The sequence below is a fragment of the Mesoplodon bidens genome, assembly GCF_964165515.1.
Source record: "Mesoplodon bidens genome assembly, chromosome: 8".
NCBI classification, from domain to species: domain Eukaryota; kingdom Metazoa; phylum Chordata; class Mammalia; order Artiodactyla; family Ziphiidae; genus Mesoplodon; species Mesoplodon bidens.
In genome coordinates this window covers 23,175,629-23,319,807 of record NC_138165.1, presented here as the reverse complement: position 1 = coordinate 23,319,807, position 144,179 = coordinate 23,175,629, and the positions used below count along the sequence as shown (strand labels likewise).

The 144,179-nt window shown below is 36.7% G+C and overlaps 1 protein-coding gene across 1 annotated transcript; it reads left to right on the top strand.

Annotated features, from left to right (window-relative positions):
- The first annotated feature begins 33,154 nt into the window (after nt 1-33,154).
- On the top strand, nt 33,155-96,598 carry MTX2 (metaxin 2). Its single transcript, XM_081243055.1, has 10 exons — nt 33,155-33,410; nt 55,613-55,660; nt 56,708-56,754; nt 77,035-77,107; nt 82,051-82,127; nt 83,390-83,482; nt 83,990-84,028; nt 84,415-84,540; nt 85,977-86,053; nt 96,123-96,598. Exons 1-10 carry the CDS (start codon nt 33,371-33,373, stop codon nt 96,295-96,297), a joined length of 795 nt encoding a protein of 264 aa, XP_081099181.1. The 5' UTR covers nt 33,155-33,370; the 3' UTR covers nt 96,298-96,598.
- Nucleotides 96,599-144,179: the final 47,581 nt, after the last annotated feature.

Here is a 144,179-nt window from a genome sequence, read left to right as displayed (position 1 = left end):
GTAACTTCTCTACACTCTTGTTAGTGCAGGGTGAAAACAGCTCCAGTGCACTACTGTATTGTTCCTTGTTCATTCCTTATACCCTGATCATAATCTTGTAAATAGTTCTTTTACCAAAATCTCCTCAAACAGTCCCCATATTATCAGTTTTCTGCTGAGACTCCAACTGATACACAAGTTTTATTGCTGCTAACCAGAACTTTTGGGGAAGAAAGAGGAGGTGACCTAGCCTAAGAGGGATCTAGATGCTTACTACTCCAGACTGGGTTTGGCCCATGCTGATGGGAAAAGAATGTGAGTGGAGTTATTCCAATAGCTATGAGTCCTCCAGAAAACTGGATCCTTCCTCTTCCAGTCAAAGGGGATATGACATTTGCATTGATGGGGTCTCACCAGGACAAGAAGAGAGACCTGGACTGGGTGGTGTCCTGTTGCCCTGGGCTGTCCTGGAGAGTTGGCCATGAGGTCCCTCCCCTGAGTATAGCCTTTTGTCTAGAGTGGCCAGGCAATCTGGATCTGGGCAGCCCAGGCATCTACTGATTCTTAAAAGTCATAGAGCTAAAAAGGCAGCCAAATCCTTACATTTCAGACCTATCATTGGCACCTAAATTACAGTGAGTTTTTGGCCGCACTGTGTAGCATGCAGGATCTTATTTCCCTCACCAGGGATTGAACCCATACCCCCTGCAGTGGAAGCATGGGGTCCTAACCACTGGACTTTCAGGGAATCCCTAGTATATATAATCAATATAATATCCCAGTATTATAATCAAGCTTTATATCTAAGGCTTTCAGGCTTTGGATACTTTAAGCAACAGTTTAGTGACCAAATAAAGTCATTTGTTTGGAGGCCTCTAGACTCCAGAGAAGAGATTGTCCTGGGAAGCCCTACCACAAGACCAATGTTGTCCCATATGGGGACAGCAGCTTTGACGTTGGAGTTGCTGCTTTATGCCCTCTCTTGGGAATGCTTTACACATTTGATAGGCTGCCAGGCTTTAGCCAACAGGGAGAGCTTCTTCTATTCTGTACGAAATGGGAAAGCCCAATTCTAAACTTACCTCTGAACCCCTTGACTATCATTTAGCTATCTTCGCTTCTCTAACTGCTTCAGGCTTTAATTTTCTCCCCCTCACTTTGGTAGCTGACTGTGTAGAGGCTACCTTTTGTTGTTACTTCAATGGTGTATGTTCATTTATTTATTCAATTATTTATTGAGTGGGCAGGGACTGGGCTATAATGGGCAACTGTGAATATGATGAATATAATCTCTGCTGTCCTAGAATTTATAGTCTAGTGGAAGATACAGATACATGGAAAGATAATTACACATGCTTGTTCCTTGTTTTGCCAACTTTATTGTAAGCAGGAAGCAGAATTCATACCTACTGTTTTGTATCCATCAAGTACCAAGTACATAGTAACATTCAGTAAATATTTTGTTTTATACATTTCCTGTTAATAGTTCAAAGTTTGTTACTCTGTGTATTCTTTGGTGTCAAAGGCATCAGATCTGGCCTCCAGGCAAGGAAGGAAATCAGATTGCAAACTGATGCTTGCTCAGCCCTCTCTCTACACTCCGGGACAGCAGTCAAAGCAGACTAGGTTGTTTCGGGTGTCTGCTAGACCTGGCCAGTTCCCCCATTCTAAGCCTTCTTCCTGGAGGTGCTCCCTCACTGATGAGCCTGCCCACCGCACTGGGAAGAACTATTTTACAGTAAAGGAAAGAAAAAAGAGGAAAGAACAGAAAGCTCTGTAGTGAAACCAGTTTCATCTCTCAGGGATAAGAAGCTGTTCTCCAAATGACTTCATTGTAGGGAATGGGAAAGGAGTCTATCTCAGGCTCACTGGAGTTCAGCCACTATCTCTCACTTTGGTTTTCTTGCTAAATTCTGGATATGTATTGCCACAGCTTGATGTATTTTACTATTGCTCTTTTAAGAACTAAAGCCCAGTTATTCCAACTAATATATTCTAATATTGTTTAGGAATAGTTAGTTTCAATTATTAATTTAATTTCCAACATTCTTGACAGTTTAAGACTTTTAATTAAGATGAATCTGTTAAATGCATCAGGATTTGCATGATGGAAATGGTTCTTTGTGAGGTTCTTTTTAAACTGAGTGGTTTTAAATGGACAGTAGCCCTTATATTGGTCACTATCATTTAGTATTAATACCAGCCCTTCGATCTAGATCAAATTAAAGACAAATCAAATGCAAATTCAAGAGTTAAATCAATTATAGTTATAATTACATTCATAAATTTCTTCAAATTTTTATTTTTATGAAGTTACCCACTTATGTAACTTAATTTTCATTCATCTTAACCAGTTATGATTTTTATTTAAGATTGTTACCTTAACCTGCCAGCATGTCCATCTTATATATTATATTTGTAGTAATTTGTTCATGATCTTAGGCTTTATTATGTATGTATTTATTTACAGTTTTATTGAGAAATAATTGACATATAACACTGTATAAGTTTAAGGCGTATAGCATAACGGTTTGATTTACATATATTGTGAATAGGTTCAGCTAACATCCATCTTCTCATATAGACACAATAAAAAGAAAAGAAAGAAGAAAAGAATAATGGAAAAAAATTTTCTCCTTGTGATGAGAACTCTTAGCATTTACTGTCTTAACCTTCCTGCCTATCATACAGCAGTGTTTGCTATAGTCATCATGTACATTACATCCCTAGTACTTATTTATCTTATAACTGGAAGTTTGTACCTTTTGACCACTTTCCTTCAATTTCCCCTCACAAGTCTGATCTCTTTTCTATGAGCTTGGTTGTTTCTTTTTTTAGATTTCCCATGTAAGTGAGATCACATAGTATTTGTCTTTCTCTGTCTGACTTATTTCACTTAGCAAAATGCCTTCAAGATCCATCTGTGCTGTTGCAAATGGCAAAATTTCATTCTTTTTTTACAACTGAATAGTATTCCATTATATACACACACACACATATATGCTGTATCTTCTTTATCCATTTATCTGCTGATGGACATTTAGGTTTCTTACATATCTTGGCTATTGTAAATAATGCTGTTATGAACATTGGGGTGCATGTATCTTTTTGAATTAGTGTTTTTGTTTTCTTTGGATATATACCCAGGAGTGGAATTGCTGGATCAAATAACAGTTCTATTTTTAGTTTTTTGAGGAAACTTCATATTGTTTTTCACAGTTGCTACACCAATTTACATTCCCATCAACAGTGTACGAGGGTTCCCTTTTCCCCACATTCTGGTCAACACTTGTTATTTGTGGTCTTTTAGATGATAGCTATTCTGACAGGTGTGAGGTGATGTCTCATAGTTTTGATTTGCATTCCTCTGGTGAATAGTGATACTGAGCATTTTTTCATGTGCCTGCTGGCCATCTGTATGTCTTCTTTGGAAGAATGCCCATTCTGGTCTTCTGGGTTAGGCTTATTTCTAATTTTGAGGCCACTGGAACTTCTTCTATCACTGTCTGCAGGGAACTAGGTAAAAGGCTCCTCTGCTGTTTACTCTGCTGCTAGACTAAATCCTAAACTACTCTTCTAGACCCAATCTGGTGCTCCCTGATCCCACTGGGACTTTCTCCACAGGTGACTATAACTCATTTATTCATATAGTTAATTTATCCATCTAGTTCTTACCTTGTCCTTCTGACTGGAAGTGCTCCAGTTGTCTTCTGGCTTACAACTTCAGCATCTCCTAACTTCCCCATTCCAGCAACAACTTCAATGGCTACCACAGGAAATGTTATCCCAACCTCCACATTGGAAGGGAAATGATGCTCCTACCAGACTTGTCCCAGGCTTGAGGTGGAACCCAGATGCCCTTTTCCTTAAAAAAAAATTTTTTTTTTTTGCTAATTAAATGTTGAATTGTGGAAACTGGTGGGATGGATTGGATCAGAAACCAACCTAGAGGTGGGCTTAGGGCTGAATGCTTTAGATAGAATTAGAATATAGCATGCTTTAGCAGAATTAGAATATGGCAGAAAGCCAATAACTGGTATTTTCAGCTATTACTTTAATATTTGCATCTATTCTGCTGTTTAAATCCTTTTTATAACTAGGATGAATTAACCGGAGCTGTGAAAAGCATAACTTTTCTCAAGGGATCTCTAGGAGAAGGAGCAATGATTTTCAAGGTAGAAAAAAGTATAAGTATTAAGACTGAATTCACCTATGGAATAAACCAGGAATCTATAAGAAAATATATTGGTTAGGATTAGACCTTGTAGCAAGTACAGGAACCCAAAATAATAGTGGCTTTACCTAAGTGGAGCTTTATTTCTCTCCATGTAAAAATATTTCTCGATTTCTAGATTTCTACTTCTGTAGGCAGTCCTTGAAGTCATCAGGGATTCAGGCTCCCCCGTCTTTTGGCTTTACTGTCTCTAGTGTTCCATTTCCTGGCCCAAAGTGGCTGCTAAAGCTCCGGCTGTCACATTTGCATTCCAGCCAACAGGGAAGCAGGCTATTACATATATATATTACTTTATCACATTAGATATAACTTAGTCATATGGCCATACCTAGCTGCTAGGGAAGCTGGGAAATGTCTTTTACCAGGTGGCCACATGCCCAGCTAAAAATCAGTACTATTGCAAGGAAGAAGGAAAAATGTTGGGGAATAGATAAATATGATGTAACTGGGGACTGTTGGGGGTAAAAGGATCCATGAGCATTCTATGAAAACAACTCCCAAAGAATTTCTGCCTTCTAACATTAAGCAAATAATTTAAAATAGATGTGAAATCATTTTCTGGAACATTTTTATAATAGAACTACAGCACAACTCTCAAGAGCCCGGTAGTAGAAGCACATGACAAGTTATAACTCTTAATGTAGGTGCTGAGAATGAAGAAGAGTGAGTGACTGTTGAAAACAAAGACCTCAGAGACTTTCGGATGAAGGAACACCAGAAGTGTAACAGCAGCCTGTCACAACGTGAGGAATGATTTTGATCATTGTCAGAGGAGTACCTCTGAATTGCAGATTTGGGACTTGCAGAGCTTTATTTGGGTCAGCTTCTCATGGGAAGCATTTCTGTACTTAGATTTTCAAATCAGAGAAACTGAAATCTCAACTCCAAAGGATACCAATTTTTTTCAAAGTAGCATTTTCCTCCCAAATGAGTCAATTTCAGTCCCTTCTTGCCATTTCCTGAAGCAATAATATATTTACCCAGTGTACTCCAAGTTAACTTAATGTGCTTAATTTGTTATGAGGGAATGATTCATTTAGGGAAAAAAACCCAAAAGAATGTTCCCTATGAACCCAGATCACTTACCATCGCATCGGCCTCATTTGTTCCCTCTGGAGGACTTTCAGATCAAAATCTCTTGAGGCCAGGGAATCTTTCTATTTCACTTGGTATCCCAAGTGCCTAGCACAGTGGCTCTCACAGAGCTAGCTCTCCATAAACATTTGTTGAAATAGTCTGAAGATGGCTCATCAGAGACATTGACAGAAAAGCACAGAATAAAAATTAACAACACAGCTCTTAGTTAGTCTTGGGTTGTTTTTAGTACTTCTAAGAGAAAAGAAAATTCACAGCAAGACGGCCCTGGGAAGTCTTGAGCTTTTGTAAAGAAGTGATGAAGGAAAAATATTTATTTGACAACTGCTCTTCAGTGTGAAAAATCCACAGCTGTAAACCACAATGAAGCAAAGAGAACCTAATCTATAAGAGCTTAAGCATTTTTCCATACTACATTTCAGGATTACACGATTATTCCTTTTGCTACGTCTGTTTGCCAGTTCTGCCCGTTTGCCAAAATAAAGACGTCCTTTCTCCAGCCAAACCTCAGCTGTGAGAGTGAACTAATGAGTTCAGAACGGAAGACATGTTTCCTGCAGGAGGATTCCCGGGGAAGACAAAAAACATGTAACTAGGACCAGTTACAGAGTTTGTGAGGCTCAGGGCAAAATGAAGATGTTGGGGCCCTCTGTTCAAAAGTCAGGAAAAAAGTGCCATTAAAGTTACTAAAATATAAAGCTTTTTCCTTTCTTCCACCACCTCTCTCTTGGCTTGTCACATTGCTTTTTATTATTACTTAGTTTTGCTCTAAGTAAAGAAGAATTAGACAGTTTAAATTACCGGCATGATTTTTACCATTCACCTTTCTATCGTGGAATTCCAGTTTTAAATGTAAATATGAGAACATTTAACTTGCATGCAGGATCAGCGAAATTACACAATTTGTATCTTGTAGCTATTACCTGCATATGTATTTTGTTCTTACTAGAACACTGGAAATGCTGCAAAAAAATGACCTCAACTGTTTTTTTGGGTTTTTTTTGCGGTACGCGGGCCTCTCACTGTTGTGGCCTCTCCCGTTGCGGAGCACAGGCTCCGGACGCGCAGGCTCAGCGGCCATGGCTCACGGGCCCAGCCGCTCCGCGGCATGTGGGATCCTCCCGGCCCGGGGCACGAACCCGTGTCCCCTGCATTGGCAGGCAGACTCTCAACCACTGCGCCACCAGGGAAGCCCCTTCAACTGTTTTTTATTTCACTTCTCGATACATGCACATTCTACCAACACTCCACAGAAGCCAATGTCTTCCATAAAATGCTTACCTTGTACTTGCTTTGAGTCCTGCTGAACTGCCATGCTGAGTCCACTGGAGTTCTGTGCTCATGCAGCACCAGGAATGCTACATGCAAATGAACTGGCAAGGAACTGTGGACACACATATATTGTGCAGATCTGCTTATGCTGCACTACGTTGGGCCTTTGGACTTCACGTACAAAACACAAGTTCAAAGATAAAATTATTATGGATTTCCACACAGTGACAGTAGCACATTCAACCAATTCTGGGGCCCTTCTGAGTGCGGGGCCGTGTGACTGCCCAGGGCACACAGCCCTGAAGCCAGCCCTGCAAGGAACCAAAGTAAGAGTGACTCTTTCTGTTTCAATAATTTGAAAAATGTGTAATCATAGGAAAAGCACAAACAAAATGGGCACGTGCCAATAGGGGCAATATTAAAAAACAGTACTGTAATGGGTAACTCAAGCATGAGGTGAATCTTGAAATATTTAAAAGAGTTAATAGGAAAAAAAGAATCTGAAGGCAAAGTTCGATTGAGAGACATCTGAAGTGCAATAATTACATAGTTGTGTGGAAAATTAGTGGATTAAAATGTTTTAAAGAATTAAATATTTTTGTTTATTGCTGCAAACCTTACAACGTTTAAGAGCGAAAGTTTAAAAATTACAGAGCGGTCGTATTAAAAAATTACTCACAATTTTAATATATTTTGAAAAATCTGTTGCATATATCTCTAACATAACCATTTTTACTCCTAAATCAGGGAGATGACTTAAGAATAAACAGTCTTGTTCTTTTCATGCACTCAAATTTTGTATAACTTTGTTGATGAGAGTCAGCACCAGAATAACCCCAAAGGAAAATCCATCTAAACATTTTCAACTTGAAGAATTTAAAGAAACAATGATAAATAAGCCATTAATTTGTTTTCATTTTAATGTATCTTGTTTTATATTAGGGTGAAAAATTCAGCTATATTTTCAAATGATCAATAAAAATAGAAATAACCATATTAGAGTGATACAGAAAATCATTTGTGACAAGAGGTCCATGATTAAGTTGTATGAATATACAGCTCTGTGAGTATTAAAGTGTTGCTGCCAAATAAAGATGTATTATACACTCACTAATAATTTTTTATAATAAAATTAACCAAAAGCCAGATTATTCTTGTGCTTAATCAAATATTCCTTAAAAATAACTCTTCCAAACACATACACATGCGTGCACGTACACACACCCACACACACGCACACACTTGACTATGCATTGAATATTTCTAAAAGGACGTTCAAGAATGTGTAGTTAGGTGGTTCCACACCTCTGGGAGTGAGATTGGGTGTTGAGAGAAAGACTTACTTTTCACCCTTTCCCTATCTTCTATGCTATTTGGATTTTTTGTCATGAACTTGATTTTGTTTTAATAATTTAAAAACTGGTTAATTAACAAAGGTAGTCATTCAGTGTGTATACACTAAAACACAGTCTACAGGCACACAAGGAAGATACATGTTTCTACCTTGCCTTCATTTCTTTCTTAGGTTGGTTGCAGCCGGTCTCTAGCCAGGGGGGAAATCTTTGCATTAATAATGTCATTGGGGGTCCCCAGAGAAACAAGCGTCTGCAAAGGACAGGCACTTCTTGCAATAGAAAGGCTCAATTTTCAATCATGAGGAAGAGCAGTATCCATGAACCTTTTCCTGTCATATGTTGTATGTAAATGATATTCTCTCACACTTTTAAAACATTTTTTAAATGGAAAAATTCAGATATATACAAAGGTAGAGAGAAACGAGGCCCCACGTATCCATCACCCAACTTCAGCCATGGTCAACTTATGCACAATCTTGTTTTGTTTATACTCCCACCCATCCCCCCCTCCCAACTGAATTATTTTGGAGCAAATCCAAATATCCTATCTTTTCATCCATAAATATTTCAGTATGTATTCCTACGAAGACTATAAAAAAAATAACCACAATACATTATCACATCTAAGAAAATTCTCAGGAATTCCTTACTGTTGTTAAGTATCCAGTTACTCTTAAAATTTCCCTGATTGTCTCATAAATGTTTTTTATTTGACTTGTGTCTCTATTTTTTTCCTTACCCTTTATTTGTTGAAGAAACCAGGTACTTTGTCCCATAGAGTTTTCCTTAGTTTCAATTTTGCTGATTGCATCCCCCTGTTATTAACATGTTTTCTGTCCCCTGTGTTTCTTGTAAATTAGTAGTTAGATCTGGATGCTTGGTCAGAGCATCTCCTATTATTGAGGAAGACTGCTTCATAAGTGGTACTGTGTACTCCCTGCTACATCACCTCGGAAGCTGCATAATGCCTGGTTGTCTCTCTCTGTGTGAGGTTAGCATTGACCGGCAGTTTAGGGGCTGTCAGTAGAGCACACTGTAGTATCCTCCTCACTGGTCTCCCCACTTTGCCCTTGCTCCCACTCCATAAGGGGTATTTTCTGGGGGGACTGAGCTGTGGGTTGGCTGGGTGATTCTACTGATCTCTGCGGGTCGGCTGGGCTTGGCTGGGTGATTTTTCTGGGCTCATCTAGGGCTCACACACTGGTTGGTCAACTAGCAGTCTGATCTAAGGTGGCCTCCAGTGGGATGGGATGAGCCCAAGCATGTTCTCATGGGTAATTACAAAGGTCCAAGAGTTTCCATATTTGATATAATCTGAGTCATTAAAAAGAGCAATCCTTCTTAGCAAATTCTTCATTAGGCTTCCAGTTAGTTTTCAATATGAGCATTCAATACAGATACACTATCTGATAGAGCTGACCTTTCTGAAGTTTTGGCAGTTCATTTTGTTTCTTATGTAACAGGATAAGGTTTATTATGAACGTTTTCTTGTTCTTGTACTTACATAGTTTTATAGACTTTCTGACCTGATTAAAGGTCTTTATCATTTTATTCTTGAGCTTGTCAGTTCAGTCCACACCAGAATTCTTTATTTCCTTTAATTTGTCTCATTGATTCTTTTACTTCCTGCACAATTCTTCTTTTTCTTTTGGCAGCCCAAGCAGATTTACAGACATTCCTGTTTTAGCTATGCCAGCCTACTTACTCAATTTATCCTTAGGAGATTCAGGTGAAACCTGTTGCAGTTAGCTTATAAGCTTCTGTGATATTTACTTAACAAATGTGGCCTTTAGGAGATCAAGGTAGGCATTGACTGAGTTGACAAATAAGAAAAATAGTGGGATGGCAAACTCAGGCACAGGTAGAGGGGAGAGTCACTCTGGAATGATGCTTATATGAGATGAGGAATATTTCCCCCCTCAATGTCAGAAGCAGCTCTGCCAAATCATTCATTTCTTCAATAATTTACAACTTCTTGGGCCTCTTAGAGTATAAAAATTATATCTATATCTATATCTATTTTTGCCCCCTTGGCTCGACCAAATATATCTTATTTGTTGTTTCATACTCTTCAAACAATTTTAAAAGTAATAATTCACTTAATAGTGACAAAACCTTGTGTCATACTTGAGGAAGTATAATTCAGAGGCAAAAAAAAAAAAAAAAAAAAAAGACCCTAAAGCTCAGGAAGATGGCTTTCCTCTAACTCATGGCAGAGGCGAGAGCACAGAAGCCTAACTCTATGCTTACAGGCAACCCCTTACTCACCCCATATGCAAAAGCAGGTATCTTACAGCCTGAACTTGAAGGATGTTACATAATAAAGTATTTTGCTGGAAATTAAAAATTGAAAGCCTTGGATGGATTTTGCTAAACAACACAGTGATCTGTGAATGCCAAAGAAGTGGAAAAGAAAAAGAAAAGCAACTCTTTTTTCAGAGCTTAGCCAGCCTTATGTGGATCCTAAGGGACAAGCTCAACAATAATTAAAAATGAGAAAGGGCTTGCGTGTCTTACATTATAAACAACCTTACAATCTGGGAACTTCAAAAAGCCTTCTGGAATACCATTATGACGAATCAGTTTAAAATATTATCAGTTTAACACTGATCAATAAAACACTCTCAGTTTAAAAATATTTCTTGAATGTCTTAACACTGTGGTACTTCCAAGGAAGGCAGATGAAAAGAAATTGGCCCTCATAACTTCTTTTTTTCTTTGCGGTACGCGGGCCTCTCACTGTTGTGGCCTCTCCCGTTGCAGGGCACAGGCTCCGGATGCGCAGGCTCAGCGGCCATGGCTCACGGGCCCAGCCGCTCCGCGGCATGTGGGATCTTCCCGGTCCGGGGCACGAACTCGTGTCCCCTACATCGACAGGCAGACTCTCAACCACTGCGCCACCAGGGAAGCCCACTTCATGACTTTAAGTATCATCTATAGGCTGATGAATCTGAGGTTCTCAGAACCTCTCCCCTGAGCCCCAGATCACCTGCTTATCATCTTTCATTGGGTGTCTAGTGAACAACTGAACATTTCAAACTTAATGTGTTCCAGCATGGCTCCAGATGCTTCCTTCTGCCCCCAAATACTTTCTCAGTCCTCTGTATTTTAGTTAATAGCAACTCCATCCTTCCAAAGCCCTACAACTTCGGCATCATCATTGGCATTTCTCTTTCTCACACACCACATCTAATCCCTCAGTGATTCTTGTTAGGTATCTCAGTTTATCCAAATGATGAAAAGTTTTTGCATAAAGATTGAAGAGTAATACTTTTTAAAACAGAAATACTAGGAGAATGCCAATATAGCCTCTGTGCCCATTGAATATGGGGATGGAAAATGAGCAGCCTCCATTCCAGAGGGCTGCAGAGGGTTGCTGGGGCACAGAATGTTCTCAGATTCTCCACAGGCAAGAGATAAGTCGGATTTTGTAAAGAGACTGAGGATGAGAGGAATTTGCTAACATTAGAATTACTGTTCAGAGAGCACAAAGGAGAAGACTCAGGAGATAACACTGGGAGGTTATGTCATCACCATCATCATCATCATCACTGTTGTCATCACCATGTAGTCTAACAGCCTATTAGAAGAGTAGTAGGGATACATATACATATAGATGCATTGGGTTGGACCCTAACATCTTAAATGTGATATACATGTGGCAATGTTAACTTAATAATTTAATGCCAAGGCCAAGTAATCAATAATGAAGTCCCAAATTGTATCTAATTTATAAGAATTGAAGAGAAAGGACAAATATTGTATGATTCCACTTACCTAAGATACCTAGAGTAGTCAGATTCATAGAGACAGAAAGAATGGTGGCTGCCAAGGGCCAAGGGAGGAAGGAGGGGAGTTAGTGTTTAACGGGTAGAGAGTCTCAGTTTGGGAAGATGAGAAAATTCCGGAGATAGATGGGGGTGGTGGTGATGGTTGCACAACGATGTGCATGTACTTCATGCCACTGAACTGCACACTTAAAAATGGTTAAAATGGTACAGTTTATGTCATTTATTTTTTACCACAATAAAAAAATTGAAGCAGTGTGCATTTTAACACTTGCTAATCCAAGTGAGTTCACAGAATGTCAATTGCACACACTAATAGGGATCTAATGCTGTGGAAAGTGTTCTATTCAGCTCCTCTTGTTTAATCCTCACTCAGCCTCATCAGGGAAGTATAACTATCTTCGTCATAGAAGAAGGAAAACAGAGAGACAGAGAGTGTTCCTTTTTTTTGTTTGTTTTCTTTTTTAGTTGATTTATAATGTGTTAGTTTCAGCAAAGTGATCAGTCATATACACATATATATACACACACTCACACATATATAAAAATATATATATAAGAATCTGAAAAAGTATGTATATGTAATATAGGTTATTACAAGATATTGAATATAGTTCACTGTGCTATACAGTAAGTCCTTGTTGTTAGCCAGAGAGTATTCTTATCCAGTCATATAGCTGGTAAGCAATGGAGCTGGGAATTATATCAAAGCAAACGTGTCTCCAAAGTGTATGTGCTTTCTACATGCTAACCCCATCACACTGCAATAGGGGAGATGTCAGTTCTGTTTTTAAAATGTTCTGAGGTCCACATTTTAAGCATGTGGCACAGTAGCGGACTGCTGGCAAACACTAGCAACAGACAGTTAAGGCAGCTTCTTTTAGACAAAAGCCAGACTGTGCTCAAGTTGAAAAGCCAGTGCTGTGGACCAGAGCAAGCTCCAGGAGAAGTGGCCGAGGCCTTTAGTGAAAGAACACTGCTCAGTGGGAACACTGCTGAAGGACTCACCAACATACCTCGGATTCCTCAGCCATCTCTGCACACACAGGGAGTAATTGCTGTCATGGGGCATCACCTCTGGACAACGCACAGCCAAAACACGATGTGCTCAGAGGTAAAATTAAAATTTTATATCTGTACTTTATAAATATAAGTATTCCATAAATACAAGGCATTAAAATGATTTAGATTTCACAAAGCAGTGTGGGAACAGGAACGGTTTTATTAGATGCGTGTCATAAAGTTCATGAACTGCCAAAACAACAGTGCCCAAAAGGAATTAGGTACAGACCACTCAGGGAAGCTTTGTATAATGCCACCTTGATTTTTTTTTTCTTTTTCCCACCAAAGCATGTTTTGGAAAATCTATGCATGTATCCTATTGTATAGAAAACTTCAAAAGACTAAAGTGGACCACTGCAGAAACCTCAGAATACTGTCTTGAGAATACTTCAAATATTTTCAAAACACATCAGTATAAAACATCTGCACTGTGAGATAAAGATGCCAATTGGGTTGCCAGTAAGGGCAAAGTTTAATATTCCCAGATGTTATTATACAGTATCTATGATATGCTGGCTGAGTAGGGTATGCACATTTGTACACTGTGGTATTTTTTCAAAATGTAAATCTAGTCCCTGGAGATATAACGATAGCAAGACTGAATAAATTGTCTGAAAAGTAAAATTCATATTTCTTTTTTATTGTTAGTTTGAAAGATGGAGGAGGGAAAGAGCAAGAGAGCTAATTCCTCTATTAAACAATATTTTTTTCTTATTAAGATTATAAGCAAATTCTTAATAAGATAGATATGAAATGAATGGTTTTTTATTTGGGCATTGAATATTCCTATTACAGATCTTCAGGAGGAAGTAATGGAAAGTAAATATGCTCATTTACTTAATAAACTCTCTTGCTGAGGTATTGACTGTGTTATAGTATACTCCATTTTTAAAGCTTCCTATATTTTAAGACAATTGATTGAATTCTATCTAAGATGTTCAAAACAAAATGAAGCATGGTGACTTCACAACATCAAAAAGCCACACCTACATTACAGAAGTATTTTGGAGAATTCATAACATCCTTGCCCTTGTGGGAGTAGGTAGCAACAATAGAATAGTAAAAGCAGTTTCATTCTCGAAACCTTCTCCTACTTAACTCCATTCGGAGTTGAGATTCAGTGATAATAACCACCAAGGACATTTTTAAGTGCAAAATTATTTTGGTTAACCCAAAGAAAAATTTTTTTTTTTTTTTTTTTTTTTTTTTTTTTTGCGGTACGCGGGCCTCTCACTGTTGCGGCCTCTCCCGTTGCGGAGCACAGGCTCCGGACGCACAGGCTCAGCGGCCATGGCTCACGGGCCCAGCCGCTCCACGGCATGTGGGATCTTCCCGGACCGGGGCACGAACCCGTGTCCCCTGCATCGGCAGGCGGACTCTCAACCACTGCGCCACCAGGGAAGCCCCAAAGAAAAATTTTTATCCAGTCACTGTCTCGTTCAATTAGTCAATAGATTTTGAACTCAAAATATCATTATAGAAAGCAGAAAGGGAAAGTTGTCAAGTTGTCCTTCATAAAAGTAATACAGCTAACGTACCAGTCTCCAAATATTCTGGCATTGTGCAAAAACCTTCAAGGTATAGGTCAGTAAATGAGGTTTCTAAACTCTAACAGTGGGCAGTTGTGAAACATTGGAAAAGTAATTTTAGCTCTTTGGAACTATGTTTCTTTATCTTCAAAATAAGAAAGTTAGGTTAGACTGATGAAGTTAGCTTCATCATCAGAGTACCTCATTTCAGCAGTTGTCAGAGGTGTCCTAATTGGGAACTTCCAACTAGCTTATGTAGTCAATCTGAGGGCAAATGCACAATGTCTGTTTGATGTTAGGCTATGATGGGGTTTTCAAAGTTTCCTTCCATCTCTAACCGTCTATGATCCTATGACTTATTTGGTGGCTATCTTTCAATCATCTTCAACAACAATGTGTTATGGGTGTTATTGGGCTAGGCAAGGAGGATACTAAAAAGTTTAAAAGATTCCTCTTCAGTCTGATTGGGAAGATAGGTTAGACAGATAAAATTAAGGGAACAGAATAGTGTGTACTGGTTGGGAATGACGCCCTAGGACCAGAGTGTTGAGGAAGGCCTTCACAGATCGGACTGGAAAGAGTTAACAAGGTAGAAGAGGGTGGACCTGTGCAAAGGAGTGATAAGGCCTTTCTAAGTGGGATAAACAGAGTCACTGGGAACATAGCAGCAGGAATATTTAATGTCTGTCTTGGAATAATGCGTAGGCCAGTTCAGCTGGAAAGAATTGTGTTATTATTTAATGAGTCTTTAATCCCAAATTGTGTACAGCAGCTTAGCTGTTATTTTAGCAAATGTGGTAGTTATTATTGCTATATTTAGCCAGCCTGTGGTGCATCAGACTATCCAACTGTTTACAATTACTTTTATTAACCCTAGGGAAATTATCGATGTGCCTCAAAATCTAACATTGACACAGTGGAACAATCGACAAATATTTATTGAATCCATATAGTGTGCAAGTCTTTATGGGGCCTAAAGCTGGATTGGAAAGGTTCTGGCCTGAAGGGAGAACACTAGCTGCTGTTATAAAATGCCCTTGAGGAAAAGCAAAATAAAATACAAGACCATATAGCCAGTTTAGCACCTTAAAAAATAAACCTTCAAGCCACCTATACTTACAAAAATGATCTTACTCATACCCATGATGCGAATGATTATCTTGGTATGCTGATCAGTCTAAACCTCTAGCTCTGGTCCAAGTCACTTTTTTTTTTTTTTTCTTTTTGCGGTATGCGGGCCTCTCACTGTTGTGGCCTCTCCCGTTGCGGAGCACAGGCTCCGGACGCGCAGGCCCAGCGGCCATGGCTCACGGGCCCAGCCGCTCCGCGGCATATGGGATCCTCCCAGACCGGGGCACGAACCCGTATCCCCTGCATCGGCAGGCGGACTCTCAACCACTGCGCCACCAGGGAGGCCCCAAGTCACTTTTTTTTTTTTTTTTTTTTTTTTTTTTGGCCGTGCCACATGGCTTGCGGAATCTTAGTTCCCTGACCAGGGGTTGAACCCAGGACCTCGGCAGTGAAAGTGAGGAGTCCTAACCACTGGACTGCCAGGGAATTCCCCCAAGTCACTTCTTATCCTCATAAGCTCTGAAACAGCATTTCCTTTATTTTTTCACTCTGCAGATCTCTACCTGGTTTCTCACAAGCATGCCAAACTTTAAGCTCCAATAGATTTTGACATAATCTTCTCTCCCCAACACAACATCTCTTTCCTAAACAAAATATAACAAAAGCAGAAACCACTTCCATTGCCACTACTATCATAAAAAAGCAGCCACTAAAAAACTCCAAAACAAACAAATCCAAACCCGTCCTTTCTCTGGCAATTCCCACCTTGGTGAATGGCACTACTTCCAATAACCCAGTCAGTAGGTCAGAAATTTTGGACCCTGGAAGAAGGGCATGATGAGATGAGGGAGTATTGCATACACGAAGTGGGTAGGGATAAAGAACCATTATGAGGCCAAGGTATGTGCCTGTCTTTTTTTTTTTTTTTTTTTTTTTGCGGTACGCAGGCCTCTCACTGTTGTGGAGCATAGGCTCTGGACACGCAGGCTCAGTGGCCACGGCTCATGGGCCCAGCCGCTCCGCGGCATGCGGGATCTTCCCGGACCGAGGCACGAACCCGTGTCCCCTGCATCGGTAGGCGGACTCTCAACCACTGAGCCACCAGGGAAGCCCCCGATGTGCCTGTCTTAATCACTGTATTTCTACAGAATCTGTCACTTAGTAATTGTCCAATAAATGTTTGTTAAATTAAGTAGAAAGTTGTCCAAGAGCAGAAATTATTGCTTTATCAAAAGGGAGGAGTAAATTATTATTCATCTTTTTGCTTTTTTTGGACAGCATAAAATTTTGACCCACAGATTCTTAAACTGGTCCTGAGCTCTTGGGTTCAGTTTCCTTAAAGGCTAAGTAGACTTCTGTGAGCTAGCTTCAAAATCTACGCAGATAAAAATGAACTTATTTACAAAACAGAAATAGACTCACAGACTTTAGAGAACGAATTTATGGTTACCAGCAGGGAAGAGTAGTGGGGAGGGATAGTTAGGGAGTTTGGGATTGATGTGCACAAACTGCTCTATCTAAAATGGATAAGCAACAAGGACCTACTGTATAGCACAGGGAACTCTGCTCAATATTATGTAACAACCTAAATGGGAAAAGAATTTGAAAAAGAATAGATACATGTATATGTGTAAATGAATCACTTTACTGTACACCTGAAACTAACACAACATTGCTAATCAACTATACTCCAATATAAAATAAAAAGTTTAAAAAAAATCCAACCAGCATTTATAATCTGACTTCTGAGGGAGATCGTATTCAGCATTTCAAGTGGGCAATTTATAAAGATACTTTTGGAATAAAACTTGTTTGTAAATTGGGGATTCTTTGTACTCTATGTGACAATGATGAGTGAATATTTGAGATGCTAGAACCTAATGGTGTACTCAGAGGGGCAAGATTCCTTCCAGGGGGTAGGTGAGAGAGCTTTTCAAGATGAAAGATTTGAACAGAAACTTTAAAAAATGGGCAGGGATTGAAAAGGAATAGAGAAGGAAGACAGGCATTCTAGATGAGAGTAAGATTATGAACAAAAGCAAGAATTAACAAGGAGTACAGGTGGATAGTGAGTAAATGTCTAAGTTGTGTAGGGAAGTATGAGAGAAATGTAGAAAGCACGTCACTCAAAGAGCAGCTTTTCAGGAAGATTAATCTGGTGGTTACCTGTGGCATGATTTGGAATTGAGAGAGACTGGAAATGGTAAAATTGGTTGAGTCTATTTTATAAATCCTGGTATGAGGTACTGGCCTGAACAAGGATGATAGTGGATGTACAGGGAATATGAAAAAAGATAATAGGAAATGAATGATATTTTATTATTTCACAGAGCAGAAATTATATCCTAAGATTTCTGATTTATAATTAATATATAAACTATAGTGAGACATTCTCTGAAATACATCACTGTAAGATCTTGTATTATTTTTCTTGAAGGTACTTTTTAAAAAAAATTTATTTGTTTGTTTGTTTGTTTTGGCTGTGTTGGGTCTTCGTTGCAGTGCACAGGCTTCCCATTCTCGTGGCTTCTCTTGTTGCGGAGCACGGGCTCTAGGTGTGTGGGCTTCTGTAGTTGTGGCACGAGGGCTCAGTAGTTGTGGCGCACAGACTTAGTTGCTCCACGGCATGTGGGATCTTCCTGGGCCAGGGCTCGAACCTGTGTCCCCTGCATCGGCAGGTGGACTCTCAACCACTGCACCACCAGGGAAGCCCCTCCTGGGCCTTTTGATTCCATTGGTTTGGTGTTCTCCCTAACCCTCAACAACGTCCCTCTCGTCTTCAGAGCACCCTCCTGCTCCCCCCAGCTCACAGGTGCCTGCTTTAGAGTAATTCTCAGCATGCTGTTCAGCTGGGGCTGCGGTGTGTCAACACTAGGAGAGCTCTGTGGCAATCTTCCAGGGTAGGAAAGTTGTTTCCTGTAAAATAAAAATAAAATTCCTAGATTCTGTGTTGACTTGGAGGGCAGAGAGGAGGCTGAAGAAAATTGGTTTACAGTGTGCTCTAAAACTTCCAAAGTGTATTCCAAGATACATCTTGTCCTGAGAATCCCTTTGGAAAAAAAATTGGTTAGGGCATCATTAGGTGGGACTTCCCTGGTGGTCCAGTGGGTAAGACTCCATTCTCCCAATGCAGGTGCCCAGGTTCCATCCCTAGTCGGGGAACTAGATCCCACATGCATGCCTCAACTAAGAAGTCTGCAGGCCACAACTAAGAACTAAAGATCCTGCATGCCACAACTAAACATGCTGCAGTGAAGATCCCACTTGCTGCAACTAAGACCCGGCGCAGCCAAAATAAATTAAAAAAAAAAAAAGGCATCCTTAGGTTAATTTACTACAAAACATATGCAAAATATTTCTTTTTGCACATAGTATGACCTCTATTTAAATGAATGCTACATCTCAATGAACAGATTTATGAGAAATCCATCCAACTCTTTGTTATCTGGCTTCCACTGTTACTATAATTTCTTTAACTTTTAGTTGGTTAAAAAAAAGTGTAGAGATCTGCATAGTGTTCTCTCTTATGGGAATTCACAATCCATGGAAGCATGTTAATAGCTCTGAGAAATCCTGTTTAATTTTGATTAATCCAATGTTTTTCAAAACTTTTTGATCTCCATTAACATTTTTTGAATAATACCTGTTATCATCCTGAAGGAACTAGAATGCTGGGAACTGAGCTTTGGAAAACACCAGAATTACCTGCATTCAATGGCATTTGCTCAGGCCTCACTGACTTTGCAGCTTCTGCATAGAGGCTCACTTTTACTCTCTGGATCTTTCTTCTTTCTTGGCCTCTGTGACTTCCCTTAGTCTGATGCTCCTCCTACCACTCTGTGTCCTAAGCCTGGGTGTTCTTCAACGTTCAGGCCTCAGCTCCCAGTTTTCTTCTTCATCTTCTTTTTTAAAACTCTTTTGCTTTGGTACTACATTCCCTCTCCTGGTTTCAATTATCATCCATACCTAGATTAAAAGAAAAAAAATCAGTCCCTAATACCTCTCCTAGCTTGAGTCCTGCATCTCAAAATGCCTCCAAAACATTTTCACTTGTATATTGTTCTGCCACCTCAAATTCGACGTGTCTACACTTCTCTTCCCACAATATGTGCCCCTTTCTGTGTATATACACAAACAATAACCAGTTACAGTCTATAAATTTGGAGAAAACCCCATTTTAATAGCAATAAAGAAGATTAAATATTCAGGAATAAACATAATAAGAAATGTGAAAAACCTAGATGTGAAAAATTCAAAACACCCCTGAAAGCCAAAAATGTAGACTTGAACAAATGGAAAGACATTCTCTATTCCTGGATAGGATGAGTCAACATTATAAAGATGTCAGTTCTCCTTAAATCAGTGTATAGATTTAACGCAATTCCAATAAAAATACCAACAAGCTTTTTTTTATGGAGCAATATAAGTTGATACTGAAGTTCATGTGTAAAAGTAAACATGCAAGAATATACAGGATAACATTCAAAATTTATGAGAAGAGAAAGACACTGAAGGAGATAAATTACTTCATGTAAAAAGGAAGGAGGTTTTAAGAAAAGAAACATTTATCTGCTAACTTCTACAAAAGAAATGCAGGAACAATAAACCAGAAATAATGAGATTGGTTACTTATAGGGAGTGGATGAGAATGGGTAGAAAGAATGTGTACTATGAATGAGGGAGACTGATGTTTCTCTGTGACTGTCTTTTTATATTGCTTTGACTCTTAGAACCATGGTAGTGTTTCACTTGCTCCCCCCTCCCCAAAACAAATAATTGAAATAAGCCAGGACTTGGGGGTAACCTCAACTAGAACATGAAGAGCCATAAATGAACCTAAATGTATGAAATGAATAACATAGTCACACTGAAATGGGTGGGGAAGAAAAGAACTAACTTAACTAACCTTGGAAAAATAGTTTTTTAGCTATAAACTATAAGGCTAAAGCCAAAAATCCTGCACAGAAATATTGTACTCTACTTAGTAAATTTGTTTCCCATGGGGATATGGGTTTGCAATTCTGAAACTACTTTATGTGTACACTATGACTGAACAAATAAAATATATTGTGGATAATGCGAGCCAGGCTTCTCACTGTCAGAGAAAGAAATTACAAATAAGGAAAAGGGGGAAGGCTAAAATGAATTTTGTGGTGTTGGATTAAAATTGAAGGTATCGGTATGAACTCATGGTTTTATATATTTATAATGTATATTTTATATAATGTATACATATATGTATTGTGAAAATAAAGGAAACCTTATTTAAACTGGAGTGGGGAAGTCCTGAAGGAGGAGCTCTCATATACTACCACTTGCCACTCCTTGCAGACTCCAGCAGGAAGAAGCTTGCTTTACACCTCTGCAGAAGGTGGAAAGATTTTTCTCCTTCCCTAGCCAATGAGAAACCACTACACTCAGGCAACCAGAAGCTACCACCACCCTGAACTCCTGCTCTCCTCCAATAAACTTTTGTGGCAGACAGCCCCTCCTAACCTCCTCCTTTTCTCTGTAAAAGAAGATGGCTTCTCCTCTGTTCTCTAGATTTGTCTATGTATGGTTCACCATGGTTTGCATGTCCTGAACTGCAATTCCTCTGCTATTCCTGAATAAACTTAATTTTGCTAGCTAAACCACTTACCCTTTTGTTTTATATATGTTGATATATATATATATATATATATACACATACATATATGTATGTGTTGATATAGTCACACACACGGATGAATAGTTTTAGAAATAAATATAGGCGTGTGTGCGCATGCGTTACTAGACACACATTTATTTCCTACCTTTGTTCACTGAGTGGGTCTGAAAGCAATAACAACCCAGTAGCATTGGGCATACCTAGCAACCAGATCTTGGCTTCTAACTACCACTCCACTAAAAGATATCAGGCTTCCTTAGAAAATGATTGATTCCATGGCTGGAGCAGGGAAAATACAAAATGAGCCTGGAACATCTTCTAGTGCTAGAAAATAAGGAAATGCTCAAAAAATGATAGAGCCGTTTTGAAAAGACACAGGAATCAACTTGAAAGATCTACCAATAGCCAAATCTGGGGAAATTTGAGCAACAAAATAAACTATGATAGCTTTGGTTTATAACCAATAGAATAAAATTAATATTCATGAATCCATACTGATATAAATGAAAAATCGTATAAATTAATTAATTTTAAAAAGAGGAGAAAGCACAGCCCTTTCTCGAAGTAGGATTCTATTTATAAATGTGGGAGGAAAGACAAAAGTAGAAAATCACCATTAGGCAAACATCAAAGTAATAATTGTTGCAGGCAAGAACCATCAATGGATATCAAAATTAATGGACAGAAGTATGATCAGAGACAGGATTTTGTATAGTCTCAAAGTATCTTCCACAATGTACTTATCAATTACAAAATAAAATGTAACTGTGCAGTGGAGAAGACTCAGTATCTTAACCAATGATCAGAGTGAACATGACCAGTAATAAGAGGTATTGATGTGTACCCCTCATATGATGTATTGAAAAAGACACAACATCACTTCTGGGGGACTCTTGCCAAAAACTCATAACCTCAGTTTATCATGGAAATATCAGAGAAATTCAAATTGAGAGACATTCTACAAGATAACTGAGCAGTATTTTTCAAAAGTGTCAATGTCATGGAAGACAAAGAAAAAGAAAACCGGAGCAACTGTCACATATTGGAGGAGACTAGAGACACGACAACTAAATGCACGTGAGAGCCTGGACCAGAAAAAGTAAGTTAGTAGGAAAACTGGAGAAATTAGTATATGTCTGTAGATTCGCTAATGGTATTATATCACTGTTCATTTCTTGGTTTCAGTAATTTTATTATGTTTTATTTTACATTTACAAATGTACATACATTTTACAAATACATTACATTTACAAATACAATTTTGTATTTACATAAAATATAAAATTATATTTTTCTCTAACATATTAACATTAGATAGAACTGAATAAATTGTATATGGGAACTCTGTACAATTTTTGTCACTTTTCTGTAAGTCTAAAATTATTCAAAGCAATAGTTAAAAATAATTAGATAAAAGGACTTAACTACAGCTACTAGGAAGATATACTTCAATACTCAGGAACTGAAATTTTAAAAAATACTGGAAAGGCTATGATACTAATTTTAATTTTAGGCTTGTTATTGTGTGTTTTAATCCAACTTACACTTTCCTTAATTTGCTTTCTTACCACAAAATGATCAGGCAGTGCTGGTAAGCTTAAAGTGTTTTCCAGTATGCCATTCTTTTTCTAAAAGCCTTATATCTTGCTGTTAACATACACTTCAACATGATGGACATTAAAGAAAAGTTGAAGGATATATTTTTAGTTTATCATAGGAATATCTTGGCTACTTATATGACCTTTAAGTTGTTAGATACCAAAGTAAATTTATTATTATTAAAAAAAATTCTCTTAGGTATCATCTTTTTTCATTCTGTCTTCATCGCACTTTAAGATACTGAGATGCATTGTTTTTCACACTTGTGTTTATGTATGTGTGAAACTACATCTTTCTAGATACATTATATATGCAGGTTCTCTTTCTCAGATATGGGGGCGTTTAGCTACAAATCCTCTGGAGAAAACTGGATGAGGGAGTCCTGTGCAAAGAAACAAAATTCTCTTATCCCTCCTTAGCTAGTGAAAGGCCTTCCTATTTGAGTTTTTAATACTTCAGCCTTAGATTACAGTTGAGATGCAACTGATGTGCTTTGAGTGCTCCTCATACAGTACCTTTTTCTCATGGTTTTGGAGTAGTAGCCTAACAACACTACTGGTGTTATAAATACGACTTTAAACAAAGCAAAGGCAGTTATTCTTTGTGACTTTTATAGTTGGAATTAGGTTCTTTACTGACAGTAAAATACAGACAAAACTAAATAGAAGGTCTCAGTAAAGTTCATGTGGGTTCATGTGAATGACCGGGTTCAACAGCAAAGAGAGGAATATTCAGTCACTTATTAAAAAGTTTCCAGGAAGAAAATGGGAAACATTGCTGTGATTGATGAGAAGTGCTGCTTTCCAATATTAGTTGCTTCTGTTCCTTTTGAGTTCCTGTGTTTTATTTCTGGGATACTGTTTTAAAAAAAAGGGAAGCTGGTAAGATACCAAATGTTTCATGCTGAAATTTGAACTGACCAACAGCTTAAAATCGTTGCTTTTAATTTTGAGGAGTATATGGTGAGATATTTTCATTTTATCTAGAAAGGAAGAAAATGATGAATTGCCATGAACAGAAGCACGTTGTGCCCCTGAGAGACTGTGAGGTTCACACATGTGCCAAAATAAAGTTGCTGATTACCCCTGTGAAGGCTAAGATATTTGATGAGTTTTCAGGTTACTGAAGGTGCACTACGTACCAGCCTAAGGAGTTAATTTTCAGACATCGAATTTCAGAAAGGCATTTGGTGTCCTGGCAAGAGCATTTCACTTACCCTGAAGAGTTGTGGTAGCTATGGCAACACAGCAACTTAAAATATTTCTTAGGTCACATTGCCTGTGACTTTGAATGGGTTTGGACACTCATAACGCTTGTTACACTGTTGAAATGGCTTGTTTGCTTGTCCATCTTCTCAACTGGGTCCATCTCAATTAGATGGTAATTCAGAGCAGACACTGAATTTTGTTCACCATAGTATCTCCATGATCATGTTAAGGGCCTAGCATTACAAAACGGGCTCCAATAATTACCTGATGAATGAATGAATGAGTGAATAAATCTCATGCTCTAATACAGATTCTGATTTGAAAAAAGGGCAAAGGAAAACAGTGGTGGCCATGTTGATGTACATAATCTTATAGATGCCAACTCTATATCAGAGGTGACCTATTTTTTCATAATGAGAACCTTTTCCTCGAAGTGTCTCCAAGTGCTCAGGGGTCCTTTCAAATTTCTGCTGTCTTAGGCCCATTCTTTACCAGTTGTTGGTGACACACATGTTGTAGACACTCTTGCTTCAGGTTCCTTAACCACTTTCCTCTTCAGCTTTGTTTAAGGGTTATACGGTAAAATATGAAAACTCAGACAAAGTTTAAAGTCAATGCCAAACCATCATCAAAAGCAAGAGTCTCTATAACCAGTCTACAAAGTTTTCCGGTTTCTCCCTATTCAATGAACGAATCAGTATTTGACGATAGGAGTCACGCATTGAGATATGTCTCATCCAGGTGTGTGCAGCATTGACTAAGGACATGCAATCAAGCAGTAATGTATTTTGGATGTTGTTCTGTCTGCACGTGTACTTCTCTCATTACCGTAGCAGTGAATCTCTGCTATGGAACATGGAACTGGTTAAGGCAGGTTCTCAAGAGTATAATTAAGGCCGTGGAGACCTGTACTGTGAGGCCTGCATGTAGACAGGCCGGCGTGCTTGCCCTCTTAGCCACCTTCTACTCAGTGTGATAAAAACACTTTTTTCCTAAGTCGTAAAAGTGGTAGAAAATATGACAGAAAATTTAGAAGACAGCCAAAAGAAAAAAAATCAAAATCCCATCCCTTTGTTGTGGCAGTTTTACCACATTTGAGAAATCCCACCCAGTTTTTTTTCGTACACATTTTTACATAGTGGTATTCACAATAAAATACATTTCACATTCTGCTGTTATTACTTAACATTGCATCATTCATATTTTTCATGTTTCCATGTTGTTATATTCACACATATTATTTATAGCTTCAGAAAGTGTATATCCTTGTTAGCCAGCTCTGGAAGGATAATATATACACCAAGGGATGCGACAACTGTGTGTGGGTTTTTCGTTTTGTTTTGCAAACCTGTAAGTTTACTGCTATAGTGATTTAGGACTGAGTTAGCTTATTACATTTAATGTAAAAGTAATTACTTCTCTGTAAGTATAATAATGTCATAATAAATATACATAAATAATAAATATAACTTGTTGAAGGTATCCTCAGCTCTTCCTTTTAGTTAACACAATCATCTGAATTTCTTTCTCCTTCCCCCACCTCAGAGACTGTAGTTAAGGCGTCATTACATTTTATTATCCCCTTTGTGGAAATGAAAAATACCAAAGAGCTTAAATGGCTTTTCTAGTTTTAAAGCAAGTGGCAGCCACAGTGTAGCACTCTTGAGTTTTACTGTAGACTGTGGTACTATGGTTTTGGCTCCTAGCATCTTTTCTTCCATTTTTCCTTCTTATAACAGGTCCCATTTCTCCCTGGCCTGGTTGATCACTGAACCCATTCACTTGGACAAAATATTAATCCAGAGGTGAGAACATCCAAGCAATTATCATTCTTCCCTGGGATTGATTTAAGGAAATTGGGGTTGCCCAACTAGGAAGATGTTAAGTCAGTGCTGCTGGCAGCTACTTTTCCTGCCATCTGGGAGAAGGTGTGTCTTCAATAAAAAAAATAATAAAGCTGAACAGAGATGAGAGGTGGTGAGACAGAGAGCTGAAGCACTAAGGTCCTGGTTCCTAGAGCTCTTCATTTAGTTCTGGGAATTACTCTCGTGTCTTTTCTGCCACTCTGAGGCAAAAAACTTAAACTTTCTTATGTTAGGTTTAATTGTGTTTTTATAACTTGCAACCAGAAAAGTCCTAACTCATTCAGTTCCTGTAACTGTAGATAAGACCTTTATCCACCACCAGTGAAGAGCACCCTCAGTAGATATAGTTAAGAGACTCAGCTCCCGAGAATAACGTAAAGCTGTGAAAATGAGGTAACATACATATTCTGCAGAATATTTTGGAAATTAAGCATTTTCACTTCTTTTGATAACCAGTTAATGTTCGAAGAATCTAGGCCCACTAGAATTGATAATGTAGATAGTTCCCAAAGTGTAGGCCAATAGACTTGCAGTTCATATGAGGGTGTGCTAACCTAAAATGCAGGAGGGTGGGATCAGAAAGTGAGAAAGAGGTAAGAACCTAATAGTCCTGGATTGACCATGATTTATTAGGAATTAAACAAAATGCGGGAAAGAGGGGTTGAGAGAGATAAGAACCAACAGCTGTCACATTTCTGTACCCTTAAAAAAAAATCTCTGTAATATATTAGATTGCTTATAGTTGCCTACAGTTCCATTGTTTTTAAAGAAGTAAAAACTGTTAACAGATGAACAGAAAAGCTCTGGTGCATAACATGGTTACCTTAGTGTTTTTAACTATATTAGCACTCTATTTGGATTGATTGAATTAATCATAGTTAATTCTGTTGATGGGAGTTGGGGGGAACTAATTTGATAAAAAAAGACCTGAATTTATTATATCATTCTTAAGTAAATAGTATAATTTTGAAGAAATCTCAGCCTCAAATTTTCTCTTGCAGGCATTTTTGAAAAAAGAAAATATTTACATTTAAAATATTAACATTCTGCTACAGGAAAATGAAATGAAGATAAAATGCCTTAGTACTTTAAGCTTAATAAAGCATATATTCATCATGATCACTATATATTTTTAATTTAACATGGTAATATAAAATCCAGATTAAGACATGAAAATGACATTGATGGAACAGTTTTGCAAGAAGAGTGATTTTGTTAGGGCAAACAGTAAGGCTGTTAGCGTCATGCATTAATATTTTATTTTAAATAATTGTGTGATTATCCTTTTAGTAACATATGAATTTCCTAGCACTTTTGTTTTATAACCTCATTCTTAGAAATTCCAGTGGCTTGTTTTCTTGTATGTTCCCTAATTGTGGTGATCTTAAACAGATCTTCAGTTTTAAATCTGACAGTTGTTCTAATACAGATGCATAAATATATTTTCTCCAGTTGGCTATTTATTACAAAGACAGCTTGTTTGTGGGCACCGTCAGGACATCTGCATTTTATTGGATTTAATTTTTAGTAATAAAGACCTCCCACATTTATAGATTCTTTCCAGCACAAATTAGCCTGTTTGGGAAGCAAAGAACCATCAGTCAGGGAGAAAAAGTGAATCCATATGGTGCCAATGATTCTTTTTCCCTGGCTACAGGGAAGAAAGAGTTGAGCATAGACAGTTTCCCCAGCAGATCTTTGTTTTTTTCTCGAAAGCTTGCTAGAACAGGATTGGTGTCAGTCCCAACGCAGTACCTTTCAGCCAGCCCAGCTCATCCATGTACCACGCATCAAGTCATAGACGCTTAACTGAAATATCGAGGGTGAATTCTCCTTTTCTTCTAATCTTGTTCTGTTTCTCTTACATGTGTGCCCAGTCCCTGGCTCTTGCCATTCTCTTCCATTTTGGGGCTCACCTCTGCCCTTTGGACTGGTTTTGTTTTTGCCAGTCCAAATCCTCAGCACTTTCTCAGGGCTTTTGTTCAGGTTCCCACACAGAGTCTATGATATGGAGAATTCTTTAAAAAAAAAACCCTGCTTGTGTCAAAAAGCAGTCAAAACATTCTATCTTCAGCTTTTTAAAGGTGACAAACTAAACTTGGTAATAGAACTTGAACAGATGATGGATATTCTTCACTTTTAAAAGTTATATATAATTCCCTGTTGTGAGAGAACAGACAGGAACTGAAAATTTTTCTTTCAGTTGACACCAAAGTACCCGGAACAGTTCATTTCCCTTGGTCAATGTCATCCATGGGATGAGGAGGAGGAAACTGGGCATAGCATACATACACTTTACTATCAGTGTTAAGTCCTTCAAAATCCTTCAGCACAAGAAAAAACCTATTATCTCTGCCTCTTGGCAACTCTGAATCTCAGCCAGAGAGAAGATGCTGCTTTTTTTTTTTTTTTTTTTTTTGCAGTACGCGGGCCTCTCACTGTTGTGGCCTCTCCCATTGCGGAGCACAGGCTCTGGACGCACAGGCTCAGCGGCCATGGCTCATGGGCCCAGCTGCTCCACAGCATGGGGGATCCTCCTGGACCGGGGCACGAACCTGTGTCCCCTGCATTGGCAGGCAGACTCAACCACTGCACCACCAGGGAAGCCCGATGCTACTTCTTAAACACTACTATGTTTATGTCCCCGTGAGTTTTTGGTAAAGTTAAATTTAGTTTAACAAGTTTCCTAGTTGTAGAGGGTGATACAAATATTGATGACTTATCCTTAAAAATTTATTATCTAGTACAGTGGGTAGAACTGTGTTCCCTCCCCCCACCCCCAATAAGATATGTACACATTTCTAAACCCTGGTACCTGTGAATGTGACCTTAGTTGGAAATAGGGTCTTTGCAGATGAAACCAATTTAAGATGAGGTCATACTGGATTAGGGTGGGCCCTAAGCCAATGACTGGTGCCTTATAAGAAGAGGGAAATGTGCCCACATAGACACAGAGGGAGAACACCGTGTGATGACGGAGGCAGAGATTTGAGTGATGTGTCTATAAGCCAAAGAAGGCCAAGGACAGATTGCTGGCAACCCCCGAAAGCTACAAAGAGGAATTCCCTAAGAATTCTTCCCTGCAGCTTGGAGAGAAAGCATGGCTCTGTTCACACCTTGATTTCAGACTTCTAGCTTCCACATTTTTGAGAGAATAAATTTCTACTGTTTTTAGCCACTCAGTTTGTGGTTATCTGTTATGAAACTAACGCACTAGTTAAGGAGGCAGAAATATGAACAATAAACTGTCACACAGTTTTAGAGACCTATGGAAGCGTAAAGAAAGGAGACATTGCTTTCTAAATGTCATGGGCAATAATTTTTGGAATATCAGGTTTCTTTGCAGAAACTTAGTAAGCTATCTGACTTTTAAATGTACTGTGTGATTCTTTTTTTATTGAGGTATGATTGACATACAACATTATATGAGTTTCAGATGTACAGCTAAATGAGTCCATGTTTGTATGTACAGTTGCAAAATGATCACCACAATAAGTCTAGTTAACAGTCTGTCACTATACATAGTTACAGAAGTTTTTTCTTGTGATGAGAACTTTTAAGATTTATTCTATTTTTTCTTGTGATGTGAACTTTTAAGATTTAGCAATTTTAAAATATGCAATACATTATTGTTAACTATGGTCACCACGATGTACATTATATCCCCTTGACTTATTTTATAACTGGAAGTTTGTACCTTTTGACGCCCTTCAGCCATTTCACCCAATACTTACACCCCGCCTCTGGCAACCACCAATCTGTTCTCTGTATCTATAAGCTTTTTTTCTTTTCTTTCTTTCTTTTTTTTAGATTTCACTTATAAATGAGATCATATGTTATTTGTCTTTCTCTGACTTATTTCAGTTAGCATAATGCCCTCAAGGTCCATCCATGTTGTTGCAAATGGCAAGATTTCATTATTTTGTATGGCTGAATAATACCCCATCGCATGTATATATGAATACCACATCTTCTTTATCCATTCATCTGCTGATGGACACTGAGGTTGCTTCCCAATCTTGGCTATTGTAAATAATGCTGTGAACATGGGGGTGCATATATCTTTTCGAGTTAGTGTTTGCTTTCTTCAAATGAACACCCAGGATTGGAATTGCTGGTTTGTATGGTAGTTCTAATTTTAATTATTTTGAGGAAACTTTATACTGTTTTCCATAGTGGCTACACCAATTTACATTCTCATCTACAGTGCACAAGGTTCCCTTTTCTCCATATCGTCAGCAACAATGTTATTTCTTGACTTTTTTTTTGTTGTTGTTGTTGTTTTTTTTTTTTTTTTTTTTTGCCGTACGCGGGCCTCTCACTGCTGCGGCCTCCCCCGCTGCGGAGCACAGGCTCTGGACGCGCAGGCTCAGCGGCCATGGGTCACGGGCCCAGCCGCTCCGCGGCATGTGGGATCTTCCCAGACCGGGGCACGAACCCGTGTCCCCTGCATTGGCAGGCGGACTCCCAACCACTGTGCCACCAGAGAAGCCCTATTTCTTGACTTTTTGATGATAGCTGTTCTAACAGGTGTGAGGTGTATCTCATTGTGATTTCAAATTGCGTTTCCCTGATGATTTGTGATGTTGAACATCTTTTCATGTTGGCCATCTGTATGTATTCTTTGGAAAAAAGTCTGTTCAAGTTGTCTGACCATTTCTATTTTACTTTATTTTATTTTATTTTGGCTGCACTGCACAGCTTGTGGGATCTTAGTTCCCTGACCAGGGATTGAGCCTGGGGCCCTGAGCAGTGAAAGCACAGAGTCCTAAACACTGGACTGCCAGGGAATTCCCTCTGCCCATTTTTAAATCATATTTTTTAAAAATATTGAGTTGTATGAGTTCTTTATGTATTATAGATATTAACCCCTTAACAGATATATGATTTGCAAATATTTTATCCCATTCAGTAGGTTGCCTTTTCATTTTGTTGATTGTTTCCTTTGCTGTGCAGAGCTTCTTAGTTTGATGTAGTCTCACTTGTTTATTTTCACTTTTGTTGCCTTTACTTTTGGTATCAAATCCAAAAAAATCATCACCAAGATTGATGTCAAGTTGCTTACTACCCATGTTTTCTTCTAGATTTATGGTTTTAGGTCTTATATTCAAGTCTTTAATCCATTTTGAGTTAATTTTTGTGTATGGTGTAAGGTAGCGGTCCAGTTTCATCCTTTGCGTGCAGCTGTCCAGTTTTCCCAGTATCATTTATTGAAGAGATTGTCTTTTCCCCACTGTATATCCTTGGCTCCTTTGTCATAAATTAACTGACATATACATTGGTTTATTTCTGAGCTTTCTATTCTGTTCTATTAATCCATGTGTCTGCTTTTATGCTAATACCATTCTCTTTAGATTACTACTGCTTTGTAATATAAATAGTTTGAAACCAGGAAGCATGATGCCTCCAGCTTTGCTCTTCTTTCTCAAGATTACTTTGGCTATTTGGAGTTTTTTGTGGTTCCATACAAATTTTAGAATTGTTTGTTCTATTTCTGTGAAAAATGCCATTGGAATTTTTATAGGGATTGCACTGAATCTGTATATTGCTTTGAGCATTATGGACATTTTAGAAATATTAATTCTTCCAATTCATAGCACAGAATATTTTCCATTTATTTGTGTCTTCTTCAATTTTTAAAAATCAATTATTATTATTATTTTTTATAAATTTATTTATTTATTTATTTTTGGCTGCGTTGGGTCTTCGTTGCTGTGCACGGGCTTTCTCTAGTTGCGGCAAGTGGGGGCTACTCTTCGTTGTGGTGCATGGGCTTCTCGTTGCGGTGGCTTCTCTTGTTGTGGAACATGGGCTCTAGGTGAGCAGGCTTCAGTAGCTGTGGCACGCGGGCTTAGTTGTTCCGCGGCATGTGGGATCTTCCTGGTCCAGGGCTCGAACCTGTGTCTCTTGCATTGGCAGGCCGATTCTTAACCACTGTGCCACCAGGGAAGTCCCTATTTTATTATTTTTGATGGAATTGTAAATGGGATTGTTTTCTTAATTTTTCTTTATGACATTTTGTTGTTACTGTATGGAAACAACAGATTTCTATGTATTGATTTTGTATCCTGAAACTTCTCTGAATTCATTTATTAGTTTAAGGTTTTTTTTGTGGTCTTTAGGGTTTTCTACATTTAATATCATAGCATCTGCAAATAGTGACAGTTTTTCTTCTTCATTTCCAAACTGAATTTCTTTTATTTCCTTTTCTTGCCTAATTGCTATGGCTTGGATTTCCAATTACTGTGTGATTTAAAATGAGTCACCTCATCACTCTGAACCCGTTTATCATCAGTGAAAGAGGGGCTTTGGCCCTCCAGATGATCTCTGAAGTCTGTTTCACTTGTAATATTTCATTCCTCTAAATCTGTAATATAGTCTGATTTTTCTTGAATTGTTTATGTATAATTTAAAAAGTTATTAGGTTAAGGGGTAAAAAGTCACCTATGGGATTTAGGTGTCTCCTCTTCCGGCCCCTCTTACCCCTGAAAGGGATGAACTGAAGTGTGTGACTAGAGTATTTTATTCTCCAAGATGAGCTTCATTTCAGGTGTACAGAGATGAAGGGCAAACTTTTAGCTTAGGTGCTGCTCAAGCCGCCTTCTCTCTGGCAAGCATGTTTGAATAAAGAAATAAACACTAACGTCTGTCCATGGACTAATCAACCTAACAGTATAGTTGAACAGAGGAAATTAATGTGGGTTTGAATCTGGGCTTGAGTGGACTCCCTGCGCAGGCAGTTTAAAATCCCTAAGCCTGTTTCTTTATCTGTAAAATGGCAATAACATCATCTTATTGGTCATCTAGAGGATGACATGAAATAGAATACTGTATATATATTTTACGTGCCTAGTATCCAGTGGACACTTAAAACTGTTACTTGCCTTGATGATATCCCTTATTTGTAGAATCTAAAAAATACAACAAATATTGTATTTGTGAATATAACAAAAAGGAAACAGACTCACGGATGTAGAGAACACATTAATGGTTACCAGTGGCGGCGGGTAGAGGCAATACAGGGGTGGCGGAGTGGGAGGTACAAACTACGGGGTGTAAGATTAGCTACAGGGATGCACTGTATCAATACAACACGGGGAATATAGCCAATATTTCATAATAACTGTAAATGAAGTTTAACCTTTAAAACTTATATAAAAAATAGAATTAAAAAAATCACCAACCTATACAATCAAGAGCAAACAAACGCTTGTTGTTTGAAACGACTTTAAAAAAAAAGTTACTTGCTTACAAAATCCTCGCTTAGAAAGGAAACTGAAAACCTCTGGGGTACCCCCGCCTGCCGGGTAGGCTGGAGTCGGGAATCAAACACCCTTCTCCCCTCTCCCTCCCCTCCCCCCGCCCACCGGCGGCCCCCAGCTGCCGTGACCCCGGAACCGCACCGCTGGGAGGAGTCAGAGGCGGGGTCGGCGGAAGTGCTCGCTCGCCGCTATCAGCTGCGCCGGAAGTTCCTGGCCTGGCCTGGCGGTAACCTTGGGGTCTTCGCCGCCCGAGCAGCCCCGGCCGCCGCGGGAGTGGGCTTTGCTAGTCCGAGCCTCAGCCGGGGCCAGGTCTGTTAGGTGCCAGAAATCGCCGGGTTGCGCAGGAGTTCGCTGAGGTTCCCGGGGTGTAGGAACCGCGGGCCCAGGGCCGCCCAGACGACATGTCTCTAGTGGCAGAAGCCTTCGTCTCGCAGATTGCAGGTAGCGTGCATGGCCGCGGACCCGGACGGAGGCGGGGACCGGCGTGGGGCAGTCGTGGGGAGCACTGTGGGCTTTAGGACTGCATGTTTCCTCCAGCCTTGTAGCATTAGACGCTGAACCCAGGCCTGGGGATGGAGGTGGGCACTGAGTACCAGCCGCATCTCATAGATGAGAAAACGGAGGGGGAGAAACTTGGCCAAGGTCACCCGGTAGGACTGGGAGTTCCATCTGCTTTTCCTGGGCACTGCTTTGTCCAGCTGCTCACTGGGTCTGGAGGTGTTGGGGTGCGTGGAGAACGCTGTGGGTTGGAATTAAGGTGGGGGCGTGGCCACAGGGGCAGGGCTTCCGAAAGCTTCAGTGATTAAGTATGGGGGCAGCCTCGGTGTGGGACCTGAAGTTTAAGGTGATGGTCACTAGTGAGTCGCCGTTGTCATTTGAGTGGCCACTGAAGTTTCCTCTCCGAGCAGCACAGTATTATCATTTGCTACGTCTCTAGGATTCATTGACACATTTTTAAGTCTACATGAATTTTTTGAAGCACCTTTGACTTGACGGACTGAACATGACTGATGTAAATAGATTTATAATGTATTTCTGTTATCGAGGTTCTTACTGTAGTGAAAGAAATTACATATTGTTGAGAAAGTGAGGAGACGATTGTAGGTGTAGGTTGATGGGTAATAGTTAATCTTTAAATGGAGTTAATCTTAAACATCCTAGCAGTATTCTCACGGTGAGTACGGTAAATATTCAGTCACAAGGATAAATAGGTACATTTACAGTAAGGTAGTATTTTTGAAATGGAAAGTACTGAATGTGTTACAGAATTTGCCAAAATGTTTTTCATTGCATTTGTGTGAACATATACTTCTTTTTTCCTTTTTTCACTTAAAGACTGTTTTCTAAAAGAGAGGGAAGCTCCCACTAGATTGCAAGCTTCATGAAAGCTGGGATAATACTTATTTTGTCTCTAGTATCTTTTTTCTTTTTTAAATTTATTTATTTATTTTTGGCTGCCTTGGGTCTTCATTGCTGCGTGAGGGCTTCTCTCTAGTTGCAGTGAGCAGTGCGCAGGCTTCTTATTGCAGTGGCTTCTCTTGTTGCAGAGCACGGGCTCTAGGCATGTGAGCTTCAGTACGTGGTACGTGGGCTCAGTAGTTGTGGCTCGTGGGCTCTAGAGCGCAGGCTCAGTAGTTGTGGCGCACGGGCTTCGTTGCTCCGCAGCCTGTGTCATCTTCCCGGACCAGGGCTAGAACCCGTCCCCTGCATTGGCAGGTGGATTCTTAACCACTGCACCACCAGGAAAGTCCCTGTCTCTAGTATCTTGAGGACCTGCTTTTAATAAGTTTGGAACTTTGCGTCCATTAGTGAAATTTAAGAATTTCTAGGAATTTTATCAGTCTGTCATCTTTGCTATTTGTAGTGGTCACTCTAGGAGGAGGCGTTTATAGATGGATAATTCAATAAATGGTGTTGGGACAACTCCTAAGTCATAACATTGCTAGAATAAATTCCAGATGAATTAAAGATTTAAGTGTAAAATAAGAACAAAAACCAAATTGTAATAAAATAATTAGGAAAAAATATAGGAGATATAGCGTAGGAGGCCCAAGCAAGACACAGAATTAAGAGTTCATGGAAGAAAAAATTATGGATTTTATTGCACATAAATTTAAAAAGCTTTGTATGATAAGAGACATAAGTTTCTACAAATTAAGAAAAAGACAGTCCAACAGAATCAAAGATAAAGGACAAGAACAGGCAGTTCACAAAAGGGGAAATGCAAATCAGCAGTGAAGGTATGAAAAGATGCTCTCCACTAATTTCCACTCAGTTGGACCCTCAAATTATTGGTGAGTCTGTAAGAAATCACTGCTTTTTGGGAACTTAACATAACAATATTTATTTAAATGCTGTTAATTGACCCAGAAATTCTTCTTCATGGGATTTATCTGATAGAAATAGAAGGACCAGTATTTTTTTTTTTTTTTTTTTTGCGGTATGCGGGGCTCTCACTGTTGTGGCCTCTCCCTTTGCGGAGCACAGGCTCCGGACACACAGGCTCAGCGACCATGGCTCACAGGCCTAGCTGCTCCGCGGCATGTGGGATCTTCCCAGACCGGGGCACGAACCTGTGTCCCCTGCATCGGCAGGCGGACTCTCAACCACTGCGCCACCAGGGAAGCCCGAAGGACCAGTATTTAAAGAAATATACAACAGTAATAATTGTAGTATTATTTGTAATAGCAAAAACCCAGAAATGTCCTATGGCATGCCCACATTATTACAGATACTAAAAATGAAGAGGTATATCTGTTAAATGCATTGGCTTGAAAACTCTGATTATCTTAAGTAAAAACAAGTTATAGAATAGTGTATGTGTGTATATGTATATAGTATGAACCCACTGTTAAATAAATGAACCCTGTATAAACATGTATATGTAAGCAAAGAAAAATGTAGAAGAATATTCAACTAATTTTAACTAGTAATGTCAGGGTAATAAGGATAGGATGTTGGTGGAGTGAGGATGTTTTACTTTTGAATTTAAATGGTTCTAATTTAAAAAATTTGAAAGATTACATTTTGGCAACAGCGAAAAAAGGGTGGCTATACCAATAATTTATATGAAACCTTGTATTGACTTGTAAGTGTGACTCAAATCCAACAACTAATCACAGCATTCTGTTTCTGGCAGTAATACGGTTTTCTTGGAAGAGGTCAACCTCAAGAGATTAGAGATATATATCTACATAGTCCCGTTATAACTTAATAAGTAAATGTGAATCTGTTTTTGTAGTTGAGAGCTCTATTTTTTAATGCGTTTAACACTTTATTATTCTTTCTTTCAGTGGGCCAACAAACTGGTATTTCTTTTGGAAACATTTAATGGCATCTTACATCTATCTGTGATATTCATGAAGTGCCCTCCTTGAGAACCTCATTCATAAGGACATCTTTTTGAAAGCCTTCTCTGAACTCCCCCACTTAAATGAACCACTTTTGTCTCTTTACCACTAGTGTATCGTGTATCCCTCACCAAGTCCTCTCAGTTCTTACTCCTTATTATGACTCAGTAGCTATTCTCTCCATCTCCACTGCTATATTATTACCTTAGTTTAGGGCTTTGTTATTTCTTGCTTGGATTACTGTAGTAGTGTCTGGATAGGTTTTCCTGCTTTCAGTCTGGTCTGTTTCTAGTACAGCCTCTACACTGCAAAGCCTCAGTGGGTTTTTGTCTGTTTGTGTTGTTTTATTTTTATTTTCCTAAAATGCAGATTTAACTCCTCTTGTTTTAACACCTCATTGGTTCCCCACTGTCAGTAGAATGGAGTGAGGCATACAAGAGCCTCCGTGAGTTATTCCAAGTCTGTCTCTCCAGCCTCATCTCTCATCACCCCTTTCCTTGAACTCTTGCCTTTCTAAACTATTAGTAAATAAATAAACTATTAGTAGTGTCCATCTTTGGCAAATGTTGCCTTTTCCCTGAACTGTCCACTTTGCTTGGATAACTCCTGTCTGTCCTTTAAGACTGAGCACATTTTAGCCTGTAAGTCTACCTGACATTTTTTTTCCTGTGTAATAAGAAAGGTTTATTGTTTTTTCTTTTTTTCTCATAATAAAAATGATACATTACTACTCTAGAAAATGAAAACAATCCAAAAGAATACAAAGTAAAAATCACCTAAAATCATAAATTTAAAATCTCATCCTCATCATTAAAACTTTGGTGAACAAAGCTACCTCATTTAGTCTCCCTACAAATAAAAAAATGAACATAAATAATATATAATATGATTACTTTTTTGTAATCTATTTAGTCATGTAGCATATCGAGATCTCTTTCCATGTCTATGAATGGACTGACATATATCATCATTGTTAAATGGTTGCATTAGTATTTCACGGTAATGAGAAATCATAATTGGCTTATCTAGTCTTATTATGATGGGTATTTGGGTGTTGTATTAGTTCAGCCTGAGAAGCAGAAGTGGTAGGAGCTCTAGTGCTAGTTCTAGCTCTGTCTACACACACACACACACACACACACCCCCACCCACCCACCCACGCATGCACACGCATGCGCACGGAACTGGCTTATGCTGTTGTTGTGGGGTTGGCCAAACAAATGCTAAGTCCGAAGGCAGACAGCCCTGAAGGGGGTCCAGGAGGAGGAGGGAGCACATGCCGCAGGTGCTGCTTGCAGAGCCCGAGCTCAGGGAGGACTTAGGTCCTCTGTTAGTAAGTTGGGCCCACCCAGGATAATCTCCCTTTTGATTAACACAAAGTCAGCTGATCCTGGACTTTAATTATATCAGCAGAATCCCTTCACAGCAACGTCTAGATTAGTATTTGAATAACTGGGAGGTGTTTGCTACAAAATGGCGGTTGCCTCCCTTCTGTCTTCCCAACACCTGCTGGAGGATACCCCTTGTAGCTCACCCTAATAAACAGTAGAAAGGATATTGTGGCAGATGTAGTTCAGTCTAGCCAGTTTCATGCGCCTCAAAACCATCACAGGTGTATATGACTTTGTAAACAGTGCTTACAAATACATATTTGTGTATCTGAGTAGTTTCTTTGGATAAATTTCTTAAACTGGGAGAGAATTTTGAATTTTTCTTTTAACTCAGTGACATGGAGATAAATGGTAACATGATTTTGAATTAATAGCTTGGATCTCTAGATAATGATATGCTAGATTAAGAACTTTAAAAAGAAGATGAAAGTAGTCCTGGATATTGAGTGGTTTTCAAAATCTTTTGTAACAGCCTGTGTATTTTACATTTTAACTTGTATTTTAAATGGCAAAATTTTCCAATACATTAGTTGAGTTTCAAGTTAAAAAAATATATTTTTTTTCAGATAGTTGGGTAGGCACATATCCCGGGGAAGGATTGAGTATTCCCATTTGGGTTGTATGACCATATTTGGAGTAGTCACTGTAGCCAAAAGGACAGAGTACTGTGATGGACAGGCCTGACTCACTTGCCCATCTATTTACCAGGAGTGACTCCAGCTTTTAGGGCCACCAGATACACACAAAAAGCTAGAGAGGTGCTGAGCGCTAAACTGCAGGAATCTCCTATAGTGTTGATCACTTCCTTCACCTTGCTTTCTTCCTGTGGACTTGCAAGTGAGAGTCAGACCTGGGTTTTTATTCAGCTACTTGCTAAATGTGTGACCTTGGGCAAATTACTTGCCTTTTTAAGCCTCAGGTTTCTTATTTGCAAAGTGGTAAAGATAATTATAGATTATTTAAGGAATAGATGACAGAAGATAGAAAATGCTTGGCATTGTGTCTGGCACATAGTAAGCACTCAATAAGTGTTCATTAATATTATATTTAGCTCATTTACCTATCAGTTTTTCTCTTACTGGACTTTGCTTCTGTCCTCCTGTGTGAAGATACAAGTTTGGTAAAGCTTTTAAAATTACTTATAAATAGAATACATAATTTATTTCAATAATATAGAACATCTGTAAACAGTTATTACTTTTATTAAAATTACTCCTGTAATAAATTATTCTAAGATACTTGTTTCAAGATTATACCTTTGATAAGTTCCAGCCATATTTATCTTCATCATATAATTGGATCTTCAGTATAGGTCATAGGTATAAATACTCTGAGACTTTTTCAGTGGTGATTTGTTTGTTAGCATTGCCAAAAGGTTTTAGCCTTAAAAACTTAGCTGCTAAGTATCTGGTTGATGATAAGAGTAAGCGTCCATTTTTGACCCACTGTGCTAGATGATATATTGATACATAGTTGCTAGTATTAGCAATTTGATCATGTTAGGCATTTTTCTTGTTTCATGGATGAGGAAATTGAAACTCTGTCAGGTAATAGAGTATAAAGGGTAGGAACAAGGCCATTGGAGTGAGACAGAACTGAATTCTAAGCTCAGTTCTGCTTTCTGTTTTATGATCTTGGGCAGAGCTTTCTAGGCCACAGTTTCCTTATTTGTGAAAAGGGGATAGTATATTTTATAATGTATTCTAAGTACCTAGGGTAGTACATGGTATGTTCAGTATGTGGTAGTTTGTTACTGCTTTTGTTCCCTAGGTGCCTCTGAGGATGTTACCTTTGTACTGTTATCCCTTTACCATTTTGGTCAGCAAAATATCCAAAGTGTCTTTATTTTTATTAATTTCTATACCATCATTTCTGAATGATCTTATTACTTCACTAATGTGTTGATATAGTTTAAGCATATTAGTTAATTTCATCATACTGTGATTATTAATCTTTTGAAATCAGGACAATATCTGTTCTGTTCTTTATTTAGAAGCTCTGTAAACTATGTAAAGGATGAAAAAGAAGACTTGGAATATTTCATTTATCTCATTGTGGGCATGCAGATGCTTAATTATTTAAATTTATTATTAATTTCATTCTTGCAGTTGCATTAATTTATGGTATGATCTAGGAAAGTAGTTTTACAGGTTCCATGGCACCCATATGTAAGCATTTTGAAAGTAAGTATAATCAATATAGGCATGTTTAAAAATTTTTGTTTTTATATCAGTAATGAAGTGCTTTTTATTCCATCTTTCTTCCACATGAATACTGGGAAATTTGGACTTTGAAAGCATTTCAGAAGCATCTTAGAGGCCCAAAGTGGAAACTACGGGTTAAAAGTCCTTTGTAAGATAGAAGTGATGCTATTGCTCACAAGATTTATTAAGAGTGAAGAAAATGGTAGTCAAGGCTCTTACATCTGTATATCTAATATCTAATAATTGCAACAGATATTTGAAAAAATATAATGCATTCAATTCTTTTGCTCTTGAAAATAAAGATATTTTGTTAGTTATTTGTAGTCTACATTCTGGGGATTCTCCAGTATTGAGGAAGGCACTGAGGAATTATTGAGAGGTTATTGAAGTGGCCATTACATTTCAGAGAATCTTTTTTCATTTGTATTAGTTGTATGAATAGACTCATACCGTAGTGCTTATCACCTTGGCACATGTAAAGTTGATATTGAAGGGGCAGATGGAGAAGCAAAACAAAGACAAAACAGGTTATACTTCAGATTAGAGGCAAAATACAGTTTACTGACAGCAGTGTGACCTATTTTCTTTTATCATATGAACAGGTTGAAAACCAAATTCTTTTTTTTTTTTATAATAGTTACTTATCAATCTTATTGCTTTTTTTTTTTTTTTTGCTGTATGCGGACCTCTCACCATTGTGGCCCCTCCCATTCCGGAGCACAGGCTCCGGACGCACAGGCCCAGGGACCACGGGCCACGGGGCCACGGCCCACGAAAACCAAATTCTTAAAGGCAGTGTTTATTTCCTTTTAGAAAACTTTGGTATGCTGTTAAGATCACTTGAAAGGCTTGTTTTTGATCGTATAATAGTCCATATTAAGCATAATGTGAGTTTTGATTTTCTTGCGTGCTTCATTAACATTCTGTACTCTGAAACGACACGATTTTTCATTTTTAACTTAAAAGATTTCGGTGATGTATGCCCCATAAAATTTGTCAGTCTTTCTTCTGTGAAGACTTTCGAGTTATTAATGTTAGCTCAAGCCTTTCATATATGAGTGAAAATTGAAAGAAAACATCAAACTTCTTAACATTTTTCACACATTTTTGATATTTCTTGATAAGCAGTTTTCAGATGGGCTGAAGATGTCACATGAAATGAGATATTAAATTCAGGCTTCTCATTTTTTGTTCAAAGACAGAAGTTATAATATTCAGCAAATCCAGCTACAGACATTTATGTGTAGAAGTTTCTGCCTTGCCAGTAAGAGAAATGCACGTTTTAATTTTTTATTGCTTTGTAAATGATCCTGTACTCTATTCTTGAGCACTTTTCTTATTTTTGTACGCTCTATAAATGAATCATGGTTTTGAACTTTCCTACATCAGTAATAAAAATGAAATTTGATTGGTTAGTAATAAAGAAGATTCTTTTCATAAAAACAATCATTTTGTCATGGCAATTCCATTAACTGTAACTGCATTAGCAAAATAGAAACCATAAAAAGCATTTCATTATGCTTGTACACTTAGCTATGTTTTTGTACTGATTATATATTTTTATCTCTAAGAACTTTTATAAACCAGAGAAGTTTCTTCATGGCTTAACCTGAGAAGTTATCATTCCTAATTTGGTTAGATGGTTTTATTTCCAGACTTATAGCAGTTTTTTGCTGTCAGGTATCTTTTAGGCTTTAGATAGCAAAAGACCTGCTTGTATTTCCCACAGAATACGTTTTTAGGTTGAGTATCTAATTTGCATTAGGTGCTCTGCTAAGTGCTGGGGTACAAAAATGAGTAACAGTTGTTGAGTTTGGTGAACTTACATTCTTGTGTTGGACAGATCCATTGAAACAAATACAAACTGAATTAGGGGTGTTAGATATTTCGTGAACATCTCAACTCTCCCTGCCCCTCACCTTCTGTCTAGCGCACTTGTGATTATTTTTTTTACCCAGTTCATATTTCGTCTCCTCTCGTGAATTCTTTCCTGTCTTCCTCAAGCAGATTGTTATTTCTTCAAGAGGATTCCTATAGTGCTTTATACATCCCTCTGGTCTGATGCTTATATTAATAATTGATATTGAGTACATTCTGTGAGCTTAGAGACTGTATGTGGCATTTACGTAGTTTATCTAATTTTATTCTTCCAAGAACCTTACAAGGTAGATGATATTTCCCCTTTTTACAGATGAAGTAAATGAGGCAAGAAGAGGTTATGCAACTTGGCTAAGGTCACTTAGGCAATAAGTTGTAGAGTTGGGAGGGGAACTCAGGCATGTCTCACTTCAAGACCTATGTTTTTTCCCACCTGTATTCATTTATTGTATTGTAAATGGTTATGTGCATCTCAGTCACCTCTTCTCACTCCCTCTGCTCTGTGCCCCCCACCCGCTCAACAAAATTAGATCTTAGAGAGCAATGGCAGTTTTATATTCATCTTTGTCTATTTATCATAGTCCCTGGTACATTTTCCAAGTTTAATAACCTATGGTTGTTTAGTTAAATGCTTTAATATTTTTTTTTTCAGCCTCTCTCAGGATTTTCTATCCCTGTGCTTCTGTTCATGAAGCGATTCTGTGATGGTTAGTCTATGTTATCTTATTTCTTGTTTGTTTTTTCTTTTTTTTTTGTTGTTGTTGTTCTTGGGGAATCTGGCAATTCTGCCAAGACTTCTGCAGGTATAACAACAGATCACATCCTCTGTAGGGAGTCATTTGTTTCACGGCTAGCTGAGAGGAGTGAGGGAGGAGGAATAGAGAGTTCTTTGGTTACCTAGCTTGATATGAGAGAGTGAGTATATGTCATGTACTAGAAAAGGGCAGATACTTAAAATAATAGGTATTATTGTTACAGTGATTGTAATTGCTTTAGAGTAGTGGGGAGGATTGTTTCATAGTTGGACGGACATTTATTTTCCATTTTCTAGGATTAGATTTAGAGAACCATTAAATCTTGAAGGGTAACACTGTTAACAATGTTGAGGTCTGATACTTGTGTGGGACTGTTTGTCTTCTCTCTGTTTTTTGGCCAGATACTGCACTTTTAATCTTAACCAGCTGTTTTTGCATAGTTCTGCTATTGATCTCATATTCATCTCTATTTCTGAGAAAAGTTCAGACACGGTGTCAGTGTTTCCTCTTTTATGAATTACAGATTACCATTTTTAAAAAGAGAATTCAAATTTTGAGTCCTAGCTACAAGGTTCATATCTATTCATAGTCACCTGGAGTTGGCCTGCTGTTTATTGGAAATTAATGAAAAATGGTGGATCTTTTTTATAATGGGGCAAAGTCTAAACATAACCATTTGAGAGGATGACACATGAATCCTTACTAAGAATGGAAGGTTTTCCGTTTAGCTTGTATTCATTTTAGCCTGAGTTATTGGCTTGCTGATGCTGTGAATTTGTTTTCTTCACCCTTGTTAACCTCCAGAAGTTTGTCAGTTTTATGAAATTGATCCTTGAATACCATTTTGAAATTGATCTCTAGTGTCACATAGATAGGTTCAGATGGCTCACGTTCAAGTCTCATAACTACTAACTTAATTTTACTTTCCTTATTGATTACATCTAATGGAAAAACTATCATTTAACCACTTTTTGGTTCCAAAGCAAGTGCAGCCTCAGTTCATTAGTCTTAAAAGCTTATTCTGGAACACTATTAAATTTCAACATGTTTCTAAAGCATGTTTTAAAACATGGCTTTAAGCCATATCCACAAATACTTAAGTAGAATAAGATGGGTAAAAATCTTCTTGAAAAAAATTAATCTGCATAGATCCTTACTGCCACATTCTATGAGGCAAATGAATCAAAGGGGTGAAAAGAACTTAATCTTATTTCAAGTGTACTCCATGTCCTGTGGACAGTACTTTTTTTTTTTTTTTTGATGGTGGTCGCAGACCATCTGCATCAGATTTACTTGGCGTGTGTGTGGCAAGTTTGGATTCTTGGCCCTCGTTTCTACAGTATCAGAATCTCTGAGTTTAGGGTTTGGTGGAAATATGCAATTTTACAGAGTTCCTTAGGGGATTCATATACATTAATGGTTGAGAACCATTCTTGTAGGATGATTGTAATTTCTTTAATTATAATTAATTAATTATTATAATTATTACCTAAGAACGTTTATTTGTGGGCTTTGTAAGAAGTTAGCTAATACAGTTCTGTGTTCATTGAATCCGGAGCCAGACTACCTGAGTTCAAACCCTGGCTCTTGTCACTTATTAGTCACTGTGACTTTGGCAAATTGCTTATGGTTGTTCCTTAATTTTCTTATTGTAAAATAGGGATAATAATAATAGTGTCTACATCATAAAGTTGTTGTGAGTTAGTTACTATGTCAAGCACTTAAGTACACAATAAATGCAATAAGTCTTTTAAAATCTATTTCAGTTTTACTGAGGTATAATTTATATACCCTTTTAAAGTGTACAATTAATTTTTAAAATATATTTACAGAGTTGTGATTATTACCACAATCCAGTTGTAGAAGAAACATTTTCATCACCCCCAAAAGAAATTTCTTGCCTGTTTACAGTCATTCCCATTCCCATCCCAGCCTGAGTCAACCACTAACCTACTTTCTGTTTCTGTAGATTTGCCTATTCTGAACATTTCATATAAATGGAATCATACAATGTGTTTTCTTTAGTGACTGGCTTTTTTCACTGGGAATAATGCTTTTGAAGTTCATCTATGTTATAACAGATATTAATGCTTGGCTCTTTTTTTTATTGCCAAATAGTATTTTGTGGTATGGATATACCACATTTAGTTTATTGACTCATCAGTTGATGGTCATTTAGGTTGTTTCCACCTTTTGTTTACTGTGAATAACACTGCTGTGAACATTCTTGTACAAATCTTTGTGTGGATATGTTTTTCCATTTCTCCTGGGTGAATACCTAGGAATGGAATTGCTGAGTCATAATGGCAATTCTGTGTTTAACATTTTGAAAGCCTCCAAGCTTTTTATATTCCCACCAGCAATGTGTGAGAGTTCCAAATGCTGTACATCCTCTAAACATTTGTTATTGTCTGTCTTGTTGATTAAAGCCATTCTAGTGGTGTGAGGTGGTGGCATCTCATTGTGGTTTTGATTTGCATTTCTCTAATGACTCATGATATTGAGTATCTTTTCATGTGCTTGTTTGGCCATTCATGTATCTCCTTTGGAGAAATGTCTATTCATATCCTATGCCCATGGAAAGGATTGAGTTATTTGTCATCTTTGTTATTGAGTTGTAAGTTTTTTGTATATTCTAGATACTAGCTGTAAGGGTCTTAAGGGACTTTTAACTGTTGTCACCATCCCCCCCGCCCCCCACCATTATCATCTGCCTCAGTAGCAGTCTAGGTAGTTTTTGACCAGAAAGAGGTAGATTCTCATTATTCTCTAGTTTCATTTGGGCACCAACTTTGGTTGTAAGAGAGAAGTTCTGCCCTTTACAAGTTTTCCTGAATTTTCAATCTGTTTTGCTTTCCTTCTTCTGCCTCCTGAATGGCAGGATATTAGAACCCATTTGCCTTGGATATTAATTCTAATGTATCATTCATTCATGTGCCCTCACTTTGAATCATTTTAGTCCTTTGTTTACCACGTTGTTACAAATGAATAGGTGGTTGGAGGTATTGATGAGGGATTTGTGGGGTTGATGATTTGTCTGCTATGGGCTCAGTAAATTGGCATTCATTTGGCATTCTGGAGATTGTGCACTGTTTTATGTAATTTTTTTCTTAATTCTGTGTAACATGTAGACAGAATTAAGCCTTGTTATGGGTGTATCAGATAATCTTTATTGTTATTTTCAGATAGGCTCCAGTATTCGTTAGAGTTTTAAACTTGAAACATTATCAAGATAACAGATAGGGAGATGGGCCATATGGTACCACTAAAGTCTAAGTGCCTTAAAGGCAGTTACTTGATTTTCTCTTTTTTTTTTTTTTTTTTGCTGTATGCGGACCTCTCACTGTTGTGGCCTCTCCCATTGCGGAGCACAGGCTCCGGACGCGCAGGCTCAGTGGCCATGGCTCACGGGCCCAGCTGCTCCGTGGCATGTGAGATCTTCCCAGACCGGGCCACGAACCCGTGTCCCCTGCATCGGCCTAAAACCTGCATCGGACTCTCAACCACTGCGCCACCAGGGAAGCCCACTTGATTTTCTTTATAATTTTATCCCTAGTGCTTAGAATGGTGCCTGGCACATTATATTCAGGGTGTGTGTGTGTGTGTTCTCTGAATATTTATTGAATGATAAAACGGATTTGTAGAATGTGGCTTAATTTACTTTCTAAAATGAGAGCTGTGTACAGTTTACTAGACATACTTATATGCAACAAGCAATAAAGAATATTCAGTGGATTCTGATGTCAATCAACAAGTTTTTAAGGACTGATGATAACTTGTAGCCAAGGGAATGGTTCTAGTGTGTATCTTCTTCCAAAGTTTGGCAATCCCTTTGTATTTTTGTCTTACACTTCTCTAGTCTGTCTTAGAATGTCTGCTCCTTGCTTCAGGACCCTTATTTCAATCTAAGGTATTCTTTTTTGTTGTTGTTTGTTTTTTTTTGCGGTACGCGGGCCTCTCACTGTTGCGGCCTCTCCCGTTGCGGAGCACAGGCTCTGGACATGCAGGCTCAGCGGCCATGGCTCACGGGCCTAGCCACTCCGCGGCATGTGGGATCTTCCTGGACCGGGGCACGAACCCGTGTCCCCAGCATTGGCAGGCAGGTTCCTAACCACTGCGCCACCAGGGAAGCCCTAAGGTATTCTTTAATCTTTCTATCTGCACTTCCTTGCAGTATATTTTTTAAGTGGCTCCTGTGATCTGAATGTTTGTGCCCCCTCCAAATTTATGCATTGAAACCCTAATCCCAAGGTGATGGTATTAGAAGGTGGGGACCGTTAGGAGGTGATTAGGTAATGAGGGCAGAACCCTTATGATTGGAATTAGTGCCAAGAGATCCCAGAGAGCTCCCTAGCCCCTTCCACCATGTGAGGACCCAGCAAGAAGTCCACAGTCAGTGACCTGGAAGAGGTCTCCTACCAGAACCCAACCATGCTGGCACCCTGATGTTGGACTTTGAGCTTCCAGAACTGTGAGAAACAAATTTCTGTTGTTTATAAGCCACCCAATCTGTGGTATTTTGTTATAGTAGCCCAAGTGGACTAAGACAGAGAGTAGCCTTACCACTGTGTTACAAAATACTACCTGTCAGTATTTTAAGTATTGGAACTATTTTAGGTTTATGGGAATGACAGCATGGCACTACACCTCTCCATTCTCTAACATGAGCCACTTTCCTTAAAATTTTTAAAAATTGAAGTATAGTTGATGTACAATATTGTATAAGTTATAAGTGTACAATATAGTGATGCACAATTTTTAAAGGTTATATTCCATTTATAATTATTATCAAATATTGGGTATATTCCCTGGGTTGTGCGATACGTGAGCCACTTTCTGACATGAACATTGATCTCCAACTGTTGAGGTGATGGGAGAATGTTTTTTTTAAGATAAATTTATTTATTTATTTTTGGCTGCGTTGGGTCTTCATTGCTGTGCGCAATCTTTCTCTAGTTGCAGCCAGCGGGGGCTACTCTTCGATGTGTTGCTCGGGCTTCTCATTGCGTTGGCTTCTCTTTCTTGCAGAGCACGGACTTTAGGCGCGTGGGCTTCAGTAGTTGTGTCACGTGGGCTCAGTTGTTGTGGCTCACGGGCTCTAGAGTGCAGGCTCAGTAGTTGTGGAGCATGGTCTTAGTTGCTCCGCGGCCTGTGGGATCTTCCCAGACCAGGGCTCGAACCCATGTTCCCTGCATTGGCAGGTGGATTCTTAATCACTGTGCCACCAGGGAAGTCTGAGAATGATTTTAAACTCTTATTGTGTGAAGAGTCATGTCCTGCTTACACATCTTTGAATTGTACTATAGTTTGCAGTCTGAATTGTTGAATCTAATATATAGCTCTTAAAATTCTAGCTTTGATAAAGTCACATGTCATCATATTTTAACTCTAAACATCTTAAAAATCTATTTTAAATGAAGGCTTCATATCATAACTGCCTAAAACTTGACAGGTGTTGAACTTAGTGTCTATGTTGATATCACTGAGATCATCAGTATAGTATTTATGTCAAACAGTATACTTATTTCCTTCTTTTCTCTGTGTGTCTTGCAGTAACTTGTCCATGTTTAAGAGCTGTCAAATGTTCTTTGAGCATTTTGTTATATTAGTCGTATTTGCATTTACACCTTTGGCAGAACGACATCCAAATTTGGAGATAGGTTGCATGCGTTTCTTATTCCTTTAGACTGTCTAAATAGTCTTTGGAAGAGGAAGAGATGACATCTATGAGCTTTTGGAATCTAGTTGCCTAAGGATAAACTGGGTTTGACTTCATTAGTGCACAAATGATAGTTTTGTGTACAGTTATTATAGCATTAATCTATTTGATGGATTGGAAATATGACAGTACTGAAGCAGCATGTAATATCAGTGCCTATTATCCTACAAATTATGTCTTCACCTACATTCATATGCCAGAGGAGTCATGTTGTACATTAAGAATGAAGAATTAAAAAAAAAACCCCGACAACAGAGGGCATCTCTTTTTATGGCCCTTCTCTTGTCCTTTTAGATTAGATCATCAAGAGATGGACTTTAGAATTAGACTTATTAGGGCATAGCACTTTCATACTGTGAAATACCCTGAATTGAATGGAATAGGTAGATCATTTGCCACCAGAATGACTTATCACCCAACTTGATACTATAGAGAATACTGCAGGTAAAATGGAGTCTTTAAGAAACCTAGGTATATACATATGTGAATTTGTTGGCCAGTAGTCATTTCTCTAAAAATTGTAATGGATTTGTAGTAAAGAGTATTGATGTTTTTGTTATATTGGTTGATAAAGCTTAAAAATAATAGGTACCTTAAAGATAATTAAATGAGAATCAAGTATGTATTTTGGGGGGCTATGGGTTTTGCTTTATCATGTGTGTATTTCTAGCACAAATTCATTTATTTATGTATTGTTTATTTTATATTAGGGCTTTCAAAAGTCCAAAAGTATATATTCTCTCTCTTTCTAAGCTTTATTCTCCTCCAAGATAAATACTTATGGGAGGTAGAAAATATCTTTGAAAAATTTAAAAACATTCCTTTGCATAAAAAAAGCTATCACTAAAGGCTGAGACTTTAAGAGGAATCACCTTTGCTCCTGGTAAAAGAGACATTAGTGTAAAATACTCAGGGCAGTTTTACCTGGGCAAAATTGAAAAGAAAGTAAAGGATAAAGGGGTTCAAAGACCTTTAATAATGTTATTTGGATAGAAAGTTATGTGGTGTTCTGATATTTGCTTTATTTCTAGATTTTTATTTATACCTGTAAAATAGGAATATATTTCTTCTTTATAAAAATGGTAAACACTTTCATGGACCTTTTGCTAGGGAATAAGAAGTCCTTCTAATTTTCAAGAATGAATTAATGTAGGTCACTAAGAGTATCTTGGAGTAAGTTATTGCTTTGGTATGAAAATGATATAGTAGTTTCTGATTGTGAAAGAATTAATTTCTGAAAGGTGGGTAGTTTTACTTTGGAACTCTTGTGATAAAGATTAGTTTTAAATGATACTTAGACCAAAAAAATTTAAATATTGCTTAATTTGAATTTCATATTTTGGCATGTATTGTACATATTATTATAAGTGCCATATTCAAGTTTGGAGCAATTGAGAAGCCTAGTCTTTAATAAATAATCTCAGGACCATAGGAATTTTCACATTCTGGGAACTTACTGCCTAGAAACAGAGATAAGTTATTGACATAATAATAGAATAGAGAAGAAAGCAATATATGATATAAGACAAGTACAAACTGCTATGAGCAGTATAGATAAAGGAGAAAGTAGATTTGTTTAGTTACAAAAGCCTTCTTGATAGAGGTAGCGTTTTTAAGCTTGGTCTTGAAAGAGGTGTAGGATTTGGGTATGTGGTGGGGAAGGAATATTCTGGACCGAGGGGAACAATTTGAGCAAAGTCACTAAGGTGAGGAAGTATGAAGTATATGGGGGAAATTTTAATTACTATGGTAGGATACAAGGGTACTATTATTAGGTAGATGGGTAGGCAGGTATTCCCCCCCCCCCCATTAATTTGTGTGTGTTCTTTCCAAGCTTTTTTCGTGGTCAAAAAAGGTGATTTCACTAGAATAGAGGAGGACTCTTCTTTGTTCAAGGGTACGTGAATGGCTGGGTTCCCTGCTGAAACTTCAAATAAGTAGTTATTTAATTAGAACAGTGTTTTCCAAGGTGGGGTGAGGTATATATACACCCTGTTTTATGCAGGACAGTCCTTTGAAGTACAGGAATAAAATATTGGAACTTAGGTTTCAATTTATTTTTTAACTGTTTTCTTTTTTAGTGTATGTTTTATAATGTGCATGATTTATTAGCTTAGGAATACCAGCCATATGATTTCCAAATCTATTTGGGTCTGCATACTCAAGGTTTTTTTTTTTTTTTGGCTGCGTTGGGTCTGTGCGCGGCCCCTCTCCAGCGCAGAGAGCCGGCGCTACCCCTCGCGACGGTGGGCAGGCTTCTCATTGGGTGGCCTCTCCCCTTGTCAAGCACGGGCTCCAGCAGCCGCAGCACGCAGGCTCAGTAGTTGTGGCTCGTGGGCTCCAGAGTGCAGGCTCAGCAGCTGTGGCGCATGGGCCCAGCTGCTCCGCGGCATGTGGGATCTGCCCCGACCAGAGCTTGAACCCGTGTTCCCTGCATCAGCAGGCGGATTCCCAACCACTGCGCCACCGGGGAGGCCCCCTCAAGTATTTTATTGATGGGGACATGAGAGTTTAAAAAGTGATAATCCCTATGTTAGAGTTAAAGAATATGGAAAGGCGAATAGTGAGAAGACTTGTCAGATGGTTGAGGGCCTTGTGTTGGTCTTAGGAGCATTTCAACAGTAATATCCAGTGAAAATTGTATATTTGGTCTAAAACATAGAAACAGATTTCCAGTTTTAGGGTCAGTGCATAGGTAAGTTTACAGGATTAGATTCTGCCAACTATTTCAGGCAGCTGTTTAACATTTTTATAGTTGTGTTATTGGTTGTAGTATTGGAGTTCTCTGGGTAAAAGTTTCCCTTTTTTTGTCCAGGTTGTGTAGTTTTCTTATCTTCCCTGATTCATTCTTAGCCTAAACAGTACAGAATCATAATAATGATAGTAGTAATAGTAAACACAAACATTTATTCAACCAGCATTTACTGATTGCCTGTTTGGTGCTAGGTTCTAGGAATGAAGTGGTAAGCAAAAATCAGATATGAACACTGGATTCATGTGCTTATTTTCTAGTGGGGGAGGTAAACAAGTAGTCCTCAAATCCTTGTAAAAGTGTTGACTGTGGTAAGTGGTTCAAAGAAGTGTGCATCTTATTCAAGCTTGAAACAGAGAGGGTTTGAACTATTCCGGAGGTCACTGAAGTCTTCCCTGAAGACAGGACCAGATACATAATTTGTAGGGCCCAGTGCAAAATGAAGATATGAGGCCCCTGTTTAAAAGAACAGGGGCCTCAAGACTGGCACAGCAGAACATAAAAGCACCCGTGGAGCCCTTCTAAGTATGGGCCCTGTGCAGCTGTTCAGGTTGTAAGTCCATGAAGCTGGCCCAACCTGAGGAAGTGATGTTTTTGCTGAGATGTAAGGACATGAAAGGAGGGGAAGATAGCTCCAGGGTAGAGGAAACAGCTTAAATGAATCTCTGGGGCAGGAAGGAACGTGATGCATTCAGAAACTGGGTGAAGGCCATTGTGGCTGGTGTATAGAGTGGGTGGAGAGGAATGATGAGGCCAGAGAGGGAGAGAGGCTGATGTGTAAGGCCAAGTCGATCTTTATTCCAAGAGCCACACAAACTACTGATGTGTATGAAGCATAAAAATTACTTTTGATATGCAAATAATACCAGTAATTGGCACCTTGACAGTGTTGGACAACATTGTCTCTCAATCCTCATTTTCTATCAGTCTCCTTTTCAGAAACGTTTATCCTCACCTTCTGTATTTCTAAGCCTGGCCCTTCCCTAAGGCAGGTTTAAAAAGCCTCTTCACATCAGGGAGAGATTTTGGTGGTAGAAATGGAAAATAGGATAGGTGAGTCATGAAATTTTATTCTCTATTGAATTAGTCTGTGGTCTAATACATTTTAGGTTGACTAAAGTAAAACTAGTAAGAGATGAAAATGTTTTATTATTTATTTTTAAAGATTTTTCTTTTAAAACGCGGCAGATTTTTAAGGTCTGTTGTCAGTACTATGATTTTGAATTCTTAATCTCCCTCTCTTTTACACATGATCAGGGACAAGGGTGGATATTAACTTCCCTAACCTTGGGAAAGAGGAGTGGGGAAGAAATTGTATTTTTGGACTTTGTCTTTCACATAACAGGCATTCTCAACGAAAAGGCTTTAATTAATATTACCCAAACCAAGAAATAGGCTTTGTACTTTGTTATGTGTGGATAATGTTCATGATTCATTGATTTACTTATGAAAGCTCATTTCCTAGAAAGAAACCTACATGGTTGATCTGTAGATCCATTGCCATGCCACACAACTTAGGATTTTCACTATTGTCTCGCTGTTGAACAACACACCAGCCATTTCTTCTCCCATGCCATTCATTCCCGGATCATTCCCTGCATACTCTGCTATTTCTTGCCTCCTGGACTATGGATATACTGGAATTCCAAGCTGCTAAAGTAGCATGGTTATATAGGTTTATATCAGCCTACTTGCCTTCTCTTTTTAAATGATAGGTTCAGTTTGTGAAGATAACATCAAATGTTTTGGCAGAGTTACTTTCTGAGAATTTACTTTCAATAATAATTCCTGAGTTGGAACATAGTTTGTATATTGGAGCAAGGAAAATATACTCTGTCATCCCCATTTCCAGCTTTAGGTTCTTAATAACAGAGCTTTTAGTATTTGTAGATAACTCCTTTGTTCTTATTTGCAGTCGGGTAATATGTTGCAAGATTTCTGTTACTTTTACATATGTCGGTTGTATTACATCAGGAGAAAGGGGGTGATGATAAATGAACTTTTAACTGGAATTACTGAACACGGAAGTTCCTATTCGTATGAGAACTCTGATACTGCAGAGTAGTGATGTAGCTTCTGATTTATCAAAGAACACTTAAATTATACTCAGCATATATTTAATGCTAAATGTATGTTTTTCCATTGTTTTTGAAAATTTGTAATTCATGTCTAATATGTACACAAAATAGCTAACCAAAAGTTAAAATTACCAGAATATTTAATTAGAGCACCCTATTACTTTAACATAGTGGATAATTAAGTTCAGTAAAACTTTGATTAGCCAGAATGTTTAGGGGATTGACTGGTAGGTTTCTTTCTTTCCATGCACAATTAATGATCACCAACTGTACGCAAAACATGGCACAGTGTGGCATACACAGATGCATATGACACATTTGTGCCCTCAAGGAACTTAATTTCAATGTCTTTGGAACTTTTGTAAATTTTATTCCTATGCCTTATTGCTTTCTTTAATAAGATTAATATAATGCATATAATTGAGTCTTTGATGATGTAGACTCTTACAATGAATGAACCTCATTGTATTGTTTCTTATATAGATGTAAACAGTGTAGGTGTGCTGATCATACAGTTTATCCTAAAAGGTTATTTTTTAGTAAATGGCTGATGTCAGCTTGTTTTTGTTTCCCTGACTTTTATTTTTAAAACTGTTACACAGGTTAATTGGGTTCTTATTGAAATTTTACTTTGTTAAAAAGTTTACACTAACATATAGTAATATTTAGTTGCACTGCCTTTTTGGTATGTGAGTTGAAATTCAGTAGCCTTTACGTATATGTATACAGACAGTCCCTAACTTAACAACGGTTTGACTTAACGATTTTTCGACTTTATGATAGAGCGAAAGCAGTACGCATTCAATAGGAACTGTATTTCAAGTTGTGAATTTTTATCTTTGCTTGGGCTAGCGATATGTAACTAGATACTCTTGATGCTGGGCAGCAGCAGGGAGTCACAGCTCCCAGTCAGCCACGAAATCACAAAATCAAGAGGGTGAACAACTGATACGCTTACCACCATTCAGTACCCATAAAACCATCCCGTTTTTCACTTTCAGTACAGTATTCCGTAAATTACATGAGATATTTAACACTTCATTATAAAACAGGCTTTGTGTTAGATGCCCAACTGTAAGCTAATGTAAGTGTTTTGAGCACGTTTAATGTGGGCTAGGCTAGGCTATGGTGTTTGGTAGGTGAGGTATATTAAATGCATTTTCAACTTACAGTGGGTTTATCGGGATGTAAACCCATGATAGGTCAAGGGAGGTCTGTAATACTGTGATAACAGTGTGCAAAACTGTGTATGGTCCATTATTTGCTTGGTGACTTCATGTATTATCCCTAAGTATGAGTTTAATTTTGTGTAGCCCAGACCAAACCAAAATTTATAATTTACAATAATACAATGTTTTTCTTTTCATTCTAAAGTGGAAGTAAAAGGAAATTAAGGCGTCCACCCCTCCCTCCCACTCGTAAGACTGTTTTAGTGCATCTTAAATGATCAGTCTTAAGAAAAAAATGTTTCATGTGTATAAGTTTCTTTTTTAAAAAACCAGCTGGAAGTATATATTAAAAAATAATTTGTTACTGTGTCACAGACTGTATTAATTTAAACACAGTAAGAAAAATACCAATTATTATCAAATTTCATATTTGACTTTCTTGCTGACAGCAAATATAGTTAGAGTGTTAGAATTGGTGATTCTGATGTTTTATGGCTTTTACAAAGAAGAATTCAACAAATGATATACTGTATATTCTGTCAGTGGAGGCATTGCTTCTTAAGTGCAGTTGATTAGACAAATTCAAATCTAGTGCTTTTTCCAAGCACTGGTAGGTTGCTAATATTCTCTTTGCAGTTGGAGTCTTCTCTGGATGAGAAATTGAGTCAAGGTCAAGCCTGGCTTCAGGCCTAAAATTAGCTTTAGCAGCTCTATTTCACATTGTAGGTACTTAACTGCTTCATCATGTTACTTCCCTTTGTTTTTGTGAGATGGTGTTGGTGAGGTCAAGGCATTGAAATGTAGACAACAACAGGATTCTTCTGTCTGTTTAAATACTACCAGCTTAGGAAAGATGCACAGCCTGATAGAGATGTATTTGATTCTTTCATACAGTGTTGTCTTGAAAATTTACTTCGTTAAAAGTTTACAGTAAAATATTATAAATATTGCTTCACTATTTTTCTTTTTGATAGTGAACTGAAATTCAGTATCTTTTTATATGCATGAGTAACATTTTGGATATGTCTGTGTTTGAAGGAGGCTAAAGGAATAGTAGCATTTAGGCTGTTTTATTTTTAAAATTTTCCCTTTTGATTGGGCAAGATGTCTTCCACCTCCTCCCCATAAAAAATGAAACTGCCACTAAACATTCACTTAAAAGAAATTATCTAACCTGCTTATATAGGTTCCCATAGAATCTAAAGTAGTATGACTAGTTGCCATATTTAAGGTATCCTTGGCAGTTGACTTTAAATGCTCTAGGCAAATGTATGTGATTATTAATTTGGTTGGTTATTGATATGTTTTTGCCCTATGTGCCTAATTATCACTGCTTTGTTTCCACAGCTGCAGAACCGTGGCCTGAAAATGCTACATTATATCAGCAGCTGAAAGGTAGGTACTTGTTCTCAGTTAAAAATGGCTTTGTATCAAAATATATTTATTACCAAAAACACCCTTCAATAATATAATCCTTTGCAAAGAGAACATAAAACGTAAAGGAGGGATTCCCTTGTATAATTTGTCTAGGAGATTTTACCTAAATTTATATCTGCCAGTGTAAACCAACTATTCATGGCCTATAAGGTCCTTAGTTTATTATTGACTCATTATATTGGCTGCTGTAGGCAGTGTAAAATGATGTGGTTGCAGGAGCAGTTGGCAGATTTACTGTGCCAATAGCTGACACAGCAGATTTTTGAAGTCCTGTGGTAAAGTGGGCTCTCAGTAAAAAGGAACTGTTAAAATGTATAGGCTAGGATGGTTCAGGCTCCCTTTAGCAGCTCTTCATATATCATCAGGTCACATTATGGACCCCATTTGGGGCTCAGCAGCCTGCTACAGTTGTCAGAAGACTGCAAAGTAATGAAGACTAATAGGCAGCAGCCCTAGTCTTCTAAGCATGGAATTTTTATTGCAGCGAACTTGTCATCTTTCTTTTGTGTGACAGACCTAGACACACTGTGTAATATTAACTGTAAGCTGGTTTTATATGATTTTGAATGCTTTTACTTCTAACTAGAGAGGTTTGAGTAGAGATACTATTTTACTTAATTTTAATGAAAAGAAGAGGAATGTTTCTTGAAAACTTGGAAAATGAATTTGTTTTTAAGTGAGCGATTTTCATTATATATTGTTGATAAAATACAGTAAGTGATCAATTAGTTTTAGGGGAAATTGTTGATAAAATACAATAAGTGATCAAATAGTTTCAGAGTAAATAGTTTTGTTTCATTGTTATTTACATACTATGATAATTTAATCAAAATTATAATCACACATTGATATAGACATATAGACAACAGCATTGATATAGAACTTCATGATTACATTTTCTTTTTAGAAATAGGAATAGTTTTTAAAAATAAAAACATTTATAAATGTATTTTACTTGTTTAGCAGTTATGCTTTTGGCTCAGACCTTTCATTGTATTTCCACAGGGGAGCAAATTTTGCTTTCTGACAATGCAGCTTCTCTTGCTGTGCAGGTAAGTATGTAAATAATGTAATTTTTTAAATTTTGAGTTGCAAATTTTTTTTCCTCTCCAGTCTGATACTGTATGTTTAGAATTTTTTGTGATTTATCATTATCAGTGTAACATCTCTTTGTGAAGTATAATTTTATTATGTAATATTATTCAGGTAATTGTTGCCAGTATGTAAAATGAACATAAAAATCTTCATTATTCATTCTTTTTATAAACATCACTTATGTTGTGGGTGCATTTTCTTTATTTGCTGTTTTGCTTTTGGCTAGATATGATGGTATTGATTAGTTGGGGTGAATGTTCATTTATAGGCACAAAACTATTTTCTAACTTATTTGTAAAGTTTTATTCACTACATATTTTTAAGCATCATTCTCTCATTCTTCTCATTCTAGCCTTAATCCATTTGGTAATCATGAAGCAAACATATTCTTTTCCAGCCATTCCTTATATATTTATCGATTACATTAGTGTCTGTTATCCCCAGACCACTTACTGAATATAATAACTCTTCAAGTTGTATATCACAGTTGTGTAATCCAAAAGCTTAGTGGCCCTGTAAACTTTAACCTGCTCTATAGGAAATATAGGATACTTGGGAATCGTTTGCCTTAAAAAAAAGAGAGATGTTTATGTAGATTATGGAATTATAATTATTGAAACATTTTACATATTTAGTTGCTGTTTGGTTAGCTTACATAGTTTGAATCACAAAGAGGATTTTATTGTGTAGCACCTAAAAGATAGCTTAAAAGAGAAATCTAAGACGTGACATTTGTTGCAGATGAGACTGTGAGCTTCTTGAGGACAGAAAGAAAAGGAAGAAGAGGGACTGCTTTTGCTGCATTCCAGGCATGATGCTAGGCACTTGGTCATCTTGTTTTTTTTAAATTCAAGTTGATAATCATCTGGGCTTAATAACTATGTCTGATACATAGTATGTCATTCAGTACATTTTAATTTCGTTTAAGGCAGGGAAAGAAGGAAAAGATAGAAATGTGTTTGGACAATAATTTATTTGTATGAGTATGAGCTTTTTAAAGTTTCTTTCTTTTAGAAGATTTATATATTTTTACCAAGAATATAAATTTTGTTTATTTTATTTACTTACCTTTATTTTATCTTTAGGCACTAGTACTATAACTAGTGTATTTTCTTTCTTATGGTAATCTTTGAGAGGCAGAACTTCTTAGTTGGTTATATTTAATAAATATGGACTTTATACTGCCATTTTGGCAGGGGGGATAAGGAAGTTGAAATTTAAGTTTAGTTTTCAAATACTAATGACACAGTCCCTAGCTTATAAAATGTACTCAGTAAATATTTGTTGAATGAAGGGTTTATAAGTGTGGTAGAAGCAATCTTGCTTGATAACTGATAGCACAAGTAAATTATTTGCTGTTGTGTGAAATAGTATCTTCAATCTTTATACTTTCGAAAAGATAACTTCAGGGCACAGTGAATATATTTTTTTAACATCTTTATTGGAGTATAATTGCTTTGCAGTGGTGTTGTGTTAGTTTCTGCTTTATAACAAAGTGAATCAGCTATACATGTACATATATCCCCATATCTCTTCCCTCTTGCATCTCCCTCTCTCCCACCCTCCCTATCCCACCCCTCTAGGTGGTCACAATGCACCGAGCTGATCTCCCTGTGCTATGTAGCTGCTTCCCACCAGCTATCAATTTTACATTTGGTAGTGTATATATGTCCATGTCACTCTCTCACTTTGTCCCAGCTTACCTTTCCCCCTCCCTGTGTCCTCAAGTCCATTCTCTAGTAGGTCTGCATCTTTATTCCTGTCCTACTTCTAGGTTCTTCATGACCATTTTTTTTTTTTAGATTCCATATATATGTGTTAGCATACTGTATTTGTTTTTCTGTTTCTGACTTACTTCACTCTGTATGACAGATTCTAGGTCCATCCACCTCACTACAAATAACTCAATTTCATTTCTTTTTATGGCCAAGTAATATTCCATTGCATATACGTGCCACATCTTCTTTATCCATTCATCTGTCAGCGGACACTTAGGTTACTTCCATGTCCTGGCTCTTGTAAATAGAGCTGCACTGAACATTGTGGTACATGACTCTTTTTGATTATGATTTTCTCAGGGTATATGCCCAGTAGTGGGATCGCTGGGTCATATGGTAGTTCTGTATCAATTTACATTCCCACCAACAGTGCAAGAGGGTTCCCTTTTCTCCACACCCTCTCCAGCATTTATGGTTTGTAGATTTTTTGATGATGACCATTCTGACTGGTGTGAGGTGATACCTCATTGTAGTTTTGATTTGCATTTCTCTAATGATTAGCGATGCTGGGCATCTTTTCATGTATTTCTTGGCAATCTGTATGCCTTCTTTGGAGAAATGTCTATTTAGGTCTTCCTCCCATTATTGGATTGGGTTGTTTGTTTTTTTAATATGGAGCTGCATGAGCTGCTTGCATATTTTGGAGATGAATCCTTTGTCAGTTGCTTCATTTGCACATATTTTCTCCCATTCTGAGAGTTGTCTTTCCATGTTGTTTATGGTTTCCTTTGCTGTGCAAAAGCTTTTAAGTTTCATTAGGTCCCATTTGTATTTTGGGTAGGAATAGACCAGTAGTTCTTAACTGAGGGAGGATTACTACCCCAAAGAGGACATTTGACAGTATTTAGACATTTTTGATTGTCACAACTGCTAGGGAGGCTGCTTTTGGCATCTCTTGGGTAGACACCAGGGATGCTGTGAAGCAGTGCATGAGACAGTCCCTCCACAGAAAGAATTATCCAGCCCCAAATGTAAATGGTGTCAATGTTGAGAAACCCTAGAATAGATGGTTTAACTAGTTTTCAGCACAAACCAAGATATCATTATATTACTGTTAAAAAAAATTAACATTTTAAATAATCTGGGGAAGGAAAGAAAAAAGAAATCTTAGTGTGTACCTTATCTAGTAATTCTGTTTTTATGGTTCTTATTAATTTGCTTTCTCACCATGGCATCTCAAATCACAGTTGCAATTAAAACCAGAAAATAAGAACCATTTAAAATGCAGAATTTTGCATAACCGTTTTAATTTTTTTTGTTATCCTACGTATGTCACTTAGATGATAAATTAACCAGCATATATTAAAAATTCTTGGTTTTCTTCAATATTCTTTGACTTGACAGCTGATAGTAGCCATGACTATAAATGTGACTTTTCCAGATATCTGATGTAAACTTTATGGAGTAATTTTCTTCTATATAGTGGACCAGTATCCGTTTAGAAGAATCAGTTAAATGTATAAAATTGATCAAAACAATGTGATGGGTATCCATAAACTGGATATTTTCTAGAAGATATCAGATATCAAGCATCAGATATTTTAGTAGTCTGCCAGTTAAGCCATCAGGAAATTTAAATTTTACTTACCACATAGAATTGGCATTTATTATATTCCTGGAACTAAGTGGTTAGATTTTTTTTTTTTTTTTTTGGTTAAATGAACTTTTATGATTTCAGTTTAAAAGAAAATAAATTTTTTTTTCCCCATGGCTGTTATTTCCTCTTAGATTTGCTTTCCTTCTTTCATCCACAAAGTATTGGTATTACCTGAAGTGTTTGCCTCATAAAATAATCTTGTATGTTGAATATTTTGAAGTATTAGAGTAGCGTGTTCCTCTGGTTCTCATGAGCAGTGTGTGTGTATAAATATATATACACACACACATATATATGGCAAGATGCATATACACAGTATTACATACACAAACATGGGGGAGAGAAATCTTCTATTTCATAATATTACTTCCGCTCTGAAGCTTGTAATGGTTGGTAAAAGAATTTTGATAACAATTCTCTGTTACTATCCTCTCATCCCCTAAACCTAAATCAACTGTCCAGTAGATATATAATGTATATAATGTTGCCCACATATGTAATTTAAAATTTTGCAGTAGCCCCACTAAAAGAAGTAAAAAGAAACAGGTGAAATTAATTTTAATAATATATTTTATTTAATATTATCAAATATTATCATTTTAACATGTAATCAGTACATAATTTATTAATGTGATGTTTTTTGGGTTTTTTATATTAAGTTCAAAATCTGTTGTGTATTTCACACTTACAGCACATCTCAATTTCTGCCAACCGCATTTCAAGTACTCTGTATGTAGCTGGTGGCTCTTGTATTGGGCAGCACATGTCCAGAAATACTGTATGAGCAAATGCATATGGACTTCAAAGTTTTCTGCAGAAAATGTTTCATTTGATTTTTCTTCAAGAAGTTTATGTCTTTACTGATTCAGTATATGTTGTCTTTTATAGCAGATTCCACAAATGAAATGGGTGGTTGGTCTCTGTTGCAAATACCTTAAACATTACTCTTTGTTTCAAGTTTCCTCATCTGTAAAATGGAGATATAATAGAAGCTATCCTACTGGGTGTTATGAAGACTGAATGTGTTAAAAAATATGTAAAATATATATAAAAATTAAAGCATTTAGAAAAGCACCTGGCATATTGTAAACATGCAATGAACATTGGTTATTATTTCCTTCTTTCCTGATTCTTTGACAGAAATATACATAATCAGTGTCAGCATCAGGAATGGAAGCTTGCCGGCTTTGTAATGCCTAAAGTAATTAAAATAAATGTTAGGTGTAAGAGTTATTTTTGGACATATTTAAATCTGTATGAACATTAATAATTTTTATATTCATTGTTTCATTCCGTAACTAAAAGTTGTTAATATAGAGTGCTTGAATTCAAACAAACCCCGGCATTATTTTAATAATACTAAATAAGGTTTGTTTTAAAGTTGAATATTTATTGAATGCTTTTATTGTCTAAGGCACTCTATTGAGAGCTTTTATGTGTGGTATCTCCTTCAATCTTTACCGTAACCCTAGTGTAGGGCACTATTATTAAGCTCATTTTAAAGATGTGGAAACTGAAGCTCAGGAAAGCTCTGGCCAAGGTCATAGAGCCTAGAAATTGAGGAGGTAAACAGACACCAACAGCACTAGTGGAGTGCCTACTATGTGCTCATCACTGTGCTGAGCACTTAATTCTTATGAACTCATTTAATCCTTATAATAACTGTATGACATCAGTGCTGTTATAATCCCCATTCTGCAGATAATATTAATAAGAACAACAATAACTGAAGCTAAAATGTACACAGCCCTTACTCCATGCGCCAGGTCTTGTTCTGTGTACTTTAGGTATCATAGATAATGCTTACACACAGGCACCATATGAGGTAGGTAGCATTATTATTTCCATTTTGCAGATTAGGAAGTTGAGGCGGAGAGGTTAAGCAATTGGCCCAAACTTATATAATTAGTACTTGACAGAGCTGGAATGCAAATCCAGGGAGTCTGGGTCTAGAGTCCACCCTTGTAACACTTTGCTGCATACCAGTCCAGTCCAGTGACACAGACCTTTGGAGTTTTATCCAAAAATAAGTAGACACTTAATTCAAAAATCATTTCTGACATTTCTTAGTGAATTATATCTTACAATTTACGGATTACATTAAGATGTGAGAGATAGATATGTTGCAGCTTTTGGATCTCTGAGATGTGATAAAGGTAGTATTACCTATGTTATGGGTTATTAGGAAGTTCAAGTTAGGTAATAAATGGGAAATTCTTTTGAAAAAAGTGAAAGCAATAGAACTACAAGATGATGTTGATTGCTGAATTAGTGCCAATTTTTGCTTCAAAGATTTATATACGTATTTTGTGAATGTCTTTATATAATAAAATGTTACTTCTAGTAAGTTTTAGAAAGGATTTTTGTTTATTATATATATATATATATATAATATATATATATATATTATATATATATATGAAGCCAATTTAAAAAGAAACCTGTTTTCCTTTTTTGTATGGCTTAATCTAAATATTGTAAAAGTTTAGTTATTGAATTTATTTTTTAGTGTCTCAAACTGATGATTATTAGAATGCTGAATGAAAAAGTAATCTTACTTTTTACTTCTTCATTTTTTAGTTACTTCAAGTAAGAATAACATTTAAGCTGAGGTTAAAGGAAATAATATTCTTATTTTTTCCTATCCTTTGTGAATAACTACTTAATCTCTAAAAATGAAAGGGAACACAACAGAAAAAAACGGTGTTCTTTCTGTTGAATATGTTGTTTTTTTTCCTTCAGGTTTTGTGGTTTTTATTAACATAGGCTGTTATAAAAAAATTTGTTTTGCTTTTTAAACATTATATCTAGTCATATAACCCCAAATAATTATTTACTTTTGGTACAAAAGGAAATAAATTGGGAGACCGAAGTCCTATTTTAACAGTAGGAAAATATAGTTTAAGCTATTCCATTGAGAACCTGCCTCTCTATATGCTCCCCCAACTTTAATCATTAAAAATGTCAGCATTTTTATAGGCCCCATTAATACTGGGCCATGAACACTAACATGCCAGATCTGCTGATAAGCAGTTAGCTGACCCTTGCTTTTTCCTTTTCACAATTGATGCTTTTTAGGTGGACATATTAATTTGAAGTTAAATGATAACATCTTAATGTAGTGATTGGGGAAGAACAGGAAAGAGGAGTATCTCTCCTTCAGGACTGCAGGTCAATTGTTGCATTGGAGAAAGAACTGTGATTATGAAATTACAGCTGTTGTAAACTTGTTGTGTCATTCAGATGGTCACAGTGGACAACTTACCTATAGAATTTTAGAGGAAATGATTTTGAATTTTCAGTTTGGTTTAATACATTTTCTACTTTAAACAACTTGTTTATGGTTGTATGTAGTTTCTAAGTGTCAGTTTAAACCTGATATAAATACAATAGGTGGGAATGCAGTGATACATTTATTTTAATAGAGAATTAATAGAATACTATTTTATGTAAAACATTTTAAAATTGATATAACTTTCTTAAAGTTTTATAAAGTGTAAAATCTTAGTTTTTTAAAGTTTGTTTATCCCTTCCACTTTGATCATTTTCTGCAAAATGAGGCTTCTGTGTTCACTTTCAGGATTAGGAGAAGGAAAGCTAAGGGACAGAGAGAATTTAGTGGATCCTTTTCAGTGTTCTAAAATGAGCAAAATAGAGGCTGCAGATGTTTCCTTGATATCACTGAATTTAAATTCTTCAGATTGAATGTGTTACATTACATTACCTTTTTTATATCAGAAGTATTATAAAGCATTTTGGTGATATATGCATAAAACACCTGGAATGATTTAAATGTATAAAATGTGACCTTTAGGAAGGATGTCTGTGAACTTAAAGTGCAAATAGAATTTAGCAGATTAAAAAAATTCTCAGTATTAATATTAATCCCTCAACACATAAATGGTATGGTGTATATAAAACATTTAAATTAATCTTACAGATTTGTGAAAAGTATATTCAAAATAGAATTAGGTGGCTATTGGAGTTGTCATTTTTAGTAATTAGTGAAATAATGTAAAATGGTTATACAGGGTAATGGTTTGCTAATATAAATATCTATTTAACTTAGCAGAAATTTACACTTCTGTAGTTCTGAGAGATTGCAAGTTAGAGTATCAACCGTATACTTTTCTCTTTAAAAAGTAAATAGCAAGCAGGATTTTAAGATTTGTTGCTGTTAAACAGAACAATAAAGACATAGCAGTAAGATGAAGAAAATGACAGTCTGTTTTTTAAACAGAAAAAGGCTAGAATTCTTCATGATTAGATATACGTATCAATGTAATCGATCTAGCAGCATTATATTTGAGCTGAAAATGCACTTAAATTTGAGACCATACGCTACCCCGTGTGAGCGAAACATCTTTCATATAGTTCTAAGATGAAATTACCCTTGAATGAATAGCATCTTCATTTATCTTCAAACCTCTTCTGTGCTTTTAGTGAATCTACTCTTTCAACATTCTACAAGAATTACATTATACCATTATACCAGAGTATTTCTGCAGTGTGAAATAGATTGGTTTGGAAAATGAACCTGGCTTTGATATAAATTACATTGCCCGGTACAAAGGAATTTGTTATTTTGTTTAAAATGGTCACAAATATAATTAAGGTCTTAATTTATGTTAAACTACAAATATGGCTGTTACTTTAACTGGATTAGGAACTTAATCTGTCACTTCAAGAATGATACCTAACACTTTTCACTTGTAACCTTAGATACATTATTTCAATTACAGGGTCTGCAGCTGTTTGATATAAAAAATGAATTACGGTGTAGATAGATTTGTTCATCGTTTTTAATTTTAAAACATGTCTCTTCAGTAAGGTGGAAAATAATCCTTCAGTTGTTGTCACAGATTTTCCTTTGTGTTTGGGTAAAACAAGATATGAATTAAAATTCAGAACCATTTTTATTTTGTGCCCTGAAAATGGTATTGCGTGCTTTAGAATAGTTCTTAGCGAGTTCTTACCTAAAATAATTCAACTTTAATTATGAAATGAATAGAAGCTTTGTCCTAAAGAAGAAAACCTGAGGCCTGCTGTCTAAGGATAACTGGTAATGATTGGACTGAAAATGGATTGTTTTCTATTTAGACTTTGGATAATTTTGTTAATGTTAAGTTTACATACATTTAGAAACTATGTTTATAATCCCTTAAATTCCACAGTGTTAATCAATTTAAAGCACCCAATCTTTTAAAAGGTTATTGAGGACAATTCTTCAAAATTTTGAGTTCTTTTAATATTTTTATTGGCAAGCAATGTTGATTTTATTGCTTAAGTGCAATTAAAGAGTATTGTTATGTATTTAACTTATAAGATAAATGTTCATTTTATTTTTGGAATAAAGAAAATAAGTTAATTGGTGTTGCTCATTGGTAAATGATTCAGTATCAAGTTACCATTAGGTTATTAAAATGAAATGAATACATTTTATATTGCTGCCATCTACTATTTAACTTACCCTAAGAATTTTAAATTTAGGGTTTTTTTCTTGTTGTTATTTTTCTCAGTTGGGAATATTTAATCTGTAAATCACAAAACTTTACAACATTCATTATAGGAACTCAGAGAAAAAGTAGTTTCCTGTCATTACTCCTAAATTGTTCACTGAGTGCCAACTCTGTGACTGGTACTGTATTAGGTTCTTGGGTTACAAGAATTATTCTTTCTGTGTCTTTGACTATTTTATAACTCTTTTACTTAATTTTGACCCTACGATTTACTTTTATTTATATTTAATTCTAACAGGGAAAGCTTATATCTTTTCCTATTCTGGTTATCTTTTTTGTTGCTTTCTTTCTGCACTTGATTTTTTTCTACAGCTGTCAGATATTGATATATCTAAACTTGAGTCATATATTCCAAGAGTGGTATTCAGGTGAGAGTTGTGTTATTTAGGAAGGTCCTATTCTCTGATGTGATGTTTCGTATGCACTCCCAATAGCATTTCATGTTTTTGGTAACAAATTTGCTCTATTTAGAGCTTTTTGTGCATATTGAATTGTGGTTTCTGATGATTTCTGCATAGCTAATTTTTTAAGAAGTTGAATTCCTGTTATTGTTTTTCTAAAACATACCTGCTTAAATACCTCTGAATATAACAAGGGTTACATTGATCTTTTTAATGCAGTGAGCTTTGGTAACATAAAATAACAAAATGCTAATCTTTGTTGTAGCTTACTGGTTTTCTATGAACTTAGGTATGTTTGTATTTATTATTATGAATATCTGTGTCTTATTCATTAAGCAAACGTTTATTGAGAACCTGTGGTGTGCTGAGGATAAAGTAGTGAGCAAGATAGGCGTGGTCATCATGTACTAATGGAACTTATGTTCTGGAGGGGGAGGCCTTTTATCAGTTCCATCAGTGTGTATGACTTTGAAAAATTATTTGTAAAGTAAAAGTTTATGTCAATATCAAAATGTCTTCAGTTGTTTTTGCCATGTTGAGAAGATTTTATATTGTATAAGCTTTTGGTTATGTTCCCTTATTTATTCTTTTAATATCTACTTAGAGATTTCTGTCTTAGTGCACAATTTTTCTATTTTGATTATAAATAAGTATAACTGTTACAGTATGTAATTATTATTTGCCCTTTTCTCTTAAGGAGGTGTTAATAGGTAATAAAATAAGTGAAGTTTTCTTTTGAAATCACCAAGATTAAATAGTCTTTCTTCTTTTGCAGATAGCTCTATGAGTATTTATTATTACTAATATTATTACTACTAATTTTAATAATAATCCCTTATATTTATTGAAATACTATGTGCCAGACAGTATGTAAAGTGTTTTACCTACAACACTTCAGTTAATCTGCATAATAAGATGTCTTTATTTTAGAAATGGGAAAGCTTACAAGGTAAAGGAACTTTCTCACATTAACACAGTCATCACCAAGATTCCACCCAGAGCTGTCTCACTGCTCTATTAGCTTTTTTTTGTTCTATATTGACTTTTAAGACTGAGGCAGGGGATTCCCATTTTTCAAAAGACACTATAGTCTCCCACTTAAACAGTTTGCTTCTTAAATATCTACTCTGTTAGGATCTGTTAGGTTCTGCTAGGGCACTTAACCAGTGACAAATAAGGAGTGAGAGTGTGCTAATAGTAGCCCAGTCATAAGAGTGGTATGGCTTATGAGTCAGCAACAGATAGTCAGATTACTCTAAATGTTGGTAAGGACAGCATCTCAATGAGGCAGCGTCCGCCGTGTGCAAATGCAGTGACCAGGGTGGGCCTGTTGTTGGCTGGCTGTGTTTCCATTCAGCCAGGGTTGAGCCCTTTACACCATTTCATGAACTGAATTTTTTTTTTTTTTTTGGGCAGTACGCGGGCCTCTTACTGTTGTGGCCTCTCCCGTTGCGGAGCACAGGCTCTGGACGCGCAGGCTCAGCGGCCATGGCTCACGGGCCCAGCCGCTCCGCGGCATGTGGGATCTTCCCGGACTGGGGCACGAACCCGTGTCCCCTGCATCGGCAGGCGGACTCTCAACCACTGCACCACCAGGGAAGCCCTGAATATTTTTAATTACCTTTTTGGTTGTTGTTAACATAATGCAATTAAAACAAAGGATATTTGATATTTTAAGGTTTTTAAGGTTGTAGATTCTATTTCCTTACTTCTGTCAGGGACCATCATAATTATTGTTTTCTGTAAAAGAAATTGATGACTTTTTGGCTTAAATTTAATTTCACTGATTTCCCCCTAGATTCTTTCTGGAATACTATTTGAGATGTTTTGTTTTGTTTGATTTGCTCATTAATGTTATTCTGCTTACCTGCTTATATTAATTGTGAGACTTGCATGCTTATTTTAAATTTTCTGACAACTGAGCCATAGTTGCTGAGATTTTAAAGGGCCCGGCTGACAGTGGCTCCTTCATGTGGTACTTCTCAGTAAATTTTCAGAAGATAATACTGTTCTTATCAGATGGTTTCTTAGCTTCTTAAAGCTTCTTGTTTAACCAGGTGTTAAATTGACTTTTCAGTTTTTAAGCGTGGTGGGCTATAGATGCAGAAAAGATCAAAGATAAAAACGGTCCTTGATTGTGTTTTTATTCTGCATAATATCTGTAGCTCTACCAGTTTCTTAACACCTTGATATTACCGTACTTGCAGGAAAGTGTTGATAAAGATGATACTGATTTGTAGGTATTTCTGTCACCTTTGTTCATAAAAGAGATGGGGTGGCCTTTGAGGTTGGGCTTCTTGATGTTTCATTAGAATCTGTTTATCTGGTTTCAAAGCATATAACTGTGCCATTTGCAACTCCAGGCCTTTGAAAAGAGAGCAGAGTTTTCTGCTATTCATTGCCTGTCAGAAGTCTAACAGAGAAGTGATAATTAGAGAAGACCAGCTAAAGTCCCCTGAATCATCCTCCTCCCACCAAAACCTGCTCATCCCACAGTTCTTCCTATTTTGGTAAATGGCAATTCCATCTTTCTTATTGTTTATGTGAGAAACTTTGAGTCATCTTTGGAGTCCTCTCTTTTTTTGCTATGTCCACATCCAGTTACCAGCAAATCTTTTTGACCCTACCTTGAAAACATAGCCAGAATCTGACTTCTTACCACCTCCAGCTCTCCTATCCTGGCCTGGGCTGCCACCATTTCTTGCCTGGATTAGTGCAAAATTTTCCTAACTAGTTCTTGTGTTTCCACCCTTCTACTCTTTACAATCTAATCTCTGTATAGTGGTTTGTAATCCTTTAAAATGTCAGTCAGATTCCAGCAGTCCTCAGCTCAACCCCCTGTAATGATTGTTCGTTTCACTCAAATTAAAAGCCAAAATCCTTACAATTATCTCTATGTCCTACATGATCTCCTGGTTGTCTCTCTGAGCTCGTCTCTTACCACTCACTTCCTTAGTCTGCATCGTCACACAGGTCTTGTTGCTGTTCCTCAAACACTCCAGTTGAAGCACAGAACTGCTTTGAACTTGGACTGCTCTTCTCCTAGAAACCTACATGGGTTGCTCCCTAACTTTCTTCAGGTTTATGCTCAAATGGTATGTTACCGGTGAACCCTTATCTGACCATCCTACATATAATGGCAATACCCTCACACTGCTTTGTATTTCTAAGTAGCAGGAATCACAGTGGATCTATTCTGGTTTATTTGCTTATCTGTCTCCATTAGAATGTAAACTCCATGAGGTCTGGGACCACTCTATTCCCAGTGCCAAGGACAGTTTCTGATAAATAGCACATGCTCAATAATATTTATTGAGTGAGTGAATGAGTGAATAATTGCTTTCCATTCATTCTTCTAGATATTCAAAATTATATCCTCCTACTAAGTTAGCTCACAGGAAGCTATGCAATGGACCAAATAAATTAGCTTTTTGCAGGCATTATTAAGCTATGGTTTAAGTGATTTGCTCCAGGCCTTTAGAAGAAAAATAACACAAAAAGGAATTCTGCATTTGGTGTATACTGTCTTATGTCATTCAGTAGCCCAGATGAGAAATGTCTTTGGAATTTAGTGTGAGAAGTTCAGTTGAGGGGCAACCCCATTCTTTTTTGAAGGCTACAAATATTCCATTAATAGATTCACCACAGTTTATTGAACCAGTCTCTTATTGATGGATATTAGGCTATTGTAATAATTATTACTTTGCTACTATAAATAGGGCTTAGGTGTGAATATCCTTACATATATCTTATATAATCTTATATAAATATGCCCATATGGTATATTTCTAGCAATACAATTACTGGGTCAAAGGCTATGTATATTTAGAATTTTGGTAGATGTTACCAAAGTGCCCTTTAAAAAGATTACATTGATTTATACCCCGACCAGTGGTTGAGTATAAATTTTGTCTTGAATTTTGACAAAAGCAGCCTTTTTTTTTCCCCCTGTGTTTTTATTATCAGAAGTTTCTGTTGTTTCATTTAGAAAAAATCATGTATGACTAGAACTAGGTGTACTGAGTTTTGGATTCTCTACTTTTTGTTTATTTTGTGGTTTATGTATTGTTCAGATTTTTGTGTGTTTGTTCATTTATTCATTGAGCTGATAATTATTATCTGTTATGTACCAGGCACATAACTGGGAATTACAGCAGTAAAAGCTAGTTTTAGAAGACAGAGGGTTCTGAAATGAGAAGGAAGAGGAATCAGAAGCCTTGCCACCATGTTACTGAAGGATTGCTGTTACAGGATCCCTGTCTATATTCCTGACATTCTTTTTTTTTAAATTTATTTTATTGACGTATAGTTGATTGACAATGTTGTGTTAATTTCGACTATACAGGAAAGTGATTCAGTTATACATACATATACAGTCTTTCTCATATTCTTTCCCATTCTGGTCTATCACAGGATACCGAATGTAGTTCCCTGTGCTCTACAGTAGGACCTTGTTGTTTATTCATCCTGTATATAGTAGTTTGTGTCTGCTAACCCCACACCCCCAGTTCATTCATCCCTCCCCCTGCTGCCACCCCCGACCCGACCCGACCCCACCCCAGCAATCACAAGACATTCTTTTATCTGCAACATGTGTTAGGTTTTCCCCCAACATTTAAGATGCTAGTTTTATGATCTAATAAAAGGAGTGGCACTGTTATCTAAAATAACTTTTGAATATAGGATTTAAAGTATTTGTAAGGGTCGGATTGATTGGTAACAGATTGTTCTTATTTCTTTAGACGCCTGGCCTTAGTTTCAATTATATGTAAATGAAATATATTTTATGTCTCAAAACTAGTTTTTACAAAATATTTGAGCTGTAGTTCCCAGAAGATATGATTCAGAAGTAATTAGTGAAGAAATAGAATTTAGAATCTTTATGGATTATCATAGGTGTTACCTTCTGGGACTGTTTCTAGAATTTCTCTGATTTAAAAGTTCTCCAAGTATGCTATTTCTAAAGAATTTAGAGTTAAGAAAAATGTGTAATCTTTTTATATTTTTCGCTTTTTTATAATAGCAATTGATAACATTATATATCCTTTTTAGCTTGGAATTAGGAATTTTAGAGTTGCTGCTCATGTTAACGGACATTTGAGTTCCTTTATTTGATTATATGGACGAAGTTGCTAGGAGCATTCTTGTGTGTTAGCGGCTATATGCCTCGTTTCTTTTCAGTGTATTTCTGGGAGGGGAATTGTTGGCTGACAGAGTAGGCATCTGCTTAATAGTCAATACTACCAAACAGTTCAGAGTGGTTGGCTCGTTTACCACTCCCACCATCAATGTATGGGAGTCTTATCACACACAGAAAACAGTCAACTGTCCCACCCTTACCTCACCCCAAATCCTGATACCCAGAAACAACCACTTTCTGTTCTTTCAGCTGTATTTTTTTTCCCCTGGGTATATTTACCTCTATATTTCGAAGTAAGATGCTTGTGTTGCCGTTTCATTTTTTAATTTAAATATATCTATTGAATTCCACTACGAAATTTACCATTTGCAGCTCTCTTCCCCTTCTCCTTCCCCATCTTCCCAATAATTCTTTAACTTTTGTTAAATTAATATTTAGTGTTTATATTATAATTATAATGTAAATATTTACCCCAGCTGAGTGGCTTAGTGTACAATGAACATACTCTTTCTATATGATTTTTTTTCCATTGAGTAAGTAATTGCTTTATTTAATTCATTTGGGTAGTTTTCTCTCCTAAACTCTTTGACTGAACTGTAAAACTCCCCCTCACAATGGTCAAACACGTCAGGTCCTTTATTTACTTATTTCTTGGAACTATTACCCTTGAAAGCCCTGTTCCTTCTACTTTAATTGGGACAGTTTCTTTCTTGGTTGGCGTCATAGCTGGTTGTTAAGACTGCTATTCATCATCATTCAGGGAATTCTTCTTGCCTGCCTTTTATGTTGGATTCCCTAATTTTCTGCATCCCATATTCTTTTTTTTCTTGGTTTATTATTTTTATTTTAGGCTTTTAAAAAAGACCTTGCTTGTGTTATGTTTTTTTTAAAAATTCTATCTTCACACCTGATTGATTCCTTGGCCACATGTAGAATTTTAGGTTGGCAAGATTTTTCGTTAGAATTTTGAAAGCCTTTTGTCATCCTTTAGCTTTTGGAGCTTCTTTTGAGACATTCAGTGTCATCTCAGTCCTTTGTATGCTTTGCTTCTTTTCATTTTCCTTTTTCTTTCTTTTTTTCCTTTCTTTCCCTTTTTCTCTCCTTTCTTCCCTCCCTCCCTCCTTTCCTTTCTTCCTAAATGCCTTGAATAGATTCCTTGACCTCCCTGTACTTCTGTTTTCTCATCTTAAAATAGGGATTTTTTTTTTTGTACCTACCTCATAGAGTTAAGCTCTTATGCAAATACCCGGCACATAGTAAGTGCTCAGTGAATATTAGCCGTAATAATTTTTCTTTGAAGTTGCTGTCTGCATTTTCTATTTCCTCTCTGTTTTTTTTTGTAGTTTGTTTTGGCTCTGTATGTTTGAGGCTTTCCTCAAATATCTGTTGATCTCTGCTAACAATTTATATTTAAGAGTGAGGCACTAAAAAGCTGATGGGGCATTGAGGGACTTTTTGACGTGCGGGCTTCACTATAGACTGATTGCACAGTGGCCATTTTTTGGCGACTGTCCCTACCCCTCACTAAAATCATCAGTATTGGTAGGTGTTTTCAATGGAGGGGTACTCTGGAGGACTTAATGTGGCTGCCAGTGTTTGGGAGCTGAGAGGGAGAGGGTGCTGTGGCTCTCTACAGTGTACATACTTTCCCTTAACCTTCCTTCCAGTGTGACCCTCTACCCAGGGCCCTCTGCTGTGCTTGGGTCCTGAGTCAGGAGCCTCTCTGGTTGGGTTTCTCCAGAGAATGAAACCCTGTCTCCTGCCAGATTGGGGGCGGGCTAGTTGTCTGATGCTTTTACAGACTTTCATCCAATTCTCCTATTTTTAGTCCTTTACCTCACCTCTGCCTTCTGTGGTACTTGGTACCTCCAGTTTTGGAATCTTCCCAGTTTCTGTGATGCAAATGTATTGATTTTCTCCTCTGCATGCCCTTAGGTTTCAGCTTCCTCTGCCCTGCTAAGTCTGCTTTTTATCTTATAAAAATGGGTTGACGTCTCTGGTCTGCTTTGGTCTCCTCTTCCATTCTTTGTGTTTTTCTGGGTTTACACATTTTCTGCTTCTTCACTGTTATTTCATTGGATTTTTTGAGAGGTTGCAGAGATAAATGTGTAAGTTCAATCCTTCATGTTTAACTGGTTCTCGATGATCTAGTATTACTTTTTTCCTTTGAATTTTTTTGTGGAAATAAAAAAAATATACAGACATACCCTTCAATGAATTTTTTTGACGCTATGAACTTAATTAATTCACTCAATATGTTGAAACTACATGAAGCTAATTAAATTTCAGGGTCTTAGACTTTAGGTACTGGGTATTATGTTCTGTGTGCGTGTGTGTGTGTGTGTTTAAAAAAGTCCTACCATGTCATATGTTTAGGTACTCAGTAAATTTATATTCAAAGAATATATTTATTGGCTGTGCTTTAATTTATTCATTCTGAAGTTCTTATTTTTCACATTTTAATAAACTTACCTGACCCATTTTGTCAATTGGGGTTGCTCAGCAAATGAGTAAACCCTATATTAGTTCTTTCTGAAAATTGAAAATATTATGGTGTTTAATGTCTCACAGTCATCACTGTAATACTGTGCAGGTTGTTTTTATAATATTTAGCCTAATCTCTTTCAGATGATGTCAGCCTGTTTTGCTAAGGTATCTTTTATGCACTGATTACCATTGCTATTGCTATTGCTATTACCATTGCTATTGCAATAGACTCACACTGTCCAGTAGAACTTTCTGTGATGATGGAAATGTTCTGTTATTTGTACTGGCCAATAAATATGATAGCCACTAGCCACATATGGCTATTGAGCATGTGAAATGGCTAGTGTGACTGGGGACCTGAATTAAAAATTTTATTCAAATTTAATCAATTTAAATTTAAGTTAAGTAGCCACAGGTGACTAGTGGCTGCCATACTAGACAGCACAGTTATAAATCATTGTTCTCATAGGATGTGCTAAATTTTTTATTTAAATTATTTTATGTTGTCAGTCACTTGAATTAGTTTGGAATAATGTATCCAACAGAGGAAGAGGAGTTGGCTGAATTTTCCTAACTTTCCTTATTATAATTAGAACTACATTTTTCTTTGTATTTACATAAGAATAAAAGTATGCAGATTGCTATTCAGAATTGAAAATAAAATGTGTTTTAGGTTGGTGTATCATACCTGTTTTAATTAGAGTATTTGAGGTGCTAATAATAGATTGAAAATGCAAGTGAAAGGTGAAAGTACTATTTTGGAGCCTCAGAGATTTTTCTCCTGTGCTACAAGAGAAAGGAGAAATACTGTTGAATCAAAGTCTGTTTTGGATTTGGAATTTTTTTTTTTTTTTTTTTTTTTTTTTTTGCGGTACGCGGGCCTCTCACTGTCGTGGCCTCCCCCGTTGCGGAGCACAGGCTCCGGACGCGCAGGCTCAACGGCCATGGCTCACGGGCCCAGCCACTCCGCGGCATGTGGGATCTTCCCGGACCGGGGCACGAACCCGTGTCCCCTGCATTGGCAGGCGGACTCTCAACCACTGCGCCACCAGGGAAGCCCTGGATTTGGAATTTCAATATTCTTGAAGACAGTAATGGTAATGTTTTGGTTTTCATTTTTAATGTTTGGATGAAAATAGTGTGTTTGTGACATCAGACTTCTTTGTGATTAATTCAGATTAATTCAGAAAATTTCTTTTTAATCAGGGATGAAGAATAATTGCAGTAAATGCTATAAAATTAATCTTTGGCTAAGTAGAATTGTGCCATCAATTGAGGTCTGTGGTAAGTTGAATGTTGTTAAATTGGTTAAAATTAAGCCAGTTATTTTTTAGTAAAGAAGTAAAAAAAATTCACAGGACTGGAAACACGGCTTTGATTGTAGAACGTTACAATTTTGCTTAATCTCTTTTAGTGAAACACAGCTTTTTGGAACAATGATTAGTACATTTACCAATGTACATGGAGGTTAGCAAAATATACCATATTTACTATTTTATATAGTGCTATGATTGTTAACTAACAACTGAGTATTATTTTGACCTTTGAGAAGATGCATTAAGCCGTTCTTTCAAATTCTTTTTGTTCTTCTGAAGGCCTAAACCCCCTCTTAGTCCTACATTCTCGGCAGACAGTTTTTTCTCCCATTTCACAGAATATGAGCACTCCCTCATTTTCTTGTCCTTCTCACTTATCAGCTTGCAGTCATCATCACTGATGCTGACCACCCCTTGCAAGTACAGTGGAAAAAGTGTCCTGTTTCCTGAAAAAAACAGATGCTTCCACTTGTGCTCTTATTTCATTCCTTTTTATCTTCTCAAGGATCTTGTATGTCAGTTATTCTGCCTGGTTCTTGTCATTTCAGCCTATTTCCTATATATGTTTTAATGAGCTCAACCTTTTTCCATCATTGGGTACAGATACATATATAATAGAAGGGAGTTGACCCTTCTTAATTCCCTTCTTCCTTCTCAGTCTTCTTGAAAGTTCTCTTTATACTTATTCTAATTCTTCCCTTCTTAGCAATCCGTGTTTTAACAAGCCTTCCACATGACGTTGATGGTACACTGAAGCTGGAGAACCACTACCTGGAGTCCATACTTGTGGGCCAACCAAGAAGCTCACTATTATTGTTATAAATTCGGAGCATAGGTTATAGTATTTAGAGGACTGTTAGTTATACTTATATAGACATAGAGGAGTCAACTTTTGTTTGGGTGAGGTGCTGTTTAAACCTAGAAACAGTAATTGTTGGTAAATTAGTCAGGATTAGGTTTGGCTGTAAGTTATGGAAAACCCAAAATAGCAGTGGCTTAAAAAGATAGAAGTTTCTTTCTTTTCTTTCTTTCTTTTTTTAATACAAGTAATCCAGGTTTGGGACTGAATGATTATCAAAAACTTAGGCTTCTTGCCTCTTCTTGTTGCTCTACCGTCTTCAACACTCAGCTTCTACTGTGATTCAGTTTGGCTATGGTGGCTGTAAATCATTTTTTTCACATTCTAGTCAGCAAGAAGGAAAAAGAGGAGAGGTCATATCTTTTCTTTTTAAAGAAACTTCCTGAGCAGTTGCCCAGAACTTTGAGTCCCGTTGGCCAGAATTTAGACATTGGTCACACCCAGTTGGAAGGAAGCTTTGGAAATAAAGTTCTTATTTCAGGCAGTCATGTGTGAAGATATAATTAATGATTTTTAAAAATTGTTGTATAAAATTATATGGTTTGCATTTACCATAAATAATTTAACAGTTCCCTATTGTTAGACAATTAAGTCACTTATAAAATTTTTGTTGCTATAAAGAAAGTAAAAATAAACAATTCTGTATCTTTAAAAAGTGAGTTAATAAGCATGAAAGCTACACATTAGGATGTTAAGTATTATTGGAGAGAACTTTGAAGTAGTAAAAATAACATTTTGAGAGTTTTCCCCTAAGACAGGAAAGATAAGGATTCTGTAAAGAGTAGTGGAAGTTAGTTAGCTTATAAAGTTTGGACTTTAGTCATCTGTTAAAGAAAATTAAATAAATATACAGTATTGCTGACTTACATAAACTAATGCAGTAAAATAAGTGGATAATTTACATTTGTGTGTATAAACGCTTTAAGTTTTATACATTTACTGGTGTCTAAGTCATATTGATTTTTAGTATTGAAATGACATTTTATTTTTGAAAGAGTACGAATCTTTCACTTTAAGTTGATTCATTCTTTTTCTTTTCCTGAGCTATTACTTAAGTTTAGAAAAGAAATAAATGAAAAGTTGTGTTTGAATATGCATATACTTTCACTAGACTTACTGTAGACTTCTCTTGGTTGACAGGCCTTTTTGCAGATGTGTAATCTGCCCGTCAAAGTGGTTTGCAGGGCAAATGCAGAATATATGTCTCCATCTGGTAAGTGTTTTTTAGTTTTGTTTTTCTTCTCTGTTAATATTCTGCATTGATAAAATTGCAGTGATAGTCCAGTTTGTACCTAGATTTTTTAAATGCCTATATTTTTTGTTTACCCTTTGAAGAATTTTCCCATTCTATAAAGTTACAGTTGCAAACTTGACAGTCTTGGGGTGACGTGTCTACTCATTTCAACTCTGTGGTCAGAGGTGTTTACTGGAAAGTTAGGGGAATTGTTTCAAATAGTAAATGTTAAGAAAATACATAATCTCAGATTTCCCCCAGTCTTATTTACGTAAGACTGTTCCTTCTTCAGAAAACAAATTTTAATATGTGAATCCATTTATTATTAAATACACTTCTCTAAATTGTATTCTCCCATTATGCCAATGGAAGAAGAGAGATTGTGGAATAATTAAATTAACATGTCATAGATCTGAATGTCTTTGGTTTCTGATTCTTTTTGTTTCATTTTAAGTTTTTAAGGTACTTTTTCTTAATAAGGTTTTAGCCTTTCTGCTATTTTTTATAATTAGTATTGCCTTTTCTGTGTATCATGTATTAGTAGATTAAGGTACAGTTTTAGATAAATATGATCCAGGTAATTTTTAATATAAAAATATAGTGCCACCAAATCTGATAAATAAATAGAATTGGTATGGGTTATTATAATTGTCATTTTGCTGGAGCAATAATAACATATAGAACCACTGCTTTATGAATAAATTCATTAAATATAACTGATTGGTATAAGTGTGTTACATTGCTTTTTAGGGAGACATTTATCGATCTCTTTCTTGTGGTGATAATTTAGGAATGACTTGGATCGTTAGAAATGACATTTTTTTCATCATAAACTCTTAAGGGTGATAATAATTGTCAACAGCTGTGAAGACACCCTCTCTATACACACTGAAAATTCTATATGAATACCTCTACATTTATAGGTTTATGAATATACATTTTAAAAATGTTTCAATAAATGAATTTTTAGACTTATAAACATACACATCTTTTAGATTATTGAAGGCTATTAATTGAATCATTTTGCTTTAAATTTATACATAGGTTTTATAAACTTTATTGAATTCTGCTGAAATGAATTATATTGGGTTCTGTCCATCTTTTTCCTCTGTGTAGTCATACAAAGAGTGTAGATATACATATAAAAAGGTTAGTAATCTAATACTAAAGTTAATATCTTTGACAAATCAAGGAGAAGCCATATAGCTTATCCACCTATTTCCTAAAATGAATGTACTATATGTAGTATTACCTAGGTAGTTATCCATCTTTATAGATTCTAGGAAAGACAAACATAAATATTATAGAGACTACAATACATGCATATATACATATATGCATAGGAGAAGTCTCCTATAGGTAGATGAAAATGGCACTTTCTATTAAGGTATTTAAATTTCATTGTCTCTAGTATTTCTTTCATCATATGATTTGGGTGACCATGGGAATGTGTTATATTTTATTTGCTTGTTTGATCTGGTTGTTGGTAGATTTTTAAAGCAGAGAACATCATGGAATAGTCAGAAGACCGCTTGGCTAAGAGTTAGGAAATTTTTAGTCTAACCCTTCTGTGACTTTGTCACATGTTAACAGTTTTCCTGGGAAATTTCACTTTTCTTTGAGCCTCAGTGACTTCATCTGTAATATGAGGTGGTTGTATTAGATGCCATCCAAGGTCCTTTCTATTTCTAATACTCTCTGAATAAATAAACTTGCTTGGCAACATCTTGCTTTCTTTAAATATAAAAGTTCCAAAAATGATTATTCTGCCTAAAATGAGAAGCAGGGCCTTTGGGTTTTTTTTTTTATGACCTTTGGTGCCAGAGGATAACTGTCTCACTCTGCTTTTGCCTGATCACCTCCAATAATAAGGATATAACACTGGCTCCACCTTAAGTCAGGCTAGTGACAGAAAACATTATTTACTTCTAATTTGTTGCCTTGATTTTTTTAAAAAATTAATTAATTAATTAATTTTGGGGGCTGTGTTGGGTCTTCGTTGCTGTGCACGGGCTTTCTCTAGTTGTGGCGAGCAGGGGCTACTCTTCATTGCAGTGCGCGGGCTTCTCATTGTGGTGGTTTCTCTTGTTGCGGAGCATGGGCTTTAGGCACCTGAGCTTCAGTAGTTGTGGCACGCAGGCTCAGTATTTGTGGTTTGCGGGCTCTAGAGCGCAGGCTCAGTAGTTGTGGAATACGGACTTAGTTGCTCCATGGCATGTGAGATCTTCCTGGACCAGGGCTCAAACCCGTGTCCCCTGCATTGGCAGGTGGATTCTTATCCACTGCGCCACCAGGTAAGTCCCTTGTTGCCTTGATTTGTATTTATTTCTTTGCATTTAGAGATATATGAGTATTCATTTGACTACCCACACTGCTTCCCTGCTTCAGAATCTACAATGCTCATAGTATTTTTAAGAAAAGAAATAAAATACAGGCGTACCTTGAGATACTGTGGGGTTTGGTTCCAGACCACCACAGTAAAGCGAATATCGCAATAAAATGAGTCACATGGATTTTTTTTGGTTTCCCGATGCATATAAAAGTTATGTTTACACTATACTGTAGTCTGTTAAGTGTGAAATAACATTGTGGCTAAAAAAACACTATACAGATCTCCGTTAGAAATATTTTATTGCTAAAAAATGCTAACCATCATCTGAGCCTTCAGTGAGTCAAAACCTTTTTGCTGGCGGAGGGTCTTACCTCCATATTGATGGCTGCTGGTTGATCAGGGCGGTGGTTGCTGAAGGTTGGGGTGGCTCTGGCCATTTCTTATTGTTTCATTCATTCATTCATTCATTCATTCACTCATTGATTGATTGATTGATTGATTGCTGCGTTGGGTCTTCGTTGCTGTCCGCGGGCTCCCTCCAGTTGTGGTCAGCGGGGACCGCTCTTCATTGTGGTGTGTGGGCTTCTCATTGCAGTGGCTTCCCTTGTTGCGGAGCACGGGCTCTAGAGTGCAGGCTCAGTAGCTGTGGCGCACAGGCTCAGTTGCTCCGCAGCATGTGGGATCTTCCCGGACCAGGGCTTTAACCCGTGTCCCCTGCATTGGCAGGCGGATTCTCAACCACTGTGCCACCAGGGAAGTCCCTGGCCATTTCTTAAAATAAGACAGCATTGAAGTTTGCCTCTTTGATTGACTCTTCCTTTCACAAACGATTTCTCTGTAGCATGCAATGCTGTTTGATAGCATTTTACCCACAGTAGAACGTCTTTCAGAATTGGACTCAATCCTCTCAAACCCTGGTGCTGTTTTATAAGCTAAGTTTATATAATATTCTAAATCCTTTGTTGTCATTTGAACAGTCTTCACAGCATCTTCACTAAGAGTAGATTTTATTTCAAGAAACCACTTTCTTTGCTCATCCATAAGAAGCAACTCCTCATCCTTTAAAGTTTTATATTTATAACAAATATAATAATAATGAAAATGTTTGAGGTATTGTGAAAATTACCAAAATGTGATACAGAGACATAAAGTAAGCAAATGCTGTTGGAAAAATGGCACCAATACACTCACTCAATTCGGGGTTGCCACATACCTTCCGTTTGTAAAAACACGCAATATCTGCAAAGCACAATAAAGCCAAGTACAATAAGACAAGGTATGCCAGTATAAACTCTGTCTTCCAAGAACTCCAAACTGGATAATGAAAATGAGAAATATACTTTGATCTCAAAATGTACCACCAGAAAATACTTTTCAGTCTAGACATTCATTCACAAATAGTTTTCATTCTCTGGTCATATTATCTCAGAGGACCTGCATTATTTCTATCAGTATAGTAGTTACAAAGATATTATCCCAAGTTAAAAAAGAGTATGATCTAATTCTTAATGCAGATAAGAAAATTTTTTCTCTTTTGAAAGATTTATAAAGCGGTAGAAAAAAGGAATGCAGAATTCAGTGTTTTTATATTGGTAAATGGAAATGTCTTCTAAATACCTCTGTTGAGTTGTATTCCAAAAGGCCTGCCTTTCCTTTGTAATGTCCTGTGGACGCACATGAAGCTTTTGTTGGTGCTGTGCACCTAAACCATTACCCTCAGGCTGTCTAAGCCAGAGAGGAGTGAATCTGTTGAAAAGGACCACGAAGAAGCCTGCTGTTAGTGTGAACTCTATTTGAACTAGGTCTGACAAAGTTTCATCCTCTAGCATTTGAAGTAGACTTTATTGCTATTTGGAGATCGTCATCTCTGATAATTTCATCTATTATTAGTATTTAAAAAATGAAATATTACTTTTTTAATGTGGCATTTATTTAGGGAAACCAGTTTTTGTAAGCATACTACTTCTTTTTTCCCCACATGTGTTAAGAGCATACTTTGTATTATAATTCATAAGCTAGCATACCTTCAAAGATTGTTATTAATTCCTGATATTTTTGAGTCAGATACATTTATTAATGCACCATTATGTGCTTAAACAATTGATCTGAATGGGTACCTGAGATTTGAAAGTAGTAGATGTAAAAAAAAAAAAAAAAAAGCTTCATAAATGTAGCTTAAATGTAGATTGATACATTGTACTCTGAAGAGAAGGCCCAGTTTAATTTTTTCGGATCTGTCAGTGGTCATGAACCAATGACTAGGCTTGTTTCATATAATTTGAATAATTAGTATTTACTGCTATATAGTGATTTATTAGTGTTAGCTCTGAAAAGGGAATATTGTGATCTGTTATTACATATAAGAACTCTAGAAATGAATCTCCTTGTTTTTTTCTTTTGTTTTAAAATTAGTAATTAATGTTTAAAAATTTTTAGAATTTAACATACGCATTTAACTATAATTTTCAAAAGTCATAGTGTTAGGAAATTGTGTATTAATAAAACATATCCCAGTTTTGTGTTGATTTCCTTTTTAGCACAAACTTTAATTTATGGAGAGTGTTTTCACATTTTTTTTCTCCCTCAACAGGTAAAGTACCTTTTATTCACGTAGGAAATCAAGTAGTATCGGAACTTGGTCCAATAGTCCAATTCGTTAAAGCCAAGGTAATAGAAAAGATATTAAATGCATTTGATCACAGTTACTTTTAAATAAGTCATTCATCATTCTTTAGGGTGTTGTAACATTTACGTTGATTTTAACCTAGTTTTACAAAATGCTGATATAAACTACCAGAGAAATATTTCTAAAGAGTAAGTTTTTTTTCCCCCATAATGTAAGTCAATGGCAAAAGGGGCCATTTGATCTTTACAAAGTGATAGATAATTTTCTAACTCATGCTTATGAGAATTTTGGTCACAAATGAAAACTCTTCATTGTTGTAAAATATCAGGTTAACCTTTGAGAAGGGAGTTATAGAATATGTTTAAAAGTTGAATGTATCAATACTAACTTACCCATTTGAATTATTATTCAGTTTAGATTTTAATAGTTATCAAAGAACAACCTCCATTAACATTTTGGGGAACGTGCTTCCAGAATTGTTTTTTGCATATATAGAAAAATACAGGTCATACTGTTATGTATTATTTTGCAACCTGCCTTTTAAAATCATCAATGTGTTTGGAAATTCTCCCATTTAATGACTATAAATATATGTTATCCTTTTAAATTGTTGTATAATATTCCATCATATGGATGTATCATAATTTATTTATTTAAGTCTTTATTGATGGACACTGAAGTTGTTGCCAATTTTCTGCTGTTATTGAGTGCTAATACAAATATTCTTGTATATACACCTTTGTATACTTGTTAAATTATCTCCTTAGGATAAATTCCTAAGAGTGATAATACAGTGTTATAGGGTATGCATTTAAAAAATCTTACAACTACAGCTTATACTATTTTATGCATCTACTCATTACTATACTGTATTAGAATTTAAAAATTAGTGTCTATTTCCCTATCCTTTACTAATAATATTTTAAAAAATCTTTGACCACTTTATAAGTAACACATGTCAATCTTTGGAATTTATTTTATTACTAAAAAGGTTAGTCTCTTAAAAAAAACAAGGTTTACTGACCATCGTTGTTTTCTTCTTTTGTGAAATAATAATGTAATTTTGTCTCTTGAAAGATACGTTTTTATAATGACAAGTAAATACTTCTTATTAATATTTTGTAGTGATAGCAAAGTATTATTTTTTCACATAAAATAATTATGTTTTAGGGGGCATTTTGGAAATTAATCCATTGAACATTTGCAGTAAAACATTGATGTTGTATTACTTGGTAGTAAGATAACTGAAAGTTTTTGTATATTTAATATGATGCTCTTTTAAAGTTTTTTAAATTCCCTTTAGGGCCATTCTCTTAGTGATGGGCTGGATGAAGTCCAAAAAGCAGAAATGAAAGCCTACATGGAATTAGTCAACAATATGCTGTTGACTGCAGAGGTACAATAGAAGATAATAGGCCTTGAAAATAAGCTTTTTCTCTCATAAAAGATCATCTTTCTTATGGGTTATGTTAAAGTTACTGAAAAATAGGAAAACAGTCAAGCAAATTCTAGGGCTAGTGTGGTTACCCAAATTATTTGATCATTATCTTTGAACAAGTTGCCTGATATTATCATTTCTAGTTTTTCTGTTTGTAAACAGGAGTGACTCTTGCCCACTATTATTTTATTTTGGTCTTGTGAAATTCTCTTAAATGGTATCTGTAAAATACCTTACTGGCATTTAGAGATGTATTCTATGAATAAGAAATATTTTTATAGGTACCACCGTTAAGTTTAATAATTCTATGTAGCAACATTAGCCAAGAAAAACCAAAAACAACCCTCACATATGTGACTTTTATGATGTTGGCTTATAAAAAATTACCCTGGCAAGAAATAACTTTCTTTATCCATTTTCTCTTTGATACTTTAAAGTTTTGGTGACTGTTTTTTTTTTTCCTAGTTGTATCTTCAGTGGTGTGATGAAGCTACTGTAGGGGAGGTGAGTGGTTCTGCAACATTTATCTTAATTAAAATTTAATGAAAAAACACTTTTGCTCAGAATCATAAGTCCCTGCTCATAAATGAAACATTGTGGTTTATACCATTAGTGATATAGTTTTTCACTTTAATTTTGCTTGCACATACATTTTAGGGAAGCTGTGTGTCATTGATATAACTGGTTGCAGAGTATGTGAAAGTTTATATATTTTTAAAGGGAGTGGTTTAAAATTTTAATTTTTAGATTGCAAGCTATGTTTTGTTTTATTTTATTTTTTCAGATTGCTCTGTTTGTGGTCTCTGGAAATATATTTCCCTTAGAATTTTATTTGTGAAAACAGGCTATGTCTTTAGAATCATGTTTTTAACATAATCTTTTTGCTTTAGATCACTCATGCTAGGTATGGATCTCCTTACCCTTGGCCTCTGAATCATATTTTGGCCTATCAGAAACAGTGGGAAGTCAAACGTAAGATGAAAGCTATTGGATGGGGTAACAAGACTCTGGACCAGGTCAGTTCAGATTGAAGTTGATAAAACCCTCAACTTTAATACATAAAGAAAAAAGATTTTTAATTGTTGGTCCTTTAAAAAGAATCCCAGGGGACTTCCTGGCGGTCCAGTGGTTAAGACTCTGCGCTTCCAATGCAGGGGGCGCCTGTTCCATCCCAGGTGGGGGAACTAAGATCCCACATGCTGCGTGGCACAGCCAAAAAAAAAAAAAAACTCCCAACATAATAAAAAAAAAATTAACAAAACATTTGTTCTTATTTTCTCTGACATGAAGTACTTTTTTGTTTTATAAAAATCACACATGCTTATTGTAAAACAAATTACATAATACTGAAAACTTCAAAAACGGAATAAAAGTTGGCTGGAATCCTACCATCTAGAAATTGCCACTGTTAATAACTATATGGAGAACATTCTTCTAGGTGTCTCTTTTTTTTTTGCCATACGTGGGCCTCTCACTGTTGTGGCCTCTCCCGTTGCGGAGCACAGGCTCCGGACGCGCAGGCTCAGCGGCCATGGCTCACGGGCCCAGCCGCTCCGCGGCACATGGAATCTTCCCGGACCGGGGCATGAACCTGTGTCCCCTGCATCGGCAGGCGGACTCTCAACCACTGCGCCACCAGGGAAGCCCTAGGTGTCTCTTAGTAACATTTTCTTTAAATGGGGTCATAGTATACCTGCCACTCTATAACCTAATTTTTTTTTATCCATTCAGCAATACATTGTGGACATTTTTTTATGCCAATAAATATAGATCTACAGCATCAGGGCTTAAAAAGAAAAACCCAACCCTGTTAGATGCAGTGCCTAATATACCTGCTTTTCTTTGGTCTTAAATTTACTGAAGTAGCAAAATTATAAAAATATATATCTTATCAAGGTCATGACTTTGAGCATCATTAAGCTAATTAATGTCTCTTTTTCAAGGATACCCCTAGTCCTAGTCAGCCAGCTCATTGATGTGTGCCATTGGCCACAAGGGGGATTGGGTAAATGAATAGGGATGGAGTAAATAAAATCTATTTCCACTAGTGGGGAAACAATTCAAATGATTTTTACTCATGGTAGGTCAGCAGTGTCATCTTTATGAAGCAGATTTTTTAATACATGTGAAGTCATTTGATTATATGGATTCAGGAAAACATTTTTGTAGGGAGTAGAGTTTTGAGATAAAAACTTTCTTGATCATAATCCTTATAAGTAACTTAAATGTACTTGTATTTAAAGGAAATTTGCTCTCAAATTTTCTTCCTGTTTCTTGTATAGAAATTATTACGTATGTTCTCTATGTGGTCTATAGTCTGATTTAAATATACTATAAATGGTTACCTAAATTTATATTTTTATTATAAACTATGATACATATTAAGTTTTAGACACATTTTATTGCTTTGCTAATTTAAATATTTTTCTCTGGGGTCTGTTGCTTGTGTTAGGTCTTAGAAGATGTAGACCAGTGCTGTCAAGCTCTTTCTCAAAGACTGGGAACACAACCGTATTTCTTCAATAAGCAGTAAGAATTTATTCTTTTTAGTTAGTTTCTTTTCTATATTATTATTTTATCATACATGTCGTATCAAACATTTTATCATAGAGGAATTGTTTTATCAAGAAATATTTATGAAAAGATTTAGTTATATTAAAGTTCATTTTTGCATTCATTAACCATTTAATTTCTTGGGTGTCAGGCATAGCACTAGTTTCTGGGAGACCAAGATTTCTAAAATGCAGTGCTAGCTATTAAGAATTTTCTCCTGAGGGTAGACAATGTAAACCAGTCATTATTGTATGATATCATAGAGGTTCTACTAGAGGTAGTTCAAGGTGCTTTGTATGGAGCTATGACATCTTAACAAAATCTGAGCTTGCAAACTACTATTAAAACATGAAGTGTAGCCATACCTGTCTGTATAGGATGATACCCTGAGGACTAGAAAAGTGAATAAAACTAAACTGTAAAAAATACTGTTGGATGGACAAGCATTATTTGAACTTTTCTTTTAAAATTTAATGAAAATATTTGTAAAGCATAGAAATAATTGTGAAGGATATAGATAAATATATGTATGTGTATATATGTAAATTGAGTAATTCATGTTTTATTAAGACAGAATTTTTTGTAATTTGGAAAATAATATTTAACGTAGGCAAAGAATGAATTTTCCTTTTTTTTTTAAAGTTACAATTTTAGTATATCAGAATCAGCTATCCTGTGATCCAGTTTAAGATGTGTTTAAATTAGCAGTTTAACCTCATTGGTTTGCTTAGAATTCTAATCTTTTCTTGGCTTTTTATCTTTTTATCTTCTAATCTTTTTATTTCTCTTAAGAGAGATAAAAGTGTCTTGACTTTTAGATTGATTTTTTTTTTTTTTTTTTTTGTGGTACGCGGGCCTCTCACTGCTGTGGCCTCTCCCGTTGCGGAGCACAGGCTCCGGACGCGCAGGCTCAACGGCCATGGCTCACGGGCCCAGCCTGGATTGATAATTTTTTAAAAGGTTTATTTACTATTATATATTACATCTTCATAGGCATTCATCTATAGCTATATCAAACATCTTTTGGTAGAGATATTAATATTTGTAGCAAAAATGACTATGATGATAGCTTGGAAATATTAAAGTTATATTAATGTATGTGCTATATAACTGATATTAAAATAAAATTGGGCTCTGTTGATCTTTGAAGCAGAAAGGTCATAGAGTTCAAACCATGAAATCCTGGTAGGTAAAGTTTCTACAGCTATGTTCTTATTTCTAGTGATGTTTTCTATGCTGATTCTAGTTGTTTAGTCTCCAATACAAAAGAAAGGTATCAAAATGTTAGTATTGGGCTTCCCTGGTGGCGCAGTGGTTGAGAGTCCGCCTGCCGATGCAGGGGACACGGGTTCGTGCCCCTATCCCGGAAGATCCCACATGCCGCGGAGCGGCTGGGCCCGCGAGCCATGGCCGCGGAGCCTGTGTGTCCGGAGCCTGTGCTCCGCAACGGGAGAGGCCACAGCAGTGAGAGGCCCGCGTACAGCAAAAAAAAAAAAAAAAAAAAAAATGTTAGTATTATGTAGTCCCCTTTCTTTCTGATATAGGAATTCTTAGGAGCTGAAAAGCTCAGAAGGGGTGCATTTTATTGTTTGAAGTGCATCACTCTGTTTTAGGAGTTAGTTTTGTTATGCACCCTGTCTCCATGGGAAGCCAGGATAATAGATCTAACTTATTTTTCTCCTCATTGAAACTCAGTGTCAAAGAGTTAGTAACCAGGTATCATTTGGCATGTGATTCAGTGGAAATATCAAAAAATTTTTTTCTTCATAAGGGTATAATTATTATTTTTAACAACTTTATTGGAGTATAATTGCTTTACAATGGTGTGTTAGTTTCTGCTTTATAACAAAGTGAATCAGCTATACATATACATATATCCCCATATCTCCTCACTCTTGCATCTCCCTCCCATCTTCCCTATCCCACCCCTCTAGGTGGTCACAAAGCACCGAGCTATTTTACACTACCAAATGTAAAATAGATAGCTAGTAGGAAGCAACTGCATAGCCCAGGGAGATCAGCTCGGGTATAATTATTTTTAAACTTGTAATGAAAAATTCAAAATTTAGAATAGGTACAAAAACAATTGAGAAACTGTTGAACTGGTATTAAGATGTAGGTTTTTGAAATAATTTTACCTTATATGAGATTTAGATACACATTTTTATGATTGAAGTATAGAATAGTTTCAATTTTTAATTTTAATTTTACCCAGTTGTTTAATATTAAAATTTATTTCCCTGTGTATCCTCTCCTTACCCACTAAAATTAGAATCAGCTTTTCTTCTAGCTTACCTACTAGACGTGTTGAGAGGCCTCATGAAAGAAACTCAGTAGCTTTCCTTGATGAGAGAAAGGGAAAGATAGTTGAGGGAGATCTTGCAGCAAGAATAGTAATTGGGAAAAGAGGACAAAGAAGCTAAATGGTGGAAAGGAAAAAGGAAAGTGAATTTGAAAAAAATTAGAAATAATACAAAGTAGATACTTACTAACAATTGTCCTTTTTATCCTTCATAATATATAGTTGGTAGCTTTTAAATATTTAAATCATATTTCTAAAATGCAACTCAAACAAAATCTGTGTTATCTGTTGTATCTGTGATCTTGCTGATGTGATATCTGTTAAGACACCTATACAAAGACTGGGTAATTTATTCCCTTTCACCTGGTGAGTGGATTTGGAATAAAAAACTAAAACTTTTCTTGAAGTGATATTTTCATATTACCTTTTTAATAAAGGGGAAGAAGAAGAAAAAAATAATTTTTCTAAATGTAATCAGGATAGAAAGAGTTAATACTACTCCAAAGCATTTATGAGCTCCTTGAGGGTTTGTGTTTTCCAAACAAAACCTGTTAGAGGAAGCTCAGTAAATATTGGTTAAGACTAGATTAAATTGAATGAGAAATTGGAAAAGGAGTTAGGTTTGAAAAAGAAAAAATACTGCTATTAACCATTAAGTAAATGGTAAAATTTGAAAATATACCTTCATATACGGATAGGAAGGTATTTTGAAGAAATGATGCAAAAATTATACTTGGGAACCTTAAGAAAAATTTCAGGGGGTAATGGGATTTCACTGAAGTTTATTCAATTGAGAAATCACTAGTTAAGAAAATTAAGGGGAAATTGCTCAAAATATCCAAAAGCAAAATATAGCAAAGTTGATGGCAAGGGGCTTGATTTACAAATTTGAATGATAGTCCTAAAGATCAGTGATTGATATATAAAGAAAGGATATGTAGATTATTTATGTTAGTATGAAGAAATGACAAGTTAGTAGTATAATGGGAAAGAAAAATTAGGGAACATTCAGACAAAATTAATGTGTTTGAAACTAGACTGTGAAACGTATCAGAAAGAGAGAAAGAAATGTGGAACCATAATAATTGAAGAAAATGAAAAAGATAAGTACAAAAAAATTTTTAGTGGGAAAGGTTAGGAAAACATTCGCATTTTATGGTACTGTTTTTATTTTGATATTCAAATGAAAGAATAGTAGATAATCGGTGGATGTTAGCTGAACCTATTGTGGCAACAATTTTACAATATATGTAATTATGTAAATCAAACCATCATGTTCTACACCTTAAACTTACACAGTGATGTATGTTAATTATTTGTCAATAAAACTGGAAAAAAAAAGAATAGTAGGTAACCAACAGAAATGTGGAAAGAATGATAATGCAAGATGAGAAGGCAACAATGTGAAAGACGTTGAAGGTCTTAGGAGGAGAGTTGCTATCTATATCCAAATTACAATCTACAAACTACTTAGTAAGCAGAAGGGTGGAAATGTTATGTTTTATCTCCATATTGTATAGAAAAGGTAATTAAAACTGGAGGTACATGAAATCTTGGCTTGATTAAACAATTCAGTGGAAGTATTGGCTAAAGTGTAATTTTTTGTCCTTGTCTCATAGGAGTTGCAAATATTTTTCTGAGCTTATTGCTTTTTTAAAAAGTCAGGTTTATTGTGGCATAATTTACAAAAAGTAAAATTGACGCTTTTATGTGTATAGTTCTGTGAGTTTTAGCAGTGGTATACAGTTGTGTCCCCACTACCACAGTGTACTTTTTTTTTTTTTTAATTTATTTTTGGCTGTGTTGGGTCTCTGTTGCTGCGTGCGGGCTTTCTCTAGTTGGGGCGATTGGAGAGCTACTCTTTGTTGCGGTGTGTGGGCTTCTCATTGCAGTGGTTTCTCTTGTTGCAGAGCACGGGCTCTAGGCGCGTGGGCTTCAGTAGTTGTGGCACGCGGGCTCAGTAGTTGTGGCTCATGGGCTCTAGAGCGCAGGCTCAGTAGTTCTGGCGCACAGCCTTAGTTGCTCCGCGGCATGTGGGATCCTCCCGGACCAGGGCTCGAACCTGTGTTCCCTGCATTGGCAGGTGGATTCCTAACCACTGCGCCACCAGGGATGCCCACAGTGTACTTTTTAAAAAGAAAGAATTGTGGGAATTGATAACATATATGTCAGAGTCAACTAATATAAGTAGTTGCTGAAATTTGTAAGGATTACAAAAAATATTCATTAAGTTATGTGTGTGTTTTGTTTGATTTAGTGTAGTGTATTCTACTTCCTGTTAGATGTTCTAAAAGTAATTTGTCACGAAGTTGCTATCTTTAGGTAACATAAGATCAGTTTTTGTATGCTCATTACCCTACATAATTCAGCACCTTTTGAGTTATGTGGATGTATATTTGAAGCAAATAATATTTTGACCACTTCAGGGGTACTTCTAGACTACTCTGGTTTGAACATACCTTCATACCTGAGCTCATTCAGAACCTTCACTTATTGATAAAAGATGCCCATGTACCCTACTGGAAGTTGCATCAGAGAATATATTCACCTTTTTTTAGGCTCTAGTATAAGAAGCAGAGGGTAGTTAATCCTAAATAAGGATTAAGGAAATAAATCCTAAATTGGTAAGATACACGTTTTAAGAAATATGTTTAGGGATCTGGAAGAGTTGGTGTTTATATTACTTCTCACAAAGTGCCTCAGCTCAATATTTATCCACCTTCTACATCCTTGGTTTTTTTCAGGTATCCATTTGTTATTGATTCTTCATCTGTAATGCTAGGATCATGGTGCTATTAAGTCCCAGGACACTTGTGATTTTTTTAAACTATCCTATTGACTGCCCTCTTAAACATGTCCATAAATTGCACATTTGACTTTGATTAGTACTTCATGAATGTGTCAAAAGAGGGAAGGCTTTGGAAGAATGTGAATAACTACTATTGAAAAATTAAATATCCTATACAACTTAGGCAGGATACTTTCTTTTCTCTTTCATGTATTCATTCAGCAAATAACCATTCAGTTCCATAGATACTCTGCTAAGAACTGGGGTTATAAAGATATATGCAGTGTTATCTTTAGAGAACTTAGAGTATAATAGGGGAAACATTAAGTAAACAGTTATAGTATGGTATGAGAAGTACTTCACCTTTTTATCGATTCATTAAACACATATTTATTGAGAACCTGCTTTGGGCCAGGCATTGTTCCAGGTGTTGGGGACACAGCAGGAAACAAGTAGACAATGTCCTGGTAGAAAGAGATAGACAGTTAATTAAAAACAAATATTAGATAGTTTTAAGTGTCATATAGAGAATTAAAATAGAATCACATCACAATAAGCGGCTATATGTCCACTTTATTTGTTTGTTTTTTTTTTTTTTGGTGGTACGTGGGCCTCTCACTGTTGTGGCCTCTGCCGTTGCAGAGCACAGGCTCCGGACACCCAGACTCAGCAAAGCCATGGCTCACGGGCCCAGCCGCTCCGCGGCACGTGGGATCCTCCCGGACCGGGGCACGAACCCATGTCCCCTGCATCGGCAGGCGGACTCTCAACCACTGCGCCACCAGGGAAGCCCCCTATGTCCACTTTAGATTGAGTGGTCAGGGGATGCTGACCACTCAAACTAAGATGTGACATTTAAGTTGTATTCTGAAAAACAAGGAGGAGCCAGCAGTATGAAGTCAAGGGCAGGGTGTTCCAGGCAGCAGGAATAGTTGGGTCAAGGCCCTAAGATTGGCTAGAGTTTATGTTCATATGGAAAAAGCAAAACCATTTATGGTTGTGTGTAGAAAATGGTAGGAGATGAGGCTGAAGAGGTAAGCAGGAGCCAGATCATCTAAGATTTGTATGTTTTGGATAAGGAGTTTGGCATGTTAGTGTAAGAGGAGTGGAAATTCATTCCAATGTTTTATGCTTGGAGGAGATATAGATAAGTGGTGGCATTTTTGGTGGTTGTGTCTCACCAGGCTTGCTAATGGATATGGGAGGGTAAGAGAAAAAGAGGACTGAAGAGTAACTCAGATTTTTGGCTTGAACAGGTGGTGGGTAGTGGTGACTTTTATTTTGGGAAGATGAGGGGACAAGCAGGTTTGAGATGCTTATTCAACATTCAAGTGGAATTGTTATATAGGCCTTTGAATGTATGATTCTGGACTTTAGGGGAGAGACTCAGATTGGAGATAAATATTTTAGGAATTAGTGGCATGAAGAGATACAAAGCCATACAACTATTTATTTTTTATTTTTTATTTTTTTGCGGTACATGGGCCTCTCACTGTTGTGGCCTCTCCCGTTGTGGAGCACAGGCTCTGGACGCGCAGGCTTAGCGGCCATGGCTCACGGGCCTAGCCGCTCCGCAGCATGTGGGATCTTCCCAGACCGGGGCACGAACCCGTGTCCCCTGCATCGGCAGGCGGACTCTTAACCACTGTGCCACCAGGGAAGCCCCATGCAACTATTAGAAGAAGTCATTCATCAGTGGCGATCAAGGCCACATAGCTAGTAACAGAATTAGGATTTGACGGACCCCCAATTCTATTTTGCCAAACCAGATTACTGCAACATATTTTTACATTTTAGGTCGACTAATGTGCTTTCTCAGTAACTTTTTCACTGTAGGGCTGACAGCAATAATTAGTTCATAATAATGATGGTATTTTCTCCTTTTAGTAATATTGTACTAGTACAGTACAATGAGGGGGCTCAGGGTGCTGACCCTTTGCTGCAGCTGAAAATCCATGTATAACTTTACAGTCAGACCTCTGCATCTGTGGTTCTGCATCTGCAGATTCAGTCAACCCTGGATTGTGTAGTATTCTAGTACGTATTTATTGAAAAAAACCTGCGTGTAAGTGGACCTTCACAGTTCAAACCAGTATTTTTTTTTAATTAATTTATTTATTTTTGGCTGCATTGGGTCTTTGTCACTACGCACAGGCTTTCTCTAGTTGCAGCGAGTGGGGGCTACTCTTTGTTGCAGTGCGTGGGCTTCTCATTGTGGTGGCTTCTCTTGCTGTGGAGCACGGGCTCAGTAGTTGTGGCTCACGGCTCTAGAGCGCAGGCTCAGAGAGGCGTGGTGCACTGGCTTAGTTGTGGTGCACGGGCTTAGTTGCTCCGCGGCATGTGAGATCCTCCCAGACAAGGGCTCGAACCCGTGTCCCCTGCATTGGCAGGTAGATTCTTAACTGCTGCGCCACCAGGGCAGCCCTCAAACCAGTGTTGTTCAAAGGTCTACTGTAATTATTTTAACGTAATATAGATTGGTGATGTCCCATTTATAGACCGTTAGTAGCAAGGTAGATAAATTTAATCTTTTTGTTAGTAATACATAATTAAAGGGAAAAAAACATAGAAAAAATTTTGTTGAAGCCATTCTTACATCTCCTTCAGAAAGCTAAGTTTACTTTTAAAATGGTAAAATTAAAATTAAATCATGTTGTAATATGATGATCAGGTAATCAGGTGGTATTCTGTTTTCCTAGCACCACAGTGAAATCCTCTGCTTTGACAGCATTTTGGTTATGCATCTACAAAAGCACTTACTAAATTGTGTAGTGGTAATTTATGTTTTATGTCCATGTCTTAGAATATCTTTCTTGCTTTTATATCTTTAGCATCTGGCATAATTCCTGGCACACTGGAGACCTGTTGTATATATTTAGTGAATAAATCAATGAATAAGATGAATATGATCATTTACACCAATATTATTATTATTTTAAGGTTACATACTATATAATTCCATTTGTATGACATTCTTTTTTTTTACACCAATATTATTTTAACACAGTTAAATGATGCTATTTAAAAAAACAAGTCACTTTTCACAGAACTGGAACAAAAAATTTCACAATTTGTATGGAAACACAAAAGACCCCGAATAGCCAAAGCAATCTTGAGAAAGAAAAATGGAGCTGGAGGAATCAGGCTCCCTGACTTCAGACTGTACTACAAAGCTACAGTAATCAAGATAGTATGGTACTGGCGCAAAAACAGAAAGATAGATCAATGGAACAGGATAGAAAGCCCAGAGATAAACCCACGCACATATGGTCACCTTATCTTTGATAAAGGAGGCAGGAATGTACAGTGGAGAAAGAACAGCCTCTTCAATAAGTGGTGCTGGGAAAACTGGACAGGGACATGTAAAAGTATGAGATTAGATCACTCCCTAACACCATACACAAAAATAAGCTCAAAATGGATTAAAGACCTAAATGTAAGGCCAGAAACTATCAAATTCTTAGAGGAAAATATAGGCAGAACACTCTATGACATAAATCACAGCAAGATCCTTTTTGACCCACCTCCTAGAGAAATGGAAATAAGAACAAAAATAAACAAATGGGACCTAATGAAACTTAAAAGCTTTTGCACGGCAAAGGAAACCATAAACAGGACCAAAAGTCAGCCCTCAGAATGGGAGAAAATATTTGCAAATGAAGCAACTGACAAAGGATTAATCTCCAAAATTTATAAGCAGCTCATGCAGCTCAATAACAAAACAAACAAACAACCCAATCCAAAAATGGGCAGAAGACCTAAATAGACATTTCTCCAAAGAAGTTATACAGACTGCCAACAAACACATGAAAGAATGCTCAACATCATTAATCATTAGAGAATTGCAAATCAAAACTACAATGAGATATCATCTCACACCAGTCAGAATGGCCATCATCAAAAAATCTAGAAACAATAAATGCTGGAGAGGGTGTGGAGAAAAGGGAACACTCTTGCACTGCTGGTGGGAATGTGAATTGGTACAGCCACTATGGAGAACAGTATGGAGGTTCCTTAAAAAGCTACAAATAGAGCTACCATATGACCCAGCAATCCCACTACTGGACATATACCCTGAGAAAACCATAATTCAAAAAGAGTCATGTACCACAATGTTCATTGCAGCTCTATTTACAATAGCCCGGAGATGGAAACAACCTAAGTGTCCATCATCAGATGAATGGATAAAGAAGATGTGGCACGTATATACAATGGAATATTACTCAGCCATAAAAAGAAACGAAATTGAGCCATTTGTAATGAGGTGGATAGACCTAGAGTCTGTCATACAGAGTGAAGTAAGTCAGAAAGAGAAAGACAAATACCATATGCTAACACATACATATGGAATTTAAGAAAAAAAATGTCCTGAAGAACCTAGGGGTAAGACAGGAATAAAGACACAGACCTACTAGAGAATGGGCTTGAGGATATGGGGAGGGGGAAGGGTAAGCTGTGACAAAGCGAGAGAGAGGCATGGACATATATACACTGCCAACATAAGGTAGATAACTAGTGGGAAGCAGCCGCATAGCACAGGGAGATCAGATCGGTGCTGTGTGACCGCCTGGAGGGATGGGATAGGGAGGGTGGGAGGGAGGGAGACGCAAGAGGGAAGGGATATGGGAACAGATGTATATGTATAACTGATTCACTTTGTTATAAAGCAGAAACTAACACACCATTGTGAAGCAATTATACTCCAGTAAAGTTGTAAGAAAAAAAAAAAAGCAAGTCACACAACTAGCAAATCATAGTTTAAAAGATCTTTTTTTCTTTCATATAACAGAAACTCCAATAAAATAGAATAAATTCTATCAAGTCGGGGTAGGATTTATTGCTTACATGACTTTTTTTCTTTTAAATAGATGAATAAAGTGTTTTAAAAATAGTATATAGTCTACCATACAAGTTAAACACTGTTCATGTTACTCTCATTTCTGCTTTTGTCTTAGGCCTACTGAATTAGATGCACTGGTATTTGGCCATCTCTACACCATTCTTACTACACAGTTGACCAATGATGAACTTTCTGAGAAGGTGAAAAACTATAGCAACCTTCTTGCTTTCTGTAGAAGAATCGAACAACACTATTTTGGTAAAGTCAGCTCATCCATCAGATTGTCTTAGGGTTATGTGTTAATTATTATTTTTAAAAAGTTTAACTTTTGAAATATATGTTACTTGAATAATGTAATAGATAATGGTATCAGAATTTTAAAACCAAAAATACTGCTTTTCACAACCTCAAAACAAATTACTTAATGTATCATATACGTGTACCTTATACTGCTATTTGTGTATACATTAAAATAATTTTGAATGATTTCATTTGATATGTTGTACTCTATATCTTGAAATTTTTGGTTTATTTGACACATGTATGCATATAAAAATAAAGCTCAAACAACTGTGTGGCCAGTGTATTTACTTTCTTTCCATCTTTCTGAAAGCTACTCTCTGAGCTTTATATATGGAATAAACAGTGTCTTTTCTAAGGCAATAATTTGTATTCCATACTCCCAAGATTACTTTGCTAGATGTAATGCATGGTAAACCTGGTCATGGGAAGAATGTTCTTTAACAGTGAGCACTTAGAAAATGCGCATGATTACAAAGTGATTAAATCCTGGAACAGATTACCATTTAAGAGCATTTTTCTTATCTAAACTTTATTGAACTTAAAAACATTTTATCAGAGCAGCTATAATTTACATTTGATAAAGGGATAAGTTTCAAGGACCTTATTTTTTTGAAACTTCTTTTTGGAGAAAATAATACTTTAATAATGCTGTTTTATTCCTTTTGTGGGGAAGGGAGGATAGATTTCACAGAAGTATCAATTTATACATAAGCATAAAAGATTATATGCTGTATTTCTTTCAATTTTTCTAATATTTTATGTAAAGCCAGGGATGCTATAAAAGAGTCAGATGTACAAATAATTTCTTGAAAATGTGTAGAATAGTAGTACTTCTATATTCCTTTTTACGTACCAGACATTTTAACTCATTTAATCCTTACAAAAACTATGAAGATTGTTATTCCCAGTTCACAGAGGAGGAAATGGAGACACAAAATGGGTAATACCTTGCCCAAGGTCATAGGGTTAGTAAGTGGTAGAGTTGGAATTCAAACCTAGGCGTCTGGCATCTGTTTGGCTTTTAAAGAACACTACATTTTTTTTTTAAGATTATAGATTTATATCTTATAAGGGATGAATTAGGTTCTCCTTAGCCCAAGTCCCACATAAACTTTGGGTACTCCCTTTTGACTATAGTGCTATTTATTATAGCTTTCCTGAACTAATTTTGTAACTTGTTTTATTATTAAAATAAAAAATTCCAAGTTACCTTTGCTTTTGTACAATTTTTATGACAGTTTTTTTTTGGTATGTATTTTTGTATGCTTGTTTTATACTGAATGATGCTCTTTTAATAATGCCATAACGTTCATTTCATAGAACAAGTACCTTCTGTACTCAGTATATAAAATCTAGAGTTTTTTCTTTGAGCTTTTTGGATATAAAGATATTACAACAGCATGGGCTCTGATATTTTAATCTTAATCATTACAACTGGCTGTATTATCTTAATATGAGAAACATTGGCAGACAATGGTTGTTTATTCCAAGTTGAGATATTTACTCTTATTTAAGACTTACTGACTATGGATCACTTTGATAGAGGTCTTGTTTTTTTCTAGTGTTGAGTGAATCACCATCAAAACAGAATGCCTTAAAAAGTAGAAACCTTGACATTCAGTTATGGTTATTTAATACCTGCTTTTATCTTTTAAATTTGGGTCCATCAAGCCAAGTCACAGTAGCTAAAAATTATCACTGAAAAGCTAGTTTGCTGACCAAAGAGTTAAAGGTTTTGCTGCCAAAACACTTAGGTGTGTACTGAATTTTAAAGTAAGTAGCATGATTCCTTATTTAAATTAAAATTTAAGTCATAATTAGTGAGAAACTTTATATCAAGATGGATATAGTCTATCCTGTCATTTGATGACTTCTGAATGATGTACGTTGTTGGGTTTAAAATAACTACAGTCATCCAGGACCTCCCAAAAATATCAAAATCTTTGGATGCTTAAGTCCCTCATATAAAATGGTACAGTATTTGCAATAACCTACACACATTCTCCCATATACTTTAAATCATCTCTAGATGACTTATAATAACTCATACAATGTAAATGCCATGTAAATAGTTGTAAACACAATGTAAATAGTTGCTGGTGCGAGGCAAATTCAAGTTTTGCTTTTTTGGAACTTCCTGTTTTTTTGGGTTTTTTTTAATATTTTAGGTACGCAGTTGGTTGAATCTGCCGATGTGGAAATTGCAGATATGGAGGACCAACTGTATCTTCTATAAAACCCTTTAGAAGCCCAACTTGTTACTTTTTTAATTGATTTGAATGTTGAATGAGTAGATATTGTAGTAATTCATTTGGATCCCTAAATCCAGGAAAAGGAGAAATTATAAAATATGTCAATCTAAGAGACTAATATATTTTGATACTTTTTTGATGAATAGATAACAAGTAGTTTTCTTACTGTTGTTTATGATGGTCGTTTAGTGAGAATGGGTAAAAAGCAGTTGTACATTGAGATATTTCAAGATACTACATTCTAAAGTAAAATTTAAGATGATATAATTTTTTGCACTTATTTTACTTTCTTGTTTTAAAGTATTACAACCAGTTGCTTCTTATGAGATTATTTGTAAATTTCATTGAGTCAAAAGGAAATATTAAAAAGTTTGATTATATCTAGATTGATAGAAAATATTTTCCTAATCTATTTTTAAGTTCCTAAGAATTGGGATCGGATTTCTAGTTTTCTTTTTTTTTTACATTTTTATCAAATTATGGTAATTGAATTTGTCATAAGACTGTAGTAGAGTCTCTGGGTATTTCTCCTTTTTTTTGGCCATGCTGGCTTGTGAGATCTTAGTTCCCTGATCAGAGATTGAACCTGGGCCCTCAGTAGTGAAAGCACAGAGTCCTAACCACTGACCACCAGGGAATTCCCAGTCTCTGAGTATTTCGACTTAGTCTTGTTTTCTGTGAATAGAAATAATTTTATTTAATACTTTATAATCGGTAGGCCTTTTGCTTGTTTTGCCATATTGCAGTAGGACTTCCAGTACAGTGTTGAACAGGAGTAGTGAGAATGGACGTCTTTGCCTTATTCATGATCTTAGGAGGAAAGTATTCAGTCTTTCACCATTAAGTATAATTGTAGGTTTTTGTAGATGCCCTTTATCAGGTTGAGAAAATTTCTGTTTCTAGTTTGCTCAGAGTTTGTGTGTGTGTGTGTGTGTGTGTGTGTGTGTGTGTGTGTTTAAATCATGAATGAATGGTGTATTTTATCAGAAGCTTTTTCCATATCTGTTGAGGTGATTATATGTATTTTTTCCTTTAGACTATAGAAATGGTGAGTTATGTAATTGATTTTCAAATGTTCAATCAACATTAGTTTCCTGGGATAAACCCCATATTGTCATGATGTATTACTCTTTTTTATATATTGTTGGATTTGATTTCCTAGTATTTTGTTAATGATTTTTGTTTCCATATTCATGTGGCATGTTGGTCTTTGGCTTTCTTGTAATGCTTTTTTCTGGGTTTGGTATCAGGTTATTGCTGGTCTCATTAAATGAGTTAGGAAGTATTCCTTTCTCTTCTATACTCTGGAGTTTAGATTTGGTACTATTTCTTCCTTGAATGTTTGGTAGAATTTACCAATGCAGCTAACTAGGCCTGAAGGTTTCTTTGTTGGAAGATTTTAAGCTAAACATTTTTATTTACTAAATAAATTTAGGACTATTCAGATCATCTGTTTCTTCTTGAGTGAGCTTTGGCATGTGCCTTTCAAAGAATTTATTTTCTCTAAGTTGTTGAATTTATGGGAATAGAGTTGTTCTTGGTATTCCATTTTTATCCTTTCTGTACCTGTAGTGATGTCCCTTCTTTTCTTCTTCATATTTGTAATTTTTATCTTCTCTTTTTCTTGGTCAGTCTGTGCTAGGTTTATCAATTTTTATTGATCAGCCCCCTCCCCAATCCAGCTTTTGGTTTCATTGATTTTTCTCTGTAGTTTTGTTATTCTCATTTTCTTCTGTACCCTTATTATTATTTCCTTCCTTCTTGCTTTGAGTTTAACTTGCTCTACATTTTATAGTTTTTAAATATAGAGGCATAGACTGATTCAAAGCTTTCCTTTCTAATATAAGCATCAATGCTATAAATTTCCCTCAAAGCACTGCTTGGAGGGAATTTTGAAATGCCATGCTTTTATTTTCATTTGGTTCAAAATATTTTCTCATTCCCTTGTGATTTCTTCTTTGACCCATGGGCTATTTGTAAGTGTATTCTTTAATTTGAAAATACTTGAGGATTTCCCAGATATCTATTATTGATTTCTTAGTTTAATTCTGTTGTATTTCTAGAACATATTTTATATTTCAGTTTGTTTAAATTTGTTAATATTTGCATTATGGTCCAGCGTATGGTTTATCTTGGTGAATGTTCCATGTGTAATTGAAAAGAGTGTGCATTTTTCTGTTATTGTATGGAGAATTCTATATATGTTAAGCTCATCTAATTGGTTCGTAGTGTTGCTCAGGTCTTTTATATCCTTATTAATTTTCTGCCTACTTGTTCTACATTGCTGACAGAGGGGTGTTGAATTGTGGCTTTTTTCCCCCTCCTTTTATTTCTATCAGTTTGCTTCATGCATTTTGAAGATCTTTTGTTAGGTATATATATATTGGGGATTATTATTTCTTCTTGAAAAATTGATCCCTTCATTGATATATACTGTCCTTTATTCCTGGTAATATTTCTTGCTCTGAAATTATTTGTCTGATATTAATTTAGTTATTTCAGTTAATTTAGTTATTTGATATAGCTACTCAGTTTTTCTTTAAAGTTTGCAAAGTCTATATATATCTTATCATTTTTCTTTTAGCCTTCTTACATACTTAAAAAAATTTTTTTTTCTTATAAACAGCTTAGAATTGGATCTTGGATTACCTGAAAATTTCTCTTTTAATTGATGTGTTTAAGGTGTTAACATTTAATGTAATTATTATTTTTTGTGTGTGTGTGTGGTACGCGGGCCTCTCACTGTTGTGGCCTCTCCCGTTGCGGAGCACAGGCTCCAGACGCGCAGGCTCAGCGGCCATGGCTCATGGGCCCAGCCGCTCCGCAGCACGTGGGATCTTCCCGGACCGGGGCACGAACCCGCGTTCCCTGAATCGGCAGGCGGACTCTCAACCACTGCGCCACCAGGGAAGCCCTAATGTAATTATTGATGAAAATGGGTTAAAATATATCGTTGTGCCAGATATTTTCTATTTGCTTTTATTCTGTTTCTTTTAATTCTTTCTTCTTTCTTTTGGATTGATTGAGGTGTTTTGTAAAATGAGGCCATTTTATCCCCACTATTGGCTTATTATTTATACCTTAATTTTTTTTTTTGGTAGTGATTACCCATGGTTTACAATATATATCTTTAATCAGAGCCTGTGTTCAAATAGTGTATACTGCTTTACTCCCAGTCTGTGGCTTGTCTTTTCATTTTCTCAATGGTGTCTTTGGGAGAGCAGAAATTTTTAATTTTGATGAAATCAGTTTATCATGTCTTTCTGGATTATGCTTTTGTTGTTATATCTAAGAAATCTTTGCCTAATCCAAAGTCCTAAAGATTTTCTTCCATGTTTCTTTTAAAAGTTATATTGTTTTAGCTCTTATATCATTTAAATCTATGATCCATATTGAGTTAATTTTAATGGGGTGAGGTAAGAGTCTTAAGTGTTTTCTGGAGTGTTTTTGCATGTGGATATACAACTGATTTGTTGATATATTTGTTTCATGTGAGAAATAGGGAAGAAGGATCCAGGTGGGGTTTTGTGCCTTTCCTGTAATTGCTGCTGTTCTCCTTTCCAGGGAACCACATGGGACACTTTCTCGGATTCCCACCATGTCTCCCGTTTGGGGTTTTTTTTTTTTTTGTGAACTTCCTGTGAGTTCCTTCGAGAAGACCCTGTGAGTAAATGTGAATTCCTCTTTTCGTTTGTGGCCTCCAGGGTTTTGATAGGTTTTGTTAGCTCACACTCAGCCTTTAGCCATTACTTTAAAATATTAGCTAAGTTCTTACTGTTGTCCAGTAGTGTCTGTCTCAGGTAAACAAGTGCTTATGTCCCTTTTCTCCTTAGATTTTGGGTTAGTTGGCTATGCAACCTCAGCTCTCTGCTGGGTTCAAGAACCAGGGTGAATTTGCAGATTGTATGGTGTTCGTCATTACTGTAAGGGAGGAAGCAATGCTCTTTTTTAGCATTCTACATTCTAAAATGGGAAATCTGAGTTGCTTTTTATTTTTTGAATTTTATTTATATTTTATATAGCAGGTTCTTATTAGTTATTTATTTTATACATATTAGTGTATATATGTCAATCCCAATCTCCCAATTCATCCCACCACCCCTCCCCCCACTTTCCCCCCTTGCTGTCCATACGTTTGTTCTGTACATCTGTGTCTCTATTTCTGCTTTGCAAATGGGTTCATCTGTACCATTTTCTAGATTCCACATATATGCGTTAATATATGATATTTGTATTTCTCTTTCTGACTTCACTCTCTATATGAGTCTCTAGGTCCATCCACGTCTCTACAAATGACCCAGTTTTGTTCTTATTTATGGCTGAGTAATATTCCATTGTATATATGTGCCACATCTTCTTTATCCATTTGTCTGTCGATGGGCATTTAGGTTGCTTCCATGTCCTGGCTGTTGTAAATAGTGCTGCAATGAACATTGGGGTGCATGTGTCTTTTTTTTTTTTTTTTTTTTTTTTTTTTGCGGTACGCGGGCTTCTCACTGCTGTGGACTCTCCCGTTGCGGAGCACCGGCTCCGGACGCGCAGGCTCAGCGGCCACGGCTCATGGGCCCAGCCGCTCCGCGGCATGTGGGATCTTCCCAGACCGGGGCACGAACCCGTGTCCCCTGCATCGGCAGGCGGACTCTCAACCACTGCGCCACCGGGAAGCCCCTCATGTGTCTTTTTGAATTACGGTTTTCTCTGGGTATATGCCCAGTGGTGGGATTGCTGGGTCATATGGTAATTCTATTTTTAGTTTTTTAAGGAACCTCCATACTGTTCTCCATAGTGGCTGTATCAATTTACATTCCCACCAACAGTGCAAGAGGGTTCCGTTTTCTCCACACCCTCTCCAGCATTTGTTGTTTGTAGATTTTCTGATGATGCCTATTCTAACCAGTGTGAGGTGATAACTCATTGTAGTTTTGATTTGCATTTCTCTAATAATTAGTGATGTTGAGCAGCTTTTCATGTGCCCCTTGACCATCTGTATCTCTTCTTTGGATAGATGTCTATTTAGGTCTTCTGCCCATTTTTTGATTGGGTTGTTTGTTTCTTTAATATTGAGCTGCATGAGCCATTTATATATTTTGGAGATTAATCCTTTGTCCGTTGATTTGTTTGCAAATGTTTTCTCCCATTCTGAGGGTTGTCTTTTCATCTTGGTTATAGTTTCCTTTGCTGTGCAAAAGCTTTTAAGTTTCATTAGGTCCCATTTGTTTATTTTTGCTTTTATTTCCATTACTCTAGGAGGTGGGTCAAAAAAAATCTTGCTGTGATGTATGTCGAAGAGTGTTCTTCCTATGTTTTCCACTTAAGAGTTTTATGGTGTCCGGTCTTAATAATCCATTTTGAGTTTATTTTTGTCTATGGTGTTAGGGAGTGTTCTAAGTTCATTCTTTTATATGTAGCTGTCCAGTTTTCCCAGTTATTGAAGGGGCTGTCTTCATTGTATATCCTTGCCTCCTTTGTCATACATTAGTTGACTATAGGTATGTGGGTTTACCTCTGGGCTTTCTATCCGGTTCCATTTATCTATATTTCTGTTTTTGTGCCAGTACCATATTGTCTTGAATACTGTAGCTTTGTAGTAAGTCTGAAGTCAGGGAGTCTGGTTCCTCCAGTTCTGTTTTTTCCCCTCAAGATTGCTTTGGCTATTCAGGGTCTTTTGTGTCTCCATACATATTTTAAGATTTTTTGTTCTAGTTCTGTAAAAAATGCCACTGGTAATTTGATAGGGATTGCATTGAATCTGTAGATTGCTTTTGGTAGTATAGTCATTTTCAGAATATTGGTTCTTCCAATCCATGAACATGGTATATCTCTCCATCTGTTCACGTCATCTTTGATTTCTTTCATCAGTGTCTTATAGTTTTCTGAGTATAGGTCTTTTACCTCCTTAGGTAGGTCTATTCCTAGGTATTTTATTCTTTTTGTTGCAATGGTGAATGGGATTGTTTCCTTAATTTCTCTTTTCAATCTTTTGTTGTTAGTGTATAGGAATGCAAGAGACTTCTGTGCATTAATTTTGTATCCTCCAACTTTACCAAATTCATTGATTAGCTCTAGTAGTTTTCTGGTGGCATCTTTAGGATTCTCTATGTATAGTATCATGTCATCTGCACAAGTGACAGTTTTACTTCTTCTTTTCCAGTTTGTATTCCTTTTATTTCTGTTTCTTCTCTGATTGCCGTGGCTAGGACTTCCAAAACTATGTTGAATAATAGTGGTGAGAGTGGATAACCTTGTCATGTTCCTGATCTTAGAGGAAATGCTTTCAGTTTTTAACCATTGAGAATGGCATTTTCTGTGGGTTTGTCATATACGGCCTTTATTATGTAGAGAGGTAGGTTCCCTCTCTGCCCACTTTCTGGAGAGTTTTTATCATAAATGGTCTTGAATTTTGTCAAAAGCTTTTCCTGCACCTATTGAGATGATCATATGGTTTTTATTCTTCAATTTGTTAATATGGTGTATCACATTGATTGATTTGCATATATTGAAGAATCCTTGCATCCCTGGGATAAATCCCACTTGATCATGGTGAACGATCCTTTTAATGTGTTGTTGGATTCTGTTTGCTAGTATTTTGTTGAGGATTTTTGCATCTATATTCATCAGTGATATTGGTCTGTAATTTTCTTTTTTTGTAGTATCTCTGTCTGGTTTTGGTATCAGGGTGATGGTGGCCTCATAGAATGAGTTTGGGAGTGTTCCTTCCTCTGCAATTTTTTGGAAGAGTTTGAGAAGGATGGGTGTTAGCTCTTCTCTAAATGTTTGATAGAATTCACCTGTGAAGCCATCTGGTCCTGGACTTTCGTTTGTTGGAAGATTTTAAATCACAGTTTCAGTTTCATTACTTGTGATTGGTCTGTTCATATTTTCTGTTTCTTCCTGGTTCATTCTTGGAAGGTTATTCCTTTCTAAGAATTTGTCCATTTCTTCCAGGTTGTCCATTTTATTGGCATAGAGTTGCTTGTAGTAGTCTCTTAGGATGCTTTGTATTTCTGCAGTGTCCATCGTTACTCCTCCTTTTTCTTTTCTAATTTTATTCGAGTCCTCTCCCTCTTTTTCTTGATGAGTCTGGCTAAAGGTTTATCCATTTTGTTTATCTTCTCAAAGAAACAGCTTTTAGTTTTATTGATCTTTGCTATTGTTTTGTTTTTATTTCATTTATTTCTGCTCTGATCTTTATGATTTCTTTCCTTCTACTAACTTTGGGTTTTGTTTGTTCTTCTTTCTCTAGTTCCTTTAGGTGTAAGGTTAGATTGTTTATTTGAGATTTTTCTTATTTCTTGAGGTAGGATTGTATTGCTATAAACTTTCCTCATAGAACTGCTTTTGCTGCATCCCATAGGTTTTGTCATGTTTCGTTGTCATTTGTCTCTAGGTATTTTTTGATTGTCTCTTTGATTTCTTCAGTGATCTCTTGGTTATTCAGTAACATATAGTTTAGCCTCCATGTGTTTGTGTTTTATACGTTTTTCTCCCTGTAATTGATTTCTAATCTCATAGCGATCTGGTAGGAAAAGATGCTTGATACGTTCAATTTTCTTAAATTTACTGAGGCTTGATTTGTGACCCAAGATGTGATCTATCCTGGAGAATGTTCCGTGTGCCCTTGAGAAGAAAGTGTAATCTGTTGTTTTCGGATGCAATGTCCTGTAAATATCAATTAAATCTATCTGGTCTATTGTGTCACTTAAAGCGTGTGTTTCCTTATTAATTTTCTGTCTGGACGATCTGTCTGTTGGTGTAAGTGAGGTGTTAAAGTCCCCCACTATTATTGTGTTACTGTCAATTTCCTCTTTTAGAGCTTTTAGAATTTGCCTTATGGATTGAGGTACTCCTATGTTGGGTGCATATATATTTATAATTGTTATATCTTCTTCTTGGATTGATCCCTTGATCATTATGTAGTGTCCTTCCTTGTCTCTTGTAACATTATTTTAAAGTCTATTTTATCTCTTAAGAGTATTGCTACTTCAGCTTTCTTTTATTTCCATTTACATTGAATATCTTTCTCCATCCCCTGCAGTTTCAGTCTGTATCTGTCTGTAGGTCTGAAGTGGGTCTCTTGTAAACAGCATATATATGGGTCTAGTTTTTTTTGTTTGTTTGTTTGTTTGTTTTTTGCGGTACGCGGGCCTCTCACTGTTGTGGCCTCTCCCGTTGCAGAGCACAGGCTCTGGACATGGAGGCCAGCGGCCATGGCTCACGGGCCTAGCTGCTCCGCGGCATGTGGGATCTTCCCGGACCGGGGCACCAACCTGTGTCCCTGCATCGGCAGGTGGACTCTCAACCACTGCGCCACCAGGGAAGCCCTGGGTCTTGTTTTTGTATCCATTCAGCGAGCCTGTGTCTTTTGGTTGGAGTATTTAATCCATTCACATATAAGGTTCTTATCGATACGTATATTCCTGTTACCATTTTCTTAATTGTTTTGTGTCTCTTTTTGTAGGTCCTTTTCTTCTCTTGTGTTTCCCATTTAGAGAAGTTCCTTTAGCATTTGTTGTAAAACTGATTTGGTGGTGTTGAATTCTCTTAGCTTTTGCTTGTCTGTAAAGCTTTTGATTTCTTTGTCAAATCTGAATGAGATCCTTGCTGGGTAGAGTAATCTTGGTTTTAGATTCTTCCCTTTCATCACTTTAAATATATTGTGCCAATCCCTTCTGGCTTGTAGAGTTTCTGCTGAGAAATCAGCTGTTTACCTTATGGGAGTTCCCTTGTTATGTTATTTGTCATTTTCCCTTATTGCTTTTAATAATTTTTCTTTGTCTTTAATTTTTGTCAATTTGATTACTGTGTGTCTCAGCATGTTTCTCCTTGGTTTTATCCTACCTGGGACTCTGTAATTCCTGGACTTGGTGGCTAATTCCTTCCCCAAGTTAGGGAAGTTTTCGACTATAATCTGTTCATATATTTTCTCAGGTCCTTTCTTCTCCTTCTGGTACCCTTATAATGCAAATGTTGGTGCTTTTAACGTGATCCCAGAGGTCTCTTAGGCTGTCTTCATTTATTTTCATTCTTTTTTCTTTATTCTGTTCTGTGGCAGTGAATTCCACCATTCTGTCTTTCAGGTCACTATCCGTTCTTCTGCCTCAGTTATTCTGCTATTGGTTTCTTCTAGTGTATTTTTCGTTTCAGTTATTGTATTGTTCATCTCTGTTGTTCTTTAATTCTTCTAGGGCTTTGTTAAACATTCCTTGCATCTTCTCGATCTTTGCCTCCATTATTTTTTCCGAGGTCTTGGATCATCTCACTGTCATTATTCTGAACTGTTTTTCTGGAAGGTTGCCTATCTCTACTTTATTTAGTTGTTTTTCTGGGGTTTCATCTTGTTCCTACATCTGGTACATAGTCCTCTGCCTTTTCATTTTGTCTTTCTGTGAGTGTGGTTTTTGTTCCACAGGCTGCAGGATTGTAGTTCTTCTTACTTCTGCTGTCTTCCCTCTGGTGGATGAGGCTATCTAAGATGCTCTGCAAGCTTCCTGATGGAAGGGACTGGTGGTTGGGTAGAGCTGGGTGTTCCTCTGGTGGGCAGAGCTCAGTAAAACTTTAATCAGCTTGTCTGATGAGGGGTGGAGCTGAGTTCCCTCCCTGTTGGTTGTTTGGCCTGAGGCTACCCAGCACTGGAAGCTACAGGCCTTTTGGTGGGGCCAATGGCCGACTCTGGGAGTGCTTACACCAAGGAATACTTCCCAGAATTTCTGTTGCCAGTATCCTTGTCCCCATGGTGAGCACAGCCGTCCCCCGCCTCTGCAGGAGACCCTCCAACCCTAGTAGGTAGGTCTGGTTCAGTCTCCTGTGGAGTCATTGCTCCTTCCCCCGGGTCCTGTTGCACACACTTACGTTGTGTGTGCCCTCCAAGAGTGGAGTCTCTGTCTCCCCCAGACATGTCAAAGTCCTGCAATCAAATCCCACTAGCCTTCAAAACCTGATTCTCTTGGAATTCCTCCTCCTATCGTTAGACCCCCAGGTTGGGAAGCCTGGGGCTTAGAACCTTTACTCCAGTGGTTGGACTTCTGTGGTATAAGTGTTCTCCAGTTTGTGAGTTACCCACCCAGTGGTTATGGGATTTGATTTTATTGTGATTGCGCCCCTCCTACTGTCTTATTGCGGCTTCTCCTTTGTCTTTGGATGTGGGGTATTTTTTTGGTGAGTTTCAGTGTCTTCCTGTCGATGATTGTTCATCAGTTAGTTGTGATTCCAGTGCTTTCACAATAGGGAGTGAGCACACGTCCTTCTACTCCGCCATCTGTTTTTTACTCTTGAGGCAAGAAGTGCTCATTAAGAATTCTAAGTGCTGACTATTTAAAGCATTTTTATTATGGAAAATTTCAAACATACAAAAAGAAGAGAAAATAAGAAGAACTCCCATGTACCTATGAACCACTACCTCACTTCAACATTTACCAAGTCAGGGTGGTCTGTACCCCCATTCTTTTTTATATGCTTTATTTACTTTATAATATATGTTGCCCAAAAGTTCATGTAAGTCTGCTTTTGAAGATGTAATATATAAACATGTTCTTAAAAATATTTTGTTGTTATGTACATCATATCCACACCTAGGTTAAAAAATAGAACATTACTGGTATCTTAAAACCTCTATTTGACACTATTTTCATCTAATCCCAACTCCGTGCTCTACCACTGGAGGTTCCTGCTATCCTGAATTTTGTGTTAATCATTCCCATGATTTAATTTTTTACTTTTGAAATTTCTCTAAATGGAATCATACTATATGCATTCTGCTGTGTTTTTCTTCTTTCACACAATATTACATTTAAAAGCTTCATTCATTTTGTTGCACCTAGCAGTGGTTAATTACATAGTATTCTTTTATATGCAAATACAACACTTTATTTCTCTGTTCTGTTGTCAGTGGGCATTTTGGCTGTGTATGGAATTTTGCTGCTATAAAAAAATGCTGCTTATGAACAATTCTGTACATGTGTCCTGATATAAATGTGTAAGAATTTTTCCAGGGTATATACTTAGGAGTGTAATTGCTGGGTTGTCAGGTATGTGTCTTTCACTAGGTAATTCCAAATTGTTTTCCTAAATGTTTGTGCCAGTTTACACACTTACACTTATCTACCACTTTGCAGACATTTGGAATTATTGGACAATTTTTTTTTCCATTTGGGCTTTAGTTAGTATTTTCCAGATTACCAATGAGCTGAGTACATATTTATATTTATTGGCCATTTTCTTCTTCCATTTTTTTTTTTTTGAAATGACTCTTCCTAGTGCCTTTGCCTATTTTTCTGTTGGGTTGTTTGCCTATTCTTATGATTTATGGGAGTCCTATTTGTATTATAGATATTAATGCCTACTTGGTTATAAGGGTTACAAATGTCTCCTAGCCTGTTGTTTGTCTTTTCACTCCCTTTATGGTGTATTCTAATGTACAGAAGTTCTCAATTTTTATATAGTGATGATCAGTCTTTTCCTTCATGATTTGAGATTTTTGTGCCTAGTTTATATAGGACATCCTTCCCAATCCTTATGTATAAGTCAGGCTTCAGTCTTAGAGTCCTCTCATTCATGGGACTCCAAAATAAGGCCTTAATTTTTTTTCCATGGGAAGTGACTCCTAAAGCCTTATGACTAGTTTACTTTCTGTATTTTAATCAGTCCAGTGGACACAGTCTTGTGAACCAGTAGATCTCAGTGTCATAGAGCAGGTAACTGGAAACTATACCCATTGTATGATGTTAAGCAAAATATTTCTGTGTATTTATTTTAGTGTTCCCCTTGTAAGTTCTTGCCTACTTTACCAACTTGAGTGGAGACCTTAAATGAGATGTTAAAGATAATACCACAAAGAACACTTTATGAAATTCCTAAGCACTTTTTGTTGAAATTTGTGGAGAAAGACAATGGGAAACTGACAGCAGATATGTTGAGAAAGGTATAATTTTCATCTGCATAGCACTCCTATATAAAACTTAAGGAAAAGAAAAAAAGTTCTTCAAGAATTGGTAAGCTTGAAGAATTGTTCTACAAAAAACTAAACTCTGTCTACCTGGCTTCTGTGTTCTATACAGAGTTTTTTAGAGATAATTTATGATGACTCTATTATATTGGTCTATTCCATGTATGACTATCCTACTTTGCATCAAAATCAAGTTCTCTTAATTACTATAGTTTATATCAAATTTTGATATGTGATAATGCAAATCCCCCATTTTATTCTTTATCTTCATAAATTGAAGTTGGACCTTTGCCCTTCAATGTCAGTTTTAGGATCAACTTTTAAAATTCCATCAAAAACAAGAAGAATTTTGATTGGGTTTACATTGAATCTCTGGATCATTTTGGGAAGAATCACTACATTTACAAAATTGAGTCTTTATATTCATGAATGTGTCATGCTTCCACATATCTCTTTAATGTCCTTCAATAAGGTTTTTCACCATAGAGGTTTTGAACATCTTTTGTTGATTTTGTTTCTATTTTTCACTCTATTTTTAGCCATTATAAATAACAACTAAAAATTTAAGTTGTTGATATAAAAAATGTTCATGACTTTTGTATGAAATCTATCCAGTAATCTTGTTGAATGTTTTTATTCTAATGATCTTTCTAAGGATCCTTTTTGGTTTCCTATAGATAAAATAATATAATGCCTAGATAATGGCAGTTTTGTTTCTTTTAAACTTTCGTTTCTTTTACTTGTCATATTGTGGTAACTAGCACCTCCATGTTAATGTTAAATAAAAATGGAAGATCCTTTTCTTGTAGATTAATTAGATGGGAATTGACAGTTTAAAAATATTGAGTTTCTGCTCTTAAAACATGGTAAATATCTCCATTCATTTAGATTTTCTTTTGAGTACTTCTTGAAAGTTTTATATTGTGCTGCATATAAACTGATCTTTTCTCCCTTGTTACAAGTTGTATTTTCCTGCTTCTTTGCATACCTGGTAACTTTTGATGTCAGATATTGTTAATTTTGTCTTTTGGGGGGCTGGATATTTTTGTATTCCTATGAATATTCTTGAGCTTTGTTCTGGGATGCAGTTTTCTGTTGAATTTGGGTGTCTTTCTCTCATGGAATTGGTTTTCTTTATATGTTTGCCAGTTCTTCATTGTCTACTTGTCTTTCTTTGTTTTTGAGAATTGCTACACATTTCTTTGTGGGTGCTAGTTATATTACCTTGTATGGTTCTTCTCATTTTTCATGATGTGCTTCTAAATAGAGTTTGGTGGCAGTTTGTGAGTGTGTTGTTCCTCATTCTTGGGATTAGTTACTTGTGTGCTTCACTGTCTCTCTAATCTCAGATCTATGCTCACTACATCATTCTGAGAGCAAATACTGTATTGCTGTTGAGCACCTCTTTCTTAGCCAAAGCTGGAGATGGAGGAGAGCCCCATTAGCCAACCTTCTCTGAATTAATTTTCCTAATTAATCACTTGAATACCTAAAATCCCTTCCTGCAATTTGTATAAGGTGGTACCTACCAGTGGAGTTTCCTTGGACTGTTGCCATTTTTTGTGCTAACCTTCTGCTTCTACTTGGAGCTTTGGTTTCCTCCAAACTTATTTCTGTGTAAATCTTATGCCATCTGCATTATTATTATTATTTTTTTTTGTGGTACGCGGACCTCTCACTGTTGTGGCCTCTCTCATTGTGGAGCACAGGCTCCGGACGCGCAGGCTCAGCGGCCATGGCTCACGGGCCCCGCCGCTCCGCGGCACGTGTGATCTTCCCGGCCCAGGGCACGAACCCGTGTCCCCTGCATCGGCAGGCGGACTCTCAACCACTGCGCCACCAGGGAAGCCCCTGCATTATTTTTTAAAGCAGAATTTCTTCAGAATTTCTACCCCTCTGGTAGCCCTTTTTGTTTGTTTGTTTGTTTTCCACTGTTGCTATAGATATATTCTTTTAAAATACTTATCTTTTCTGACAGTTTATGGGCTATAGGGTAGAATATTGTGGACACGTGTTCAGTGGTTGCATGTTTCATTATATGAAGGTGTACCATAAGTAGTTTATCACCCTCATTAATAAGAGATTTAGGTGGTTTACAGTGTACGTGTTATATTGTAATAAACATTCTTGAACATATATCTTAAAATATGTAAATATTTCTGAAAGGTAAATTTTTAATGGAAATTTTTTGTGAAAGCATATGTTTCTTGCTTTTGATAAATTTTAAGAGTATACGTTGTCAAATTATCCTTCTAAAAAAGACGTTTGTTCAAACCCAAAGAATGTATAATACCAAGAATGAACTGCAAACAGTGGACTTTGAGTGACTATGGTGTGTCATTATGGGTTCATCAGTGGTAACAATTGTACCACTCTGGTGAGGGATGTTGATAATGGTGGAGAAGCTCTGCATACTTGGGTGCAGGGAATATATGGGAAATCTCTGTACTTTCCCTTTAATTTTGCTGTGAACCTAAAATTGCTCTAAAAAATAAAGTCTTATTTTTTAAAAGTGTATTTATTTAGTAAAGACTTATAGTAGTTGCAGATGTGAATCATTATTCTAAGCTCTTTACAGATATTAAATAATGTGTTCTTCTCAATAACCCTATGATGTAATATTATCCCCATTTTAGAGATGAGAAAACTAAGGGGGCACAGAGAGATTAAGAAATTTGTTCATGGTCATATAGCTAAATTATATCAGTTCACATCACACAAAACTGTGTTTCACCATGAAACATTTAAATATTTGCCAATCTAAGTGAAAAGTAGTATTTCATTACTCTTTGATTTTGTGTTTCTATATAAGTGAGATTAAACATATTTTCATATCTTTATTATTTGTAATGTCTGATTTTGTTCATTGTCAATTAGATTGTTTCTTTTCCTTATTGATTTACATGTGATCTTTGTATCATGCATAAATTAACCCATTGTTTTCATAGGTATTGTGGATCTTTCTCCTCAGCTTGCCATTTGCTTTTGACTTCATTTTTTCCAGAAGTAAGTTAAATTTTTTTAAATGTATTGTCATATATTCTTTTTTATTATGGCTTTCTGATTTGTATGCTTATTTTGGTCTAACTGGAAGTTATCTTGAGGCAAGAATTGAGAGAGTTAAGGATTTGGCTTTATTATTTGTATGTTCATTTATTTACCTATTCATACAAATGGCTAGCCAGTTGTTCCAACAGAATTTTATGAATTCGCTGATTAGAAATGCCATACTTATCATACTAAATTCCAATTTGAAATTTTGTCCAGAAATGTTACACTAACTTTTGTTATTATGGTAAATTATAGTATTTCTTGTTACATGGATTTTCAGTTTTCAAATCATTAAAATGCAGTAGGATGTAATTAATAGTGAAATAGCATCAGGCATAACTTAATTACTCAGAATGAAGCAGAAGGTATTCTAGGATATTATAATGCTTCAGGTTATTTTTATGAAAATCAGTTAAAATTAGAATGAAGAATTTTAGTGCCAATTGATTACATCTATTGCTAGAATGCTAGATACATCTGTATATATCATAATTATTAATATTTATAAAGTTCTAAAACATAGCTTATTTGATTTGCTCACATTCTATTTAAACACTAAAGGTATAAAGTATTCATTTTATCGTCACCTGCCTACTTGATGAGACTGTATTGGAGGAAAAAATATTGATTCTAATTTGAAAAACAATGTTTCTCCCCCCTGATTCCTAACTTCCTCCATTAGTGAGAGATAGTAAAAGGCTATACCTTAAAAAACAATCATATCCTTTGTATTTACTAAGTATTTTGAAAACATTACCAAATTACAAATATTACCTAATATCTTAGGTGATGGATTGTTAATTTATACTGAGTATTAGATCAATGTCCTAAGTTTGGTGTGTTACATATTATTCAGTATGTTTGTGGGTTTCACACCCAAATATTTAATATGTGAACTTTCAGTGATTATTTTTTTTTTTTTTTTTTTTTTTTTTTTTTTGCGGTATGTGGGCCTCTCACTGTTGTGGCCTCTCCCGTTGCGGAGCACAGGCTCCGGACGCACAGGCCCAGCGGCCATGGCTCACGGGCCCAGCCGCTCCGCGGCATATGGGATCTTCCCAGACCGGGGCACGAACCCGTTTCCCCTGCATCGGCAGGCGGACTCTCAACCACTGCGCCACCAGGGAAGCCCAACTTTCAGTGATTATTGAGTTGAAACTGGGGAGGGAAGAGCATACTTAAATCTCTCTGTGCCCACATAACGTGTATTTTGTTAATGTTGAACATGTAATTATTTCATTTTGGTTTAATCATACATTCAAAAGAAATACCATTTATAGGCACAAAGTTGTTTCTGGGGGATTAGCTCCTTATTGTTTTTCATTGCCTAGGTTTTAAAACTAAATAAAAATTATTTTTAAAATAATGTATAAAGGACTATAATATAGCTTAGACCAGAAAAATGACTAATTTTATGGTATTTTAATCAGAAATGTTGGCTTACCGAGTTTAATACAATGTACTTTCATCAGTGTAATGTTTCACTGCTATAAAACCAGAGAGCCTTAAAAATAAAACAGTAAGGATATTGCTATTTTTAGCTTTTTATTGTAAATATTTAATTTGAATTCCCAGTTCTCTTTACTTTTTTCTGTTGGAATAAGCAATATATGTACTTAAGGATATCATTGAGAATTTGTATCACAAACAGGGAAACTGAAAGACAAGAAGAAAGTGCATGAGGAAAAACATACGAGAGTCTCATTATTGACCATACATGGAGTTTCAAAATGAAAAGACAAAGCTAATAATTAAATTAAGTCAATTGAATTTTAAAAAATGTCTAGGCTTTTAAATAGGAAAGATCTTTCTCCAACTAGCTAGTTGTTTATTATGATAGTTGACTATTTATTTACTTATTTATGTATTTATTTGGCTGCACTGGGTCTTCATTGCTGCGTGTGGGCTTTCTCTAGTTGTGGCGAGCAGGGGCTACTCTTCGTTGCAGTGAGCGGGCTTCTCATTGCGGTGGCTTCTCTTGTTGCGGAGCACAGGCTCTAGGCGTGCGGGCTTCAGTAGTTGCGGTGCGCAAGCTCTAGGGCACGGAGGCTTCAGTAGTTATGGCTCAGGGGCTCTAGAGCACAGGCTCAGTAGCTGTGGTGCACGGGCTTACTTGCTCTGCGGCATGTGAGATCTTCCCAGACCGGCGATCGAATCCCTGTCCCCTGCATCGGCAGGCAGATTCTTAACCACTGTGCCACCAGGGAAGTCCCTGATTTTTTAAATAGACTGGAAAGTTAGTTAACAGTCTATGATATGTTCCTGCATATAAGGCTATAATGGTGTAAACAAGAATTTAACACATTATTCATATGGGGTAGATCTACTGTTATCATTTATTGGCAGCCATTTGACTATGTGATGCTAAAAGTTTTTTCCAACTAAAAGCGGTATCAGATTAGGCATCCATTATCTGTTCCCTTGGAGAATTTAGAAGTGCTGAATTTCTCATTAGCACAAGAAGCATTATTTTGGCAAGTTCTTGAATACCCATGTAGTCTTTGTCCCTTGGTATCAATCATATTCTTCATCACTAGATTAATACTCTTGAGAGTTAAGTTCTAATCAAATTTCATTTTTACATCCCCCCAAAGTGCTTATATTCATTCATTCAGTAAACACCTTTAATTTGCCAGGGACTGTGCAAGTTTAAGTAGTCAGGATGAAGATCTGCTATTTTCCTGTCCCGTATCTCCAGAAACTTACTAACTTGTTGATCATATGGCAGGTGCTCAACAAATAGTTGCCGAGTAAATTTAGGTCATGGATAATCTCCTAATATTTGGAAATTAAACAAAACACTTCAAAACAACCCATGGTCAAGGAAGAAATCACAAAGGATATTAGAAAATGTTTTGAATTTAGGAATAATGAAAATATATCCAAGCTCATGTGATTTAATTTAAGCAGTGCCTAGAGGGAAAATTATAGCTGTACATGCTTATATTAGAAAAGGAAAAAGTTTACGATCAACTATCTCAGCTTCCATCTCTAGAATCCAGAAAAAGATGAGCAATTAACCCCTAATAAGTACTATGAAGGAAATAACAAAGAATGAAAATCAATAAAATAGGAAATGGACAAACAATAGAGAAAATAAACCCCAAATGACGTAGAAAACAGAGACAAAATAGAGAAAATCAATAAAACCCTAGATAATTCAAAGGGGAGAATAGATAGGTTTTTAGATAAATGATTCTGGAACAACTCAATATCATATGGAAAACAAATCCCAATATTACCTCAAGCATACATAAGAATTAACTCAAAGTGTATTATAGATCTAAATGTAAAAGTTAAAACTCTAAAACTTCTAGAAGAAAACACTGGGAAAAAATCTTTGTGTCCTTGAGTAGGCAAGGGTTTTATAGATAGGACATAGAAAGCACTTATGAAAAAAAAATATTGAAAAATTGGACTTCATTTAGAACTCTGCTCTTCCAAAGACACTTTATAAAATGAAAAGGCTTGCCACAGACAGAGAAAATATTTTGTAATAATATATCTGATAAAAGTCTTGTTATCCAGAACAGATAAATAACTCTTAGAACTTAATAAAAAGACAACCCAGGTTAAAAAGTGAGCAAAAGACATAACACAGACATCATACAAAAGAAAAGATATAAATGGCCTATAAATACATGAAAACAAGCTTAATGTCATTAGCCATCAGGTAAAAGTAAATTAAACCACAAGATATCATTACACACCTATTAAAATAGCTAAAATTGGAAAGTCTGACATTACCACGTGTTGACAAAGATGTGGAAAACTTGGAATTCTCACACACTGTTAGTGGGAGTATAAATTGGTACAAGCATTTTGGAAAACTGTGTTTCTTAAATATGCATTTACTGTATGATTGAGCAAATCCACTTCTAAGTATTTGCCCTAGAGGAATGAAACCACATCCATATAAAGATTTGTACCTGAATGTTCATAGCAGTTGAATTCATAATAGCCTGGAATTTGAAAAAAAACACACAACAAATTCCATCCACAGATGAATAGATAAATTATGTTTTATTCAAACAATGGAATACTACTCATAATAAAAGGGACAGACTACTATGACTTACAGCACCCCGGATGAATCTCAGAACCATTACGTAGGCTGAAGGTAAGAGGCCAGAAGTGAAAATACATACTCTATGTATGGATATATGAAATCCTAGAATAGGGAACGTTAACCTATATTGACAGCAGATCAATGGTTGCCTGGGGTGAGGTATTTTGGTTTTGGGGGGGTTGTTTTTGTTTTTGCTTGAATACAGAGGGGCACAAGGGAGCTTTTGGGGGGAATGAAAAAATTCTATATTTTGATTTTGTTGATAAGTTGTATACATTTGTCAAAACTCATCAAACTGCATTTTCTATGCAAATTGTACCTAAAGTTGATATAAAGTTATGAATTAGATGGCACTCTGTTCTCTGAAACTTATAGGGATTGTCATTCTTAAAGGTTATTGGATTTGGGGGAGGAGTAGATTTTTGACTACCAATTCAATTTGTATTATTTGTATTTTATTTATATTTTATATTTTAATTTAAAGAGAAAATCAGTGATGAATCAATAGTCTAGAATTTCAGTTTAAGGTACTTTTCTTCACTTCTTTTTATTTATTTATTTTTATTATTATTTTTTTTTTTGCGGTACACGGGCCTCTCACTGTTGTGACATCTCCCGTTGTGGAGCACAGGCTCCGGACGTGCAGGCTCAGCGGCCATGGCTTACGGGCCTAGCCGCTCCATGGCATGTGCGATCTTCCTGGACCGGGGCATGAACCCGTGTCCCCTGCATCAGCAGGCGGACTTTCAACCCCTGCACCACCAGGGAAGCCCTCTTCACTTCTTATTAAGCGTTATGAGATGTTTGGTTACTGAGGGAAGAGGGTTCTTGTTTCATTCCGTTTCTTTCTCCATTTATTTCAAATCTTGGCTAAAACTATTCTTAAGAGTTATCCTGAGATCTAGGCTGGGTTACATTACCCTCTTCTGTGTTTCCATATCACTTATAACATTGTGCAATTTTCAAGAGATCTTGATACCATGCCAGGCATTGCTTGTTTACGTAGGGCAGAGGTAAAATATTTCTTAACTGAAGAAATTGATGCTTAGATAATTTGTGATTCTTGAAAAATCTCTGGATATATTTAGCTACATATCTTGATCCAGGTTACTTTATCAGTTTTTTTCCCTTGGTTGTTATTATTTATATCTTTCCATTTAGCTAGGGATCATAAACTCAGTTTGGAAGTCAGAATGAGTGAGATGGGCAGGATATTAAGACAATAGAGAATGGTGGAGGCTGTGCAAAACTGGTGAATGCATCCCTCTGACTAAGGCATTTAAATAGCCTAAAGAAATTAAAACAACTTGCCTGCCAAGCAAATATGTCTTTAGGCCACATTCAACTGGTTGACGCCATTATGAATCCATTGACTTGTGACTTAAAATATATAGTATCATTTAAAGAAGTTTCTCAATTAAGAGGCAAGGAATATCCTGGGAAGCTTTTCAAACAGTACATATTCCCCTTATCATCTGCCTAATTGAGGATGACTGGTATACTACCTTGGTATCCAGTGCTAAATGATCATAATCAAGTTGATGGCACCATGTGGCTTTAGTTACTGGCCATTACTAACAGTTTTCTTTTTGCCAGCAGAGAATGTTAATTTTGCTGTGGGTTTTAGCAAAACTACATTTGTGCACAATTGCATTATTAGAGAAATGACAAGAGATAACCATATGTAGTTCTCAAATGACCCATATTACAATGTCGAGTACTTAGGCAAGAATTCTATTTTCTCATGTATTATTCATGTATCCATTTATTCATCCATTCAATAAATATTTAAATGTATGCAAAAATGAGTTAGTGGTTTCTTTTCTCTGAAGATACTTAAAACTTAGCGTTGGGTGGGAGAATATCTAGAACTGGTATTCAAATGGTGAATGTCACTGAGATGGGCTTAATGAAGCCTCTTAGGATCAGCTGGACTGCTAGCAAATGCTTCATTTCCTGTGGCTTTCTTTCCTCACAAGCTGAGCAGAGCTTCAGCAGTTCTCACAACAATTATCACCCACTTGTTCTGTAGGTTTTAAGTTTTTTGCATTAGTCAGGTTGAAGGATTCATGGTATTAATCAGGACTGAAGTTGTTGTTTATCACCTGCTGGGTGAAAAATAATAATTTTGGCCCTAGTGGGGCAGCAGGCCAGAGGTACCAAATTAAGTGAAACATCCAAACACTAGCAAGGATCATTGCTCTGATTAATGAATTGTTACAAAGAAACAGTGCTACTCATTATCTGGTCTTACCAATACAAAGTGGGGCACGGAAGAAAAAAAAGTTCCCGCTTGCTCACACCAATTTTTCTGTTTATTTCCTTCCTTTCTTTTCTTGCTCTTTCTCCATTCTCCCTCGCTTTTTTCTTTTTTTTACTATGAACAGACTTGTGTAGCCAGTCACATTATGTTTTGCTTTTTGCTACCAAATAACACAAATGGACAAATACTTTATATTTTAATAGTACATTAGGAAATATTTCTGACTATCAAAGCAATGATTTTTGTGACCATTAAGAAATTAAACTGAGTTCAAAAGAGGTTAGGTAAATAACCTTTTAAATGTTGAATTATCTCCTCATATATGTATAAATTAAAGACTTGACTATAAACAATGTATTTTACTTTTTCTACTTTGAACTAAATACCATTTCTGAAGGGCTTATTTTAGAAAGGGTAAATTTTCATTTCTGTTCGTTAGGTTTTGTTTTGGTTTTTTTTTCACAATTCCAAATAAGAAAAACTCATTTTTACTCTGACTTCTAGAGTAATCTTTACCTTTCATTAATGCCATCTAAGAGCTTCCACTTCCAGTCATTATGGGAGTAACAGGGACTGGATTTATTGTCCTGACTTAAACAGCTAAAGAAACCAGACAAAATAGATGAAACAATGGTTTTCAGACACGAAACAATAGTCAGTTCAGGACAGTGATCCTTGCGTGAAAGGGAAACACAGGGTGAACCTTCACTTACCCCTGCTTCTGCCTAGAAAGCATCTCCACGCCACAGCAAAGGAGAGAGGAACCCAAACAGAGCTCAGTAGATTCCCTGAGTTGAGAAGACAAGAGTTGAGAGTTCACGAAGGCCAAGGTGGTGAGAATTCACAAAGCAGAGTACTGGAGATAAGCCAACTGCACAGAGAGAGAACTCTGGAGAGCTGTAGAGGGTTCCACTTCTAGTGTTCAACTGAGTGTTGACCATCACAAGGGTATGAAGAAACTACCAAGACTCAGGAAAAAAACTATTGGAAAAGAACAAGCAGAACAATCTTTAGAGCTCATGGAGGGCTGCAAAGAACTTGTGGTCCTCCCAGTTCAGATTGGAAAGATTACCTGGTAAACATGGGGATCAAGTGGAGTCCTCAGAAGGGCATTGCCTCAGAAGGGGATTAGGGCCAATTTAGACTTAGACTGAAGGCTGTCTGGACCTGCCTACTATAGCTTCAAAGCAAGTCTCAAAAGAACAGAATTAATTCCAAATAACTAACTGCATCCCAGAACAAAACCTTAACATAAATATCTCCAGCACCCAATAATGTAAAATTCACAATGTCTGGCCTGCAAGAAAAAATTACCAGTCATGCAAAGAAACATGAGGAGAAAAATTAGTAGAAATAGACCCAGAAATGACAGAGGTGACAGAATTAGTACATAAGGATGTTACAACAGTTGTTATACTCCCTATGTACAAGAAGGTAGATGAGAGAATGTTACGTAAAATAAGTGCTATTCTAGGTAGACAATTGATGTTAGAGCTTTGAAAGGGTGCTAAGGACTGAATCAATGCAAATAAGCCAGGATTAATATGACTGACTTTTCAGAAGATGCATTTTAGTAAGTAGAGAAAGCCTTGAAAAATTTGTCATTTATATTTTCAAACGATAGGAAAATTATCCTGAATGGCAAATTGAAATGCTGAACTTTATTATATTTATGCTTGTGTTAAAATTATCCTAAAATGATAAAAAATATACAAAGGAATAAACAAAATGTAGGTTTATGTTCTTTTCATTTGGTATGCCATCAAAGCTTTACAATGTATTTAATAATTACCACTGATTAATGACACATTTCTCCTAGCGAAGTTGTTTCAAGTGGTTTTCTAATAGGAGTCAGTGGACACCATCTCTGTGTAAACCTAATCAGAAAATAATGTGTCACATGAAAACTTGATTTCTAGAAGAGACCAAGAAAAAGGTTACTTTATTTTAAACTCCTCATTTAATGATGATTAATAATATAGTATTTAAAATAAAATTTAAAAGAATATATCAAATTAGATTGAAAGTATCTAAGAGAGGGTAGTCAGGATATCTGTATATGGAATCCTATTATAATGCCAGAATGGAAGTTCCAAGTGTAAAAACCATCTACTAACAAAACTCAATCAAAATCAATTCAATTCAATTAAACATATTTGTTGAACATTTTAAATATTGCATTTGTTAGGTTCTGAAGGAGGTACAAAGATAGACATAGCTCCTGCTGTCAAAAAGATAATTATATGGGTAGATCAGACAAAGATGTGTGAAAAGTTAAATGAGAGTACAAAAAAGCAACAATTTAAGAAGGGACATGGTAATACATAGTTAAGTATTCAAGAAATGACCCTGAGTTTAAACGTGAAAAATTATAAACATTTAATAGAATGATTGTGGAAAGATTCATGGAGAAGGTCAACTACATTACAATTTTAAATGTAGGTAGGTAGATTTTGAATAGGGGAAAACTTTTATTAGAAGGTCACAGTATGAGTAAAAAGGGCCCAGCAAGTTCATGGACAGTAGGTAAATCAATGTGGTTGGATCAGAAGGTTTCTGTAGGATAGCCATGAAAGATGAAGTTATAAATGTAAATTTGTACTAGATTACAAAATGCTTTGAGTGCACTTCAGAAATTTTGACATTTAGGCAATGTGCAGTCATCCTACACAGAATGGTATAATGGAAATTGCTCCAGGCTTGGAGTCAAAAAGACTTGAGTTGGACCCTTGGCTCCAGTTGGTAGCTATGTACCAACTTCAGGCAAGTCACTCCCCTTCCAAGTTTTAGCTTCCTGGTCTACAAAATGGAAATGTGAATACCCGTTCCGCCAACCTCACAGGCTTGTTGTGACGATCAAACAAATTAATTAATGTGAAAGTGCTTTGTGGATTATGAAGCATTCCACAAATCCAAAGTGTTATTGTTATTGGAGAGAAGAATAAGATATGATGAAATTGGCTGTTGAGCAAGCTTGATCAGGAAGTGAGGTGTTAGATGCTTCCTGCAGCTAGGAGGCAAAAATGAAAGGCCGTTTCATTAATTTAAATTGAGGTAAGAGACCTGGATTAGGAAGGTCACCAAGTAAAAGGAAATAGAGGGCAGATCTGAGAAAAGTGTGGAAGGAAAAGCTTACTTGGCTGATAGCTAATCAGATGTGGAGAAAGAAAAAGTAGCATCAGCTGGCTTCCCTGGTGGTGCAGTGGTTGAGAGTCTGCCTGCCAATGCAGGGGACACGGGTTCATGCCCCGGTCCGGGAAGATCCCACGTGCCGCGGAGCGGCTGGACCCGTGAGCCATGGCCACTGAGCCTGCGCGTCTGGAGCCTGTGCTCCACAACGGGAGAGGCCACAACAGTGAGAGGCCCGCGTACCAAAAAAAAAAAAAAACTCAAACAAAAATTTTGAGGGATTATTTTCTTAAATTAAAATTAGGTACTTTTGGTCGAAGTTTCAATGTCCATGTTTGAAAACTTTTTTATGTCCAAATCTGATAAATGGCGGAGGACAAGAACTAAATATCATGTCTGATTTTAGTACTCCTCCCCCTCCCCGCTGCCCACCCATCACCAAAAGAGGGAGGTTGGGAAGATATTTTATGTCCACGTGAATTTTATAGGAAAATAAATCCATTTGTTTCTGATGAACTTACACTTCACTCATCAAAATGTGTGGTTTTGTAAAAGCTATTTGATGTCTAAACGGATCCCTTTGGGACAATCTTTAAACTTCTTAGTTCTCTTCCTCTGTGGTTCTCTCTCCCTCCCTGATAAAAACAGAGGGAAATGCTGTATTCTGCCTTGAATCGAGTGTCTGGATTCTGCAGAGCTCTTAAAAGAAAAGATTTCTTAATAGTTTAGAAATTATGTTTTACGATCTCCCTCTTACCGTGTGTCTGTGTGTGTGAGAGAGTCCACAGGGATGACAATTACCTCTACTTCCTGTCTGTAGCAAATCCCTAAAACTAATCACACCTTCTGGTTGTAGGTGTAGCCAGTTCGGTTTACCACAGGTGATTTCAAGTATACCTTACACCGCATTCTCTTCCAAAGGAACAAAACAAAGGCCATTTCCGAGGCATTTGACACAGTAGTTAACCAGGGGATAGCAAGAGTGCCCTTTGCTTTCCCCTTTATCAAAATATATTCATTCCAGTTTTTAAATCGCTGTTTTTGAGTCCTAAATCCCTACCCACACTAATTTCTGCGGGTCAGACTTTGACCCTGATTGGAACAAAATCCGGAGTCGGGTATTCACACCAGAGCGCCTCCGCCCCGCGCGTGTCAGAAGCCATATTGCGGCAAATGCCTCACGCACCTTGGAGCGCAGCTTGTGGAACTGATGAGGTGAGAGCGCGGCGCAGCGGCGCGGGCCGGGTAATCACAGGACTGAGGAAACACATACATCATCTGCCACACAGGTTGGCATTTCAAGTAAAAAACCTTCACACTGTGTAAGATGTTGGACAAATGATGGCCACGTGCATGTTTGTCTGGGTGCAGATGGCTCTGCGTTCTCAGAGAGGAGAGAGCTGAGCTCGGCTCTTTCTGCAGACAGTTTAATATTGGTGACACAGTTTATGTCCTCTGCAAAAACAATAATGGAGGGGAAGGTGACATAAATTATTTGCAAATCGTTTGACATATGCAGGGCATTGTCCTTGCAATAATCACCATCAGTCTGTCAGTTTAAGATATGAACCGTGCCACTGCCATTTTATATCACTGTGTTAAGCTTTCACATGTTGTAATTTTACAGATTTGTTCTTTGAAGAACCACGGCAACACAAATCAAATTGGATTATGTTTAGTCATGGACTGTATCGTGCTTAGATAAAAATAAAAACGTGCATGGTATGGGATAGGGATCTTGAGGCAGTCTTCCGTTCCATATCTAGGTGAGGTTGTAGTTAAATAAACTTTTCCATCCACACCATTACTCAACTTTACTTCATTTTTCAAATTGGCGAGGCTATTTTTTAGAATATTGACTTCTGTTTCTCACTAGAAAGATATATAGAATTTGTATAAGATGAAAATGGCTCATCATAAGGATTTTTCTTATATTTTCTAATAAATTTAAGAAGTTAAGGTGCAAATGTTCAATGATACCTCATAGTGACCTTTAATTTTATATATGGTATTATTGGATTTCTTTTTCAACCCGAGAAAATGACTGTAAGTGGTGATTAAAATGAGACAGCATTGTCCCTGTTTCTACCAAATGAATGTAATACCATATGGCACTTTTTACTGTTGAGTTCTTGATGCCAGTTGATATTGAAAACTGTGTTTTTCAGTGTAAACATTCACAGCAAATGTTATAAACACTCCCCTGAGTCATTGCTCTATTGCATGTATTTGGATCACTGATAAATGAACTTTAGAGACAGTTTCTCAATTTCCCAGAGTTTCCAAGAAAACTACAAATTCTAAATTATAGGAAATTATAAATTCTAAAACGGCATTCAGAAATTGAGTACAAAAATTTCTAAAGAGAAATATGATTTGTTTTCATTTGGAAAAGTTACTTCCATTCAGTTATATCAACAGAGCTGCATCTGCCTTCTCTCATTATATAACCTTTGAAACAAAGATTTATTACATTTCCATCTTTGAAATAACATTTTTCTCATTGAAGGTAGCCATTATCACTATGCTATTTTATATCTGTACTGATAAGTACAGTGAGTCAAGCATTTATAAATAAATTGTTTTAATCTCTTTTAAATGATGCATTTAAATGTTACATCAGGGAATTTGACATTAAGGTTTAGGTGATTTCAGGATTTCTTTATTGTAACATTAAATTAGAATATTCTTTACTTAGCATTCAGGAAAGCTTTAAATAAATAAATAATTAGATGTGATGAAGATACTGATAAGAGCAAATATTTTACTCATAGGACCAAAGTGTAAAGGCGGCAGTTGTCTTCCAACAAACTTAACTAGTCTATTTATTTTGAAAGTCATTGCCGTTATGCTGATGTATGACCTCTATGTCTTATCTCTATTGAACCTATTCAACAGAATGTCCCATGAACACGTAAAAAAAAATACAGTCCTTTCTAAACTACTGTTCCTCCATTATTTTCCCCACTTTGGTTAATATCAATATTTATTCAGTTGTTCCTTCATCTCTGTTCTCCTACAACTTTCATGCTAATTTCTGTTATAAAACATTTGTATATGTTATAGTTTGAATTATTTATCTCTTCAAGAAGACTCTTAGTTCTTCGAGATCTTGAAAGGCACACAGATACTTGGTAAATATTTGTTGAATCGAATAGAATCAGCTTTGGCTCCTCTCTCTTCCTTGTTGCAATATTAAGTACTGTCAATTGTTCTTATGAATAGTCTCTAGAATTCACCCATCATCTTCATTCCAATGTTTTGGTCCTGGTTTCAGATCCTCACTGTTCTCTTATTTTTTGCTAACTATTCCCTCCAGACTGAGGTGCCCCCTTTCTTTCTCTGTTCTAGTTGGGCACCTGTTTCCTCATGGTCCATATGCTGCTTTTCCCTTCCTGCTCCAGGGACCTCATGGCCTTAATTAATTAATTGATTAATCAAACAGGACTTATCAAATATTATCTGAGTGTTAACTTTTTGCATTGATTGAGTTTTGGAACTAATTCTTTACATTTTATTATAGCTTTCACCAGGTCTGATCTCTCCTGTACGTGACATCTATTTATAGCTCACATGTCCAGTTCTTGATTTCCCTTTTTCTTTCAACTGTTAACATTTGGCACTTAAAAGATCTTTTTTATTATGACAAATTTTAAACATACAAAAATCTAGAGAGACTAATGTAATAAACTCCCTGTACCCATCGCCCAGCTTCTACAGTAATGAACTCGTGGACAGTCTTGTTTCATCTATACCTCTCTTCCCATTTTTTCTGTAAGTCATTGTGTTGAATTAGATCCTAGATGATATATATCATCTTTAAACATAGTATATATTTCTAAATGGTAAGGGCTCTCTTGAAACCTTATTAAGTACCATTATAACACTTAGCAAAATTGACAATAATACCTGACTATCATCTAATATGCAGTCAATGTTCATATTCCTTTGTTGTCTCATAAAGGTATTTTGAAAATTAGGTTTGTTTGAATAAAGATCTAAATAAAGTCCACACATTGCTGTCAGGTTGATGCATCACTTACTCTTGATTAAGCTATAAAGAACTCCTCCATCCCTTTATTTTTTCTTGGCATTTAGTTGTGGCAAAAACTAGGTATTTGTCCTGTAGCCTTTTCTGCAGTCTGAATTTGCTGATGGCATCTTCTTTCCCTTTATTTACCAGTTTCTAAATAAACGAATTTGTTCCCTAATGCTCTTCAATGACCAATGAGTGTATTTGTTGTTGTTGTTTTAGAATCATTATGAACAAATGGATTTTTAAAAGTTTGTTTGTTTAATCCACGCATTTATCATCTTTATTGATGCTCAGATGGTCACATCTTTGGCCAGTGGGAGGTTTTTCAGCTTGACCTCTGAGTCCTTTTGACTGGGGTAGTATTTGGCAGCTTCCTTGGTTTTTATTGTGATCAATTTATACATTTTCTTTCTCAGACCTGGGATCAGCTGTATCTCTTTAAAACTCTGGTTCTTTTTGGTGGTTAGTGGTATTTAGTGATACTCATTGCTCCTGGGGCTGATCATCATTTTAGGCATTTTCAGTGAACAGAACTAGGAACTATAATTATAAGTATATTCATATATGTAAATGATACGCAAGGCATGTTCAGAGAAGTCTAGCTTGTATCTCTGTCCTGAATATACCATATTCTCTAGGTATCTAGGTGTTTTCCCATTGTTCTCTATTCTATTGCAGAACGAACTGTGCTTTAATAAAAATTTGTGTGCATATTTTTCCATATTTTTGCTAATATACCTTTGTAATAGAGTCCTAGAAGTGAGATATGTGGGTTAAAGGTAAATGCATATGTCGTTTGGTAACTATTGGCAAGTTTCCTATGGATAATCCAATTCTGTATTGTCCATAGTAATGTATGAGAGTTCCTTTTCCCCTCACAGCCTCATCAACAAAGTATGTTTTCTAACTCTTTGATTTTTACTAATCTGATAGGTAAGAAATAGTATCTCAGTCTAGTTTTTAAAATCAATTTTATTGAGGTATAATTTACATATAGTAAATGTAAATTTTAGGTGTACAGTATTCAGGTTTAGAAAAGTACACATCTGGGTGACTATCATCAAAATCAACCTATGGAATATTTCCATCATCCTCCAAAGTTCTTCATGACCCTTTGCAGTCAATCCTCACTCCCTACCCAACTCCTGATCTTAGACCACCACTAATTTGCTTTCTATCACTATAGATTAACTTTACCTCTTCTAGAATTTCATATAAATGGAATCATATTATATGTACTCTTTTGTGTCTGACTTCTTTCAATCAACACTATGTGAGATTCATCCCTGTTGTCCCATGTATCAGTTGTGCATTTTTTTTTTTTTTTTTTTTTCTTTTTGTGGTACGCGGGCCTCTCACTGCTGTGGCCTCTCCCGTTGCGGAGCACAGGCTCCGGACGCGCAGGCCCAGCGGCCATGGCTCACGGGCCCAGCCACTCCGCGGCATATGGGATCCTCCCAGACCGGGGCACGAACCCGTATCCCCTGCATCGGCAGGCAGACTCTCAACCACTGCGCCACCAGGGAGGCCCCCAGTTGTGCATTTTTAAAAATCCATTTTATAAATCATATGGATATACTACAGTTTGTTTATACATTTGCCTGTTGATGGACATTTGTGTTGTTTTCAGTTTTTGACTATTTTGTGCAAAGTTGTTATAAACATTCACATTTGTGTATAAGTTTTTGTGTGGATATATGTTTTCATTTGGGTAAACATCTAGGAGTTGAACTGCTGAGTCATATGACACATGTATGTTTAACTTATTAATAACTACAGAATATTTTCCGAAGTGTTTGTACTATGTGGCATTCCTACCAGCAATATTTAAAAGTTTCAGTTGCTCCTCATCCTTGCTATCACTTGGTGTTGGCAGTCATTTAAATTTTAGCCATTCTAGTGCATGAGTAGTGGTATTTCACTGTGATTTTATTTTACATTTTCCTGATGACAGTGATATTGGGCATCTTTTGTAGGCTCACTGGCCAGTCATCTGTCACCTTTTGTGAAGTGTATGTTTAAATCTTTTGTCCAATTTCAATTGGGTTCTAAGAGTTTATTTTAAAATATCCTGGGTATAAGCCTTTTGTCATTGTTATAATATATTCTCCCAGTACGTGGATTGCCTTTTCATTTTATAAAGAATGTTTTTGGAAGAACAAAAGTTGTAAGTTTTGATAAAGTACAATTATTATTATTTTCTTTCTACATTTGTACTTTCTGTGTCCCATTTAAAAACAATTTTTCTCACCCCAGAGCCACAAAGATTTTCTATTATTTTATTCTGGAAATTTTCTATTATTTTATTCTGGAAATTTTAGAGTCTTAATTTTTACATTTATTTCTGTATATGGTGTGAGGGTCATAGACCTTTTTTTTTTTTTTTCATATGGTCATTCAGCTGTTGTAGCACCATTTGTTGAAAAGACAGTTCTTTCCATATTGAATTACTCTGGTACCTTTATTGTGAATCAGTTGTAATAGTTATGATATATAGTAATCTTTGATCTTGAGTCACCTTGGTATTTTTACTACAAATTAATTTCTTAACTCAAATAAATGTTTAATTAGAGGTATTCTGTGCCCTTTACAGTTACCTTTTTATAACAAGAGATAAACATATTCTGCATTGCCCAAAATATTTATACTTTAATTTTTATTGCCGACTTTAAAAAATAATTTGTTCATATCAGTGCAATAGTCACTGCTTTTCTATTCTTTTTTTTGTTGGCTGCGTTGGGTCACTGTTGCTGCACGTGGGCTTTCTCTAGTTGCAGCGAGCGGGGGCTACTCTTCGTTGCGGTGTGTGTGGGCTTCTCATTGTGGTGGCTTCTCTTGTTGTGGAACACGTGCTCTAGGCACGCAGGCTTCAGTAGTTGTGGCTCACGGGCTCTAGAGTGCAGGCTCAGGAGTTGTGGCGCACGGGCTTAGTTGCTCCATGGCATGTGGGATCCTCCTGGACCAGGACTCTAACCTGGGTCCCCTGCATTGGCAGGTAGATTCTTAACCACTGTGCCACCAGGAGAGTCCTGTCAGTGCTTTTCTGAGATTTATTTTGTTGTAAGGGGGAACCCTGAAACACACACATATACACAAACCTTAAACCCAAACAAGTCAACCCCCCAAATTTGCCCATCTATAAGTGTTAAGGGTCATATCAACAACCCCTTCCTTCCCTATGTTAAATATAATTCAGGTGTGTACGTAGTCCCTTGTCACTGTAGTCTCATGAGAAATGTGCATAAACTCTCGTAGAGACGACATTCCTCACACAGGCTACTATAAAATGCAAAGTATTACGTTTTTGTATTATGTTAACTCAAGGGAATTTAACAAAAATAAAAGCATTATATTAACATGCAATGTCCTTCTACTTTAGGAAAGGACAAGATTATCACTGAGGTTTTCCTTTGTACCAAATCTACTGCTCTTGGCCTAAGCACTCGTGGTCTTCAACTAATATTGAACCAGGCAAATTAGTTCAAATTTAGTTTCTTATAGTAGACTCAAGTGTGATCTCCCTTTGTGGCAGTGAGCTGGTAGAGTTACCAGATAAAATGTAGGATGCCTAGTTAAATTTGAATTTCAGATAAAGAATGAATATATTTTTGTATGTTCCAAGTATTGTATGGGACCTACTTCAATAATAAAAATTTATTTATCATTTATCTGAAATTCAAATTTAACTGGTGTTCAGTATATTTCTTTGCTAAATTTGGCAACCATATTCATGGTAAAATATGGTAAGAATTTACTATCTATAAAGTTTAACACAGAACTATGGCTAAAATAAGCCCAAACCTATGTGTTTATTTTGTCTTTATAGACATCTGTCTGTAATCCTTGTCCAGAGGCCCTGGTACAACTTACCTGTTCGGCATTTAGAACCTTTAGAATGATTAAATAGTAAGGTACAATGTTCTGAGAATGAAAACACCCCCCTTCTGTAGGGAGTTAAGTCTCTCTGAGCTGGATCACACAGCCACTTTCTGCTTTCTGGCTTGATGTGAGACTGGGTGTTTCCACTTCACTTCCAACAGGTCAAAATAGGAACAAAGTCTTCTTTCCCCAGTCCAAGTTCAATATTTGGCTTTTGTTAAATATTTCACAACTACAGATTTTGCATGCCCAGTGTTCCTTTTATTGGATTTTGATTTTCTATTCTGTCTCCTTCATAGACATTGAGTCCACTCACACAAAGATATAATTTGAAACTTGTTATAAGGGACCCCTACCCGCTTACATCTGGATATCCAGGGCCACCAGCAGTGGTATTGTTCTCCTATGTTACCCCCATCATAATGAGTTTACAATCCTGAATCTTTAGATCTACTGCAAGCTTAATTGAAAGAAACATTTCAGCGCTAAGATCTATCATCCAGTGAACTGAAGGGGAAATAAGAAAATAACATTGATGTGTGTCTGGGGTCCACAAATATACCAGATGAACAAGTATATTGGCTCATAATTTATTTTGAAAAGGGTCTTGTAATACAAAGTGCTGAGTAATGAAAGATAGTTGATAGGTACCTATGACTAGGGCTGACATTTTTAGAGAACTATCCCCTCTTCTAAATATGGGTCCACATCACAAGTGGCCAGTCTTTAATTATATGGAGAAACAGAAGTGATAGAATGAACACAACCCATTCCTGGGAAAGCATCTGAATAGGTGAATTACCATTATCAAATGGCCTACACACTCATCATGTGAGGGCAATACGTGTTTTAAAAATAACAGTTGCCTTCTTTTGGCGATAGTGTCTTTTCCCTATTATATAAGAAATTCACATAATTCTCTTAAGAAGTTACTTGGCTGTAGTAGGGTGATCCTGATCTTGGCTGGTAACCTTTATTAAGTTGTAAACGTAGTTTGTACAGTTGTTGCACTTGTTTAGCATATGAGAAATTTTGCCCAGAAGAAACTTCTCTTGGTCTCCTATATTATCCAGGAAAAGGTCTTTCTGGACTTTTCAGACTGTGGGTGTCCCTATATAGTGAATCAGCATCTGTCCTTGGTTGATTTGTGACATTTCCTCTGCCATTTGTTGAAGGCTTTAGCAAGCAGTGAAATGACCAAAAAACAAGGGATCAAATTTGACTCAGACTAATGAAGCTCTTACCCTTGTTCCAAACATTTGGAGTTTGGGATTTGGGCTGTGAAACAGTTGTATTTGTGATTCTAGTTACAAATTCTAGTTACAAAGTAAGAACCGAGCTCTTACTTAGAACACATTCATTTATTACAAACTATTGAAACGTAAGTATGTTTTAGAAGCACCTACATACCATGTTCATTAAGCTGTATAAGGCTTGCCTAAATGTAAGAAGCATCTGAGACATTTGTTAAAATATAAATTTCAAGGCCCATCTTTTGGAGATTCTGCAAGTTTAGGAGACATTGACTTAGATAGGGTTAATGTATGAAATACTCTGGTTGGCTGGATTTTGTCTAGAATTTGATCTGTGGGATTTAATGAGTAAGTACATCATGTTACCCTACTAATCGTTTATCTTAATTTCATAGATTTTGGTACACTTTCCCTTTTAGTCTTTATGAGGTAGGGAATCTTAATTTATTAAGACTCTCTTTCTATGAAAACTGCTTCATGAACATGATCATTTTACTTGCCTTTTACCTAAGCTTCTGGCCATGTGTGGATGTTAAGTACAAGGACCAGAACTGCATTCACTTTTCCAGATACAGATGTACCATTGTACTCAGGAGGATAAGAACAAGTATTTACCTCTCACCCCTCATCACTCCCAGACCCCATCTCTCCACTTCCATTCCACCCACTCAGAAGAGCTTCATCAACACCTCCTAGGTTCCCTGTGGGCCTTTTCTCTTCTAGTTTTTTCATTCTGGGACACCAAATCCTTTCAACCCATCTGTATCCAGCTAACTCCCACCACTTCTTTTACCTTCCTTGCCCCTGACCATCTAAGCTATGTGTTCTTTTTCCATGTAGCATCATGTGATGTCATCTAGGAAAGAATTCATCACACTCCATCAATTTGTCATGCTGTGAGACTATAAGCTTTGTATTTCCAACAGCAAACACAGTGCACCTAGTCTGTGTTTAGTACATATTTATTTGAAAGAATGTTTATTTGTTACATTTTCTGATGCCATCCTACATTTATTCACTTCTTTGTACCCATGGCAGGGGGGCAGTATCTGTAGAGAAAGCCCCTGAATTCTTTGGTAAAACTGAAGGCCCAGATCCTGGAGTTCCATAGGTACATTTTGCATGACTTCTAAATGCTGACACTCATCACTCATTTCATTTACATGAAATCACAGAATTTTGAGAGATCCTTCTAGTATTTTGTTTCTATGGGCATTTCACATATTAGCTATCTTAGTATCATTTATAATCCAGGAGGTTTTTCTTGTTCTCTCTTGCAAGATACTTATAAAACATCAGATGGTCCCAATTCTGATCTCTATGGAAACTTTTTGTTTTTAGCCTTTATACTTCTCTCTCCTTGACAAAATCACAAAGCTTTTAAGAATAGAGCTCTTAAATTCATGAATAGCCATTTGGATAAGAATGATTTTAATAGGACTTATATTGGGTTATTAGAATGGGAAGAAGGTCTATAAAAATACATCAGTGAGAATGCATACCAGATAATGTTATTTGGAGTGTAACGACTTTAGAAAGAAGTGGATACTTTCAGAATGTGTATGAAAGCATCTATTAAGAACTCATGTCTACCAACTCAACTCCAAGTCCTTACAAAGTTGTATTAGGCCCAACACGATCTGGCCACTCCTACTTCTCTGAACACACCTTTACCACATCCTCCTTCACCCACCAGGCTCCAGTCAAATGGATCTCCATGCTGTTTCTTGTTCACTAAGCCTGGACCACTTTCTCACCTCTCTTTCTTCAATCACTGCTCAAATATCACCTTCTTACTGAATTATTCCTTGGCTACTCTAGGAAAAAATAGCGCCTCCCCCATCCTGTCAGGCACTACCTGTGTCCTTCTCAAGCTTTTTCTCAAGTACCATCACCTTCTGATGTAAATACTTTATGTTTATTTGTGCATTTGTTTTTCTGTCTCCTCTGCTGGCAGGTAAACTCCATGAAGGCTGAAGCTGGTCTGTTTTGTTCACTGCTGTATCTTCAGCACTTAAATCAATGCCTGGAAATAGCCTAGGAAGTCAATCAACATTCATTGTTCCATATCAAATTCATTTTCTATCTTACAGTATCTGTAAAGTCTGTATTGTTTTAAAAAATGGAATAGAACATCACCAAGGAAGACTGAAAAAGTTATGGAATAATTACCTCTTAAACTATTGGGTTTTAACAATTTTATTAAGATTTTTAAATCTTTCATGGAATATTTCAACCCAATACTGTTAAACTCTTTTAGAAGATAGGAAAAAATATGCATCACAATTTACCATAGTGAAAAATGGAAACAGTGTAAATGTCCAACAATAGGGAGTTGCTTGATAAGTTAATGGGTATTTATACAGTGTATTCTTATAAGGCATGAGAAATAATATTAACATGGAATAATGCTTCTGATGTATTCTTTAGTGTATAAAATATGTAAATATGCAAAAATATGATTTCAACTTTGTTGTATGTATATATGTATATATATATTAGATACAGACACACTCAGAGGACTGGAAGGAAATACATCAAAATAGTGATGAAACAGATACAGATGTTTTAAGTAAACTGCACCCTAAATGGAGGAGCTGGGAGTCAAATCTAGGCAGACTGGCTGTAGCCTGTGTCTTAGCATCTTCTGTACTGTACACTGCTGGTTTTATGTGTGTCATGCTGTACACCTCAGCCTCACCAGCACCGCTCCCTATAACAGCGAGCTTCTGCAGTGCAAGGCTGGGTATCTGTAATCCAGCACCTAGCACACGCACCAGCTCACCACATTGTAGAGTTGAATTACAGCGCAATATAACTTTGCGTCCTATGTCTTCTCTTCCGGATAACAGGGTTAGATTACAGCAGGCATAAATCAGTCCTTTAGTTTTACCTGGAAAATACTGTTGTATAGTAGTATTCAATACTCTGCAGGCTAATATGTAGTGCTTTCTGTAATGACAATGAATGAGCCCACGAGTGTTGAGTTTTTTTCTCTTTCAGGACTGGGACTACTGCTGTTGACCAATGTGGAAAGGATTTAGCTCAAAAGCAGATCCCGTCACTCAGTTGTGAGAATATGAGTTAACACCTTGGGCAACTCTTAGGTTATGACATCAGTTTGAGAGAAAGCTCAGACAAAACATCTTCTAAACTATCATCATTGGTAAAGTCTATTTGGATATTTAATCAAAACACAGTGTCAGTAAATACAGCCCTAGACTAGAGTTTATAGTCTTAGGCAAGTAGCTTACAAGATGGTCACCATTTGTTCTTCTGTTTCCTTAAGCAGTTATCTTGATATCCAAGATGTCCTGTTTATAAACTGTCATCTACGAGGCCAGGGAGCAAAGTGAGCCCTGTGATGGATCACCCTCAGCAGACTGACTCCGCTTGTCGTTCTTGCTGCTCTAATTAAAAGACGGTGAAGTCGGGGTCTAAGGCAGGGATGACAATAGGGCGGCAGTCCCCAAAATAGCAGCAAAGGAAAATGGATGCCTTTGAGTGATTGCATGACGTCTGAATTAATGGCCAGGAAATGAGCGATTATTGCATACTTAAAGCTGGGCTGTTTTATAAAGCTTGTGGTATTCTCAAAGCCTTGTACTTGAACTTGGGGAAATTTAAGAGGGGAATTTGTTCAGTTATTGCTTGGCTGGATATAATGCATATCCAAGCAGTGCTTAAACTAAGGGGAAAAACTGTTACTGTTGTATTAGTATTGATGTTTCTAAAATAAGCACGATCTTATGAAACTCGTTTTGTAGGCACATGTAGTCTCTAGCCAGTTGTTGACTTAGAGAAGCCGCTTGTATTGCCACTGCCTCTGTTCCTGACTTAAAATAATATTAGTTGGTATTTAAATAGATGTTTTACTGTGGAAGCAAAGCTTCTAAGATCACCCTTCTTTCTTTTTTAAAAAGAATATATTCTCACAGCACAGCTATTTGGCAAGTCAGTGATAAGCATCCTTATTTTTCCGTGGCTGATTAGTTCTGTAGGTTAAGGCATCACACAAAAGAGGCCAAGGTCCAGTGTTTGATTCCCCCATGGGGGTGAGCTCCCCTAGGCTGCACTCCTAACCCCAGATGCCATCTTGTAATGGTGTCCATTCATCATGGGCAGAAACAGGAGAGGGTGAGGGTGGATCACAGCAAATCCATCACCACTGCTGGAAGCCCAGCTGATCATGCTGGCCTCACAGACTGGGGGCTGGGAGGGGTCAGGGCAGTTGTTTTATGCAAACAACAGTGAGGCATGCAATTGGGGAAATTGAGGTACAGCTACATTATATTGCTGAATTTTAAAAACCTGATCATTTTAATAAACTTCAAATCCACATTATTTTTTCCTTCTTTTCAGTCAGTTTGAATTTTTTAGACATAAAAACATTTGCTGCTATCTGGCCTGTATCACATATGGGCATCTAATTATTTCTTAAACTATCTTTTGTTCTAAAAATAACCACCGGAAATTTAGTTGCTGGAAAACGGATGTCAAATGAAACCTCCCTCACATATATCTTTTTACAGAGAATGGCCTACCTTAGAAGAACCCATAGGGAATAAAGGAGAAAACAATACAGAAACATAACACTGACTTCAAAAGGCAGATGACTGGAGCTGAGGTAGGGGATGTTATATTTGCCTTGGTTTTGTGTTTGCAGGACAGTCATTCTTAGAGTGGCTGACCTTCCTATTGTGGGTTTCTTCTATCTTGACTAACGTTGGCTCCTTTGTTTTTTCCCCATTTATTTATTTACTTTCCCTCCAACTGGTGGTGCTTCCAAGAAGCTCAGCTGCTCTCAGCCCCGCAGTCTGTGCTGTCAGATGCTCTGAAGTGCCCTTGGCAGCTGAGGTCTCCACTCACGCATACCAAGCCCACAATCAAGACTTCACTGAGATGAGAAAAATCTGGGCCGTGTTCCTTACTCCATTCTGTCGTATGTCGTGCTTTCCTCATAGTAGGCTTTTTCTGAGAGTTCATAGAGTTAAATGGGCAAAGAAGCCAAGGTCTGTAAATGCTATTTATATGCTTCTCTGATGAGAGTGGTTTGGCTTCATTTTTCAATGTGCTTCATCCACAGAGAGCCAGAGCATCCTCTTCTCAGTTCAGGCAGACGTTAACCTCCACTTCTGGTTTCTTTTCTTTTTTTTTTTTTTTAATTAATTTTTAAATTTATATTTGTTTTTGACTGCATTGGGTCTTCGTTGCTGCACGCGGGCTTTCTCTAGTTGCTGTGAGGAGTGGGGGCTACTCTTCATTGTGGTGCATGGACTTCTCACTGTGGTGGCTTCCCTTGTTGCGGAGCATGGGCTCTAGGTGCACGGGCTTCAGTAGTTGTGGCTCGCGGGCTCTAGATCGCAGGCTCAGTAGTTGTGATGCTTAGTTGCTCCACAGCATGTGGGATCTTCCCCAACCAGGGCTCAAACCCGTGTCCCCTGCACTGGCAGGTGGATTCTTATGGTTTATTTTCTATCTGTGAGTGACCTCCACACCTGGCATCAACTCTCCCTCCCTTGGCCACTAGGATTATCCACTGCATGTGTGTCTGGTCACGAAGACCCGATTCTCAGTGTCTAAAGCACCTGTTCCCTGGCCCTCCTTCCCTCACTCCCCATTGTAGCTTCTGCCCCTCTGCTTGGCTGGAAAGGTAGCTTCTGGGTTTATGCTAAGCACTCTCTTCGTTCTTATAGAAAAATCAGCTCATTAGTGATTCCAGGAATTAGAAGGGTAGAGAGAAGGCTTCCTATCTCAGGCTGAAGCCAGACTGCTTGGATCAAATCCATCACTTTGTAGCTGTGTGACCTTAGACAGGTTACTTAATTTCTCTGGCCTCCATCTTTTAATGCGTATAACAGTGTCTATCTCACAGGTTAATAGTTTTCGTAAAGCACTTGGACCTGGCAAAGAGTAAATGCTATGGAAGTGTTGCTCAAATCATGAGAACTTTTTCCTCCTAAACCTTTCTGCTAACTACCTCGCCTATTATTTTCCTATAACTTTGTTCCTTTGGGAGGCAGGCAGACAAGGCTGTGTGTCTTGGGACCAGGAATCAGGCATCACCTGCCTACAGGCCCAGCCCCCAGCAAAGGTGTAACTGCAGGATTAGTACATTTTCTCTGAATGAGCCCATGTGAAGCCTTGGCCCTGATGTATGACCTGACCTTCAGGGTCCTGCAGGCTATGCAGCAGCCAGCAGGTATATGTGAGGTGAGTGTGTGTGGTCTGTGAGGTGTATGGAATATGGTGTCAAACCAGAATCTCTCTGGGTTAAAGCCTGTTTTGTACTCAAGACTCTCAGAGACATTTTTAGAATGAGAGAAGGAAACTCAAGAGAACTAGAGAGAAACTCTGGAAAAAGAATGTGTTTAAAAGAGAGGAAGAATCAAGAAATAATGGGAAAATTTGCTTTTTGTAGAGAATTTAGAGACTTTAGTTACTTTCACAGTATTAACATGTACTTACTATACCTAAATATGTCCCTAATCTTGACTGATAAGCTTAAAGCAGCACTCAAGGACATATGTGTCAAGGGAGAGGGAAGGACCAGCATCATCAGCAACTATAGGCCTCAAAAGGGCCCTGGTATCTCTTCAGATCCTGCTTGGATCTTCTTGGAACTCTTCATATTCCTAATCAAATCTGCTTTCACAGTCCCAACAATCAATATTAAAATATACTTTTCCTAACGTATTTTACTGTTGTGTTTCTTTCTTTTTTTTTTTTTTTTTTGGATGACTAGTCATGGGATACATAAGGGAACTACTACGTGTATGTTTTAAAGACCTTTGTAATGGTCCATATATTTACATATAATTTATGAATTCTGAAAGATAAAGATGATTCTCCAATACCCCCAGCCCTGGGGCCATGTCTCTATGGATTACCATAACCATAGGACTTGCTCAGTGTGTTACCCCTGAGGATATGTTTAATAAATATTTATTTCAGGGCTTCCCTGGTGGCGCAGTGGTTGAGAATCTGCCTGCCAATGCAGGGGACGTGGGTTCGAGCCCTGGTCTGGGAGGATCCCACATGCGGCAGAGCAGCTAGGCCCGTGTGCCACAACTACTGAGCCTGCGCGTCTGGAGCCTGGGCTCCGCAACAAGAGAGGCCGTGATGGTGAGAGGCCCGCGCACCGCGATGAAGATGAAGATGAAGAGTGGCCCCCACTCGCTGCAACTAGAGAAAGCCCACGCACAGAAACGAAGAACCAACACAGCCAAAAATAAATAAAAATTGAAAAAATTATTTCAGGTAATTGCTGATTATATAGGTAAATGTGCCATCTATTATATTATCAGTTAAAGAGGATCCTGGGATAATATGTTTTTGTCTCCACTGGGCTTCAGGTATGTAGAAATGGGTTGATTTTTTTTTTTTTTTTTTGCGGTACGCGGGCCTCTCACTGTTGTGGCCTCTCCCGTTGCGGAGCACAGGCTCCGGACGCGCAGGCTCAGCGACCATGGCTCACGGGCCCAGCTGCTCCGCGGCATGTGGGATCTTCCCGGACCGGAGCACGAACCCACGTCCCCTGCATTGGCAGGCGGACTCTCAACCACTACGCCACCAGGGAAGCCCCAGGGTTGATAATTTTTGGTTCATGACACATTCTTATTGGTCCTGCTTTTATTGTTTACTTGTTTATTAATATAATTTTCTAAGGTAATAAGTATCCATGAACCCACCATCCAACACAAAAGCCCAGTCTTAACAATAACCTACATCTTACTTATGGTCATCCCCCCTTCCCCCCATCCATTTCCCTGCTCCTCAATCCAAGGAAGCCACCATCCAGAATCCTGTGATGAATAATCATCTAAAATATGTCTCCTGGGATAGGGATGAGGAAGAAAAAGCATTCCCAAGTTCCAAACAACTGGTCTGGGGATTTCTGAAACAAATCCATCTGCAAGTTGGAGACAGTTGGTATTTTATTCAGGCCAGCAGAAAACTGTCTAGTCTGATTCAATTCATCTTGGCACGGAGGGCTTTGCAGGCCTGTGATGAAAGGGGTAGGATGGGAGGAATTTCTTTGCCTTTTGATATTAAGTGTTTACAGGGACATGATAATCTACGTTTTAAAGTGTAGAACTAAGGCACTTTGTAGTAGTATATCAGAACTGATGTTCATCGTTAGGTAAAAGCTATAAAAGTCTTCCGTGAAGAGTAACTGTCTTATTCACTACATGATAAAGCTTTGCCTCCCATCCTCTGACTACGTTCAGCTCTTTTAGTTGTTTCTCTTGGAATGACTTCCATGTTTCCCAATAAGTGCATGATCCTTCCCCTTGAGTCATCAGTGTTACTCACTATCTGTGGAATATCTCCTCTGGTAGAGAGAACTTAGCTCTCTTACACAACCCTCCAGTCTTTCCCCATGATTTTTGGTTCAATCAGTATTTCAGAGTTTATAAAATTATGACTATAAATATTGTTGCCTGAGCCAAGTAGTGTAACGTGATTACGTTTCTTCTCTCATGTATGTTTTCCTTTCTCTAGAGTTACAAACTCCCTTGATTTTCACTGGACTTATTTTCTTTGTACCCATTAATATGTCTTTCTATACTCTCTTCTGGTCGCCCAGTACAATTTCCCTTGGGGTTAATCTATCAGATTCTCTCTCACATTCTCCCTGTACCCTCCCTCCTGACTTTTTCTCCCTGGAAACATCTCTCCTGGATCCTGTGTCCTCTTGCCCTGATCTGAACCAGTAGCTCTGGAGGCCTGTGGTCCTGGGATTTTCCTTTGCCTTTTTCCTTCATTGAATTTTCTGTGTTCTTGAAGTGCATATTTTTCTCTTTCTTCTTTTGCTCACTTGTTTTGAGAGAAAAAAGAGTTCCTGAGAAAAAAAATTGTTTCATTGTCCTCTGTGTTCCAATATAGCTTTTGAGAAGTCTGATGCCATTCTTATTCCTAACCCTTTGTGTGTCCCGGGTTTACTACTCTCTCATTTGGAAGTTATTAGGATCTTCTCTTTACCCCTAGTGTCCTAAAATTTCTTGATGTGGATATTTTTCATTAGTTATACCAGACTCTCACAAGGCCTTTCATTTTTCAGATTTGTAAACTTTAGTTCTGGTAATGTTTCTTATATTATTTATTTGATAATTTTCCCCCAACCACTTTCACTTTCCTTTCTGTCAGTTCTGTTCATCAGCTGTTCAACAACAGTCTACACTGATACTCAGATTCTCTTATGTTTTTCTTTCATTGTGGATTTCCTTGGCAGATTTTTTTTTTTTAACTTAATCTTCCAGTTCTTCTACTGGACTTTTTCTTTTTGCTGTCATATTTTTCTTTTCTAAAAGCTCTTCCTTCTTATTTGTTCCCTTTTTATACCTCCTTCTTATTTCATGGATACAATATTTTCTCTTTTCCCCTTAAGGATATATATATATATATATATATATATTTAACATGTTTATTGGAGTATAATTGCTTTACAATGGTGTGTTAGTTTCTTTTTTATAACAAAGTGAATCAGCTATACATATACATATATCCCCATATCCCCTCCCTCTTGTGTCTCCCTCCCACCCTCCCTATCCCACCCCTCTAGGTGGTCACAAAGCACCAAGCTGATCTCCCTGTGCTATGTGGCTGCTTCCCACTAGCTATCTATTTTACGTTTGGTACTGTATATATGTCCGTGCTACTCCCTCACTTCATCTCAGCTTACCCTTTCCCCTCACCGTGTCCTCAAGTCCATTCTCTACATCCTGTCCTGCCCCTAGTTTCTTCAGAACCATTTTTTTATATTCCATATATATGTGTTAGCATATGGTATTTGTTTTCTCTTTCTGACTCACTTCACTCTGTATGACAGTCTCTAGGTCCATTGACCTCACTACAAATAACTCAATTTCGTTTCTTTTTATGGCTGAGTAATATTCCTTTGTATATGTGTGCCACATCTTCTCTATGCATTCATCAGTTGATGGGCACTTAGGTTGCTTTCATGTCCTAGCTATTATAAATAGAGCTGCAATGAACATTGTGGTACATGACTCTTTTTGAATTATGGTTTTCTCAGGGTATATGCCTAGTACTGGGATTGCTGGGTCGTATGGTAGTTCTATTTTTAGTTTTTTAAGGAACCTCCATCCTGTTCTCCATAGTGGCTGTATCAATTTACATTCCCACCAACAGTGCAAGAGGGTTCCGTTTTCTCCACACCGTCTCCAGCATTTATGGTTTGTAGATTATTTGATGATGGCCATTCTGACTGGTTTGAGGTGATACCTCATTATAGCTTTGATTTGCATTTCTCTAATGATTAGTGATGTTGAGCATCCTTTCATGTGTTTGTTGGCAATCTGTATATCGTCTTTGGAGAAATGTCTATTTAGGTCTTCTGCCCATTTTTGGATTGGGTTGTTTGCTTTTTTGACATTGAGCTCCATGAGGGGCTTGTAAATTTTGGAGAGTAATCCTTTGTCAGTTGCTTCATTTGCAAATATTTTCTCCCATTCTGAGGGTTGTCTTTTCATCTTGTTTATGGTTTCCTTTGCTGTGCAAAAGCTTTTAAGTTTCATTAGGTCCCATTTGTTTATTTTTGTTTTTATTTCCATTTCTCTAGGAGGTGGGTCCAAAAGGATCTTGCTGTGATTTATGTGATAGAGTGTTCTGCCTATGTTTTCCTCTAAGAGTTTTATAGTGTCTGGCCTTACATTTAGGTCCTTAATCCATTTTGAATTTATTTTTGTGTATGGTGTTAAGGAGTGTTCTAGTTTCATTCTTTTACATGTAGCTGTCCAGTTTTCCCAGCACCACTTATTGAAGAGGCTGTCTTTTCTCCACTGTATATTCTTACATCCTTTATCAAAAATAAGGTGACCATATGTGCGTGGGTTTATCTCTGGGGTTTCTGTCTTGTTCCATTGATCTATATTTCTGTTTTTGTGCCAGTACCATACTGTGTTGATTACTGTAGCTTTGTAGTATAGTCTGAAGTCAAGGAGTCTGATTCCTCCAGCTCCATTTTTTCCCCTCAAGACTGCTTTGGCCAGTCAGGGTCTTTTGTGTCTCCATACAAATTTTAAGATATTTTGTTCTAGTGCTGTGAGAAATGCCATTGATAGTTTGATAGGTATTGCACTGAATCTGTAGATTGCTTTGGGTAGTATAGTCATTTTCACAATGTTGATTCTTCCAATCCAAGAATGTGGTATATCTCTCCATCTGTTGGTATCATCTTTAATTTCTTTCATCAGTGTCTTATAGTTTTCTGCATACAAATCTTTTGTCTCTTTAGGTAGGGTTATTCCTAGGTGTTTTATTCTTTTTGTTGCAGTGGTAAATGGAGTGTTTCGTTAATTTTTCTTCCGGATTTTTCATCATTAGTGTATAGGAATGCAAGAGATTTCTGTGCATTAATTTTGTATCCTGCTACTTTACCAAATTCATTGATTAGCTCTAGTAGTTTTCTGGTGGCATCTTTAGGATTCTCTATGTATAGTATCATGTCATCTGCAAACAGTGACAGTTTTTCTTCTTCTTTTACAATCTGGATTCCTTTTATTTCTTTTTATTCTCTGATTGTTGTGGCTAAAACTTCCAAAACTATGTTGAATAATAGTGGTGAGAGTGGACAACCTTGTCTCGTTCCTGATCTTAGAGGAAATGGTTTCAGTTTTTCACCATTGAGAATGATGTTGGCTGTGGGTTTGTCATATATGGCCTTTATTATGTTGAGGTAAGTTCCCTCAGTGCCTACTTTCTGGAGGGTGTTTATCATAAATGAGTGTTGAATTTTATCAAAAGCTTTTTCTGCATCTATTGAGACGATCATATGGTTTTTCTCCTTCAATTTGTTAATATGGTGTATCACATTGCTTGATTTGTGTATATTGAAGAATCCTTGCATACCTTGGATAAACCCCACTTGATCATGGTGTATGATCCTTTTAATGTGCTGTTGGATTCTGTTTGCTAGTATTTTGTTGAGGATTTTTGCATCTATGTTCATCAGTGATATTAGCCTGTAGTTT

Excerpts from the sequence above, each read along its gene's own strand:
- MTX2 (XM_081243055.1), top strand. The coding sequence starts at position 33,371 with ATGTCTCTAGTGGCAGAAGCCTTCGTCTCGCAGATTGCAG. Across the intron at positions 55,661-56,707 it reads ATTATATCAGCAGCTGAAAG|GGGAGCAAATTTTGCTTTCT; the intron begins GTAGGTACTTGT and ends GTATTTCCACAG. Across the intron at positions 56,755-77,034 it reads CAGCTTCTCTTGCTGTGCAG|GCCTTTTTGCAGATGTGTAA; the intron begins GTAAGTATGTAA and ends CTTGGTTGACAG.